The following is a 101096-nucleotide window of genomic DNA, read 5'->3' on the forward strand; positions in this document are numbered from 1 at the left end:
GATAGACTGCCGTGTAGGATGGTCATCGACACCGGAGCCTACGTGAGCATCGTCTGGACAGAAAACGACGATCAAGAAGCAGACGATCCAGGCTCCGACTTCCAATGAGGACGAGGCGAAGAAGGAGGAAGTCACGAATTAGTCTTTAATTAAATAACGGTGACAACTGTTCCTTGTAGGCGAAGGTCGCGAGGCAGCTTCCTTGAAATCATGCCGGATGAGCAGCTGGACTTTCGAGGGCTGGGCGACGGCTGGCCAGGTGTCAGGCAGTTGAATGCATTCTGTGTGTTGTCCACTTAGTATACAGTCGCTTTCGTGGCCCGGGGTATTTGGGGGAGGACACACACTCATACTTCCGGCACAACTCAATCTGTAGTAAATTGCCTATGGTGATAGACCGGAGTTGTGCTTGGTTTGAATGAATGAATGCCGCACCTTTCGCACTTGTCCAAGTCCGGCCCTGGATCTGAAAAAATAAGTTTGGTTTTGAGATAACCGGAGAATACGGATAAATATGGTCACGATTCATTTTCACATGCGCCAGGTCGAGTCTGACTAATTATGGTCACGATATTAATCCAGGCCATTGATCCAGTTCAAGTTGTGTTTATTCGAAGGCGGTCCACGTTTTTTTGAATGCCGGTAGTTCACCAAAATTTATTATCATCTTGAAAACAATCTTTTTATCATTAGAAACGTGCCGAAGCGAATTTGCAACCACGTGTTTCATCCACAATTAAAGGTGATGCTATTTTTCTCTTCTCTCCAAATATTTACTAAAAATGTTGCGGTGTGGGGGGTGCTGTCAAGTCATCGAAATTATAGAGTAGTTTGTGTTAAATTTTGATGCTACCTTTCGAGGATTCATTCAATGTTCAAAATGGCCAAAGCCATGCTGTTTGTTCGTGTGTTGATGAGTAGTGCCTGAAGTTATATAACAAATGGTGAAATTTGATACATTTGTTTCAAATTGCTTCATGATTACGTAGAAAAGCGATCCTCCGTGAAAGACAATATTATATGTCCCAATCGTGTTGGTGATTTCTCCTCACAAGGGGACGCTAATAATATTGAGTAATCTAGGGTGGGATCAACCAATTTTTAAAAAAATTATTATTGTGTAAATTTATCAAGAGGTCATAATAGAAGGGGGCAGCTTGAAAAAACTCTTGCCTAGGAGCCCCGTTCAAGTAAGGACTCCTCTAATACAAGGATCTCTAACCTTTCTGGAATCGCGAGCACTGCCTATGCTTATCATTGAATGAAGAGCACTCTTACGGCAACGTCGACTGAACAGCTTCGGTATAGGGGACACGCCAAGTTGGCGACTTTTTTTCCGGTGATAAGTTGCCATCGTTGGTGCACTCTGGTTTGTTGTTGTTCTGCTGGGTTGTCGTTGTTCCAGAATATTCGAATAATTCTGCGAGGCAGCGACGCTGGTGGTGGTTTTTCAGTGTTCCTAGCGTCCTAGCGCGTCTTGATCAAGTGTTCATGAGCACGAAATCAGACATGAGCAATCTTGGTGATTCAGGGAAAGCACAATGGTGCTCGCGAGCAACAGGTTTAAGATGACTGCTGTGATGGCCTTGGGTACGTCTTGGTCTTGTCTGTTATCTTAAATGTTTCAAAGTTCAGAAATAGGCCTAATAATAATATGTACTCACTTTAGTAACTAGAAATGGCTGAACTCTTCGTAACGTGACTAATCGGTAACTGAATGAACGGCAGAACTTTTCCACTGGACTTATCCCGTTGCTGAGATCTCTTCCAGGTCAGTTTTGTGGCAGAGTCCGGAACACTTTATTTTGAGTCAAAAAACAAACAATTCTTATTTTTGATAAGAATTATTCCATGGTAATTTATATAAAAGTACTCCTTCCAAAGAATATTCGTAAGGATATTATATATAACTATATAATAAATAACAGGAGAATATTCTTATCGAGAATAATAAGAAAATTCTCAAGTTATTTATAATAGTAGCCCTTCCAGAGGGTAGAGAATATTCTCTTCGATGAGAATATTCTCCAAAAGATTATTCTCGAATTTTACATCTCTAGGTTTTAGGTGACATCATACGGAATCAGAGGAAATGACCTCTGGCGCTGAAACAGAAAAGGCCAGGGCTATCAGGACCAATTCATGACGCCACATAAGAACAGTAGTGACCCTCGAAGTTGAAACTTGCACAGTCATGGTTATTAGCATCACTTATTATTAGCTGCATTAATATCATACTCAGTTAGCTGAAAACAGGAATCAAAAACCCTTCAAAATTGTGGGTGACACCCACACGTTATTTTGCAAATACATTAAGGTAGTATATTTGCTTACACTGCTCTAACACATAAATGGTCAACCAGTGGTCCGCAGGTCCTCTGAATCATCTGATGAGGCCGGTAAACTCAAACCTTATTTTGTAAAAATGTATTAATTGGCACATTAAACTAGACCCGCGTACTGCAGTTCCACATAACTTGACATAAGTGGTCCATGGAACATTCCCAGATCACTTCAGTAACCTGCAGCACATTTACAGATAACTCATTTCCTTTGTGATATGTTGGCTGTTTTTTCTTCAGTGAGAAAAAATGTCTCGTAGCACGACGTGAAGTTGCCAAGAGTGAAACAGAGTCATGGTTTGGACGTTTTTCTTGCCGAATGGGAAAAAACTCCAACACATCGGTAAAAAATGAAAAAGGATAATACTATGGCTTTGAAAATGGTAAAAAAATGAAATAAAAACCAAATGTTTTTACACTAAATAGGGTGCCGAGATTAAAAATAAAACATTCTTAGACCAGATAAAGAATTGAAAATAATTAAAACCCGGAATCTCCTTTAAATAATACTATGGTCAGAGAAAAAGAAAAAACTCTCTGGGTTCAATAGAAACACGATTGCAGGATCAATATTATATCAAAATACAGTTGGACCCACATATAACGAAGTCGAAAAAATAGCAAAACTATTAGTTATACGCGAACATCCTTATATCCTTACCTTTTTTAAAAATGCCTTCAAGTGAAATGAAGCATAATTTTTATACACAATAAGCATTTTTCACTATTCTGAGCATTCTTAAAATAAAAATTAATATTTTTTAGACAAAAATAGATTAAAATTCAATTCAAATCTTACGTAATTCAAAAAAAATATTTGTCAATTGCTTTTTCGTTTTTTTTTCTAATTGATATGATTGCGTAAGGTAAATATTGTGCACTAAAATTTTTTTGCCTAATAATCATGTCAAATTTAATGCCTTTTCTTTTAGCAAGGGCCAGATCATTATTACATATTTCCCCGTCTTTTTTTGCGAGCCATTAAAAAAGAGTCATTGAAGAGTGCAGGACTGGCATTGAACAGTAAAATGTGAACAAAACAGAAAAATTTAAAAAATGATGAGCAGCGCAGTAAAACTATCTGGTTCACCTTGCCTTATATAAGTCGGATCTTGTAATTTACACATTTTTTACATTGTGCTGTCAAAAGTGGTCTCGAAGGTGCATCATTCTTAAAAAATGTATATGTCTTCAAAATTAGCTGTGCCATGTCGAAGAGAGTTGACAAGCTCGTCACTTTGGAAGACTCCAAAAAAGAATGTAATGTATATGTTTGGCCAAAAATTGGTTTTGTAACCGTCATTTGTCATTTTGTTTTGGCTTGACTGAAATAGTGCTAGGGAAAAAAAAGTTAATTCGAAATTTAAAATTTTTTTAGTGATTTTTTTCCATTACTGTATGATTATGTTGTCTAAGGGGGTTACCCTCCCCCATCCTACTTTTTAGTCCTGCGTTTTCCTACTTTTTCTCATTTTTTGAGTGGTAGCCCTGAAAGTGCTTCCACATCAATATGAGCTCTTTTTCTGAATCTCTTCTCGAACCATCCAAGAACATTCTCATCAATTCTTCTTTGTTCCATATCATTGATAACGAACTATGTTGAATCTCGAATTTTTTTCCCATATATCGCTTTTCTTTTTAATTTTTTGTTATCAACCAGCTGTATAACTTTGATTTCTGAAGCAATAGTGGTTAGTGTTTTGCCCTTGGACATTCACAAAATTTATTCGATACACGAGATAACTCCACCACAACCTGCGTTTGGATCTAGCCAAAGATGTCAAATGTGCGTAAAAGATGTTTTGAAGCTTGGATTCTTGGGAACAAATAGCCCTAATCTTTTCTACCTATAGTTTTTCTGCAAGCATAATAGGATTTAACTTTAAAGGAGGTATAGGCTCTATGCCCCCCCCCCCCCCAAGGATTTAACAGAAAAAGGTAAAAAAAAGTGAAGCAAATAGGATTTTACAGTCTTTACAATACTCAAAAACACTGAAATAGATTTTCTTCCAAGGAAAAAGGCTCATTGTGAAAGTTGAATTTACAGATAGGATAACAAAGAAATTTGTATTTCAAAACCATCTGAAATTTTGTTATAAGTGTATAAGTGTACTTTGCTGAAATCTGTGTTTGTTATAAGCAATCAAAATAACATAGCTATGCGATACAAAATATTGTTATTACTTTTGCGAAGAATGGAACAGACCAATATCATAACATGGGAGAAAATTGTTTATAGCAGGGGTGCAAGAGCTGCGCCAAACTGCGCCGAAACGGTTCTCTTGCTACATTGTGCGCCAAGGCGTTGAATCCTTGCGCATTTGCGGCAATTCTTGTTTGTGGTTCGCGGAGGTACCGCTAATGCACTGTAGTACGTCAAATACCCTTAATTTAGGAAGAAGGCGCATGAAATTGTTATTCATGGGACGCGTTCTTTCCGAGACACGGAAAAAGGTACGGGGGTGGGGGGGGGATGAGAAACTTCAATTTTTTTTTCACTTCCCACCATCTACCACAATCGAGTTATCTCGTGACCTTGGAAAGTAGTTATACTACCTTGAAGTATAAAGTCCTGTACTGTTATTGGTATAACCAGCGTTCTATCAAAGTCCCTGAATAAATATGCCAAATTTTCCGATTTCGGAGACCGTTTTTTCTCCTGCTGGTTATAGGTTATATGCTGAAAATAATGGTAATTTCGTGGCTGCCAACCTGCGTTCAAAGACGGCATACATCGAAAAGGTGATTGGTTTACTCGTTTAAATTACCGAAATTTTTCGGAGATCATTGGGAAAAAATAGAATCTGTAAAAACTCCAGCAAAAATATTCAGTTTTGTCATCTAGCCACTATGCGGGCATGTGGTTATCGTCGGCGGTTGCCGATTGTAACAATTTCACATCGCGAAAATCAGGATTTGGCGAACGAGGCCGGCTCGAGGGAAAAAAATCTCTACCCATGCAGAACCTTTTTTTGGCGCTACTGACCACATGTTTTTGGTCGACAAACCTTTTTTCACCCTTTCAACTCCATTTGGCACCCCTCCTTGAGCGGCGCCCAATATGGCCGCATGGTCCGCCACTGCATTGGTGGGGGAGGAGTTTGTACTAGGAGCTTGCTCATTTTACATAACTTCTGTGAGATACCTAATATATATTAATGTCCTACCTTTCCAAAACACGTTGTTGGAGAGAATGAAATATTTGCACCCTTTCTTGTTTTTCATACTCCATCTCGTGCATTGCTGGGATGGGAGATTACTCCCTCACGTATTGCTGAGAGGTTGTTTAACATTGTATCACCAACAGAACTATTGATTATGTGTGATGAATGGGTTGCACTACAATCCAAACAATTACAAGAAGTGAAATCAGTTCAGAGAATAGATAGATAGATATTGGGCAGACATATTCAAACTTTGTAACTTTGAAAGCTGCCCGAAGTTCAAAATTTTGCCAGTTTTGGTGAAGACTTTTTTATCTTCAGCATATGGTAACACAGATAGTGAAAAAGAGTTCATTGTTAAAAAATAAATAAAAGTCTGTTCAAACATTGAAAAATCTGTCCATGCAATGCTTTAATGTTTAATGGAATAAGACATACAAAATCTTATGTTCAAGGGCATAAAAAATTGGAAAAAAATAGTCATTGAGATGCTGTACTTCTGAAAGCGAATCGTGATTCGTAATCTATTAACATGCTATTAGGTTGAGAAATTCTTTAAGTAAATAAGGTATTTATATTTTTCTCGTTTTTTGTATTTTGCTTTTAAATTTAATAATTCCTTTAAATTCTGTGAGAAGCCAATTTTTTTTTTTTTTCACGGAAACTTTTATTATATTCTGCACTCACTTTTTTTGCTATATCAGGAGGAATAAGATTTTGTTGTTCAAGCAGCAGAAATTCTTGCTGCCTAGGTTTTCAGTATGCATGTTGCTTAATTTGAAAAGAGTAATAATTTTTATTCGTCATTTGTCGTTTTATTAATGACAGAAAAGATAATTCAGAAAAAATTTAAATGGATTTTAATTTGTGAAGGAAATTTATTTAGAATTATTTGTTCCAAGAATTTTTGGCAAAAATTTTGGCATTTCACAGAAAAATTACTCCTTATATTGCAGATATAGTTCGTGTTTAGTTCTGCTCCATTTTCAAAATTTCTGCTCCAAAAATGAAATTTGCTGCTCCGAAATGGATGAGGGGCACTTGCACCCCTGTTATAGTTATCTGGATTTCTCAGATATAATGTTATTTGTCCCCGTCAACGTTTTCTGTGCAATTTGAAGCTGAAGCAAACTTGTTTTGTTTTTCTCCTGTAAGTTATTTAGCAAGCTGCATGAATATGTAGGAGGCTTTTTTTAAAGTTTTAATTTTGTCTTTTCAAGATTTTTTTTTATTGAGACCATGCTATTGCTTATTGTTTTTTTTCCCGATTTGAATAAATAGGGCGATCACATGATGAATAAAGCCAGTAAAGGTGCTCATGCAAAACGAAAAGCCACCAGTAACAAAGCACAGGTCGCCAACGGATTGAAGAAGCAAAAAAGTAGGTACAGTAGACAGTGCATATTAGAATCATGGTTAATGTTATCAGTTCAATATTATCACTTTTGCAAAGTATAGAACAGTTCAAACTGTCATTCTGTACTTTGAAAGCCGCCTTTAAGGTATTCTTCCATAATAACCATATCACCTTGGCGCCTTTTTTGTCTTTGTGAATTTTCCCTTAGTCATGCATTGCCATTTTGAATTTTTTACCTCCTGTTTAGTGTATTTTCTTTTGTAATGTAATGAGCCAAAGAAAAAACAAGACAAAAAGTGCCAATTTGGTGTTAAAAATGTGGTATGTTTATAAGTAGGGCTAGGATTTTTATGACTTAAAAATACAACGTTGTTATGGATTGGTTGAAAAACCTGCATTTCTCAGGTTTTTCAACCGATCTGTAATGTTGCATTTTTAGGTTGTAAAAATCCTAGTCCCCCTAGTTATAATAGAAGAGTACTGAATTTCTCAGTTCATGTTATTATTTTTGTCTACGTTTATTTTCGTGCATTCTGAAGCTGAAGTTGAACCGGACATGCTCCCTTCCTGTAAGTTGACAATATCAATGCAGAAGGTCAGAATGTGTAGTCTTCCTTTGTAGACAATCACATTCCTGTCCTCGGTTCACAATAGTGTTATTTTGTATGTATGGGGCACATCCTGGGAAAGAGGCCTCAAGAGAATAAGATGTCATAGAATAAGATGTGTTTATAATTTTCAAGAGTAAGTATGTAAACTGGTAGGCAGGTATTTCTAGACTGGTAAGGGGCCTCAGAAAAATTACTTCACCCGGGGGCCTGTGATGCTTTTAAGATGGCCCTGGTTCACAATGTCCCAATCATGTACAACCCATGTACGTGTGGAGATGCTTTTGTAATGAACTTCCTACACTGTAGGCAAATGAATGTGAGTTTAAAAAAACCTTCAGTTCTTGGTCAGTTTCTTTCAGATTCATAGTTTTCGCCTGAAGACTAAGTAATTTATGGAACATACCATACATTTAAAAAAGCATGGTGGTACATTTTGGTGGTTACATTCTAATACCTCACAATGGCATAACTGCAGAGTCTTCCGGAGTTTCTGGAAGGTTCCAGAATTTCTATTGCATTTTCTGGACTACTGAAAAATTCCTATATCTCTTGAAGTTTAATTGTGATTGTAAAAAACCCAATTTTTGTGGGTAATTATTCCCGAAGAATTTACTTGAAAAAAAGACAGCTGTATTTATCACCGAAATGAAGTCACCTGCATAAAGTAAATTGTTGCCATTGCTTCAAACCTCAAAAAATATTTCATTTTTGGGGTGGGGGACAAAAACGAAATTTACCAAACAGCCAGCATTGACTCTGCCTTTCGACATCTGAAATTGATAAGATGATTTGTGTCTGCTTTGACTGTCTCATTGAGTTGTCATCCTGTTTCAGGCTCACAATGAAATGAAGATTTTTTTGTTAGCGAGATTTGATTTGGGAGGTAGTAACAACACATAATTTAACATACTAGTTGGCAATGATGGGTGACTTGGCACTAATTGGTGATAGCTTACATGATGTCACGTTTTTGCAAAGGGGGAAAATTCCTAGAACACCAGTTTGTTTTTCATGGAAAATCCCTATATTGTTTTTAAAAATTATTTTTATATAGGAAATTAGGATCCATGCGAAAACCTCCCTAAGTCTTATTCCCTAAAGTTGGCATCCATGCAAAGCCTGAATGAAAAAAAAAAAAATTGAAGATTTTAGTTTGAAGGGGGGAAAACCTTGTTTTATAACAATATTAAAAAACTACATGATTATGTTTGTGAAGATTTTGCAACCAGTTAAGTGGAGAAGAAAAAGAGCTGGCCCACTTTCCTATGTCCTGTTTGACCAAACGGGACTTCAAACAGGACATATGTTCATTAAATTGCCTTCTGGCCCAGAATGCTGTAGTTGGGAGACATCAGCTTTTTTAATGTTGGAGTGCTGTCCATTCCTGGCATTTACGTGGCAGAAAAAGCTGAGGTCAATAAGGATCACATTCAGATAGAAGGCTGATATATCAATCTAAATTAAGTACTGAATAAATATGCTAATTGGAATAAAATAACGGTTTTCACTGTAGCAAACATTTTTTGTCCAGGAATTTGATAACAACAATGAAAGTAAAGCATTTGCTTATGTTCAAAGATTGGAGAAATATGCTGTGTACATTGGGGAAATATGCTTTGTATTACAACCAGGGTTGTTTGGTTTAAAAAATCAAATAAAGTTTTCAAAAAAATCAAATAAAAGTTGCCTAAATATCATTTTTTTCCTTGAAAAATATCATATTGGTTCATTATTAGCCAAAATGTTTCATTTTTACCACATTTTATATCCTTGGGGTACATTCTGATGGTATATCTTTAAATGACATAAGATTTTATAAGTGGTTTTTTTCAAAAAGTCTCATAAAAGTGGCCAGAATATATATATATATATATATTTTTTTTTTTTTTCATATGAAGTATCTTAGTTATTTAAAGTTATATATAAAAGCCAAAATTTCTCATTCTTACAACATTTTCTAACCTTTGGCTACATTCTGATGCTCTATATATCTTTAGCAAATTCATGAATGACGATTGCATCACACATCTAAATGTAGTGGTGTATTATCTCACAGGGTTTCTTTTTCCCTTCACAAAGAAGCAGCTACAGTAGTGACCATCATGCTAGGGGCAGGTGGTCCTATAATCCAATAAAGACACCAGCTGTCCTTAAAGGACAAAGACTAGTGGTTACATTACCTCACATACATTTTCATTTTCTTTCCCATAAGAAGTAGCACATCTCCTACTGTATATCTCCCAGTCTTAATATTCAATAGTTGTTTTTTTATACTTTCACACACACACTGTTAAGCCCAGTTAATCAAGGTTCTACTGTATAGTAGTAACAGATTTATGAAAAATAATCAGCTATATACGGGGTGATTATAATTTAAGATTTGATTCCAAAACTATACAATAAGTACTGATCAGAATGACTTGAAAATTTGCATGGATACTCCTGAATCAATGGAAGTTTCTTTCGCAAAAGAAAAAAGTGCAAAATGTGCAAGTAGATGATGCTGTACTTGGCCAGCAGTATAAATCTATTTTGTGCAACCACATAATTTCGGCACTTCCACAGCATCAGTGTGTGGATAGAACTTCTATCAAGATGCACATTGCAATACCAGCAAAGCAGCTGCTGAAGACCCATTTTGACAGGATGCACCTTAACCCTTGCAACTTCTGGCTGTGGGGGTACCTCAAAATGTTATAAACAGTGGTCAGATTGCAAACTTTGGTGAATTGCAATCTCCAGCACATTCCCTATATGTTAGAAGTTCCTTAGGAATATTAATGGGGGGGGGGGGGGGTGTGTGTTTGGTTTAATAAAGCTGAATTGCAAGCACATCCACATTATGACCATGGCATACTCCGATTCTGTTGTCGAACAAGAATTTTTGTGCTTTCAACTTCATAGCCAGAATACGCGGTGGACAACATATTTAACATTTCTTAAATAAAGTTATTTGTTCAATCACTTCATTTTTTGTGATGTTTCCATGAATTATGAAATCGTGAAATGCTATAATTAAAGTATCATTCTGCCACGACCGGCTATCGTTTCCATTCTGCGAGCAAATTTCCCACATGTTGGATGATGTGTCATTAATTTTACATTTTTAAGTATTTTTTCCCCTTTATCAAATAAAATTGAATTTTTTCAGGAATATTCATGTCAATTTTCAAGTCATTCTGACAATTGTTCTTTTTTTACAGTGTTTTGAAATCAGAACCTTAGTTATAATCACCCCATATATCGTAAATCATTGCTAATTAATCTGCATTATTTATGCTTCATTAAATACATTATATTCACCTAATTTTTATTACTTTTTGCAAAATAGCTTCCTAATTAAGTATACTAAAAGTAACTGGAGAAAAACCTTTATATATCATATGATTAATAATAACATTAAAAGAATTTTCAAACACACAGTAATCCATTGAGTTAAGCAAAAAATAATTAAATTTGAAAAGGTGGTTTTTGTTAAAATGTAATAAATATTTATTGATTAATTAGCATGGGAATAGTGTTAATTACATTAATAAACATTTTATTTTAGTTAATTATTGGAAGTTTGAATGATTTTTTAGAAATTTCATTGTTTTTAATGTTAATACCAATTAAAACAAAAAACCGGTTTAAACCAAAAAAACCTGGTTTAAACAAAAAAACCCAGTTTTTTTACCAACCTGGATTTACAACATCAAGCTTTGCAGTGGAAATCATTTTTTGCTCTGCTTATTCAGATCTTAAATACATGATCAGATAATACCAAAATGCAGTTGATCCTCCTTATAGTGCCCCCCATAGCCCCACAAATTTTCAGTGAACAAATCTTCCATATAGGTATTGTAATGTAAAAACCTGTTTTAGCACCAACTCGTTATAACACCAACTGTTGTTTGAATGTATACAAAGTTAGTGTGCCATTTCCCAAGAATTTCCACAACATTTCTTCTCCCATCATTTTTTTCCCTTTCTGAAAGGAGTTGATTTACCCTTTTCATTCCATGGTTATCTTTGGTCAGCATAACGATAGATTAGAGGAAAATAACTAAAAGAATGGTGTGGTCGGGGGTCTTAGTGCATTGAATATATACCTGAACATGTATGTATAGGGACCAAAACAACCGATGTATTTAATGAAACAGTTCTATTGATAAGGGAAAGTGTACAATGAGCATACTGCACCTGTGATAACCCACATAAAATTATCTCTGTAAGGCCAGAAACTGTCTGGGGCAAGCTATTGATTTACTAATAAACTTAAGAAATTTTTTTTTTTTAAGATTGTTGAGATTTTCTCGGTTGTGCTTCAGAACAAAAAGGAAAAGTAAAGAGACTTACATTTTTCTCCAGCTGAAGTTGTTTCTCTGTTGAGTAAAGGATTCATCAAGAGAACTCGTATTTCTTTAAAATGTCTTGTTTAATATGCTTTGACGCTAAATAAAACATACGCTCACAAAAATATAAAGCATCTTTGCTGCTTTTCAAAACAGTTGCAGCAACAAAAACAAGGGTGATTGCTTCGCTTGCGTCCCCAAGCAACAACCAAAAAACAACAGGGTTTAAAACCAAAACTAATCACACCAATTCCAGACCCGTAGACCCTAGGGGGTGTGGTGCCATCCAGGAGGAGAAGGAAATGCTTAGAAATACAACAGCACCAGTTTGTTCAAGGTTGCTAAGAAAAGTTTTCAACAATGCATGCTTTTACTTGCTGGTCATTACATTTTGAGAGCTATCATGTATCTCCCTCGATTTGCTTTATTCAGTCATGTTGAAAGAAGTGGCTCTCAAATCTGAAAAACTGGAAATTTGTGATAAATGTGGACCGGAAGCAATGCCGCCATTATTTTTCTTTATTCATTTATAAAATGCATTGTGTTAAACTCATGCAGTATTAAAATAAGTGTATCAAAGTAAGTGTATGATTTTCTGTTGAGTTTATCATTAATAGATTGAGTTGATCACTTATAGGACATTGAGATACAGCCGCAAAGCAGAATATAATGGAAACTGCAACACATATCGCAGACAATCAGTGCTGCAGAACAATCTCAGGAAGAATTTTAAGAAAATCATCTGCATAGAAAACACTAAAGGAATTTTGTATCGCAGAACATTTTTAGTCATTGAGAGGTCGTTGCAGAACAATGCAAAACTTCTGCTTTAGGGAGATATAGTTATTCATACTATATATAATCATGTGAATTTATGTAATGATGCTTCTCTGAAATGCTATTCTGACCATGATTCGATATAATGCCGAACTCGTTACAGAACCAAAATTCTTTGGGACAGCTGGTGGTGTTATAATGGGGTTGGACTGTTATTTAGTAGTCAATTAATTATTCCATTTAGGAGTCTTAATACTAAATGTTTTGTTTTTTAAAATATAGTTGTCGCAGAATGCAATTTGGTGGTGTTCGGTACCAATGATGTTGGTCAACTTGGTCTGAATGAGGATATTCAAGAACAAGAAACTCCTGTCCAGCACAAAGGATTGACTCAGTATGCCCAAGTTGCAGCCGGGGGTTTGCATACAGTGTGTCTCACAAAAGAAGGCAGAGTATGTTTACAGATTTATTTATTTTGCTTATGTATAACGACAGGTGAGTTCTGTGAATGTTATAACATTGACCATATTCATGTATAATTCAACTAATGCTCCGAAGGGGAGAAAAATTCAAACATGAAAATGACTTCATCTAGGATTTATTGACTTACAAGTTGAAATCACATGTTGTAAACTTGTATTCTGTGTTTCAGGGTTAGCAAGTTTTTGCCACAATGGAAAAAAACATGGTAAAAACTGCCCTATCAAGAATAGTTTTAGCCACATTTTTGCCACTGGCAAAAATTTGTAGAATTTAACAATAGGATTTATCACAGCCGCTGTGCAGTCGTGTGGGCATTATCCTGAGGATCCAGGTTCGAACCCCGTTGACAACACAGTGGTTTTTGCAGCTTCTGAGCAAGAATGTGAGTCGGTCTATGATTTAAAAAAAGTCTCTCCACAGAGAGCAAGTAGTCCTACATCACGAAACTGACATAACATGAAAGAATTCAAGCATTTCCATCTTTACTTCAGAAAATGAAAGACAAATGGCAGCATAAACATGAAACAAGTGCAACTCTACAACATAGATATGTTAGAGCTGCACATTCACTCAGAACACGCATTCCGGCATGTGCCAATTCGTTAGAAATTCCGAAGAGGAATGTGTGCGAGGTGCACGTACAGTTAAGTAGTAGTAGTGAGAATGAGCTCATCAAAATGCAAATCCAAAAGTTAGTAACATAATCGACTGAACATCGTCTGCATTTTTTTTTTTCTCTGAAGGGAATATTTTACCTCTGGTTTTTGAGAAGAGATTTCTTTGCTCGCTACCCTAGACACTAAAGGTTGACCACTCCTACTGTGTACAAATTATTCTTGTATGTTCATGAACGTATTGGAATTCTTATTACTTGATTTATTTTTTGTCATGAAGTTATGTTTTTCTCTCCACATTTTTTGCTAGCTCAAGTTCTGTTATGATTAACTGTTGGTTGTTATCTATTGAATTATTAGGTAGTGACATTCGGCTGCAATGATGAAGGAGCATTGGGACGAGAGACCCAAGGTGTAGACGGAGCTGAATTCTCACCAGAAATTGTCAATTTACCCGAAGAGGCAAAAGTGGTGAAGGTGACTGCTGGTGATTCCCACAGCAGTGCCCTGACTGAGGATGGTGAAGTTTACATATGGGGAAATTTTCGTGTACGTTATTTTTCTTATTTTATTATATCAATATACATAGCCAATCCAGAATAATTAAGCCACCTACCTAAACCCTGAATTGAACAGGGTACAGCAAACTGTGTCTGAGCACATTGTCCAAATCATTCTCACTGAATTGTTGTGCGTGATATCTCACAGTATTCCTACCAAATCTGGACAAGACGAGAAGGCTTGCAATGACCTCCAACATGAAATTAGGTGTGGCTATCTCAATCTTTGATGAATATGTAATAACCATATCATTTAAACTGTGCCTTATTTTGTGACTCTGTAATGTTTACTTCTGGATTAATACAATTGTCTAGAGCAGCAGTTCTTAACTTTGTTTGACTTACGAAGCCTTTTTAGTATACACAATCCTGCCAACTCTCCGGATTTAGGCGGGAGACTCCGGATTTTTCATCCTTCCTCCCGCTCTCCGAATTTGTTGAAATTTCTCCGGATTTTGGCACAAAATTAGATTTTATGCGAGCTTTCACTTTGTCATGACATTAATGACTGCCGTCATCATTAGGGAAAACACCCATAGAGGACAGCCGTAAAAAAGTCTCGGTGACCGCATTTAAGCAACTGGCAAAGACGTGACTTTATTTACGTAGCGTTTATCGGCAATCACATTTATCAGAGGCATGACCTTGGTTGCCGAAATTCCTGTATAATTGTTATTGTATTCCATTAACAGCTGTGCTGTAAATACAAGTTTATACAAGTTTTTCGTCAGCAGCTTTGTATTTTGAAGTTTTTTAAATTGTTTCCTCTGATTAAACATGTAATCAGAAAGAAAATATAAAGCTTTAAGCTATATAAAGCTTCTAAGAGTTCATATACCCAAGATTATCAATCACTGATAGCATCCACGCAAGGAAACACATACTTTATGAACAATATGTAGATGTAATTTCTCTATTCTGCATGGAAAGACTGACATGGAATTATATTCTGCTCAGGGGCAATGCAGAACCTGCCTTGGGGGGGGGGGGAATAATGGGACTTTGTTTTAATTGATTTAAAAAAAAATTGTTTCAAAAAAAAGTTCTTTGTGAATTTTTTTCTTGATCGAGTCTATGAGTGCAGGGGGGAGAAGGGAGTACCCCCTCGGGAGAATCTCCAGATTTCTGGATTCCAAAAGTTGGCACGTCTGTATACATAATTTCTGTATGCCGATGCCCCATGGGCCTCTTTTTTAAATTGATCAAATTTACTGATTTATTTTACTTTTCTTGAACTGGTGCTCTACAGACCACTGGATGAGAATGGCTGATCTAGAGCATAGGTGTCCAGCTGACCCTGTGAAATTTCGGACTTCCACTGTATCAAAAGCTGCAAAATTTTTTATTACAACACATATATACAGGCAAGTTTTAGCACAGCCTTTATCTCATCAGCCGTTTGTCAAAGAGGTATCATTTCAATTGAAAAAAATGCTTAAAAATTACCCTGTATCAGTTTTGAGATTGAAAATACAGTGTGTGACAAAATTATAAATCTAAATTTTTATATGGTTCCCCTGTGTTCTAATTTCCAGTTAGAAAGTTGTTGCCCGGTCTCTTGATGCCAAAAAAAAAAAAAAAAATTCAAGTTTCAAAGTGCAATATTCACAGATGTATTCTAGTTTGAAAAACTGAGGAAATGTGGGAAAGAACAGCACTAAATGCGAGTAAAACGGTTTTTCCATATTTAATGCTGTTTTTTCCCAAATTTTTTTTTTAATATTTTTTTTTTATTTCACAAATACAAACATGTAATACACAAATTCAGACGTGTTACACAAATACAAACATGTATTACATGAATACAAGTATGTAGTACACAAATCTAGAAATGTATTTCACAAATCTAGAAATGTATTTCACAAATCTAGAAATGTGTTACATAAATACAAATATATAATACACGCACACAAAAAAAAAAAAAAAATGGATGCACACATATTACAAACAAACACTTTGTAGCCTCAAGGGACTGAAAAGTCCTTCCAGCAGGCCTAAAGGAATAAGCTGTAGAATATTTTTTCTTTCTCTTGCAACAGCATTATTATATCTATTAGATATGTGTTCACAAATGTATTTTCGCTTATCTATTATATCTGAATAATGTTCACAATTAAGTTGTTTTTCGTGAAGCTCAATATTATACAACCATCGTACACCACTTCTCTTATTTATTATTATACTCTTTTGCTCTTTCAATACTTTCATCTAAATGGTTTCGTAATCTATGTGTCTGACGAAGTCAAAAATCTCATGATTTATGTTTTTATTATTATTAAATTGATTTTCAGTGTGAAAAATGTTTAATATCTTAGGGGCAATGAAGGAAAAGCTCTTTTTATATAATGTTTTATTTGGTTTTGGTACTTGATGAACTCGATTTTATCTATTTGTAGTTCTATTTTGATTTTTCGTTAAGTAATTTTCATTTAACTTCCTCTTTCTTTTCGAATTTGAATATCTCTGTGAATATTACACTTAGAAATATCAAATTTTTTTGTTGGCATCAGGAGAGAAAGGGCAAAAACTTTCTGATTGGAAGTTAGATCACAGGAGAGACATCTGTTGAGCATTTTTTAAATTGAAATCATACCTCTACAACGGACAGTTGATGAGATAAGGCTGTGCTAGTGCTTACAGGACACCTTGTATATTGGAGGGCTACTAATGCCTGTTATCATTCCATGGGAACTGCTGTGTAACCGCAGAGGGTCCCATTTGCACGTTAGAAACCTCTTGTTGTTTATCCAGAGGTTTTGTCTGGAACCGTGGCAAATATTATTGTGCGATGATACACGAGTGTCTGGTCATGTTCTATCCTCTAGGAATCAACCACAAAAAAAAATTACAGTGTGATGAGGGTTACATCTGCATGTTTTATGTATTCTTTTTTTTGCGTTGATCTATTTTAAGATGTGAAGATGAAGATAAATCGTGTGAATAAATATGTATTTTATTTAATCTTAATGCTTTTTTTCCAGGGCCAAAACGGAGCTTTAGGGCTTGTTGAAGCAGGAAAGAAATGTTTCCAACCCATGAAAATACCATTAGACACGAATGTGGTGGACGTTCAATCTGGGTTTGATCACATAGTATTGCTAACGAGTAAAGGCATTGCCTATTCAATGGGATGTGGAGACGTCGGCCAACTTGGTAGAATCGCTAAAAGATCTGTGGATGGAGGAAGATTTGGTCTAAGTAATGATTCATTTATCTAACATGAAATTTTTGTTATTACTGGGAAATGTTTTAAACCCCTCTTACATAAAGTATATACAGTAGACTCTCGGTAACTCAACACCCCAAAAGTATCGACAAACATGTTGACTTAAGCGGATGTCGAGTTAGTGGGATTTCACTCTAAATTTTTGTCCGATCGTTTTTGTGTATGTAATTATATACATTCTAACAATTGTATTAAATGAAATGTTAATTCTCATTAATTTTAATTCAGGGTTGTTTCAAAATAGAATCAAAACGTATAAAAAAAATTACCTCATGAAAAATAATCGAGTACATTTGCTTGTTTTTCTTTCCAAAGAGAAAACAAAAATGTTTCTACGCTATTCAGTTTATACCACGATTGTTCTGCTTTTTCCTGACTGTAGGAAGTGATGTGTCACATCTAGAGCTTTTAGTTCATCATGGAGAGATGGTGCCGATACTTCTTCATCTGTGATTGATTCTGGAATATTGCCGTCTGCTAAAAGTCCAAAAGTTACAAGATCAGAGTCAATATTCACAAATTCATTGTCGATACAATCACCCATAGTGCTATTTATGCTTTCTTCGCACTTAATCTGGGAGGGATTTTCAGGGGAAATAATCTTTTTATTTTAATTAATTTTCTTTGGAGAAATAATCGTTCTCCAAAGACTCAGAACAAAAACCAACATGACGGAAGCAGTTCCAAATCGTGGCACTCATGCCTGAGTTCTATGCGGAATCAATCATTTCAACTGCATCTGAAACAAATTTTTGCGTCCATTCCTAACATCCACAAATTCACAAATTTTTTGTCTGTAATTTTCTGTAAAACGTTTTCATACTTAGGATAATTCCTAATTTCCTTTATTGAGATTTGTTATGAAATCTTTTGCTTTCTCTTGAATTATTGGTCCTGATAATGGGATTGAGTGAGACTGAGGGATTTGAACCACAAAAGAGTTGCTTCCTTTACATCACTGAATTCTGATTTCTTGTGTGCTTTCTGCTTGGTTTATAAGAATATTCAAATCCTGAAAAAAAAATTTCCCTCATTTTTAACAAATGTTGAAATGGTTCTGTGCAACTCCATATTCTTCAGTGAGCTCATTCTTGAGTTTTTCCTAATTCTAGTTTTTTGAAAATTTCAACTTTTGATTTTAAAGTTAAAGTATTAAGTTCGCATGGAGCCATTGCATCCACGGCCGTCGATACTCGCAATGATAACCAAATGACATATTCAGCATCTAACCAAGCTTTAGCTGTTTTTCTTCTACTCCTTTTCCAAGAAATCGTAAAACTGAGTTCTGCCAAAAGCATTCTCTGCAACAGACAATATCAAAACTTACGATAGATAAGGTTTTTATCCCTATTGGATGTTGAAATTGCCAACATCCAGTAGGGATCACACCACACTTTAGGGATCATCCAAATTTTTGACCATGAAAAGAATGAAAGACCTGTCCTGAAAACGGCACTAAAATGATAGGCCAACCAAGAGGCTTCAAACATTCATTCTTCACATGCACGTCCCCCCCCACCCATAGCGCAAAAAAGGGACCCATCATATAGAACAAAGATACAAAGGATTATCTAAGTACCCACGGACAACGTCAAAAATTATTAAAATGGTAAAACACGGGCAATTGTAAAAACCAGTCGTCGTAAAGGGACAAAAGTTGTAGTCGACTTAAGCGGAGTTAAGCCAAACATGTGTTGAGTTGGAGAGTTTCCCCTTCATTGAAATTAGTATTGGGCCAACCAAGGGAATAATAGATGTTGAGTTATCTGGATATTCGAGTTATCCACGTGTCTAGTTACAGAGTCTACTGTATATTATATAAGTTAATATAGATTATATACATAGTTTTGCTTTTTGGAATTGCTGACCATTGTTATTTTTCTATCATTAAGATACTTTTCTCCCTCCCTTCCTAATCATTGCCGTCTTTCTGATTACAGATCTCCTGTTGAAACCATATCCAGTTACCTTAACAGGGAAGAAAAAAGTGCGGAAAATCTATTGTGGTGCCTATGCAACTTTCTTAGAGACACTGGCAGGACAGATATTTGCATGTGGCCTCAACAACTATAATCAATTGGGTTTGTGTTTTTATTTTAAATGTGTATCGATTCACCACAGCAACTGAAATCAATTTTTTTCACGTTTTTGAGCTACTTTGGTTAGTGCATGAAATAGCTACAATCATAATCTTGAAGTAATTTTATTTCCATTTTTTTCTGTTGTAGGAATCCCAGGAGACAGAACAGATATTTTCTCTCCGGCTAAAGTGGAAGGACTGCATCCTGATAGGCAGTGGAGTGAAATTTGCTGCGGACAGCATCACACATTAGCCTTGGACAAAGATGGTAAATAACTTCATCAATTACCTTGTATTACAAACCTGGATTCATATAGTTCGTTTTTAGCTTTAACAGGCATGTAATTCACTATAAAGCAACATTTTTTGATCTTCTGCCTCTGTGTGCTGACAAAAGTTTTAGGAACCAGATGGTAGTAGAGGTAGAACAAACATCATATGAAACAGACAAAAAACACCAAGGATACTCTAGAGAAGCGGCAGCACATTTTGCCGGGGCCAAATGGGAGTTGCAGAAACATTCTGTACAAATCAGTATTTCAATGGCAGCTGGCACATGGTTGTGTTTTGTGGTATTGAAATCCCACACAGAGATGGGTTAGGAGACTGTATATTCTACAGTGCCCATTCTTGATGAACATAAGTGGTGCGTGTATAACTACTGCAAATAACATACTATACGTAGCAACAGAAAATCCTCATTTCATTGAATACCTCAGATATGAAGCTGCTAAGACAGTTATTACATTTGCACAAAAATATTACGATAGATGCAACCCCAATTTCGGCGACTAAGCATAAAGTGACACTAGTAATGAGGTTTAGCATAAAAAGAAGATTATAGTGTTAACTGAGCATGGGCCTTTTTTGTAATATCTCTTCAGATTTCATGAATCTAACAATGATCGGTTCCACTGTGGAGCTAAAAGATCACTTTTCCATTATGCAGCAGAGTGTTTGAGAACACAACTTGTAGATTTTGGCCCAGAGAGACTTCCAGAGCATTCTTATTGAAAAAATCTTTGTTAAGAAAAGAAAAATCTCATCAGATTTTATTTTTCTGGTTTTTCAGTACTTTAGTATTGCTGCTGTGCAGTTGTGTGGGTATCGTGCTGGACTCTCATCTTGAGGATCCAGGTTCGAACCCCATTGATATGCACCAGTGGTTAGCTGAAGTTTGCTTTCTGCTGTCTTCCAATTTCAAGGCATGAATGCGAGCTGATCTTTCGTTTAGAAAAGTGTCTCTGCAAAGATGAAAAGTGTTGCCAAAGGCTGCGTTGGCAACGCCGCCTTTATTTACAAACACCTACGTTTGAGAGCTCTCTATTTTTTGTGAATATTAGACGAATTTTATTACATGATAGGGATTATATTCTGAAAAATGTAAGTACCAAGTACACTAAAAATATAAAATTCACGTAAATTTATCAAAATATATAATGTAAACATAAAAAGCACATGTAACAAATTGACAACAAAACAACAATCGTAGTGACATCTGTGAGTCAAAAAGTGAAACATAAGCAAAAAAAAAAAAAAAAATCGGGAAGTATGGAATGTGAGAACTGCAAAGGTGCCATTGTGGACAAGGCTGAAGTATTTCAATGTAAAAAATGTGCTCTGATGCTACACCCGGTTTGTGTAGGAACAAGCGAGAGTGCTTTTAGAAGAATGGCTAAAATAAAAAAAGATGCTTATTTATGCCCCAAGTGTGAAAGTGTTAATGCGGAGGGAATCGAAAAAATCAAAGCTGTCTTTGACGACAAACTTGACAAACTGGAAAAAAATCATTGAGAAACTTCGACAGGAGATGAAAAATGATTTTACTGCTGCAATCGGAAAACTGGCAACAAGACAAGAGGAGCTGAACAAAGAAACAGTTGATATAACAAGGGCAATAACTTTTAATTCACAGTGTGTTGAGGATCTCGGAAAAAAGATATGTGAAATTATACATTGAATGTATTGATAAGGAAAATAAAGAAATTAAATCAGAAAATCGAAACCTAAAAAAAGAAGTGAAGGAGCTCAAAATCAGAATAAATGACATAGAAAACAAGAGTAAAAAAAACAGCATTGAAATAAATGGAGTTCCAGAGATGCCTTCAGAAAATATTGTAGAAATTGTGAATGCAATAAAGCAAGAAATAGGGATACAGGAAAACACAGACATAGAGAACCTGCATAGAGTACTCACAAGAAATGAAAATAAAAGCAAACCTATAATAATAAGATTTACAAGTGAACACTCAAAAAAATTATGGATACAAAAGGCAAAGTCTCAAGAATTGACAGCTGATACAGTAAACCACAACTTTGCATCCAACAGAATATATATAAATGAGCATTTTTCACAGGAGAGCAAACGTTTGTTTTTCCTGACCAGAGAGTTTAAAAAGAGCAGCGACTTCAAGTATGCTTGGGCAAAAGATGGAAAAATTTTCCTCCGGAGACTTGATGACTCTAGAATCATAAGAATAAGGGATGAGGAAGACCTCAAAAAGTTGAGTGCTGATGAACAATGAAAATGATATAATAGACTCGTACCAACAACAACCTACTCTGGAGGAAATATGTGAAGTAAATAATTTTTTTAATTATCGAAAATGCTAAAAATAATTTCATTCTATCACATTGAAGTATTAAAACATCTAATTGACTTGTCAATCAAAGAAAGTTACTTCTATGACGAAATGAAATATTCCCTTGTTTACCCAATTTACAAAAAAGGAGATCCTAATAATATGAATAATTACAGACCAATTTCAGTTCTCCCGATTTTTTCTAAAGTAATAGGGAAACATATGAACAAACAAGTTGTAAATTTCCTAAATCATAATATTTTTTTTGCACCAAATCAGTATGGATTCCAACAGAAGAAAAATACAGAAATGGCAATAATCAAACTTTGTCAATACATGAATACAGGATACAATAATAATAAATATTCTATGATAATCTACCTGGATTTAAAACAAGTGTTTAATAATGTTGATCTAAATATATTAACACAAAAGTTGCATAAAGCTGGTGTTTGAGGAAGTATTCTGGAATGGTTCAAAATTTATTATTCTAGAAGGCAACAGGCAGTCGTCATCAATAAGCAAATAAACGAATACCTACAGGTTCAAAGGGGTGTCCCTCAGGGATCAGTTTTGGGCCCTACATTATTTTTGATTTATATTAATGACTTCTGTTTGCTGAATCTAAATGGAAAACTTGTATCATTCGCTGATGATACAGCTCTTTACGTGGAAGATGACAACTTTGAGAACCTTATAGAAAAAACAGAAAGAGACCTCAGATATATTAATCAATGGATGACCGAAAACAAACTCGAATTAAACGTACACAAAACCCAGTATCAATGCATTAAAACAAGAAACATAAACTCCAATTTTGAGATCGCCATTAAAATTCACACTTGCCAACAACAAACACAATAGAACTGCAATTGTCATGAAATAGAAAGAGTGCACCAATATGAATACCTAGGAGTTATTATACAGGACGATTTAAAATGGAACTTGCAATGGGCTTTAAATTAACTAATAAAATCCGATTTTATATAGTTTTACTTTATAAATTAAAATATTTAATAGATGGAGATTTTTTAAAGGACATTTTTTATGCATGGATTTATTCAATTATAACCTATGGATTATGTGCCTGGGGTGGGGCTTACCTAACCAATATTACGACATTAAATAACTCTTACAACAAAGCAAGAACACTAATAATACAAACATGTAACACGTACGATAACAATATCAATTGCCATACATTGGACATTAGACAGGTATATATTTACAGACTTATAAATTTTGTGTTCAAAAACAATAACTGGTTAAAGAAGAAAACAAACAGAACTTCGGCAAGAATCAAACATGAATTTGAAGTCCCAAAAACAAACACCTTTTTCAAAAATGTTTCTTGTTTACTGCTCCAAAAATAATGAATTCATTTCAGTCGACAGCTCATAATTGTAACAATAAATATGATGCTTTCATGTACGTAAAAAGTGTACAAAATTACGAAAATATATTTTAAGATTGTTTTCATAAAATACAATATAAATAGTGACATCAATGGGAAATATTGGAATAATTTAATCATAGCTGAAATCAACAAACATTTATTATGATGTCATGATACAAAAATAAAATAAAATAAATAATAAGAAAATAAAAATAAATAAAAAGGATATGTGTGTGCATGTATATGTGTATCTCTATGAGCATGTACGTAGTCATGTGAGTATGTATGTGTATATATGAAGGTTTTGTGAAACGAAAAGGAAAATTCATTTCATAGACTAATTATTTATACAAGAAATATCGTGATTCAACAATTTCAGATCTCACAATTCAAATTTTTAGTGTGCATAAATTTTTGAAATATTCATATACTATTACATAACATTTATTAACATAACGTACGGTACTTAGAAAAAAAAATGGCGGCAAAATATAATAATTTAATCCATAGGGCTGCCTGGAAGGACGTTATGTCCCTTGGGGTCCAATATGACTATTTATTGTGTTCATGTGTTGTTCTTTTTATGTGCTTTTGTTCTGTCTTTTATATGTATTTTGTGTTTGTTTTTGCAAAAAAAAAAAAAAAAAAAAAAAAAAAAAGAAGAGGAAGAAAGAGAGAGAGCAGTTAGACCTACAACACAATACTGGCATAACATGAAAATTTGAGCATTTACCATTTTTACTTCAAAATATGATAGGCAAAAGGCAGCACCATCAAGAACATGAAACATGCACATTCTGACAGCATAAATGCATTAGAGCCACACATACACTCAAGACATACATTCTGTCATGTACCGATTTGTTAGAAATTTTACAGAGGAATATATGCATCGCGAAGTGTATTGTACCATTAAGTAGTGCATTGTACCATTATTAGTGTTTTAATATTTTAATGCAGTTTTAGTTCACCATCAGAAATTTGGCTTATTATTCCACTTGAGCATTACCATATTAGTTAAGCATCACCACATAGTTAAAAGAAAAATTTGTACAATTTTACTTTCTTTCATGAAATCCCTACCTTGTCTTTAAAAATCTTTTACATTTGTGTCCGCAAGGTTTTGATTGTTGTATCCTTATGAAAATCTCTCCAATTTCCATTCTCTAGGTTTGGCAGCTGCACTATTATGTATATATTTTCAATGTTTATTTTCCTCTAGTGTAATAAGTTGCAACGTTTGCCTTGCATTTTCCGGTTCTTTAACATTTTTTCCCCCAGTAACCATTGAATGGATGACAACAATGAAAGAGACAAGATTTTGATTAAACTATAAACATTTATGCAATTATATATTAGCTATTAATGTAACGTTTTATAAACAATTATCACAGTTAGGCTTTTCTCTCAATATTACAACGAAACAATAAAAGGGATCAATCTCACCGCCATGTCCAGGTTTTCACGTGTTAGTTCACATCCTCCGATAGACACTCCCAGGTGTCTACCTCACAGTCAAGGACTCCCAGCACCAGCTTCAGACGGGTTTGGTGTCTTCGAACACACGTTGAGATCACAGGTCAGCCGCTGCGCATGGAACTGGAGGCGAAAGTCCACGGGTAACCGGTCTGGCCATTAACCAATCCACAGGATCACGACGACGTTGGGTTTTCACATGAAGTCAAGCAATGAGACGGGCAAGGTGCCCAAGGCACACTTCTATAATTTTAACTCATTGTATTTGAGAGACGATCTAGCTCACACCTCAACAGGGCATGACGCCTTACTGATTAAGACAAGTCGTTAGTCGGAAGTAGTAGAATCGTTCGTGGTGGAGCACATCTCTATCTGGTTTTTATATGGGAGCTTTCCCCAAAATGCCTCACGAAAGAGCCAATCACAAGGTCGAAGGTCCGCTGTTAGCTTGTATCTAATTTACATAATTTCATGAGAGAAAAGGAAATATTGTAAAAATTATAATATTGAATCTGGCAACCAAACATAACAAATTGGACATCTGGCCAGGATCCACAACTTTTAGGCCTATTGCACATTGTATAAACTCATGACATTATAGACTGTGAGATGGTCCTAGGAACCACCGACGGCGTGGAGGTAAAATATATTGCACATTTATATAACACTTTGCTGAACATTTATATTATATTGCACTAATATATTGCACAATTAAAATAGAGTTTGACGACGACAACTCGACGCAGTTCCCACCGACGAGCCACGGGAACCCCCCAGAGGGAAAGACAAGGTAACTAGACGAGGTATTGGGTTCTCTGACATCGATGTAAAGCAGAATTTATATGGGACGTTGGCAGCCTAACCTCTGGCCCCGTTCTCGCCCGACGGCTAGGAGACCCCCCCCCCCCCCCCCCGACCGCCAGACTAAGCGAACTTACTGACCCGAACCGGATTGTTAGCGGAAGCCTCAGGTGGTTTCTGGTAGCCAACGAACCCTGGGGCCTAAACAAGATTAAAATGAACAAAAGGATTGTAAGAGATCCCAGGTCGTCATGTTACGAATACAAATACAACGCCACAACAGGTAAAATGCCCAACGAGGTGGCTGATAAAAAGATGCCCATAAAAATATGGATGTCATATATTTCAAACATATATGTCATATTATGGATGTCACACAACATACGTTTACATAAGTTTTTCTTAATTGCAAGAGTTTTTTTTTTCTGTTATGTATATGCAAATCATGAATTTTAGAAAATCTCTCAAAATTCTTCACTATAAATAGTTTTTTGTTTTTTCAGGGAATGTATTCACTATGGGTAATAAATTATATGGGAGGCTTGGCATCGGCCCAATTCCAGATGACGAAACAGCGCAAATTCCAGTGTCATCTCCAACGCAGATTACCAGCCTGAAAACAATAAAAAGTATATCCGCAGGCAACACAAGCTCATTTGCGATAAACAATGAAGGTAATGTTCAAAACAAGCTGGCAATGCTATTAATTGAAAATAACCACAGAATTTTATTCATGAATTTTGTTTTTAGTAATTCGCTCTGAAAGTTATTATGTATACATATTTTAAATGCAATAATGTTTGTTTTGTAGGTTCTATATTTTCCTGGGGTATGGGTGTAGGATACCTACTCGGGCACGGGAGCGAAGATGATGAACACTCCCCGAAGAAGATCCTTCCTTTATCAGAAAATTACACAGTCATTGCTGTTGCAGGGGGAAGTCAACATACCATACTTATAGCGCAAAAGAAAATATGACAATATGTAAAGAGGAATAATCTGTTCATGATGTGTGAAATAACTGTTTCGTCATCATATTTTTTCATCACATTTGTGAACCAAAATTTTGTTCATGTAAAATATCTGGCGATAAAATGATAGTTTTATGAAATTTTATTTCTTTTGAATGTCATTATTCAAAATTATCGTATGATGTTGATTCTATCAGAGATAAAGAAGTACATTAAAACCCCTTTTGATGGTCACCTCTCTTTTATGGCCAAATAATAATTTCCCTTGTATGATAAATATATGCATTTCATATCACTGATTAACAACCCCTCCTCGTCTATGGGTGAATTTTTTTGTCCCCTGTCAGTGTCAAGTAAAGATGGTTTTACTGTATTTAGTTCTGTTTTTATGCCACCACATGATACACACAGGAATTGTATTTTTCAAGCTATGAGCTTGTTCTATATGATTCAGATGAAAATTAATTGGGGGGGGGGGGGCTTGTCAACAAAAAATTTACCAGCAACTCTGCATTACTAGGTGTATTCTTGAATGAATGACATGATTCAAGAACACACCAGGTGATGAACTTTATACTCGAGTGGTGTGGTTGATGAGATAAAGGCAGCACTTACAGGACACCCTGTATATAGGCAAGCAAAAATACCCGGCGTTTCCCGGGTTTTCTCCAATTACTGGGAGGATTATAAAAGTGACAAATCATTATAAAGTAATAAACTGTTATAATGGCAGCATTAAAGATGTGACAAACCATTGTAAAGGCAGCATTAAAGATGTGACAAACCATTGTAAAGGCATATACACCGTCTGAAACGCATTGTTGGGAACCATGGTAACCAAAGTAAACGTTCCGAAAGTGATTGTTGAGGCACCAAAATCATTGTTGCCCAAAAGGTTTTCATCCATTTCGGGCATTTGCCCAGCTCTGACAAACTTTTAAAGCAGTCTAAAGGCGCGTATACACTAGCGCGGCGATCGCACGACCCCTTGCAGCGGTTCTAATCCGCTCGTAGGTACACAAACCTCCTTTGTGTTCATTTAAAAAACCGATTCCAGGTGGGCCCAGTGAAAACAGCTCAAGAATCGTTCACAACGTACAAATTACTGAACAACCTATTGCGAATGCTTTCATTGCATGATCCGTGCGCTAGTGTATACGTGCCTTAAGGTTCAATCTTGGCCCTGTTTGGTATATATGTAAAATCTGGCGACGATCGGCTTAAAACTGTAGATTTTTTATAAAGAACATACAGACATACATACCTTCACATTTATATATAAGACCTGGGTTTCTTTCAATGAGGCTTTTTAGATCACGTGATATCTCCCTTTTTCTTTCAGGGACATACAAACCGTGCCCACGTTAACCAATATATGGCGACTTCCTGAGCTACTCATGAAAGAAACAAATCTAGATTTAAAGGACGTAGAAATTAAAATTTTTTTTTTTCCTTTTTCAAGAGGCGCTAAGTATTTTGATTCCCCTCCCCCTTGAACATCGATATATCCATCTGCCTATTTCAGCTTACAAAAATGCTTAATTAAAGCTGTGGAATTTCTTCGATGTACTTTATAGGCCCATCATTAATTTTAAAACAACCTAAACTACATGAATTTATGCGTTGAATATTAAAAGACAATACAGACACATTTTCAAGCTTGAGAAGATGTAAATAAATGGTTGAAATCAATGTTATTGCATGGATATCCAACTCAAAAGTAGGGGTCCGGCTAATTACTTCAGATTTAAAATCTCCTGGGCTTCGTATCTCTATTGAGCGAACTCAGTATTTCAAAAATCGAGAATTCTATACAATTTTTAAAATTATTGATGTTGCAGGAAACCCCCACTAAATTTCAGCATTTCTACAGTAAAATCGGCAATTTTGACACTGATTTCTATGGAGGGATCATCCTTTGCTTGTCCCTCAAAGTGATGCTGATGATGATTTTGACGTCTATTCAAAAACTCATTACTGGGAGGATTGAAAAAGTGGCAAACCATTATAAAGGCTTAAACTATTATACATACACACTGGCAGCGTTAAAGAAGTGACAAACCACTGTAAAGGCATATACACATCTGAAACGCATTGCTAGGGAACCACGGTAACCAAAGTAAACGTTCGGGAAGTTATTGTTGAGGCCCAAAAACCATTGTTGCCCGACAGTTTTTTTGCCCATTTGGGGCATTTGCCCTGCTCTGGTGGAATTTTAAAGTAGCCTATCGTTTAAGTCGGGTCTCATTTGGTATATATGCAAAATTTGGCGACGATCGATCTAAAATTGTAGATTTGTATACAGAACATACACGCACAGACAGAAAATCAATTTTATATAGATTACTTGTAAAAAACATCATCGAACTGGAACCATGCCAGAACTTTGTCACTGGACTTATCCTGTTGCCGGATCTCTTGCAGCCCAGCTTTGTGGCAGAGCCCGGAACACTTCATTTTGAGTCAAAAAGAAAAAAAAAAAATGAACGAACATACAAAATGTTTACAATATATTTTTCCCCGAAGAGATTTTGTGGTGATAACAGACGAGATGGGGTTGGGAGTGGGAGAAAAAGTTCGGGATTTTTCGTTCAGAAGAATGAATGTACATTAGTGAAGGTGTATTTTTATATATAGAAGCAATTGGAGGGGGAGGGGAGAGAGACATGCAATCTCGTCTGTTATCTTACCTTATCACATTATATACAAGGATACAACAAACAAACAAAACGAAAATTTTAATGTATAATATAAAGTATCTATCAGAACGAGTCATCTCACTTAACACCTTGCTAATGATAGCAAATGGACTTGATTGGCTAGAAATACAACTTTTGTGAGATTCTTCGATTGAATGCATTGCATAGAAAAAGTTAATATTGTATGGTATTGATAAATATTATTTGAGCAATAATATATTTGTTGAATTTTCAAGTTTGCTCGAAAAATTTAACAGTTCTTCTTTGTGAGCGGTGAATGAACATGTTCCAAAATGTATCAATTCGTTTGAAGTTCCGCAGAGGAATGTGGACGAAGTGCATATGTGGTTCAGTAGTAGCGTTTGTTCGCCAATACGTATCTTTGATGTGTGATTCATGCATCAAAAAATTCAATTTTACTCCTCCAAATTTTTTAGAGAATTAAAAATGCTCCTTCAAATTTTTGGTAATTTCTTTTAATAAAATTATATTTCTTTGTTTTTAAGAAATGAAACTCCATCTTTTCATAAAATTATTCCTGAAAATTTTGGAGAGGAGTGAAATTACTCTGAAATTATGTTTTCTGACAACATTGTTTCTTAGTCATTCTCAAATCTATAACTTTTTATAACGTCGATATTTTGTAATTTTATTCCTATGAGAAATGGTGTCTTTCTTAGTCACTCACGCCCATAACCAACGAAAAGGTAAAATAAAAATTTTATCAGCCAAAACATGCCTTCGAGAAAATAACTACACGGTGCAGTATGTATTATATTGACAAAGTTTGTATATTTTGTATTGGCAAACATCATCAAAATAGAACCCCTTCTGCCACCTATCAAATAAAAATCACAACTGCTATGGTTACTGACTTTCGATTAATGCGCACATGAAAAAAGTAAGTGTAATATGATATTAACAAATATTTTATAAGCAATAATAATTAAAATATTGAATTTGAGGTGAAATATTAACAGTTGATTTTTGTGCTTGGTAAAATGACGTTAGTAAAACTTGAAAGCATGACCCGTGTTGGCTTCTTGTGACTGTAATCGAAAAAACATATAAGCCATAATCAAATATTTCTAATTTACATAGTTTTCGATTACAATCATGAGAAGCCAAAGCTAGATACATTTCCGTATTTTACTAACGTTGTTTTACTATACGCAGATACAGGGTGATCAGCGAATACGCCCTTATTTCAAAATTAAATATCTCTACAACAAAGATCAATAGAATTATGTGGTAAACGGTACGTTTATTAGCAAAACTGTAAGAATGTTGTAAAGAAATTTCCAAAATTTAGTTACAAAAACTGTTAACAGATGGCGCTCTGCGCTGAAAACTCTTTCTCTGAAAGGAGTCTAAAACAAAAAAAATAATAAAGTCAAGCAGTCTTTGCAATCAGAACACAATTTTTTCAAAATGTTTACCGTTCGTAACAATGAGGTGGCGTAAACGAACAATGAAATTTGACATCACGTCTTGCAATGTCTCAATCACATGCAACACCAATCAACGATTCAAGCTCATCCAGAAGCGGGATTGTTTCGCGATAGACAGTGTCTTTCAATGTGCCCCACAGAAAGAAGTCACAAGGAGTCAGATCGGGAGAATATGGAGGCCAATCTATTCCTGTGTCAGTAAATTTCGGATAATCTAACGCAATTACTCTATTCCCAAAGTATTCATGAAGAAAGCGAAAAACTTTATCTGTTCGATGTGGTCGAGCCCCATCTTGCATGACCCAGTCGATCCTCCAACGCTAGATGTGTGCTGACAAATTGTTCCGAAATTGTAACGTAACGTTCAGTAGTAATCGGTTCTCGCACGAAGAAGGGGCCGATAATGCCTCTGGCGCATACCGCAGCCCATGCAGTAACTTTAGGCGAATGCAGTGGTTTCTCTTCACATAAATGAGGATTTTCGGAACCCCAAAATCTCCAGTTTTGTTTATTTACGAATCCATTCAAGTGAAAATGTGCTTCATCTGTGAACCAGATGCAGCCCACATCAAATCCTTCGTTGTCGATCATTGTGAAAATCTGATTCGCAAAGTCAACCCTTTGTCGAACAGCTTTCATGGGTATGGCCTGATGACTTTGGATTTTGTATGGAAACATCCGTAGGCTATTTCTCAATATTTTTTGCGTGCTCGTGTACTTCAAACCAGTCTCTGATGCAATTCTTCGGATGCTTTTCCTAGGATTTTGCTGAACAATTCCAGAAACTTTGGCTGCATTTTCAGTAGTGACTACAGTTTGCCTAGGCCCAACATTTCCCTTTCGATCATCATCCACGCTGCCAGTCCGTTCGAATTTGGCGAAGAGCATGCGAATGGTTTTCGCATCGGGTCCAACTGGAACATTGAATCGGTTTTGAAAACTGCGCCTTGTTGCCGTAGGACTGTGTTCTAATCTGTGATATTCCAGTACCAAAAAAACACGTTGTTCAATGGAATACATTATTTCAATTTCTACACGCTAGCCCCTTTTCACTATCCAACAGTCGTACTGATCGCTTTAGACTTCGAAGCACGTTTTAAAGGCTATTTATAGGTATCATTCCGATTACAGCGCCATCTGTTAACAGTTGTTGTAACTAATTTTTCGAAATTTCTGTACAAAATTCTTACAGTTTTGCTAATAAACGTACCGTTTACCGCATAATTCTATTGATCTTTCTTGTAGAGATATTTATTAGCAACCTCCAGGAGCTGATGGAAGAAGTGGAATACTGGAATTTAGTAAATAGGGCCAAATTAAATGTTTCAAAGTGTGTTTTTATGTGGCTGACAAACAAAGAGATTCCACAAAATTCTTACTTGTTTATTGAACATCAAGCGATTGACCCAAGCATAGTGACTAAGTACTTAGGAGTATACATAGACACTCGCCTAAATTTCAAATATCATGTCGAGCAAATGATAAAAAAATCCCAAATTGCAATGGAAAGTCTCCTCCGTTTTTGCTACCCAAAGTCACATGTATCACTAAAGAACAAGAAAATTATGTATGAACAAATTATCAGACCTGTTCTTACATATGGTGCACCGGCTTGGGCTTTCGCTCAGAAGAGCAATATTTACAACCTCCAGAAACATCAAAATTATATTCTCAGGAGATTCACAGGTGCTCCAAAATACTTCAGACTAACCGACCCGCACGCTGATCTTCAAATTCCATCCATCTACAAATATATAAAGAAACTGGCCAAAAAGTACTTTGAGAAGCAAGAGGCTTCAGAAGTCGATATTATCAGCTCAGCATCCAACTACCCAGCTGAACAGAAATTATCACAGCTAAGACCAAAGAATATCTTGGTTACAAATTTTAGAAAGGAATTTTAATTGTCGTAGAACAAGCAATAATGGTTAATCATACTGAAGTAATGATTAAAAAGACCTTGTATTTTTATTAATAATGTACCACAGCATACTATAGATAAATATTACAATAAATAAATTTCATCAAATTTTTGTGAAATGTTGGAAATGATGGAAATGTTAATCACTACCGGTCAATTCCATTTTTAACATTGGTGTAGTGAGATTAGTTCATGTAAATACAGTCATGTAATATATCAGTTCATGTAAACGAAATTAAATTTTAATTGAAAGGTATATGATATGAACGTTATGTGAATTATATAACCATTTGTTATGTGACCTAATCAGCATAGATTTTTTTAATCTAATATAATTGTCAAATGTTCAAGAGTTACATAATATGATTCTGAGGAGTGTATTGAGGTTCTGTAAATTCTAACGACCATTTGTAACCTTATACTCTATTTTTCTATTTTATAATTATATATTTTTTAAATATATTTGTCAAATGTTTAGAAATCATATTGAATGGTTTTGGTGACATTGTTGGAGTTTTTCATGTATATACACATATCATTTTTTGTCTAAATGGAAATATATTGCAAAATATGCTGTAAACTTATGTTGTGTTAATCACTTTGTGAAACTGATTTGTTTAATATTGTAGATATTGAGAATATTTGCAATCGACGAGATTTATTTTTGAAAGTAAGTGTAATCTGATGGGGTAGAAGATGTTTTAACCCCTGAAAACTGTTAACAGTATATTGATATTGTTTTGCATTAGGGAGAATATTTTATATATAAAGGGTTATATATAATTAAAAAAAAAAAAATGTACTGGTGGTTGTTTTTAAGCAACGATTTTGCCATTGACTGATCAATATCTCTACCTAAGTAGAGAAACCAAGACGAAGAAGACGAGAGCTTAGTGCTCGGTACTTCGCATCAACTAGCAACGGCAACGGCATGTTATTGATATTTAATAATATCATTCTGTATTGATTTTTTCATTCAGCACATTAATCGAAAACTGTTATCAATTTGAACCATAACAGAGTTCGATTTTTATTTGATAGACGGCAGAAGGGGTTCTAGTTTGATGACCAGACCAGAATTAAACTTTGTAGCCGATTTCTAGCCCATGGGCCAACTGCCGGCATAAAAACTGGCCAAGAAGGCCTATGAAGAGTAAAATGTGGTAGTAAAATGTTTGTAGATAGATAGGTGCGGCATGTAAGTGTAGTGAATGTTAAAAGAACTGGTCAAAATAGCCATGATCGAACGAAGCAGGCAAAAGCCACCACAACCACAGAAGCAGGTCACACGTCTTCAGTCAGCAACATCTGTTCAAAGTGGAAAAGGGGGAAAAAACATCACATGGGGATCGTGACGCAAAAAACCCCCAGCAAGAGCATCAAAAAGCAATGGTAAAAAAGTTCTGTTTCTACTCAGTGCATCAGAGTTAAATGGGGGAAAATTAGAAATATTTATGTGAACACAATTTCAGATCACAAGAAACTTTTCTTTTTTAATCATATACATTTTATGCAGTTCAAGTCCAATATCTTGTGTGGGAAAATATATGGGGGTAGAAGTCAAATGATGCAGATCAATTGGATACAATTAATGCTGAATAGATGCGAGTAATGTTGGATAGATACAAATAATATCGATTAGGTGCGAATATGTCGAATAAATGAAAAATCGTCAAAAGTACAAGGTGCAAATATAGAGTCGGGAATGTGCACTTCAAAAATATTTACAAGTGAGAAAATACCTTTACAAATTTTCCCATGTAAGGTGCCCAATTTGCTTGGGTCTCCAATTTGCTTGGGTCTTTGCTTGACTCACTCATCAGTGAGTCCTATCTCAGTGAGTCAGTGTCATAATCAACAATCTCCCTCAGATGTTCAAATTGGGAGTTAAGCATACGCGCGCGCGATCGAATTGTTCATTGTTTAGTTTCTTAATGTATGTGAAGATATGCGGTATGCCCAAGTCTTGTCTTATGTTTATTCCACGAACGAACCAAGGGGCTCCTACAAATCTCCTAAGAATTTTATTCTGTATGGTCTGGAGTTTTTGATATTCGTTTTGCAAGCATGCGCCCAAGCGGGCAAAGCATAGAGTAGAGTAGGTCTTATGGATTTGAAAAGGATGATTTTGTTATTTAAAGAAAGTTTTGCCTGTGGAAAGGTAATGCGGTTGAGCATACCCAAGATTCCATTGGATTTGTTTATTACATGATCTATGTGTGAAGAGAAGGAAAGATTTTTGTTAAGAATACAGCCCAAATATTTTATTTGCCTGGCAGGGCTTAATGCTTGTATACCAATCTCAGGCGCCTACTTGGCAGTATGCGACGCCTGGTAAACCATAAGAATTTGCATTTATCGCTGTTCAGTCGAATGGCAGATTGCTCGCACCAGCACTCTATCTCATCCATTGTTTCCTGTAAGTTGTCAAAGGCCTGATTTGCGTCCCTACTGCTGCACAAGACTGCACAGTCATCTGCAAATAGGGAAATTATTCCATTTTGCGGGCTAGGTATATCATTGATATATAAAAGGAATAATTGAGGCCCCAACACACTGCCCTGAGGCACAGAGGCATGAATGGATTTTGTCGAAGAAAGTGTATTTTGTATTTTGACTTGAAAAGTTCGGCCCAAAAGATAGTGATAGAAAAATGTTATCATATGCGAAGGCATATTTAAGTCAATGAGTTTGGAAAGCAATGTAGCGTAGTCACAGCGATCAAACGCTTTTGCTATATCTAAGAATGATGCGGCCACAAAATCGTAGTTGTTAAAAGCTTCATTTATGAACTGTGAGACTAACCAGCTGTGTTACACAGGAGTGCTCAGGTCGAAACCCATGTTGTTCGGGTCTGATCAATTCGTTTTCATAAATGAATTGGTTAAATCTGTTTGCAACAATTTTCTCAAAGATTTTGCTCCAGTTGCTCAGTAAGCTGATTGGACTGAAGTTATGTGCTAAAAGTGGGTCAGTTCCAGTTTTGTGAATTGTTTTTATGACTGAATGCTTCCAAGGTTTTGGAAAATAATTTAATGATAAGGCACCTTTAAAAATATCTGTAATGTGTGAGATAATATTTCCAGGCAGATGTTTTAAGGCCTTATAGCTTATTTCATCAGCACCTGATGCTATTTTGGTATCCAGGCAGCTAATGATAGAACTAATTTCTTCATTGGTTGTTAGGTCCATGTGACTGGTTGAATTATTTGCTTGATAGTGAATGAATTGTGCAAGTTTTCTACGAAGCCGTAGTGTTGTATTAATTGGCTGGTTCCTATTTGGTGTAAATTGACTTTCATAAGTTGTTGCGAATGCTTCGGCAATTTCTTGACCTGTGTAAACAATTGTGATGTCTGGCTTTTTAATTTTGTTAATTCGTGCGGTTTTGGGCTTACAAATTCGCCACGCTTTCCATAAATTGCCATTTTCTGCAGTAGCATTTCCTACAAAGTCAGAAAAACGGTCGTTAATATGTGTTGCAACTTCTTTTTTAATCTCATTTTGTAGTCTATTTAGTATGATTCTGTCTAAGGCACCTCTGTACCTCTGCCACTTTTTCCTGACCCTATTCTTATACCTAATTTTATCTAAAATTTCTTTAGGCAAGCCAAATTGATTTTCAGATTTAATTTTTTGGGTTGAAGATGCTTTAATTGTGTCTCTAATGAGATGTGTCAATTTGTTAACCGCTTGATCTATGGCGTCACTGTTTGGGTCGTCAACAGTGTCTAACGTTGTTGAAGAGAGCCTGTCATTGAAAGCGTTCCAGTCAATGTGGTTCACCAGAAGTCTTTTTCTAGGAATTAGAAAGTCAATATTGAAAAATATGGGATTGTGTGGAGAATATAACAATGCCTTAGTAAACATCTGTATGTCATACAGAAAGTTTTTTGCCAGTCCAAAATCGATAACATCAGGTGAACCTCTGTTTTGGGCTGGGAAATGTGTTGGCTGTGGGGAAGAGATCACTTAAAGAAAATTGTCAATACAAAATTTCCTTAAAATCCTACCATTTCTATTCGTTGACTTGGAAAAAAAACAAGGAGGACTTGCAGTTCTAGTAAGTAAATGTTTGGAGCCTCTAAGACTATTAGCATTCCAGTCCATCACGATGAGTGGCCTGGGAGGACCATCAATTGTTTGAGCCATTGTTGGGCGCTATTAAAATAGTAATCAGAGCTGAAAGTATTTGTTGAATTTTGTTATTTTCAATGTTGGCCTCTTCCATAAATAATCCAAATTGATTAATTAAATTTTCAGTGACCGTACAATTTTTTGCTGTGATGTTAGCGTTGGGGTAATCACATTGTGCTTTTTTTGTCAAGGAGAGAGCATTTTGATCAAAAAAGTCCATATCATCATTTGAGGTAATATAGCTATCTTCATGTGTCAATATCACTCATATCCATTTCTTCTGTGTGGATAATGAGTTGGTTCATCACACTTTTAAAAAACTTCTGGTGCAATTCACGATACAAGTCGTCAATTGATTTACACATCTTTCCCCGACCAAGAGGATGCAGCCCTTTCCTGACTGTATTGTGCAAGAATTCTTGTTTTTCTCTCAACTCTAAAATTTCGGATTCATTGTTCCTGTAATCTTGTTCTGAGTTTTGTCAGTGTTCAGTGTGATGTTTGAGTCGTTAGTAGATCTAATGAATAGAGAGCTATGGCCTATATTGAAGTTTTCCTCATCTTGACTAGGAAGAGTTGGAAAATCTTCCATCAAGGGGCCCCTAAGCGATACAGGCAGTTTGGGTTCAAAAATTCTGCCTTTTTTTCCTGATAAATCAGGTATCGCAGAACATCCAGAATATGTGGCCGTATGAGGGCCTCCACACAAAAAACACTTCAGCTTCGACTTGTCACCTTTATGAATACAATTTCTGGTCTCATGGGAACCTGCACAAAATGCACACGCAGGGAGGTCCCTGAAAAAATAGCTACTGTGTCCGTACATTTGATAGTTCCTGCATTGCAGGGGAGACTGTATCCCTCTGTACCTTTCAATGCTAATGCTTATGCCACCTATGCATGTTAGGTTAGCAAAGTGCTTATGTTCAATCAAGACCTCAACCAAAAATAGCGGATAAAGTCTCCCATTTGAATAATTTCTCATGTTACACACCTTAACCACTGGGATACCTTGTTTCTCAATGTCTGATTTAATGTCGAGAGGGTTGACATTAGCTGGCAACCCTATAATGACAAACTTCAAGGGTCTGGTACTATTTGATTGATAAGTATAGTACCTAAATTTTTTATCATCAAAAATTTTTGTCACCTTCCTATGATCAAGTTCAGAAAAAACTTGGACGGTTATTTTGTTGTCAGTTGGTTTTTGTTGGGGGGGGGGGGGGAAAACTCACAAACCGCCTTGATTTCACTGAAATCTGCAATCCAGTTGTTTCCCCATGACGTCAAAATAATCTGCGGAATGTTTGTTCTTTTCTTTTTCCTATTAACAACAGTAAAGCCGTTATCGTTATTTGACAAACTTGTCAAATTATTGTCAACACTATTAGAAACTTGCGGATTTACTGAATGTTCCTGATCCGAACTATTTCCGAGTTGATGAGTCTCATTACTGTGCAGGGATTCATCTTCTTCAGCTGAAGAAGAATTTGATGATGTTTGTGATGAAAAAATGTCACAATCTGAGGATGTGCCAGTTGTGGAATTATCCTCAGAGTCACTCTTACTACTGTTATTGTCTGATTTCCCAACGGGAGGGGGGGGGGTGGTAGAATCTATTTCGTTGGGTACAAGATGGAAACTATATCCGCGCCCAATTGTTTACCCTCTGCTGGTCCACTGCTGTCACACTCTTCTAGATGTTTACTAAGAACTTTATGTTTTTTAGCCTTTTTTGAAACCTTTTTACGTGGTGTTTCGGCTATATCTAGTTCACTCTTAACTTGTTTAACACCCTTAGGGGGGGGGGGGTGATATCCAATACTGAAGCAGAACTGCTGACACTTGAATCAAGCACTTGATTCTTTTTTTTCTTTTTTTAAAAATTTCTTAACCCTGCTGTTTTGGGAGTGATCAGGTGAAGGGCCTGAAGAGGGGGTATCATTCTGTTTTTTGTCACTTCTGAATTTAAGATTCAAGCTGTGTCTAAAAGAAGAAGTATTAAGACCATCAAAAAGTGTTTGAGCTGTAGACAACAGAAGGTCTTGAACCGAATTTACCTCACTTTTGTCCGATTCCAAAAACATAACATACACTAAAAAAAGTTCAACAAAATCGTCAGCAATATCACAATCATCATCCCTAAAGATGTCATTACCTTCTCTGTATTTTTTCCAGATCCAATTTAACACATCTTTATCAAAATTTTCCTTGCTGTCGCCTGAGTAAACATAATCTGCTGCCAGCGCACTCAGCCGCTTGACTACGGCGATATCATCAATATTTGAAAAGGGACAAATTTTCCCCATAGCACTGAGTAACTATGAAACAGAACTTACCTTAAGCTGGTATTCCAAAAGATTCCTAAAAAAAAAAAAAATAAATAATAATAATAATAATAAAACGGGACAAACATGGACCAGACGTAGCACTGGGAGGGGGGGGGGGAAACACAATTAGCACTTATTGAGAGCGAAGACAAGATGATAGCCGAAGAGCCGTTATTCTGCATTGCAGATGCTCCAGTAACCAATCATCAACCTTCGTTGAAGACAGGCCGCACCCAACACCGTAGAAGACCTGAACTCCGTAGCGTTATGCAACTAACGCTATTCTGGAACAACAATTCAGCTCAGCGACGAAGAAAAACACGACCGAACACCCCGAAAGCCACCACCAAGCGCAATCCAGCCCCAACGGAACCTCTGTCCAAGCCATAACTTCAAGTTTAATGACGTTTGTCAATATAATGCATAATACACCAATACCTTCTAGAGCAGAGATACCTTCTGCTCTAGAAGGTATTGACGGATCGCCGAACAGCGGTGTAAATAAGGTAGATAATATTTCCACCGATGTTCCGCGAAACATTTCAAAATTGTGCAACCGCGCTATTTTCAATGCAATGTAAACGATTTTATTTTTTAAACCAACACTGAGAGCACAAACTGAAATATTGAAACACCTAAATGCGGATCACGAAAATCTTCGCAAATTTTAGTAAAATACATATATACGTTAATAGTCGTAAACAGGTATAAAATATTTAAAAATCGGAACTTCGGAAGAGAAAAGATGTTAAGGTAACTACATTTTTTAGAACATTACTGGTCTTAATCTTTCTACATGCTTTTGTTATAATATATATTTAATTGATTTATTATATACTTGTATTTTAAGAGTCGACAAAATATATTGTAAAATGTATTGCATCAGCGTAGAAAATTAAAAGGTTTGAATAATTTTCGGGCGAGGAGTAAAAAAAAAATTTGTAATTTCCACGAGCTGGATTAGAACTTTGGTTTTCAGATACACAGGCTGAAGTGCGACCTTCACCAATTCAGTTGACAGAAAAGGTCTTAAAACTGTTTAGTATATACCAAAAGCATACTTTTAGGCAAAAAAAATTTCGCCTTTTTTGGAAATGTATTACCACCATCACTCGCTATCAAATTAACCACGGAATTTTAATTTTTCCCTTAGCGAATTGAAATAAACAATGTTTGTTTGGCGTACAGCGTATGTTAATCTGTCAGAATACATTCCAGTAATTACATAACGGCGCCATCTTGTGACCGAAAGCACACCCGATCGTACGATATTACGGTAGTGGGAATTATCGTACACAAAGAAGAGACGTGATTGACTGAAATCGTGTAATCGCGGAGAGCGGTGCATTTGCGAAATTAGCTGCCCGTTATGCAAGAGGTCCTCGGTTCGATTCCAGTGGAGAGAAAATGACACTTTTTTCCTGTTCATCTCGGCATAATATCAAGAAAGCCTATTGATTTCAATAATCCCGTCATCTCAGCAAAAATTCCGTGATTGTGCTTGAATTTCAGAAACGCGGCATTTTCTCAGAAAATCGCGTAACACCGAAATTACGCAGCTCGGGGTAGCGTAAGTCGGGTATCACTATAAATGCAGTGGATCACGCTTATAACGTTTTAGGAAAAACCGTAATTAAAAGTGTTGTAAGCGGGAAGACGATTTAAACGAGAAATTTAAATGAGCATTAATAAGAGCTGCAACCACGAAAACAAATCGTACTAAGCAAGGAAGCGTTCTAAGTAGAAACGTTTTAAGTGGGATCCAATGTATACTGGGCAAACGATTCACGTTCATCTTTGGTTTAATTTCTGACATTTTGAAGTCAGAAGGGGGAAAAATCAAAGGTAATGCATGTAATGACGGTAATGGAACCTCAAAATGATGGAGACATTATAGTAGAAAAACAACATCGACCTATTGTTTTATTGTTTGACGTGGTTTTTTAGAAGCGCATACGAGGAAACGTGTGTGTCATTGGAATAGCTCATGAATCTCGATGGCCATTACAAAGACAATGAACACACTGCATGGGCCGGTGAGCGTTTCCGGAAAAGAAAAGCAAAAATTTATGGCGAAAGCAAAAAAATTTAAATGGAAAAATGGCGTTTTAAAATGATGCGGACGCATCATTATCAGAGGCGGATTTATGGCTTTGCTGCCTGTGGGCAACACAAATATTGCCACCCTTCGCCTGCCCTAGTCTGATTTTCTTGACCCACTCATTTCTCATATTTACCGCCCTAGGCTCAGCGTAAATACCCCTCTCTGTAAAAGACGTATTTATTCATCGAGAAAAGCAGAATTGTAAAGAAATATGAGAAAACGAACTGTTATCGAATAAAATGTTATGCATGAAGATAATACGGAACATTATCAAAGCATTATGCAAATGTTTCGTTGTTCTTCTGGAATAGACAAGAACTTAAAGAGTAGGCCATCTGTAGAATAATCCTTATTGGGTGTAATTCAATATGCAGACAAGTCTACACGTAAAGATTTATAAATTCATGATTATTAGCCAGTACAACTCTAACAAGCAACGATTTTCGAAGAAAAAGAAAATCTCATCGAGTAAAGATTTTCCTGAAGCCATGACATCAGGATTAATCTCTGAAAACAGCAGGGAATTCTATTATGACTCGTAAACTCGGAGGTAACATTGACTAGGCAGAGGTCTCTTTTCTAACCAAAGTTCAGTTCTAACCAAATCAAATACACAAACATTTTTTTTTTATGAATTTAGATATATTTATACATTCTTTTCCTTTCATTTTATTGAAAAAAATGACATTTTTTTTTTCCTTGTCCAACACGAATATTTCATGGTTTCACGATTCCCTTGCTTCATCTTTTGTTTCTTTTTCACGACCACGTGTTGTTGCCGGTATAAGATCCAACAGGAATTGGGGTTGGAGAAAGCATTAGAGCGCAAAAGGGAAAGTCGGAAACAGGTCCAAAGACATTGGGAAGGAAGAAAGACACCATAGCCATTGTGGTACGCCTCGAGCAACGGCCGTATCTTAAAAGATTTGTGTCCCCGCAGTCATCGAGAATTAGTGTATTGCAGAGAAAAAAACAATGTAGGTAGAACTTTCAGCTTTTATATTCGTTGTAAATAGACAGGTTGATGTATCAAATGTGAATCGCATTAATTCAAAATGATTTAAACTAAGGGAAATTATGCTTTTATTTTACAAATTTTAAATTGAATACCGAATTATATATATGTAGGCGAGCTCGAATAGGGTGGACAGATGTTTCAAGGTTGGGTCAAGTTTATCAAAAACTAACGTTCCCCGTGCAATTACGAGAAATTTACTCAAGGGAACTTCATCCCTCAGCGTACTCCCATCATTCAGGATGATTACAATTTTTTCTTGTTACGGTGAATGTGATAAATGCGGTTATTATGCATACTTATCAAGCATTTTGGTAGGTTTGATAAATTTCCCTAAATTAATCACTTTTACTGGCGATTATGCATAGTACCCAAGCGTCGTTGGTAAATTTAAAAAGTATTAAAAAATTATCACTTTTATCGGTGATTATGCATAATAGCGCGTCGTTGGTAATCATGATAAATTGTACTATATGATATACTATACATAATAATTCATACATATCATTACATCTGGGTGCGATCGTAAAATTTGTTATCATTACAACGGGAGATCTGACTATATTCATCACACATACTAGACTCATTTGGAAGTTTTTTCATATTTATCAAATTCACCAATTACATTAGGGTATTATGCATAATAACAGATAAAGGCAATAAATTTCTAGTATTCATCAAATTTACCACTTGGTTATTATGCATAATAGCCGGTAAAAGTGATAAATTTATAGAAGTTACGAAGACGAATGGTAAGAATCCATAATAACCGATTCATCACATTTACCGTAACTCATATACATTTATATTCTAGTTTTTTTATAATTATTTCTCTATTTTCTGACAGGTTTGCTTGCACGGTGTTGGACGGGTGTACATTCTTGAGTAGTGGTAGAATGCTTGCTTACCCCAATCACTATTTTGCCGGTGAATGTGGGTTCGAATCCAGATTCTCTGTTTGAACTATATCTATTTCCCCGATTATATTCAATTTATAAATTTAAGTTTGATTGCCATCTATCTTTCACAAAAGTCAACTGAAAAAAAAGGGATTGTTTTTTTATTACTCAGTCGCACTGAGAGCAGCTTTTTCCCGGCTATTTCCGCAGCCTATGGGATAAACTACTGTATATGGTAGAGGTATTCAACATTTTTCTAGTCGCGAGCACTGCCTGTACCCATCATTAAAAGAAGAGCACCTTCACGGCAAGTTTGACATACCAATGCAGGAAATCAAGATGATTTCAATCCTTCAATGCAATTTGCACAACGTGTTTACGTGGGATGTTGATTAAATGCTCGCGAGCACGAAATCGGACACGAGCATCGAGCAGTCTGGGTAGTTCAGAGAGCACCGTGGTGCTCACGAGCAAAGGGTTGAAGATGCGTGGTATAGAGGCGCATCTAGTGAAGTTATGTTAGCGGAATATCTTTAACCCTTTAAGCGGTGCAGCAGAAATCACTTAACCCCTTTCAAAATGTCATGTGTTAAATGAGGTATGTGTTGCTTTTTTTTCGATTTTCAGCAGAAACTAAAGGGTATAAGGAAGAGTGTTTCATGGAGAAATAAACTTTACAAAATATTTCGACTTATTAATGCTAAAATAAGAGGCTTTTGAAGAGACGAGATATCTCGTCAATATGCTGCACAACCCTTTCGCTTACAAGCGACTAGCAGCAAATTCGGGTGATCTCTTCTTGGCGAATCGGTGATAAATATGGTAACCTTGTCCTAACCACAGGTTAGAAAAGCGAAAAGTAGGAGAAGGAAAAAAAAGGTAGAAAAGGGAAAAGGAAGAAAAAAAAAAAAACCAACAAGAAGGAGTGAAACAGTATAATAGATAAGTAGATAAGAAAGTAGGTGCGAAGTAAATTTCTCTTTTCATCCTCAACCACCTGTTCCCTTTCACTCTTATATGTATATAGTAGAAAGATACATCATTCGTAGAGAAAAAAATCACTATATATCAGGGTATAGAAAAAAACGAAGAGGAAAAAGAAAATCATAGGGTTATAACAAAGCTTCGCGATAACGAGGAGAAAGGAAAGAAAATAGAGAGAACTTGCTTGAATTTATTCCATTGGTGTTTGGACGCAATATTACGTCCTTGATCGTAAAGTGGTTAACCCTTCGACCGTTACGCATATTCAAAGAAAATCTTCTGAATCGGGCACACGATTTTACCAAAATCCTTTGAAAAACGGCAGGGCCTCTTGAGGTAAGACGATGCTTTCCCCCAGTTGTCAACAGTAGGGTGCCGGATTTTCACTGATAGGATTCCTCCCACCGCAACAATAAGGCCAGAGGTATGAATAGGTCTTTTGTAAGTTGACGATAATAGCCTTACTGAGTGTAAAAAGTCCATGAAATTGAGGGAATAAGTTTTTCGTCAGTGAAAATTCTTCTTTCCATCTGTTTCTTTGACTTCACACAAAATGATTCCCATTTATAGTGATTATAAAAATTACAGCAATATCAAAATCTGCTATACTTTGATATTCACATACATTCGATTAAAAATAATTAAATGACGTATCACTATGGATACATCTGATACGAATTCGTATACAAAAATGTATAAAGAATAGCTATAATTTTCCGTAATAGAGAGGTGTCACATTTAAATTTTACAGTCAATTTTTAGCTCCAATCAGCGGCCAATTCTAGGTCTCACGGCCTATTTGACAATTTTTTTAAGTATTATAGCTTCGATGATTCTAATGAACTTTTATGAAAATTTTTACACCCCAGAATATGGATTAGTGTCCAACCTTGGGGTCCCTTATGATTCTCACCATTTTTTTCCATGCCATAAATTCACTTTGAAAGGGGCCCGAGCGCAGGGCATGCTGTCTTAAACCACGAGCCCAACCAGTCACGGCCCAGAGGCCTGGAGTGCAGACGGGAGGGGGGCAAAAACAAAATCAGGTTAAAGTTTTCGAAAGTAAACACGTAGAGGGCCCACGATGCCCTTAAGGCGATCGTGCCTAGGGCCCTGCTTCAGGAGGGGGGGGGGGAATGCATTAAGAAGTTAAGTTGATTCTTCATAATTGAGTATTATTCAATTTTTCTATCTCAGTAGGCTGATACGAAGCTTTTGTGTGTCGGTTGCGGTGTTTATACGAAAACTTTTTTTTCTTTCTGGTCATCTTTCTAGAGAATTGAATATTTACAAGAAATTACAATACATTTTACTGAAGTTTAAATCAAGATTATAATATGTAGTAAATGATTCTTTTTTCCCATTCAAATCATTATTTTCGATAATGAAATGAAACATATATATATTTTTCATTTGTATGCAAAAATTCAAATCCATAAACAGAAACAAAAAAATCAATATTATATATGATATGCAAAGGCCTTTGTGGCAGTCCTCCTCAAAGTGTGCGTCGCGACAAGATGGAAGTATCGATAAATATCACCCTATTAATGCTTCGAAGTGATTCTGTTATGAATGCACATTACCTACTAAAATATCCCGGGGAGCCACCGATGAACCATGAGTGGGGCAAGGGAATTGCGAGTGACAAAAAAAATGTCCATCACTAATTTAGTTGATACAGTACTTTGATATTTGAAGAACCACCTCAAAGTGCGTAAATAAGCACACAAATCAATATCTTGAGCTCGCCACTATGCCGCTGTGAGTCGCGATGAACCTTCGGAGAATGCTATATGAGTACGCATCCATTGTTTGTGTGTGTGGGATTGGGGGCGGGGGAGGTCGTGCCCACGAGAGGTAGTCATGTCGCTTATCTGCCCTGACAACGAATTGTTCGTCCAGGCATACATTCGTTAGCCATCGAAAAAAAATTGTGACTCGGTGAAAACGTTCTAGAAGAAAGACACACAAAACACATCTTGATGTATGGGAGCCAACTGAATTAATATTCAATTAATAGAAAGGATTTGGTGGAAAATGAATCAATGAAACGAATCTGATGCTTCCATGCATATTACCGAAATTAACAAAGAAAACCAATATACGTTTCCAATATACCTGTGGAGCAAAATATCTTTAGTACAGAACAATGCTGGGATTACCATTTACCCATTTTTGGTACAAAGTTTAGATACGTGAAGAATTCACGCTAAAAGGCGTGTATCGATCGTCTTGAAAAAAAAAACAGTGTCGGATTATCTTTGCCATTGTCAAAAGTTACCTGTTATCAGGACTCAAGAATCAAGAGCTCATTCAACACTCCCAAAGAGGAGGGTGGGTTGGTTATTTTGGGAGTGTTGGTTCAATACGGATGAAAGTATTTAGGGGAAGGGGGGACGCGAGCATAGAAACGAGTACGTATTGGTGAATAGTTTGAAAAAAAAGAGGGGGAAGATATTTCTTTTCTTATCAAAAGTACGTTCGTAAATGAGGACAATACATGTCTATTAGTGAGAATATACAAATACAACACCACAACAGGCAAAACGCCCAGCGAGGTGGCTGAGAAAAATATGCCCATAACAAATATGGATGTCATATATTTCAAAAATAAAGCAACCCAATTAAAAATGTATCGTCTCGTTTTTCTCAGTTCGATTTTATACTGTGTTTGCTAAAAGGAAACAAAAATGGGAGATATAATATGTGGCCCGACCAAAAATGAATAAGAAAATAATTTTTCGGACGAACAAAAATTAAATGAAAGAAATAATTTGCAGTTCTGTTGACGGGTAAAATAGGAATAAAAAACAATATAGGGGCAGTAGTATACTCTGTACTGTATTTAAAATTAAATTGAAAATCAAATCGAAAATTACGTATCGACTATATGAATTGGGCAAAATGTTCCATGGATGTTCAAGATCAATTGTGAATATCGATCTCAACGATTTCCTGTTCCTGACATCAGCACATCAAGCATTGGCCAGGGGTTTCCAGCCACTTTGCGAAATAGCCGGTCTAAGCCCGAATCATTTCTGAAATTCAGACGGATTTTGGCCAAAACTCTTGGCCCATTCGCGAAGTGGCCGGCCCCGTCTCAAATCGGTCGCGATTCGGGATTTGGCAGTAACATGTATATAGGTGTACTGCTTATAGATTCTTTTTCTAAAAATCAACTGCATATATTCAAACTTTCAATTTTTTTCTCCATCTCTCGGTCATTTCACATGTATACATTATTTTATATGGTAATTTTTTTTAAATACCAAAGAAAGTTATTTTTTACTCTCTCTCTCTCTAAGGGGCCGTTCAAGTATTACGTAATTAAATTTTTAGCCATTTTTGACCCCCTACTCCCCTTGTCAGCAAAAGTAAGCAAAACGCTGACCCCCCCCCCCCCCTGTCAGCAAAATTTTGTCATCAGCTCTGTCCCTCTGAATCCCAACGCATATTTCTGGGATCAGAGACGTACACGAGGGGGGGGGGGCGTAGGGGGTTTCTCTCGTGCCCCTTTTCCACGATCAAAAATTTATTTTTTTAATGCAAACAAAATTTTTTTTTTTAATTAAAATTTCGGAAGAAAATACCTTTATATGTTATTATAATCAATTTCTGTTAATTTCAATGTTATTTGAAGGCTATGAACTAAAAATTTATCATTAATAAATTCATCGCGACCCACCCTCTAAGTCATATAATGATAAATCACATAAAGTTCCTTGGCCGGCGGACCAAATATAACCCTGGGGGTTACTTGATGTGGCCTGCCCTCTTCAAACCTAATTTTGTAAAAATGAACTAAACGGCACATTTACAGATCGCTTTAGTGTTCCGTGGTACAATTTTCAGAACATTTAAGCAGCCCGTGGCATATTTTCAGAACACTTAAGCGATCCGTGACACATTTAGAGATCCCTTGAGTGACATGTGACGTAGTTTTAGAGCATTTAAGTGGCTTCCAGTGCGGTTCTACATCACTCAAATTACCCGCGGCACATTCTCAGATTATTTAAGTGATGCGTGGCACAGTTCCAGAGCACTTAAGCGGCTCGAACACATTTCCAGAGCACTTAAGCGGCCCGGACACATTTCCAGATCACTTGGATCCGCGAAACATTTAGAGATCACTAAAGTGGCTCTGTAGGGCACTTATCAATAGGAGGGATGTTACTTCAATTGCCCACAAACTATCGAAAGGTTTTTCTCGATTTTGGGCACCGAGTAAGATGCCATTAAAAATATTTCATATTTTCATAAAAGGTGGTTGATGACGTAAGCATTATCCAAACCTCCCCCCCCTTGTCATCAAAAGTCAGCAAATCGGAAACCCCCCCCCCCCCCCATCGATGATGACGTAATACTTGAACGGCCCCTAATGTACAGTGTTGAAATATTTGATGTACGTCAAATATTGCAACTTGTTTCGACACCTCTTATTATTTGGTGCCCTGTGCCATTGCACAGGTCACACTGCCCTAAGACCCGCCATTGGCCTTATACTGTTCTGGCGGCCTCTGTATATCATTCACGGTATTGCATCGTCACCTTTACTTTATTGGCACAAAGGATCCGTGAAGCACAAAATATTTAGAATCCTGCTTATTTTATTTGTTTTAATTATATAACATTTTATAGCACATTAAAATATATTGTAAAATGCGTCTATAATAATAATGAAAGAATGTTTTTACTCTTCGCTGCTGACAACAAACACACAGCTCTCATACCAGCTGATAAGAAAATTCCATTTACTTTTCAATACATGTTGTATAGACACTTATGGATAAGTCAATGAATAGAAGAATTCAGTATGTACTTGTGGGGGGTGTTATTTACAAAGGTTTTTGTGAAAGAGTTTATCTACTACAGAGGTACACACCTATCTGACATTTTCTTTTTCTTTCTCTCTCAATACACGGCTAGTCACATACAAATACGGATGTAAAAAACCTTATCCAATTTAAAAAGAATTCCAATTATCCTATTATTCTTGGAATCCGAAATTTTCTTTCAGCACTGTACATGAAACGTCGTTTTATATACAGTGTTGTGTAATATTAATTAATTGCATCTCAATATTCCTCATTCTCATATTATTTTGCTAAAATTAATGTTACTGTAAATAGAAAAGGTAAATTTTTGTATCAATTTTTACTTCATAAGGCAAATTTTCGGTCTTTCGGGGCATAGTCATTTTTTATAGAGCATTTTTTATCAGTTTTCATGTCCTGAAAATCCTAGCCCTAATTATAAGCATACTTGCCAACTACTATGGAATTTACGTAGTTTCTACGGATTTCCACCACAAAATATGAAACTACTGTGGAAATCGTGAAAAAATATATATGGTTGTTTTAGAAACTTCTTTTAATCAAGGATTTCCTTTAACTCCATTATCCTATCGTGTATAAAATGACGTTACACAAAGACTGCACTTCCAAAGAATAAATATCAAATTAATAACAAATCAAAAAGGTGCGGTTTACACTAAGATAACTTATCGTGCAGGCGGGTAACAAGGCTGGGGCGACCGGGGCCCTCTTTGAACTTCCTCCTTGAGAGAGAACACACATTACTATTATTAAATTTTTTATAACAAGCTGCAACATTGCCCTCCGTTATATTTATTACCTCATCATAATATTATAAATTATAATGCAATTGTAAATCCTATAATTATTTTGATACAGTAATACCCCAACTTACGCTACCACGAGTTGCGTGATCTTCTATGAAAAGTTGCATGTTCTGATATACTCAAACTTAATCACGGTATTAATGCTGAGATAGTAGAATATGTTAAATAAAAATCGAGAAAGAGTTGTTTTATTCGATCAGAACACCATATGTAATGAAACTACATCGATTTCTGGGAGGCTACAGTATATAAAGATGAAAAATTTGCAGTGATTTAGAAATTAAATCTCAAGGGTTTTATGATACCAGCCATTTTTCTGTTAAAAAGTCATAATATTCAACACACCCGGTAAAACGGGCGGGGGGGGGGGGGTTGAAAAGGGAGACTATTTTTAAGGTTAAAAAATGAAAAAGAAAATATATTTTTTCTCACAACGTAAATGCAAAAAAACATTTTGTTTGCTAATTGATCATCATAGTGCACCTCCCGGAAAGAAATGCTAATTACGGACCTGGGGGAAGATGAAACAAGTAAGGTGTGACGGACCAGAGGTGTGCCAAAATGGATGTTGTCGGGCTTGCCGAATTTATGGCTGCAGCCCTGACTGAATTAACCTACTTATTCAATTCTTGAATGATTCTCGAACTCTCAAGAATCATTTAAGAAATATTATCAAAGAAGTATTACAAAAAATATTATTACAATTATTCAAGAAATGATAATTTTTAAAGAAAGAAATCTTGTAATTTCTAAAGAAAGTTAATTTTAAAAGTTTAAAATTTTGAACTTGACAGAACTATTGCTGTATTTAACAAGTGCAATCAATTATATTACTATGTTTCCGAAGTTCTTTGGGAATATTAAGAAAAAGTGCTCTTCACACAAGAAAAAAAAACGAGTTTTCTTAAACTCACAGTTATAACCACACACACCCGCACAGAGATTTCGCTATTCAAGTTCTTATGTGTGTTCTCTATTATACTACATAATAGAGAACACAGTCTCCTTTATTCATGTCTGCTTGCTGTATTATGTGTCAGTGAAGAGCATCCTACAATGAGATCAGCATTACTGAATGCAGAGGGAGGAGCTCGTCAAACAGCATGGGTGACAAGTCTCAGACAAAGCAACTAGGGGAAAGCACTGGCCTGACCAGGACGCGTTGACGCGTCCTCGCCCGTTTTCGAGAGAATTTTTTGGTCGCGTCAACACGTCCTTGCCCGTTTTCGAAGGAATTTTCATGACGCGTCAACACGTCTTCGACGATTGAAGGGTTAAAGGGTTACATGCTGATCCTAGGCATCGTTCAAACACGTTCATGACCTCGATTTCTCAGGTTTGAACAAATTGAAACCTTCTAACAGGTTTTCCGAGAAAATTTACAAACAATTTTTTGTATAAATTCCATTCATTTAAAATTTATTTTCTTTTATCCAACATGACCATAAGCAGTCTGGAAATATAAAAAAAAAATGTGTATATATGTATTTTTAGGATCCCTGGCAGAAATGAGAGATCTTAACGGACACTGATATAGCCAGAAATACTCTACAAACCCGGGGTGGATATCCACGCTCAGTTAAAGGATCGATTGGTAGTGGTTTTTATTGTGACACTAATTCGGCGTCTTCGAATTATCGAAATTGTCAACCTTGAACGCAAATATCCGCGAAGAAGATAAAGGAAAAAGTCATGTCGTCGTTTTATGAATTACTTTTATCCTTTTGGACGACAGGCGTCATTGATGTCGTGACTACTGTTGACCAAAGTCAACGGAGGCGGCAGCAACATTGTCTCAACAAGATGAACGCTCTCCCGTCATCCACTCAACATTCATCTGAGTTCGGCGACATACTCTTCTGCGTATTGGCCGTCTTGTTCGTCTTTGGTTACTTCGACCTCATCGGTAAAATGTTCAAACCCAAGGATGACTCCAAAGAGCCATTCATCGAATTCAAAGATATTCGTAAGTTATTAGCTGGCATGTAAATTATTTTTCCTTCGCTAAATTATTGTTCATGTTCGATAATATTGCTCTTTCACATTTTCATCATATTCAAATCTATCCACCATGGTTTGGATATCACAACTGTTGAGGAAAATAAGGTAAATACGGATAACAAATTACTCATTTCATTTTTTTATGATTACCAATTCTTCTCATTTGAATAATTTCCTGTTCTTAAGAGATATGATTAACACCATATTTGCATTTTGCCTAAAACTTGACAACTTCTCTTCCTAACGGTTGATGGCTGATGGCAGCGGCAGCACCACACATAACAAGAAAATTACACAAAAACAAACTTCAGATTAGGTTCACAACACGTACGCGCACATTCCGGCAAGTACCAATTCGTTAGAAATTCCGTAGAGGAAAGTATACGAGGTGCATGTACGGTCAAGTAGTAGTAATAGTGGCTGCAAGGTGGGAGATTGGAAAATGCCCCATTGAGAAATCAAATTTCCAAAATATCTATAACGGTCGGTCGTTGTCGGCTTTCAAGGAGGCGAGATATCTCGTCGATATCAGTGAAAATGTTAACTATCCTACTCAATCCATTAATTTTTTTATTGTTTTTTGTTCTGGATAAAGAAATAACAGTTACGATCCCAGTGGGAATCAAAGAACTTCTTTTTGATCAAATCACGTTCGTTTCATGCAGTAAAGGAATTTAATATTTCATCCTTTTTATATTTATCCTATGAACTTCGGAAGTTCATCGGATTTATTTTTGAATTCAAGCCTAAGGCCGGTTGTAAACTGGAATCTACTAGGAGCGAAAACAAGTCGCGGTGACGAACAACGCTTCTTTCCCTGATTTATGCTGTTCTTTCCCAACTTTTCTCCAAGATTTTTGAATTAAAATATCTCAGCGAATATTGCACTTGGAAACGTGGAACTATTTTTTTTTGTTGACTTCAGAAGAGACAGAATAACAACTTCCTAACTGGTCTTTGGAGGACGGGGTGGCCGTATAAAAAGCTATTATTTTTTTAATTTAATAACTATACAACCCCTGGCAACATGAATGGCGTATCTGAGTTCTACACGTCATTTGGATACATTTTCTAATTGGACGTATACCTCTAGGATCCACGGTTCACCAGTAAAATGCTGGTAAATTAAGTAATTACCCTGTGTATGAAAGTAAGAAGACAGTGAGACATCTAAGCATATAAAACGTAGTTTCCCAAACTTTTTGTTCCATCGCTCCTTCTTCAGAAATTTTTTCTCTCGTCGCTCCCTCAAACGCAAGCTGATCCATAGGATCCTATGTTATACCCGTAGCTTCTATCACCTTCCCCCACCCACAGAGTTAGAAATATTATTCTAACTCTGTGGGTGGGGGAAGGTGATATCTTTAATAATAATAATCTTTAGTCTATCTCCCCCCCCCCCCATTTCATCGCCCACACCAGGGGCGATATTTTCCTTTGGGAAACACTGATCTAAAAGTATGTTTTCAAAAACAAAAGCTCAAGTGCCTTTATTCCTACTGGAATTAAAATATTCATTTTGAGTATTTTCACGGAACCCTTAAACGTAATCAAGACTTATGTTAATCGTGCGAAATTTCAGAGAAATCTGAATAATCTATACAGCTGCTGTGTAGGTGAGAGTATATAGTAGGTGTATCCAAGAGAGAGAAAACGTGAAAATTTTTACTTTATTTTTCATTTTTTTGCTTGGATTCATATCTCACTTAAATTAATAACTTCTTCACCTCACGCGGTAGAAATGATGCTACTACAGACTAGACTCGTCTCACGCATCTAAATGAGAATGTGTTTTGCCATTTTCAAGGTTAAAGAAAGAGAGATTTATAGATAAAAGATAAGCTTGTGACGCTTGACATATCAAACGAAATCGTATGCAAAGACTTGGCTTGAAACTGAAAATATGTGAAATAATTGTCTTTTCTGCATAAATTGTTCCACGTCTTATTCTAATAAAATGATTCTCCTTGAATTCTGGAAATCATAAAAAATGGCTCGAAATTGCTGAAAAATCATGGAAAAAATGCTTTGAAATTGCTAAAAAACCATGAAAAAAATGCTTTGAAATTGCTAAAAAAAATCATGAAGAAATGCCTTAAAATGACTGAAAATCATGGTAAAATGCTTTATTGCGCAAAAATAGCGAAATATGAAAAATCAAAAAAATATGCAGAGACATAGAAATCCGAGCCTTAGTTGATACCGTCAAACCGAAAGATACCCAGGCCACATCGCCATATGGCAATATCGGCTCATTGTCCACACGGACTGGATACCTCTGGCAATTTATTCATAAAAAAGCATACATTACAAAATATACATTACAATCATAACAACTATAAAATCATAATCTAAGTGTAAAATCATAATCTAAGTGTAAAATCATAATCTAAGTGTAAAATCATAATCTAAGTGTAAAATCATAATCTAAGTGTAAAATCAATTGCGAGATCACAAATCTACGTATACAATCGGAAATCAAGCATATAATCCTATATATTCCATATTAAATCTTAATTCGAGTATAAAGTCCTAAATCACATATTGAAATCAATAATAAATCAGATAAAATTCATAATCGATTTCATCTTCAATTTCGATTATGATACCAAGGCTCGGATGTTGTTGCTAAAAATATTTGGAAAAATGACTTAAAACTTGAAAAATGCCCTAAAAATTGGAAAAAAATCCCATGTACGGATTATGTTCGAAAGTCGGAAGAAAAAGTTTTGACAATATATCAAAATCATATGTAAATTGTTTTCCTCACATTTAGATTTCATCAGAAATTACAATTTTTCTCACGAATGAGTTACATTTCATGAATTAGTATGTTGTATTCGGTTCGGAAAACTTTCGTTATGCCCCTGCCCCACCAGGGTGGGGCTATCAGGGCTCCGGTCCGGGGACCTGAGACGATTCTTATCAACTTTTGTTTTTTCCACAAGAAATTTACTATTGAGGGAACACCTGAAGAATCTGACCGGGAGGGGGGGGGGGCTGTTACTAGATTTGGGAGCCATGACGTCGCACTGGGAGTGGGGAGGGTACGTTTTTTTGTATAGTAAGAAACGAAAACTGAAACCCCCCGAGAAAATCATGTGCCTGTGGATAGAGAAAAGCCAAAAACATTTTATTTTTTTATTTTCCAAGAAGTTCAAGCGTATTTTTTCCACTACTCAATGGAATCAGCATATTCACATAATTTTTTCAATTCTTTCCATAGTGAAAAAATGAAAAAAGTGAAAAAATATTCTGAAAATGCCAAAAGAAGAAAAAAAAACAAAAAAACTAACAGTGGAAAAAGCCGAAAAATTCAAAAGATAGAAAAAAAGGCGAATGTCAGCAACATCAGGATCCTGGTTATTACATTTATAGACAAAATGATACGAATTTCATTATTGTGCGCCATCATGATTACTCCGAATGTATCATTTATGATGAAATTTCGATTTAATAATTTCCCTCTTCCGATCACTGAAAATTCAGTTTTGGAAACTGATTTCGTAAAGTATTTGAGGGTCAGTTCTCAACCGCTGGAGTTTGAGGTCAGTTGCCCTTGGTCAAAGGATTTAAAATACAGAGTTCAGGACCGCAGCCAGAACAGATTATATTTCTTTCAGACGGTATTTCGGTGGCGGGGAGGGGGGGGGGGGGTCATGATGAAAAAAGACGCTTGACCATAAATTATATGTCAAAGCTACTATTAACATTTTGGGGAGTGCGGGCCGATCATTGGTTTGCAAACGTGTTGCTGTTCGCTTAAGTGATCTAGAAATGTGCCGCGGGCTGCTTAAGTTATCTTCAAATGGGTCGCAGGTTATTTAAATGGTCTGGAAATGTGCCGCGGGTCACTTATGTGATCTTGGAGCCACTTTAGCAGCGTTCCAGGTAACTTGAGTTGTAGGCGAATGTGCCGCCGGTCATTTAGGTGATCTGGGAGTGTCTTCTTGTCCGCTGGTGGTCTTTCGGTGATTAAATGCCAACACCTTCTATAGCAGAAAGCCTCCGCGCGAAGCTTTGACGTCACTGAAGTCGTCCATTTCACCTGTAGTTATTGGATATACTAGCAGTCCGACGTATTCGAAATCTTTACGTTTTTTTGCAGTTTATTCAATGATTATAAGACGCCTTCATATCATGTATTAAGGAGTTCTAGGTGAATTGTACGACTTCAGTGACGTCACGATCTTCGCGCGGAGGTTTTCTGTTATAGAAGGTGTTAGTGTTCCTCGGGCGTCGCATCACTCTTCCACCATTGGTAAAACTAGCCGGCTAGACATTCAATTGTTTAGTGGGCTATGGCCAAACCCTCTGGGTGACCAGCTTATTACACCTATGATGACAGAGCGGGGGGTCATGGTCAGTTTTAGGCACTTGCTGTCGAGTCCAACACTATGACCACTCGACCATCACAGCGGCAAAATAAAAAGCATTCCGCTTATACTGACCACGAAATAAAAAGATCTTTTTATATCTCATTTTCTATGTTTATTGACTTACATTGATTGGCTTCTGCCCCTCCATATAAATTCTCACATTTCGGGCGGGCCTCTCGCTACTGCCCTGACGAATCTATAATAAAAGTTCCCCTGTTATGCGCTGTCTATAGAGCAGTGTTTCTTAAACCTTTCCACACCCATGACTTTGCCATAGTTTATCCGCGGCTCCCCACGATAGCTTAGAAAAGAATCTTTTCAAAGCATTGAATGGGCTGCATCAATGTATCATTTCTCCGAGACTCACCTGACAGAGGTTGACGGACCCCCTAGGAGCAACAATACACACTTTGAAAATCACTGTAAAATAAGACATGGCCCAGGCTCTGGGTTGTGTTTTAAGAGTATGTTTTACTATTTTATCATTTTGGGACGAGGAGAGACCCAAGGACTAAACTAGCCCGTGTTTACGGTGCCTTAAAATAAGTCTCAATACTGAAATTCGCAGATTTTGTCCATTTCTATAACTTTTAACATCATCCCAGCGCAGTGGTTCTCAAACTTTTCTCACCCGTGGCTTTCTTGCCCAATTCATGATCAATTCACGGCTTTCCAGAATAGTTTGGGGGATACTTCCCATATAACAGAACTTCGAAGCATAAATAGGCACACAAATCAATATCTTCGGCTAGCCGCGGCGCCCTGTAGAAAGATTGGTGACGCACACTTTGAGAAACACTGCCCCAGCGGATTTATTCGCGAATTATCCATTAATAGTAGAATAAGAGTTTTCCAGAATTCTCATAAAATATTTCGAGAAGTGTCGTGTTATTTGACGATGCGTTTGGCCATCTTGACGAGGAAACTCATTGAAGGTCAGTGCGAACAATGCTATTATGTAGTGTTATTCATGTTTGAGCATTTCGTATACAGTTGTAGGCAAGAGGGAGATATGCTGCAATTAATATGTCGCGTGCTCGTCTTGGCTCAAGTTCACAAATGGCAGCAGAGATTTTTGCATTTTATTTTTTCGAGAGGAACACGCGAATGTCCACTAAGTAATTCACTGATTGAGGATGATAACAGGCAGAGCTACAAACAACGTCTTCCTCGTTAAGCAATTTTTCCTCCAAGTCGAAAAAAACCACAACAAAGGAATATACCTTCAAATATATTGCGCGAGGCAATTTTCATTGTCTTTTTCTTGCGCGAGTATGGGCGGGAATTTTTATTTTCTTGTTTGACCTTGTTTGACATTGTCCATTCCCTGTATTGCGCTTTGAACGCCGCGAAATTAGTAGAAAATCTTGGCAAAATGAAAAAAAAGTTAATTTCTCAAATTTTCATGAATTTTGTGAGAATTAATTTCTGATTTACTAATGACCTATCATAAAGATCATAAATATTGGGAAGGCTTAACCTTTAGGAGAGGGCGGGCCACTTCATTGGTTAGAACACGTGTCGCGAGCCGCCTTATTGATCTGAAAGAGCATCGCAGGTCACCAACGTGATCTGTAAATGTGCCGTGGACCGCTTTAGTGATCTGGAGCAGTGCCGCGGGTAACAAAAGTGGTGTGAAACTGCACCGAGGGTCGCTTAAGTGCTCTGAAACTGAGTCGCAGGTCATAAAGTGAACGGGGAGAGTTAGGAAAAAACCGTTTTACACGAAGTTAATGCTGATTTTCACCTGGGGGCTGTGCATTGAAAACCCGTGCTCTAGTGCAGTGGTTCCGAAGCTTGCGGCCCTGTTGATTTTTTTGTTTGTGTGATTGGAAGGCCCGGTCATACACACGACTAATAGGAAATAAATGGGTAAAAATGAAGCGGCGAACAACTCACTTCCCGGTTTGACTGATGTCAGGGCCCAGTATCGGGCCGCGGCCCGGCGGTTGAGAAACACTGCTCTAGAATATGGTTTAATAAACTTTTTGTTCCATATCGCTTTTTTCTCCTCACCCGTCGTGGGCGATATTGTCCACTTTGGGAAACATTGCTCTAGTATGTTAGAACTGCTTATTTTCTTCTCAAGTTTCACAGCTTTCTGATGTTAGTTACAGCTGTAGATAGCTCAGAAAAGGGGAACATACACCCTATATTTGCACAAATGAAAATGTTTCATATTAAGTCAGTCCCTTGAAGAGCATTTTTATTACAGATTTTCACTTCTTGAAAATTTATGATCAAGCGAGCCAATCCAACAAGTTAGTGAGCAATGTTTCAGACAATGATATTAATCGATACTTTTGCACATCACTCAATCCGATAACGCAAAGTCAACAGAGTAACCTGTAGGAAAAAAATACATGAAAAAAAAAATAGTTGAGAGAATTCACGTGGTTTTATAAAAGTAAGACAAATTGTTCATAATTGCATTGAAATTACTTTGGATATATTACGTAATATGAAGAATGCAAACACAATTTTCTTTATATCATATCCTGACTGCATTCAATAATAATAAGCAATGTACATCGTTTATGTGTACGTGTTTCAATGTGGCAATCTACACATTGGTGAAATGTTTTACTTTCTGAAAAATGGAAAAATTATCAATGAAATTGCCCAATGTTCACAAAAAAAATTTGACGTTTAAAAAACTAACCAAGTTCTTTCACGGCTTTTCCCAAACACGAATGTTCGCATCAAAACCTGCGGAAACTCGGAGCAATGAGTCATAAGTGTCCACAAGTTTACTGGAGGAAGAAAAAAAAGCAAAATCCATCGTTTGCAAAGAGTGCATACTAATGAATGCACTTGAATGGCACATACGTGACCATAAAAAAACTTAGAAGAGATTCTCTCACTTTTTTCCTATTTCAAAGTGATTATGATTTGTATGTTGACACCAGGAAATCTCTAGATTTTCATCATTGATAATCTTTTTGACGCATGATTCCTGTTTATAAACAATAGAATTTCACGATCCTGTCAATATAATTTTTACTCGTAATTTTGGATGCCTTCCTTATAAACTTCAAGTTGAGGGTTCAGCTTCCAATGACACTTCATTAGAGAAAATACATTTTTATCAACTTTTATTTCTTACATTTTAAGACACATATTAAAGGCGATGCACTATATATAGCCATAAGTCATGGGATACTTTGAAGAGTTTAGAAATTTTTCAAATTTCTAGAAAATTACTCGATGAAATTTTAGTTATGCAAACTCTGTGCTTGTATTTACAATTTGCAGTGAAAATTTAGTCACGAGTGCATTTAGGGTACCAACAAGAAATTGAATAAGAAAAAATGTTTTTGATCAACCCTGTATCAGAAACATCTGCAAATAGGTTGAAACTCTCCATATTTTACCTGATAATTTCAATGCTTATAAGTATTTTCGTAAAAATTGCGTGCATTTTCATAAACGTATGAATCTTTCTTATAAACATTCTAATTTTCAGCGTTTTTTGCTTATAAAAAATGGAGTTTGCGAACAAATTTTACGAAACTTATAGAGAATTTCTCAATGTAAAATTTATATAATATACTGAAATTTAAAATAGAAGTATCTGATGTTCCTTGAGATAATGAGTATTTAAAGAAAATAATTTTTAAGTACGCATGCGCGAAAGATATCGTTTGCATTTTTTTATAATTTGATTGTCAACTAACTATAGAAAGCAACCTTTGCGGAAATCACAGGTGAAAAATTATCATGGAAAAAATAAAGACGTACGCGATAGATTGCGCTGTATTCAAGTTACTTATTTAAAATAGCTGGGTGATGAGCGATTTTTCGCAAATCCGTATTTCCATTATTTTCTGTCATCATCATGCACGCGTGTTATGCTCAAGAACGTCTCTTATATAGCATCAGACACGCGTCTTCGCTATAATGCTGCGGGCTTATTTTCGAATTAACCATATTACAGAAAATAATTGACGTATCAATTTGTGGAAAATCCTTGATCATCGAGCTGCTCTCAGCAAGTAACTTGAATACAGCTCACTGTATCACCTATATATTTCTGTTTTTTCGTGATATTCAACTGAATGAATGAACGCCAGAACTTTGCTACTGGACTTATCCCGTTGCCGAGATCTCTTCCAGCCCAGCTTCGTGGCAGAGTCTGGAACATTTTATTTAGTGTCAAAAAAAAACGTACAAACTTTTTTACAACATATTTTCCCCGGACAATCGGGTACTGTCGCGATTAACAAATTTTGTGGTGATTACAGACGAGATGAGATTAGGAGTTGGAGAAGTTTCGGGGTTTATTTAAGATGAATGTACACATATTAGGATGGAGGTATGTTTTAAAAGCAATTGAGCCCCCCCCAGCCATCTCATCTGTTATCTTACACTTGCCATATTATATACACAGGATACAAAAAGAAAAAGAAATGAGAATCTTATTGTGAAATAATATATATATATATATATATATATCCATTGGAGCGAGTCATCTCGCTTAACACCTTATTGGTGAGCAAATGGGTTTGATAACTTGCGACGACTAGGAGCCAGCATCAGTTTTATTGGGTTGAGTTCACTCGCTCCGGCGGATTTAATGAAAATATACAAAATAGAAGTATTGTGTGGGGGAATATATACAATTGGGGAGCACCCGTGGCATCTCGCTTAGCACCTTATTCGGTGAGCAACATGAATACGACAATATGAGTACGCACGTGTGTTGTGGACATGAAATGCATGGACAACTTGAATAGAAGAAAGCGTGATATTCAACTGTAATTCTCAAAAAAAAAAAATATGCTCTACATATTCAGCAACCGAATTACTGTATATTATTTTTCTACGCAGAAAATTACTTTAGCTGCCATTTTGAGCTTTGAAAGCGTGTTTATTTTTACTGTATAGATCTTTTCATGCTTCTCTGCGTAAGACAATCGAAAAGAAAAGATATTCAAGGATGAAAAAAAAAAACCAGATATTTCCGCAAGTGTTCATTTAGGGAAGATTTTTTATTTGTTCGAAAAGATGAGTTGCAGCAGGAAAATTTCAACCCGAAGTCAATGATATATGACAGAGAGTAGGCCTATAATATATTATTGCTATTTTTTCTAAGAACACGCACTTGTATGTGTAGTATTTAGTAATCTAATGAAAGAATCGAGTGCGTTTGTATAATAAATGAGAAACGAGACGCAAGAGAGCAAACGTGCTTACTCAGAAAAACACTTTTAACCCATTCAAGTTGTTTGCGAACAGCCCGCAGTCACATAAAAATAAATTAAGACCGAATTTCCAAATCGTGACTGAAGTCACTATGTGCACGCGTTTCATTTTGCAAGTTTATAAGAAAACGGTTATAACACGAATAGGGTTGCCGTCTTTTTTTAGTTCAAATTTTTTAGCGTACAGAAAAGTTTTTTGGAACGTTATTCCTTTGTCCCGTATTGCGTATTGGGATTTCAAGAGAAAGAATCAATGGCTAGACATTGTACATAATTGAAAAGAGATTAGATGTTTGAAGCCTATCATTTACCATAAGTCTATGAACTATTTATGAGAAAACAAAAATAATAGTTGTGAAGCATAGGAGAACAACTGGGATTATGTAATATGATGGCACAGACGTTTAAAGAAAAAAAAAAAATTATCACAAAAAAATTTTTTTGTATAAAAAAAAAAAAATTCATTTATAATAGGGTTCACTAGGGTATTTTCTACTACTATCAAAAGTTGTAAGCATGATACGGGGAGGTTCTGTAAATTTATCAGAAGAAATTTATTTTCCATTGAAAAGCTCTTTTTTTTTAAAATTTGAATAATTTATCATTGTTCAAAGAAAAAAACTAGGAGATTTCTCTCTTGTACAAACAATCGTATTTCGAAAGTGTATGGAGGGTTCAATGATTGCAGTGATATGATCTGTTGCAGACAAAATGAAGTTCAAGTCTAACCACAGAGAGCAACTGGCCTACAACGGTACAAATATTCAATCATTACACGTCACTCACAATTTCAGATATAGATGGCAGCACTGAAAAATCAGGCACAACACTAGATTTTCACTCAGACTGTAAGGTACACACACTCACATTTCGGGCACAAATCACTCGGTTGTAAATTTCCCGAGGCGATAGGACCAGAGTTGTGCCAACTGTGCTCGGTTTAAGAGAAAGAAAGACAAAATCCTGCACTTTCCAGAAATGTCCTGAATCATTCATTAAAATGTCCTTTTAATGAACGCTATGTTCTGTGTTTCAAGTTTTCAGTTCAACAGTGCAATATGTTTCAAGATTAAGAACTCCCTAAGAAAAACCTGCCCTATATTTTAATTGAAATCTTGCAGCCCTACACACGAGAAATGCTAAGAAAAATTGAAAAATCCATTCTATTATTTAAATCTATTTTATCATTTCGTATTGTTCAACCCGTTGATGTCAAATATTAAATTTATTAAAAGATTTTTTTGCAATAAATCCAAGAATTTATTGCAAAAATCCGAAACAGTTTTCTTACTCAGTTTCTTACTGGGCCCGACCTGTCGGTGAGTACTTCTTTCTTTCTTTTAAACAGAACACAACTCAGGTCTATCGCCATGGGCATAGTGAGTTGTGCCGGAAGTGTAAGTAAGTATACCTAACAGTCTGAGTGCGTGTCTGATTATTCAGTGCTGCCAGAAGTGTCTATATTTCAAAAGTGAAGTGCAATGAAGGAATATTTATACCGTTTGCAGGCCTGTTGCTCTCTGTGGCAAGACTTTTTAACGGGGAGATCGGCTCACTTTCGTGCCTTGAAGTTGGGAACCACAGAAAACTTCAGAACTAACACAGAAAACACCAACTTCACCCGACCACTGTCGATGAGTAGGCCTACTGGAATGTAAAAGAACTGTATTTGGGGTTTGGTCGGAAAAGATAAAAGAAAAATGAAATAAATTTTATTAATTGAAGCTGCAATACCCGGCGCTGCCCGGGTTTTCCCCATATACTGGCATCATTAAAGAAATAAAAAACTATTGCAATTTTCAAGTCTAAAACGCATTGTTAGGGAACCACGGTAACCAAAGTAAACATTCTAAAATTCATTGTTGTTGAGGCCAAGAAACCATTGTTGTTAGACAGGTTTTTTTTTTTGCCCATTTCGGGCATTTGCCCAGCTCGCTCTGAAGAACTTTTGAAGTAGCCTCTAATTCAATTTGGGCCCTGTTTCGTACATATATGCAAAATTTGGCGACAATCGGTCTAAAATTGTAGATTTGTACAGAGAACACACAAACACACCGAAAATAAATTATATATACAGATAAACAGAGCAATAAACGAATCAATTTTATATGTTTAAGTATTTTGATGGAAAATGTTGCATCAGATTCGGTGGAAAAGCCAAGGTAAATATAAAATTGGGTCTTTTTTCGATGATGGGTCGCGATATGCTATCCAAGTTATAGGTAGGGAATCATTGCTCCCATAACTTAGTATTAAATCTCGAGCTAATTGACTCGAACATCTTTTTTTTTTCTTTCAAGCCGAGCACAACTCAGGTCTATCACCATTTATGGGGGATTTACTACCTAGTGAGTTGTGCCGGAAGTGTAACTGTGTGTGTACCTAACAGTCTGAGTGCATATGTAGTTTGGGGTTGATTTTTCAGTGCTGCCATCTATATTTCAGAAGGGAAGTGAGTGATGTTATGATTGAATTACATTTGTACTGTTTGTAGGCTGTTGCTCTGTAGCGAGACATTTTTAAAGGGGAGATCGGCTCGCATTCGCGCCTTGAAGTTGGGAACCACAGAAAACCAACTTCAGCCGACTTACCACCACTGTGGCAACGGTGGGGTTTGAACTGGGGACCCCTGGTCCCATGACCACTCGAGCACCATAGCGCCGACCAGAACTCGAACATTAAAAATTCGAACTTCCTAAAGGATGTTTTGGTCCTTATAAAAGACGGACAATGAATACGGAAAGGAAATGGCAGATATTTTTATGGCTCCGAGAATGACGCAAAAATGCAACCAAAATTGGATATCTCACATAAGATTACCAAACAGAAAAGGCTATAAAAAGACGATAAAGAAATGACCTTGGATATTTTTAAATTACTGATTGCGATGAATCGGTGAATAAATTAGGTTACTAAGTTTAACATTTGCCTACTCGCATGAACAGCTACTAAAACGAGGAAAATATTTGCTGAACTCTATTTAAAAATCAAGGTTTTTACCCACACACTTCCAACTCTAAAGCTCTTCCTTGAAGAAAGGATACAAAACGAAAAAGTATGACGCTTTTCGCTTAAAAAATGTCTTAGTCACCATCAGCATCACTTTGAGGGACAGGTACAGGATGATTCCCCCATAGAAATCAATGTTAAAATTACTGATTTTACTGGAGGAATACGGAAATTTAGAGGGTTTTCTGCAACATGAATAATTTTAAAAATTCAATTGAACATTTTCTTTTAGAAATATTCAGTTTGCTTAGAGATACAAAGCTCACAGAAAAATAAACTCTGCAGGGGGTTTGAGCTCATAATCTTATGAAGTATCAGATATACAGTCGAATCCCGTTATAACGAAAAACTCCAAGAGACAGGAGAAATCACTTCGTTACAACGAAAAAATTTCGTTATAAAGGAATTCCAGGTTTTTGCATTGGTCCTATGTAAACTTTTTTTTTTTTTAAAATGATAACGTGATCCTCACGTATTCCCAAGGGATCAGCATGATCCGTCCAGGGAATTTGTTAGTGTTAGTAAGCATCCATGCCCTCTAACCGGGATTCGAACCCAGATCTGCACAGTGAGAAGCTAGTTCCCTAACCACTCGACTGCCAGGTGGTAAATCTTATCCGAGGGATTAAAAAAAAAGGGTTTGTTAAAACGAGATTTTCGCTATAACGGTATTCGTTAAAACGACATTCGACTGTATATATAGTTTCATAAATTCGTGTAATTTCTACGTTAACAAATTTTCCTTAAGTTTTGTAAAATTTGGTTGATAACTCTACTTGTTATAAGGAAAAAAAAGTGCAATGAAAATTAGAAGAAACATACATATCTTAGTGTAAATGAGCGAAAATTTTACAAATATGCATACAAACATTGGAAATAGCAAGTAAAATATTTTGAACAGTTACACAAATCATTTGCAGCTTTTTCTGATACAGGGTTGATCAAAAATATTTTTTTCTTATTTAATTTTTTTGTCAGTTTCCTAAATGTACTCGTGACTGAATTTTCACTGGAAATTTACCAATATAAGGTATACCTATATGTATATGACCGAAATTTCTGAACGATTCGTACAGAATTTTAAAGAAGTTCGAGAAAATGTCTAAAGTACAAAGTGAATACAGACTCATTGGGCTATAAAGATGTATTTCTTCGATGCTATTGAGAAGTTTAATATGGGCTAGTGGTTGGAATGCGCGAAAAAATATCTTTTGCGTAGATAAAGATAAATCATATAGAAACGTCCTCTCCACTTGTCAATACAAGATTCATCGAAAGACTGATTATTTGTGGAGATGAAGATTACAAAGAAGAAAATTCATCACTGCCCCCACGGGGACTCGAACCCCGGTCTCTCGCTTGCCGGACGAGTGCTCTACCTTGTAATCTTCATCTCCACAAATAACCAGTCTTTCGATGAATCTTGTATTGACAAGTGGAGAGGACGTTTCTGTATGCATATGGCCATCTGGTTGGCCTTTGTCATTCACGAGCTATTAGTTGATTGCTGACGCCGTCCATGTACGGTGCTTTTCAACATATATATATACGCTCCAAGGTTGAAATGTTCTATCTGCTTCCATAGCTTAGATGGTAGAGCACTCGTCCGGCAAGCGAGAGACCGGGGTTCGTGTCCCCGTGGGGGCAGTGATGAATTTTCATCCTTGTAATCTTCATCTCCACAAATAACCAGTCTTTCGATGAATCTTGTAAAGATAAATCATGAGATCATTTTTTATCAATACCGAAATTTGTAGACGTAAATATTGCGCTAGTCATTTACATAATCACGTTTCCCCCCTTCCCCAATGATTAATATTCGAATTTTTTATTGGAGCTGATTAAATGGTAAAAAAATTCGAGGAGCACTTAACTGTATTATAATTTTTTTTCATAATCAAGAGCATACGATGATTTCACTCTCTGAGAGATGATTCTGAATCAAGTCTCATCGAAATCTATTTTTAATTATTCCTGAGGTCGTGTCGTAATATATAAGTGGAGAATTTTTTTTTTCAATGCGTCTCATAAATTCGTGAATAATTTCAAAATGCATGAAAATATTGAAGGAATGGGCGTATTTGAATTCTCAACAATTGTTATTCCCACAAGGGGGAGGGGATTTTTTTTGCGACAAATAGAATTAAATTTAAATTTTCGACCATAGAGGGTGCTGCACGAAAGTAAATCACTGGAAATATGCAAATCAGAGTGCTGTAAAATTAGGCTGACCATATTTCTTCGAGAAAAATACGGGACATTGAGATTCCAAATACGAGACATCGCCAACTGGTGAAGGTGAAATTGTTTTACCTCAGCCACGAATCGACGGCTGAAGCTTTAAGAACACTTCGGACACCATAGAGATTGAAGAAAGGTTCACAGGTCCAATCAATCTTGTCGGAAAATCACTCCTGCAGCGCTCACTCCTCTATCGACAAAAATAATCGAACTGATTTTTGTATCCAATTCGTTTCACGTATTAAAAATGCACCGAGTGGTAAGATGCTTGTCTTCCACCATGAAGGTTACCGTGAACGTCCATGGGTTCGTATCCGGCAGAAAAACATTGAAAAACTTCCTTACCTACCGATGCTGGGCAACCACCGATAGATGGCACCTTCATATATCACACAACTCTACTGGTTAGAAATTGCGGTATGGCGATATGACCGTGCGTACAGGGTGATATAAAGTGTTGTACAGGGTGATTATAATTAAAGTTCCAGTATGAGACTAACTTCTCCTCGGTTATTTTGTACTTCTATATGAATGATATTTTATTTTCTTGTAATTATTAAAAAAAAAATATCATTTATTATAAAAAATAAAAGTTAGATAAAAAATAAATTTATTAACTGTGCATATATAGTTTTTCTCATAACCTGCTTATCCGAGTACAGCGAAATTTTTAGGCTATCTTAATAAGACCATGGGAGCGAGATTTATGAAATAAGAAAAAAGTTAAATTTTCGACCACCAGGTGAAAAAGTGGCACTTTTTTGAATTTTCCTATGGACCATATAGCGTTTATACCAAGTTCAATAGAAATACGTCTACCAGAACGGACGCTACATAGGTCTGAGTAGTTTTAGTATCAATCATATATATTGCTGTCCCGCCCCTAGAGGCATACAGCGGGTTCTGAAGTTCAATATTTCAATCAATTCCTCTCAGCACAAAGAGTCCAATTTTCTCAGAGATGTCGAAAAATATACACATATATATATATATATATATATATATACACACACACACATGAGTAGTTTTAGTATACTGACTCTGCTCAGACCAATGAAGCACCCGTTCTGGAGGACGTATTCCATTGAAACTTGGTATATAAGCTATATGGTCCATGGAGGAAAAAAGAAAATTCAAGAAGAAAGTGCCACTTTTTCACCTGGGGGTTGAAAATTGAACTATTTTTTTCATAAATCTCTTTTCCACGGTCTCATTAAGATATTCGGAAAATTTGGTTGTATTCGGATAAGCAGTTTTTGAGGAAAAGTACTCAGACTACACAGGAAATTTAATTACAATCACCCTGTCAAATGAGTACACTTGTACTCATTTTTAATATATCTACAGGGTTTTTAATGATTCTTTTTTCAAGTTGAGACCTGAGGTACACAAATCTATCAAAAAAATTTTTTTATTAGTCAGTTTTTGCTCAGGTGTGAAGAGGCAGGCTATGCTCTAACAAAAAAATCCGCCTTTGTGAGAATAACTTTTTCGCAAACAGCATTGAAATATACCAATTCTTTCAACTTTTACGAATTTTTAAACTGTTTATGAATTTATGGGACACCCTGTACAAAAAGCGCTTTAGATTTTTGATTTTGGTTCTTCGATTCTCATTTATAACTCACGTGAATTTCATCAATCAGATAGGAAAAAAAAGCGTGTAAAGTTGTTTTTTTCACACAGTTGTAGCGAAGGTATTGAAATGTGTGTGAGCTTCATTCCATGTAAATGAATTGCAAAGTTATAAACAGCGTTGGCAACGGGCTTTGTTTATTATTTGTATCAATAGGGAAGTAGGAAAGTTCGGATCCGGAAACTCAGCTGCTATTCCGCGACTGACACCATAGTTTTCAAATTTCCACTAGCCAGAAGCGACATATTTCAAGTAAAATTTAAAAATAAGTGATCATCTTTTTAGTCCATTTCGAAATTTAAAAAAATTTCATCTGCGAAGACCATTGGATTTTCTCATGTTTATATCTGAAATGGACATCATTCGTTGCACTTTGATCGACAGCATCTGGATGATGACGATTTTAACCGTCGCTGCGGCAAGTTTCGATGGCATCGTAGAATTATTTGCCCGATTTTTGACGCCCGAAGAAGATCCTTCGGAATTTCAGTGAGTTTTAAATTGCTGCAGTTTTATTCGTTTGCTTCACTTATTCGATAGTAACTAACTTCCCTAGTGATTAGCAGGTCGTATCAATTTAGGTTAAAGCAGGGTTGCGACCCAAACTTTAGTCACAGGGGCTCCTGAAATTCGTCGTATAAATCTTGGATTGGCACATGTCCAGTTATGAATATATTTGTTGCGTCACTGGTTTTAACGATTTTGGCGGCTAGGGCTGTTACCCGGACATTTTGTGGCCTTTTTAAGAAACATGATTTTATGTACAATACTTTTTGTTAGAAGTTTGCACCCAAAAAAAGTGTACATTATTATAGAAAATAGTGTTGAAAAATTTCTAATTTTGTTCTTATGTTTGGACAATGAGAATTTAGCATTGACGAGAATTGGCTTCTTACACATGAAAACGTAAATGCGCAAAATTCAGTTATAAATAATCGAAGACGTGTTCGCATGCACACGTCATCGATCTGATTCTCTATGCCAGTGGTTCTCAACTGATGCTCCGCGGAGCCCTTGGGGCTCCTTGTGCACTGTCCAGGGGCTCCAGGAAAAAAAAAAAAAAAAAACAGTAAAATTGAAAAAAAATATAATATTTTCAAATAGTAAAAATAAATCTTTGATGAATAATTAAATTGGCCTCCGCCATAGAATTTTTTTACTTAAAAGGGCTCCGCGAGTCAAAAAAGGTTGAGAACCGCTGCTCTAGGCGAGCCCTTTTAACACCGATTTTGTATTAAATTTTTTCTTGTACTTGAAATTAAATTTTTAGGTTGAACCCAAGGCTAGAGACCCTTCTGCTTCTGCCACCCCTCTTTGTTAAGGGCCTGTTCCCACTTTGCTCATTTTTAACCATTCTTCCAATTTATGTGACTAAATTATATAATTTTTATATATAACTAGTTTCTTTACTAACATATTTGTGCAGTAAAAAAAAAATTGGACATTGTTTTTCATTTTAATTGATACAAATTTACAATTAACATGAAATAAGTTATTTTTAACAAAATGTTATGATTTTTAAAAAGCCCTTGTACCCCCATGTAACAAAAAAATTTTAAGGAAAATTTATTTTTGTTTTTAAAATTTACGTTCCTGATCATCGAAAAGAAAAATCTTGGACCAAAAATTAGGATAAATTTCTGAAAATCAAATTTCTTTACAAATTTTAAAAAATACTATGGCACTCAGACCTAATTTATTTCCAAAAATGTTTGTTTAAATTTATTCAATTAATTTCATAAAAATTCTTTATATGAAACAAAGCGTTGCGCAAATGCAACGTCAGTGGGTGAATATAAAATTTTTTTAATTTTGTCGAGGATTTGTTAAAACTCTAGCTTCAACAACCGTTGTTTTAAGAGGGTTGGTGAACGCAAATTTTCCAAAAAACACATTTTCCAATTTTTCAATACTATGAAATTTTCTGCGTCTGTGTTACAATTTTTGTTCTACCTGTAATAAAAATATTTTTAAAGTATTTTTACATTAACTGCTGGAAGGCATTACACATGCTAATGTTTTTCACTAAAATGCGTTTTTCTCAAAACTATGTTTATTATCAGATAAGGAACATTTTTTCAAACACCGCTCATTCAAATGCCATGAAACTTTGTGTGTCTCAACACTGTAGTGTTACACACTTTAACACGAGGATTTTTCATTAAAATTATTTAAAAAATTTTTATGGCACAAAATATGGACAAATTTTGATTTTTGAAAAAGTTGCATGTTGTTGGAGTTAAATTTCGATAAAAAAACAACAATTAAAATCCTAAAAGCTCGTGTTAAAGTATGTAACACTATAGTGTTGAGAGGCACACAAAGTTTCATGACATTTGAATGAGCGATGTTCGAAAAAAATGTTCCTTATCTAACAATAAACATAGTTTTGAGAAAAACTCATTTTAATGAAAAACATTAGCATGTGTAATGCCTGCCAGCAGTTAATGTAAAAATACTTTAAAAATATTTTTATTACAGGTAAAACAAAAACTTAATCAGTTAGACGCAGAAAATTTCATAGTATTTAAAAATTGGAAACTGTTTTTTGGAAAATTTGCGTGCACCAACCCCCTTAAACTAAAGGCAAACAGGAACCACCTTAGAGATGAATATTGTTTTTTCCCTCAAACTTGTTTTTTTTCTGGCCTTGCTTCCTGATTTTGCTGAGCACGATTCCTTTGTTTGACTATTAATTCACAAGGTAACGGCAATTCTCCAATATTCTATGTGTCGATTTTTTTTTTTTTGACCCTTATATTATAGGAATTTCGATCTCGCAAGGGAACTGTGGATGGTAAATCGGTTCAATAACAGAAGTGCCAATATTATAGGTGAGACTTTCAGATAATTTTTATTCTGTCAATGAAGTGATCGATTTTTTTTTTTTATAAAATTCCTAATGAAATTTAGAAATGATACCTTGATCTCAGTAGCACATTTCATTCCGAAAACGCCACTTTTAATTCTAGAGGATGTTTGGTCAAGTTTTTAGGAAAGAGGACTTTAAATTTAGTATTAGACCTAGCTTTACTGTGCGTATAGTGCGTCAACGCTGTGTGTCGCGGCTGAATCGATGTTTTATAAAGGAGGAATGGTGTAATATAAACTTATTACCCATATTTTATGATAAGGTGAGGATTAGAGGTGCAATATTGTAACATCAAACCACTGCTTTTACTTGTTCAGTAGTAGTCACATTGTGCCACACATACACCTCGTCCATATTCTGCGGAACTTCTAACTTATTGTTACTTGTTGGAAATGTGTGGCGAGTGCACAATGTGACTATAAAACTTAGATTTTAGACTGAGAAATTGAATTTTCTGGATGTTAATGCTGAAACTGATATTTGGAAAGAAAAGTGATTTGCCTCATCCGGGAATCGACCCGGGTCCCCTTGCATACCGGGCAAGAGTGCGCTAACCAATACACTAGACACACTTTTCAATTCCTTTTAACACGCATAAGTAGCGTGAAGCGCTGAGTGGAGTCATGGCAGCCTCCCTTGACTACAGCAATTTTCGCCCCCAGTTGGCGTTTTTGTATGAAGAGATGGTATTTTTTCGGCCTGAAATATACTGAGAAATTTAATTTTCTGGATGTTAATGCTGAAACTGATATTTGGAAAGAAAAGTGATTTGCCTCCTCCGGGAATCGAACCCGATTTTAAAGTAAGTTAATTATAAAATACCTAAAGATTTTGAAATGCGTATACTAAAATATAGTGATACCAGATACATGCTCAAAATTAATTTTTTTTGTATAGAAAATATATCAGTACTCCTCCCAGTGACATATATTTACGGGGGGGGGGTGCGCTTATAAGCCCGGGGTGGAAAATTAAGAGGGGCGGCAAATTTGACGAATGAGTGGTTTAGAAAATAAATAGGACGGGAGAGCGAGGGACTAGGTCAGTGAGTTAGGTAGCGGGTGATCTAAAGAGTTTGGAAGCATGTGAGTGACCCCGAGTTTGTGCAAGCATGTGAATGACCGAAAGAGTGAAATGGAGGACAAGGGACACAAGTCAGTGAGCGACCAAAAGTGGCCTACAGTGTGTGCAAGTAATTGTCCATGGGTCCCCACATCCTGGAGAAGTGCCCTAAGGCAGGGATCTTTAGCGGGTCTCCAAGCCAGACTTTCCACGGGCTCTTCTATAGTGAATTTATTGCATGAAAAAAAATTTATGATAGTAAAAAAAAAATTGCCCTGCAGCCCCACTTCTGTGGAGGCCATATGAGAGCCCAAAATAGTAATGCATGGCCCTCACACACGGGACAATTGCCATAATTTTTTTCCATGCTACAAATTTACTATAGAAGGGTTTGTGGGAAGTCTGGCTTGAGGGGGGGAGGGTGACTCTCCTAAAATCCCAACCTAGGGGCCCTGCTCCAGGATGTGGTGGTCATGTGAGTGATTAAAAGTGTGGCCAAGAGGTACAGGCGTAGTAACAATGGTGGGGGGCCAAGCGGGTTTTTGCACAGGGAGGCGAACTCGAGTAATGAGTGGTCAAGAAAATCTAACTGGAATGAGAGACGGGCAAAATTCGTGTAGCCCACAGACGGAAAAAACTATAAATGCGCACCTGGCTCCTCCCACCACCCCAGGGGAAATGATAATATACACTGCTGGCCACCGTAAATGCAACACCCTGAAGGAAGCATGCAAATAATATGAAATTTACAACATGCATTAGCGGAGGTGAGATATACAAATGATTAGAATTTCAGCGCAGACGTACATCACGCGCGCCTGTGGCGCCACTTCAAAGCGCTATTTAAGGCTTGGAGATTTCGACGATTTGAAGTACGGCAATTGTGTTTTTTCCAAAAAACGATCAATTATGCCTCGTAGAAAACAGCGATCATCTTTTGATCAAGTATCCGAGTTCGACAGAGGAAGGATAGTGGCCTACCGAGATTGTGGATTATCTTTCAGGGAAATCGGTAGTCGTGTTGGACGAAACCAAACAACTGTAATGCGGATATGTGATCGTTGGATGCAGGAGGGTACGACGGACCGACGTGTTCGATCGCATCCACCTCAGTGCACCACTTCACGTGATGACAGGCGTATTGTGCGTATGGCAGTGACGGATCGCTCAGCCACATCACGAACCATAGCACAGCACATTCAGTCTGTACCGCATCATCCAGTGTCTGCGCGTACCATTCGACGCCGTTTACAGCAGAGTGGTCTGTCCGCAAGACGTCCATTGCTTCGTCTACCCTTGACGCAGAACCACAGACGTCTCCGCCGCCAATGGTGCGATGAAAGAAGGATGTGGACGGCACAATGGAATGGAATTGTCTTTACTGACGAGTCACGCTTCTGTCTGCAACACCACGATGGTCGGATTCGAGTCTGGAGACACCGTGGAGAGAGAGGATGCTGAACAGCTGCGTTATGCACCGCCACACTGGTCCTGCACCGGGTATTATGGTATGGGGCGGTATTGGATATCACTCTCGCACTCCTTTAGTACGCATTGCCGGTACTTTAAAAAGCCAGCGCTACATCTCCGAGGTGTTGGAGCCAGTTGTTCTTCCTTACCTTCAGGGCTTGCCCACAGCCATATTTCAACAGGATAACGCGCGACCACACGTGGCACGCATTGTCCAAAGGTTCTTCGTCAATCGCCAGATTGAATTGCTTCCCTGGCCAGCTCGCTCTCCGGATCTTTCGCCGATAGAAAACTTGTGGTCCATGGTTGCTCAACGATTGACCCAGATTAACTTTGGCAACGCGTGGAAGCTGCTTGGTCTGCTGTACCCCAAGAACACATCCAAAGTCTCTTTGAATCAATGCCGAGGTGTGTGGCAGCGGTGATCTCCAACAATGGCGGCTACTCTGGCTACTGATTTTGGCAGGAACCACACTTCACAGAAGTCTATAAATTTAATCATTTGATGCTTGGTCAACATGTTATCTACAAAATAAATATTGTTGCGATTTCTCTTGTCTTTCTTGGTGTTGCAATTTGGGTGGCCAGCAGTGTATTTTTCAAAGACCATTTTCAGTGATAGGATGAAATTCTCCACTTGTCTAAGATCAGCAGGAACGAAGTGTGAATAGGTAGATTCTAGTCGCGAGCACTGCCTGTACCCATCAAAAGATCACCCTTATGGCAAGTTTGACATATCGATGCATGAAATGAGAATTACATTGAAAGATTAAAATAATTTGCACACAAGGTGTTTACTTTGGACGTTAATCATGTGCTCGCGAGCACGAAATCGGACACAAGCAATTGAGCACTCTAGGTGCCTTCAGGGAGCACCGTTGTGCTCGCGAGTAACGGGTTGAAGATTTCTGAGGTAGATGGTAAGTCATGAAACGATTCATGAATGTAAACTCAGGGCCGTCCTAACCAGACGGGGGAAAAAAGGTGCGTCCCAAAAATTTCGGAGCACCAAAAATGCTTAATGACCCCCCCCCCCCCCGCAAGCACGCGGTCTCGATTTTGCATATTTTATGGGGGAGAATCGGCATCCAATATATTCCAGCACACAAGAATGCTGAGAAATATCCATACAAAAAAAAAAAATTAACAAAACATAAATTAAGATTAACACAAAGAATTCAGCGCTGAAGGTAATTTTAAACTGAGGAAAACGCAATTCCCGAAAGTATAAATTGCAAAAATCCAAAACCAATGAAATAAATTCCAGAATTGATTTGAAAATTCAGAATTGATTGAAAATTCAGAATTGATGCAAGAAATTTTTACTAAATTAGTGAAAGCCTCCAATAATTTTATCGTGAGTGCGGTCCCTCACAAAGCGCGGGGAACGGTGCGACCGCACCTGTCGAAAACCCCTCAGGGCGGCTATGTTTACTGCAACGCCAATATCACAATCGTATAATCCAAAGAGTATTAATAATACGCTTTGGTATACGCTTTTTCTGTAAACGGATTGTTGACAATCGGATGGTTTGACAATCCCCCAGCCAGCTGTTTCCTCTGCGGCAGCGCTTCTGGTACCACGCCCGTGTCCAGAAATTTTCTCATCTTGAGCTGGTAAAACAAATAGATATTTCTGCATATTTGTTCTTATCCAACTCAATTCAAAAAAAGTAATTCGTTTCTTTGGAAAGAAGAGTAACTTTTATTTTACTGTTGAAAATTGTAAGAACAAATTTGGTTTCACGAATTTGAGACGGCTCAACAGCTTTAAGGGCGGTATTTACCGACAGGGTGTAAAGTACAGTCATAATTTTTGGATAGGAGATCGTTACACTGATTAGTCAAATTCAGGTTTTCAGCCAGTGTCTATCTCCTATTCAAAAACTGTCTGCAGTTTTAAACCCCACGTTGAATACTGCCCTAAGAAAGCCATCTAAACAGCCCCATAGGTTCCCGGAAAACGCCCATTCTGGGATCCTTACTTGCTAGAAGTGTCAATTAAAATACTTTTTAAAAACCATGGCGCCAGATCTCGTCACGATGTCCTCAGCGGATTTGATGGGTGGGGGGGGGGGACTCAGGACTTTAAATGGCTTTGTTTCAGATAGAAATGAGCGGGGCCCATGTTTGGTTTTTTTTGGAAATTGATTCAAATTTTGGTTGAAGGGATTTTTCTTTTAGTATTAGTTTTTTTGGTACTATTAGAAATTCACGGTGGACGAGAAGTCCTAGATACGTTTTAAAAATTTAACGATAAATCAACCAAATTGACAAACTGGTTTGCACTAAAATACGTAGCGTGGCTTTGAGTTTGTTTATCGATAAATTTAAGCCAAATTTCATTCACAGGTGGCGCTGTGAAACAACATACAAATGAAAATGCAACTCAAAAAGTGTATGATTAATGTTTGATAACTTGCGTTGTATAAAACTCTCATTTCAATATGAGCGTTTTTTTCTAGCTCTGACTACATATAAACTGGTGGAAGGGTGCTCATGTTGGTAGTTTTATGGAACGCAAATTGTCGTAAAAGTAATGCTTTGCTCGTGTTGCATTTCATGTTATGTTGAGTTTTGTTTTATAGCGCCACCTGTGAATGAAATTTTTGACTTTATTTCTAATTTAAAAATCGAAAACTCTAGGCCAGTGGTCCCCAACCTTTTTCAGTCTGCGTACCCCCAACCCTGAATTCCTCGGACCCCCCCACTACTCCAATCTGTTTGACCCATTACAATTTTCGAGAAAAACTTTAAAAAAACGTACTTGTTGAATTGAATTAAATGGTCTATTTTTTTTTCATTTTTCAAGTAAGCAATCAAATTAACACAAAGATTGGGAAAGAAATTAATGTGATGTTTGGGACTGTATTGAATTACAAAGTTTTGAAAAATTAAGCTCAAAAGCGGATAAATACAAACTCAAATCCGGAGATGCGTTCAATTTGCTTCTACTATATATCTATTTTTTTATGTAAATATACGAAGAAAACGCCCGTTCAACAAGCTCCGTGCTAACAAAGGGCAACAAAAACATTATGGCTTTTCTAGAAAGTTCAACGTATTCATCACCGCCGCAAGCGCAAAAACTGACTAGTTTCACCATTCCGTCATTCAAGAGGATGTTCAGAGGGGTATCTGAGGAGAGCTCTAGCAATTTCCCCTTTTTGGAATCGCCAATAAAGCCGGTTCAAAATACTTTGAAAGGATTACATATCCACCGATCACGCCCATTTCCGGCTCTGAAAAATATTTTTCAAACGAGGATTTTAATCCTTCCAAGTGGCCGAGTGTTAAATTTAGCTCAGCTTGTGACAAGAAATCGTGAAGTGTTTCAAACACTTCCTAAAAAAAAAAGCCACCTCTTGCCAAAGTTCAAGCAGCCACGGACGCAATCCCTCTTTCATAGATTTTATTGATAGGGAAGTCAATATATTACAACTGGCAATATTAGTAAAAATCTCTACCTACTTTTGAAATTTTTTTTTAATGTTTTTTAATCATTTTGCTCTGTTTTTAGATGAATGGCCGCCATTACCATTTTCTTTTCGCGTACTCCCTAACGGCCTCTCGCGTACCCCGGTTGGGAACCACTGCTCTAGGCCATAAGTATTTTAGTGCAAACCGCATCTTTTTGTGTCAATTGGTTGATTTGTTAATTTTTAATTAGTTGCTCTGTACAGGCTCGGGCCTCTAGACGACAAACATTGAAATTTGACTGTTTCATGTATTATTTAACTTTGGAAACAAATAAAATAAATAAAAAAAAAAATAAAATAATGTGCCCAGGACTTGCCACCCTGTGTATTGAAGAGTCTCGAATATGGACCGACATTTTTATTCATTAAATGGAAGAAAATCGTTATGTCGGAGTTTGAGATAATACAAATATACGTTCTGGGACTTAACAAAATCCTCTATTTAACGATTTTTTTAAATCTGAGTTCTTTTATATCGGGTGTCTACGATTGAATATTCATAGTTGCTCTATTCAAAGATCCAAGAGATTTTAGTCCACAGCTCATGTCGTTTATAAAAGCGAGTCATAAGCTCATTAAAAAAAGGTAGGAGGAAACTATTAACAACCCACTCAAGTGATTTGACAGGGTTTAACTCCATCACGTACAGGCTTTTGGCAACAAATTCATTTGATCTGTATTTGGAGTATCGGCGATAAATACACGTAAAAAAAACTGGTTTTCTTGTTCATGTTACAAATGGGGGGGGGGGGTGGCGGTGGCAGTAGATTTCTTTCGAGATCAACCACGTCCTTCACGCTCCCCATGTGTTCTTTCTCCGTCCTACGCAGACTGCCCAAAATTGTTTGCACGGCAGATCTCTCTAGAACCATTGACTTTAGAAACAAAGTTTTCAAATGACGTGCTGTTACTCAAAAATCTCACTTTGTTTGAGAGGTGACTAATTGGAAGTTTTAGCAAAAACGGTGCTGATAAAAAGATAATTACATTTTTTCCCTTGTGTATAGGACTTCTAAGGAAAATTTAAAACATTTTTTGAGTAACCGCATGTGATTTGGAAACTTCTTGTGATTGAAAATGTTTCTGAAGTCAACGGTTGCAGAAAAGATATCCACCGTGCAAATAGTTTACGACAGCCTTGTATACAGGGTGTCCTGAAAGTGTTAATTTGGCCTTTTTCTCATCAATTGTTCGTCGTATAGGCTAGAAGCATGGTTCTAAATCTATTCAAGAATTGTTCTGTACCAGCTTCGAGAGTTAAAATACAGTGTGTCGCAAAATCAAAGATCCAAATTTTTATGTGGATCCTCTAACTTTCGATTAGAAAATTGTTGTCTTGTCTTTCCTGAGGACAACAAAAAAATTCCTCGTACTTAAGTGTGATATTCGCTGAGATATTTGAATTCAGAAAAAATGTGGAAAACAAAGAGGGAAGAGAAACCATTGTTCGTTAGGTTATACTGTTCTTCCTAAGTTTTCTCCGATTTTTGAATTCAAATATCTCGGCGAACTCATTTAAAAACGGAACTTTCGTTCGCCTCGAGAGAGACAACGCAGCACTTTTCTAATTTGTAGTCAGGCTGCGGGGGGGGGGGGGGGGACCGTATAGAAATTTTAATTTTTTATTTTACCATTTTTACTCTCAAAACTGGTACAGGCAGATTTCTGAACAGATTTTGAACGTTTGAAGCTTTTTCACTTAAATTGAAACCGTACTTCGACGACCGACGGTTGATGAGATAATGGTCGCATTATAGTATTTAACAGGACAACTTGCATTAATGGAAAGATACGTTATCTGTGTGGAAAGGGGCGTATAGAAATAACGGGAGGGGTAAAACTCCCGTTCAATGAAGCTTCCCGATGTGAGAAAAGAGGCAAAGAAAACAAACTTCAAGTGTTTTTCATTTGTGTTGGGCTTACGAAAAAACGTGGACTTTTTTTGAAAATAAAATTTTATTTTCAAATTTATTCGTTAAATGCTGTTTAAACAAGTACACCTCCATTTAAACACTTTCATCATTTAAATACAGCTATTCCTGACAGGGCCGTCTTAAGAGCATCATGGGCTCCCGGGCCAATGATTTTTGAGGCCCTACCAGGCAAATTTTCGAAAATATAAACCAGATCCCCTTTTCGCTTGAGGCCCCCGGGCCCATGTCTTAAGACGGTGCTGATTCCTGATGGTATGGGGTCGTTCAAGTAACGTAAGCAAATTTTTAGCCATTTTTGACCCCCTCCTCCCCCTTGTCAGCAAAATTTCGTCAGCACTGCCCCTTACCTCCTAACGCATACTGGTGGGATCAGAAACGTACGGGGGAGGGTGCATAGGGGGCTCGTGCGCTTCTCCCATAGACGAAAAAAAACATAAAAAAAATTTAAATTTTTCGAAAGAAAATACGTTATTAATAATTGTAAATTTGTTATTATAATCAATTTCTGTTAATTTCAATGCTATTTGAAGGGTAAGAACTCTAAATTTCTCTAAGAAATGCATTGCGACACACCCTTTAAGCCATGTATGGTAAACCCTTGACCCGCGGACCAAATGTGGCCCTGAAGGTCATCTGATGTGGCTTGCCCCCAAACCCAATTTTGTAAAAATTAACTGAGCGGCACATTTTTACAGATCGTTTAAATGACCCGTGGCACAATTCCAGAGCATTCAAGTGGCCCGTGGCACATTCAAAGATCATTTAAGTAACCCGCGACACAGTTCCAGAACGCTTAAATGATCCGTGGCACATTAAGAAATCCCTTGAGTGACATGTGGCACAGTTCCAGAGCACTTAAGCGGCCCTGACTCATTTCCTAAGCACTTGAAGGACCCGTGAAACATTTAGAGATCGCTGAATTGGCTCTGTAAGGGATTTATTATTAGGGAGAATGTTAGTTCAGGTGCCCACAAACTAGCGAAGAATTTTTCTCGTTTTTGGCGCATCGAATAAGATGCCATTAAGAATATTTCACATTTTCATAAAGGGTGGTTGATGACGTAAGCAACCTTCAAACCCCCCTCCCCCATCGATGCTGACGTAATACTTGAATGACCACTATGCAACGAATTCTGATGTTAATCAGCGAGATGTAAAATGAGCATCCGTGAACCGATTAAATGTTCTGGAATCTGTTTTTTTCCCTGCAATGCTTCATAGTTTATTTCCTAAGATAATCGGTGGAAGCAATTTCTTGGAGCCTAACACTTCGAATAAACACGCAAATTATTTTTTATTACGAGTTTTTGTGCAATCCTCATTTCCCATCATTACATTGTCTAAAATTTTACGCCATTTTGAAATGTGATTATTAAATTGTTATGAAAACTTAGCTGAAATTATTTTAATTTTACGATATCTAAATTTAGTTTCTCACTTCAATTTTCTTTTCCTCTTTTAAGGTAAACGAAGACGAGCGTGAAGGTGATAATTTTTACATTACGACTGCAAATTTCATGGTGAGTATTAACTTTATCTACCGCATTATAAAAAGTAGGGTAAAAAGAAAACGATAACGAATGAAAATAAAATGTAAATATCAGGGCCGTCATTTCAACTTTTTCCGGGGGGGGGGGGGGCAAAGCACATGTACTCTGTGTGTGTGTATACACACTATATACACACACACACCATTTTTAGTGTTTTCAAAAGCCGGGTGGGGGGTGATGGCCCCATAAATGACGGGTCGGATAAATATGATAATTATGTAAATTATCAAGCCATTTTAGTTTTAAAGACAAATATTCCTGAAACCATTAGTTAGTACATAAAAAAAAATTATCTAATCTGGTGTTTATAAGGTACAGTCTGTAGGTGAAGGGCTAACATTCGTGATCTCAATATTTACGATGTCTCGTACTTTGTTTTCTACAGAAAATGAATTTGAATTGCAAAAATGTAGCATATATACAGGATGTCCTGTAAGCCTTAATTTGGCCTTCATCTCATCAACCGTTCGTCGTATAGTTCTAATTCAAAAATTGCTCAAAATATGTTCAAAAATCACTCAGCTAGTTGTGAGAGTGAAAATGGTGTTCTAAAATAAAAACTAAATTTTTATATGGTCGCCACGTGTTCTCTTCCAATTAGGAAACTGTTGCTCTCTTTCGACCCAAAAAAAAAAACTTAGTGTAATATTCATGGAGGCATTTTGAATTCAAAATCAGAAAAGTTGAGAAAATAGCCGGACAACGCTTCTTTTGCGAGATTCATTATGAGGTTCTTTCCCAACTTATCTCAGATTGTTTTATTTCAAATATCTCGGCGAATATTGCACTAATATTGCACATGAAATTTTTTTTTTGGCTTCAGGAGAGACGGGAAACAACTTTCTAATTGGAAGTTGGTGGAAGGGGGGGGGGGGCGTATATAAATATTTAGATTTTTTTGTTTGTGATACATTGTATTTTTACTCTCAAAATATCGGTAAATCACGAAGCTATCCATACTTAGAATAAGACAACCATAAGTATTCTTTATGGGCATTGTATAATATTTTGTGTGCGTGTGTGTTTGCTTGCTTGCTTTTTTAATTGGGTTGCTGTATTTTTGAAATGACACCCATATTTGTTATGAGCATCTTTTTATCAGTCACCTCGTTGGGCATTTTGCCTGTTGTGGCGTTTTTTTTATTTGTAGAACTTGGTAGTGTTTCCTGCACACATTTTGAGCATTTTTTTAAATTGCATCCATACCTCTACGACGTACAATTGATGATAGGGAGGCCAAATTAGGACTTGCTGGACACCCTTTATACAGGCCCATCATTTGGGGGTGTGGGGTGCTTGTCCCCGGCTTTGAAAAATACACTAGAAATGGTGTGTATGTATATATAGTGTCCTCTCACTAAAGACTTGGAAATGTTTTTTTTCAAAACTCTTTGTTGCCGAGATATGTTCACAAAATATCCACCGGAGGCATTTTTAGGACTTTAATCTTGTTGCACATGGTTAATTTAGTATACCTGGACCCTTCCGAAATTTTACGTTTATCCGTTCACAAGACATGAGAAGTTTAACATTTTTTTACATTGTGGTACATATGCGCGCAGTCTCTTACAATCATTTCCAACTTCTACGAATCGTTTCGGGATGCCCGAGAACAAAAAAAAAAGATAAATATTTTAGAGAAATATAGAACGTGCGAAAATTCATAAACACTCGAATAACTCTTGAAATATAGCATTGTCAAGAAATTAAAATTGTGATGTAAAATTATGAGTACGTGCAACACATGAGACTCGTTGATACGCCACCTGGCGACAAATTTTGGAACTTTTCAAAAATATATTGAAATTTTTAGCACAATTGAAATTAAATATTCACCACACCACAGAGGGGTGACCCGATCAAAGGTTCCTGTTGAAACTGTAAAATACGGTATTAAAAATAACTCAGAATTTTGTTCATTTGCAAACAAAGAACAATGTATGATGCGTTTAAAGTCATGTAAGTACATTATTGTAAAGATACAAAAAATTTATAGAAATGAAATATATTGTAATTCCAGTACGTACATCTTTTGCAAACGCTGATCAATCGATGTTTATTGGATTTTTGAGTTTCCCAACTTAAATTATAAACTTACATTGGCCAGCTGTTGGCAACCCTTGGTATATATCATTAGCTGAATATCCCTCGGTATTTTGGCAATCTTTTACTCCATTCTTTGCAGAATTCGTCATCAACGTGAGCAGAATCGGTGCACAATTTTTTAAATAAAATTTCGCGGTGCACACGAAAAAGATTCGACCAACCATTTGAAGCTTTTATGTGAATGAGTCCGAATTCTCTGCAGCTTCTCGAGCTTTTTCTTGTAGAATCGAATCGGAAACATAAGTTCTTGGTTCTTTGCTGAATCAAACAACTCGTACACAACTGCATCTACGGCAAGTCTTTCTGCCTTCGGAAATTTATTTTTCCTAGCTTGATTTCCGTTTTTCAGTCATTCTTCTTGCCTATGTTTGTTTTTCCTTCGAAATGGAGCATATCCATGTCTTCCCGACATTGAATTAATTCGCAAGAGCACGAACTCCTATTTTGTTTTTCAAATGTATACGATGACATCAATTTTTTTTTTTTTTTTTTTTTCTCTTCAGAACTTCTTAGTGATAGTGTGACGATCACTAGAGCTGGCCATATTAACCACTTTACGATATACCTACATTCTTATCTATTCTGTTTTACAGTCAATTTTTTTTTCTTCCTTTCCTTTTTTTCTTTTCCGTTTTCTAACGTGCAGTTAAGACAAGGCTACCATGTTTATCACCGATTCGTCAAATATAGATCATCCGAATTTCTTGCCAATCACTTGATTTCGCACTGTTTAACCCCTTCGCTTACATGTAAAAAATACGAGCACAACTAGCAAACTGACATAAGTTGCCAAATGCTAAACTTCAAGCCAAAAGCCTTTCATTGAAAAGCGGGTGATGGTAGAGATTTTGATCTGGTGAGGACGACATCCTTTATATGCAATTCTGGTGTTTTACACACACATTAATAAAGTAAATTGCCAGAGTCAAGGAAAAAAATGAGGGCGGTAACACTTCACTACATTTAGGGCCGTATTTACCGACGTGGTTTAAACCTATAGTTACAATTTTTGGTATAAGAGATCAACATAGATTGGTTAAAACCTTGAATTTAACCAATCCGTGTCGATCTCTTATCAAAAAATTGTGACTATGGCTTAGGGCCGTATTCACCGACATGGTTTAAGTCTAATGTTGAAGCATTTGTTTTGATCGATGGAACTAATATAATCGGAACTATAAGCAATTATAATAATCAATTCCAGAGAAATAGTCCGAAAAACGCTATGTGGAACTTGCTGCATGGCAAGTCCTTGGATTGAGTTTCCTTAAGTTTTAGGATTGTCTTAGAGCTATCAGTGATCATCTATTTCAATAGGCTGAAGGCTGACTTACGATCTTTCAACGCGAATGCCAGCCTAATTAGCTTATAATTTTGTAGTTTTGTACAAAACTTCCCTGAATTCATCCCCATTAGAATATTTTTATTCTTGAGTTCTCATCCCAAGGCGGTTCCGTTGATTCCAGAGGCATACTTAGAAAAAGTATCCAAATAACGTGTGAAACTCGGATACGTCACTCATGTTTCAAATAGGGGTTGTATAGTTATTGAAAGACGTACAAAAATTAACTACTTTTTTTGGCAACCGTTGATCTCAAACCTAACATTGTATTCCTTTTGAGCTAGGTAAATGAAGTTTTTACATGACTCTAAACCGAATAAAATATTAATAACATTGCGTTTGCTGTTTACTACACTGAAATCTATTTTTGTGGACGGGCAATGCCGATTTTATATAAATACAAATGTCTGATGTATGAAATTTTATGAAACTTCGCTATCTACGATGTTGTGCGGGGCCAAGAAAAATATTGTATTGGGATTATCGTTATATCAAGAGGCATAATTGTCATCACGTGCTACTCAATTAATGCTGTTTGCATCTTTTTTAAATCTGCGTTGTTAGTGCCATCCGAAAACGCGCTTTAAATTATTTATTCGCAGCGAAAAATGATTAATAAAAGTCATTCAGATGCGTTGTCCGTGTAAAGAACTTTAGCGTATTGCACTTTTGTGCCTTACCAACAGCTTAATCACTTTCACTGTATTGCCAACACATTTTCGGTGATCATGTGGTGCAAATCATCGATGTTATCAGACGCTCCTAGAAGAATGAAAACAAGTGAAGTTAAAATTCTAGACTATTTTGAGCGAAATATAAAAAGTTATGGTAGCAGTTTCAAAAATCTCTAAAAAAATATATCGTTATAAAGAGGGATTTGTTGTCCTGAAGGATATCGGTGTGTAGAAAGGTGTTTAACATTAGTTGATAATCAAAACAAGATTGGGAAAAAAAATATCGTTGCAAAGGGATTTATCATTGAGTATTGTACTAGCCAGATTTCACTGTTCGTAATTGTAGTCAGTCAAACATATTTTCACCATAATTATTATTCAAGTTTCTTCATATATAACTAATTTTGTGCATTATTTCAGGTAAATCATTCCTTCACAAGAATAGTCTCTACAGAGACGAAAATTCATGCTTCAAGAAAGGACATGTTTTCACGTGCTGTGTTTTTATATCCATGCATCTCGTTTTCATGTGATTTTTTTTTACTACATGCACAAATTTAGAGTAATTTTTAATTTGTATTTGTGATTTACGTATGTCTTCTTTGTACTGTCACTATATATATTGAGCAATAAATGTGTATTTAATAAACTTTAATGATTTTGTCGATAATGTGTATTTTAAATTTTTGTATAACGTATTTATCGGTTCTGATTATTCTCTATTGTTTACGGAAAATTCGTAGACAAAACTCCTCATTAACTTACTGGTTCGACACGAGCTAGTAAGTTAGTGAGGAGTGATAGTGTTAAGAGTGGGAGAGCGTCGTATATAGTGAGTAACACTGGTAAACTGACAAGGAAAGGGTCCAAATTTTTAGTTTCGAAAAAATTACCACTAATTCTGCCAATTTAAATATATATAAAAATATCCGATGGAATTATCATGGGTCACTCAAAAAAAAAAAAAAAAATATTTTCGAATGCCAATAGAGGCCAAGTATGGAAGTAAAAATCCGGCAACCCTATATAATTTAAGGCCGAAACACTACACTGACGTGATAATCGCGTCACGTCAAAGACGTTGTGAATTCCGATTCGTGGAAATTTTGTGACGTTGAAATTATGAAATTCCCACGAATCTGAATGTCTTAAATGACGTGAAATCACGCCAGTGTAGCGTGTTTTAGCCAGTTTAGAACTGCGTCATTCAAACAACAAAAGATTAGATCGGGGCCTTCGTGCTGTTCGTTTTTCCCTCTTAGGCTATGAACATAATGCAAGCTGGTTTCCGATTCTGCGAGTCAGTGTCGTTAAGGATTGGTTAACCCATTTTCGAACACAAGTTCATGACCAAATTGCATAATTTTTTATATTGTATGGGCAAAAAATCCGTAGAAACCGGAAAAATAACGATTCGCAGGGTTAGCATTGCTAGATCACGGGAAGACTGAAAAAACTAAAAAAAAAACAGCCGATAGGTGGTGCTGACATACAAATACATTGTATTTGTATTTTCTGTATTTGTTTCTTTGACTTACACAAGTCAAAGAAAAGGTACTCAAATAACGAACAGAATGCCTCCAAATCGTTTATTACAGCAGTTTGTGGTCCACATTACCACCATCCCGGGATTGTCAGTGCACGCGAGTGCCAAATCTAGCAGCAACAGGGTCGCACACCGTTTACAACGGTGAACTGATTGTGGATTAGAGGCGCAAGTTCTTATAACCGTCTCATTTGCATATTTCCACCGAAGTCGCTCGTATCAGCGCCACCTATCGGCTGTTTTTTTATTTTCCCCCGTCTTAAAAAAAAAACACCGCTACCTAACGATGCTAACCCTGCAAACCGTTTTTTATTTCGGCTATTTTTCCGGTTTTTATTAATTTTTAGTTTCTACGGACTTTTTGCCCATCCTGTATATGATAACTGATTACTTAAATAACATGTATTTGAGAAGTTTCAAAGAATCTCTGAAACCAGCGTCAATGTTCGTACCCTTACGGTAAGGAGGAAAAATCACGAAGGCCCCGATTAGATGCAGCACAGAGAAAAAAAATGTTTCTAGGAGGGAAAAAGAGCTGGAGAAAACATTTTTGTAGATAATCACCAAGAGAAGCGCTAGAGATGATGAGTAGCCATGCTTAATGTTGGTTACAGAAACACGCAACTGAAAAATTATCTAAAATGGTCCCGTTCTTTGGACCTGTCATTGATTTTATTATGGGAAGGGGCTGTATTTACTGAGGTACGGGATTTAATCTTTTCTCCGTCCCCTAACATTCAATTAGAAAGTTTTCTTGTCTGTCTGAGACCAAAAAAGTCACTAAATGCAATGTTAGCCTGAACATCTGAATTTAGACCCCGCTGAGAAAATGGGGGAAAGAACATCTATTTAGAGGCAAACTTAAAACACTTTCGCAAAAATCTGAAATATCTTTAAAGTTGCAGTTTTTTTAGACTTTACTAAAGTTCACATTGATTTGTACGACGCAACATTTCAATTTTGTCTGACTAACTGGTGTGCGTTGAGCCATGTAAATCAACGTAAACAACAATGACTTGGCTTGTCGTGTCTTACCAGTTTGCGCCTAGCCTTATTTATGCCTGTCGTCAGGGACGGCTTAAGCGAGGGCGCAAGAGTTGTGGTGCACCCGGGCGGCAAGTGACAAGGGGCGACATCTTTGCTTTTGTTAGACACCGGATTTAAAAAAAAAAATTCACAAGTAAAATTTACATGACATCGCGCGTTTGAGCCGTAGCTTAGCGGCGAAGTTGTTAAGGAAGCGGACAGGGCCTGGGATCCCAGGTCTGCTATTACTAATAGCAGAAATAAGAACATAGTACGTCCCGAGAGGCAAGTGTGCGCATTCTAATGCTCCCACCCTGTAACTTTTCTGGAACGATTGAATATAAGAAAAGGAGAAAAAAATTCGACTTCTCACTTGTCCGGTCTCTGGAGCACCAGAATTGCCTTTGAAATAAGTTTGTTAGAATAACGAGATGACATATTCTTTTTTTAATACTTTCTCTTTTCCCTTCACAGGATAAGTGTAAGTAATGATGGATCATCAATGAGAGCTGTAATGTGAATCAAGTTCCTGGCATAATTAAGAATGGTAAAAAATAATCCTGGATCAAAAAGCTGGTCGTATGGTCACGCGTATTTTGCTCTGTACACACTGGTGTGCGGCTTTATATTAAAAAAAAAATCGGGTTTATCCCAGGGTACCCAAGTGTAAAACCCTGTCATCCTCCTGCAAAGATCGTCTTTAGGGGCGGCACATGAAGCTTTGTACCCGGGTGGCATGTAAGTTCGAGCCGTCCCTGCCTGTCGTAATGTGGCCGAATGATATTCGAGCTGAGAATATTTTATCTATGGTGGGGCACATTTGTGCAATTTTTTCCTGAAGTTTGTTAGTGAATTGGAATACACAATTAAAATTAGTAGCGTCGGAGCTACGGCAGTGCCGTCTTTACGCATGGGCCCACAAAAATGAGATCTGTTTAGGATTTTTTGAGAATTTAAAACGGCAGAAAAATCATTTTTCCTGGGAGGGGGGGGGGGCGTGATACTCTTAAGACGGCTTTTGCTGTGGGTGCTCAGTATTTTGTAACATGTGTCAGAGTGCCCCAGAGTAAACCTAGAAATCAAAGTTTAAGAGACAAAACTCGAATTAAGTACCCAAAGATCCACTTCCGACGCCCCTGATTTTATCCTTTAAAGGGCCATTTTTTTAGTAATGGTATATTAAAATATTTTTATAGTATTGAGATTGATATAAGAAAGGAAATTCATTTAGGTTATTAGATAAAATTAATTTTTTCAGATTATTTAAATAAATTAATTTTCTTTTTGTTTCTGACGTTACTAATAAATAAATGATAGCTCTAATGAGAGGTGGTGGTGAAATAGCTTAACATGGACATTTAAAAAAAATTGATGAATTTGGTGGAAAGTATAGTTCCCATTGCCTTAGAAAGCGTTAAATCTATTTTTAGAGAGATGCTGGACTCTTAGGGCACCTGAACTTGTTAACTGAAGACGGTGCTTTAACTGATACCTTTCAGAGAATCATTACATACTGCATTTTACTGCGTTTAATCCGTAGATAAAAATTTCATTCATTTAGGAAAACAAATTCTATCGTTTAAATATCGAATCGTATCATTGGCGTATAATCCACATATGCAAATTTCATTCACTAGTTAGTAAAAGTATAAAAAATCGAAGGTGGGTGTTTGTCATATTTTTGTACAAAATCTTAATTTCTCTCTCTTCTACTTGTATTTATACGCCATCTATGAATTTTAATCGTATAATCTAAGTACTATCACGCTGGAAAATACGGTATATATCTGTCGCGGTAAATGCGATAAATCCCATGATTATGCAGTTACCGACAATTTTGGTAAGTTTGATAAATTTTAGTCACACACATTGCATATTTTTCACATTTTGCTAGACGGAAGTCTATGCAAAAGCTTCAGTCTAGGAGGATCATGAATTGGATCGGTGGTGGTGGTTTTGTTTCTAACATGAATGATGATACGCGTGAGGAAAATAATCTCCATGCTTTCATAATTTTCATTTAATTCAATTTTTGTGGCAGAATATGTGCAGTGTTCACGAACCACGTATGGAAGTGTGTACCGTATACGTCATCAGAACAAGATACAATTTTTAAAAAAATTTCAAGGTCATTAAATTTCAGTGACATTAAAATTTAAAAATATGACCATATAATTTTCACACTATTTCATCGCTTCTTTTTCAGTTACTGCTGCTTTTCTTATTAAGTTAAAGAATTAACGAAAAATTCAACAATTCACACCTTTTTACTTGAAATTCTTTCAACAAAATTTGAATGAAAACAATAACTGTTCTTCAGTACGTTCTAGAACCGTACTGAATCTTGCAAGATGCAGTTTGAATGTTTAGAATTGTGAGCGAAACAGGGCTGTACAAATCTGTTGTCCGACATGTCCGAAGCATGTAAAAATTTCAACTGGGCATATATTTTTTCGACCACATGCCTTCAACGTGGCCGTATATAATTAAAAAGAATATTGGACCCTTTCATTTTTAAATTTTTTCATCAATGATGATGCATGTGTTCATACAAACGTACATGAAATTCCACAGAAATGCTTTCTTTGGCAGTCATGATGAAAATGTGTGTAGTTAACGTATTTTGATCTATTTTTGCGGTTCTAATGTTTAGTGGCCCAGTGTGGTCATGGGCCATCAGAAACTATAGTTAGGCTCATAGGCGGGAATCTCAGGTGATTCCTCAGGCCGAGGTTTTACGGACTTCTGTCTAAAATTTCTCGATTAATTTCAACTCTTTTGTAGATAGATAGAACCGCTCACAACCCCGGACTGATGCAAAGCAACTTACTTCCGCTACAACTCTTTAGTAAATTTAACTGTTCCGGGGGGTAAAAATAATGGGATTCGTCTTAGGTTGGGGCGGTCTGACGTCCCGGTTTTTGACCAATAAATGCAACAGCTGTTTGTCTGGTTCTTTCTCCACTAATTGAAGGTTCGGGGAAGGGAGGGTGCGAAAGCTTTCCCGCGCCGATAATTTTCTTATGGAAAAAAAAAGCAATATTTATATGCGCATCTTCGCATAAATATTACTTGAACGCGAGGAATTTCTGTTGCCATGTATTAGATAAAAGCAAAACTATTTATCGTAGTTCTTTGAATGGAATTATTTTGGATTTTAAACCAATGTGCGCAGGATTAAAATGAACTGTATGTGGGAAGAGACTAAAAATTTCTCATTTATATGCTGCATTTTATGCAACAAAACATGGGTTATTATTTATGTTTTCTGCAAGAATTAATCTCGTAGGAAACTTAAATATATAGTAACCGATGGTGCATAGTGGCTACCATCGGTGCTAAAATATTCATCCGAAAGTTCTGGGAAAAAATTCCTTAATTTTTTTGCTTTGAAGACAACTTCAGGTAACGCTAAAATTACAGAAAGGGACAAAGGGTGGCAACGACCAAACTTAAAGGAGTAGCAGTTTTATAGATTAAAAAAATTGAAAAAATGACTAATTTCAAAACATAATGCAAAAAACATTGTTATAGAGCTTTGAGGTTTTTTAGTAACGGGAAGCGGAGGAAAAACCAAGTCTGCCTCACATCTGGCAAAAATCCCCGTGTTTAGGCAGGATGAAAATGAATGAGAACATTACGAGTAGAAGAGTTGATCCACTTTGCGCAAGAATATTGAGAAGACACCAACGAATAAGGCAAATACACGAAAATAAGAAGTCCTAATGCATTTCAACACCAATGGGTGCCGTCTTCAGAGGAAAAATCTCGCTGACAGTTTCCCCACTTGGGTTGAATACCAAATCTTCACGCTCGGTTGCTCAGCGGAAGAAGTACGTCTGTTCACTTCAAACGTCGAGACTAGTGGTTGGATTTTCCTCTGAAGACGGCACCCATTGGTGTTGAAATGCATTAGGACTTTTATTATTTTTTGTGTATTTGCCTTATTCGTTGGTGTCTTCTCAAAACATTACGAGTGTCCGAATGAAAAATGCTTGATGTGTGTGAGATTCAGTCCCCCCCACCAAAAAAAATCGGTATCTCTGAAGAAAATTCCTACAGATGAAAAAATTTCAGCCATAAATGACCGAACAACGATTTATTGCTTGAAAATGCCCAAAATATTACCGATAGCTCAAAAATGCTTAAAATATGACTAATGGCTCGAAATAAATGCCCAAAATATAACTTGTCATAAAACTTATGCGTCCTGAAAATCCGAGCAGTAGTAATGGCAGTTCCGTTTTGACTAGAAAGCTATGAGGCCAGGATTCTCGAACATTTTCCACCCGTGTGGTGCCCCTATTACTAATCAATGTTTATCCGCGGCTCCCCAGAGCAGTTTAACAAAGAATCTCTCCGAAAAACCTTTGTAAGGGCAGCCACTCCACGGCGTCCCTGATAAAGGTTGGCAGCGCACAGTTTGACAATTCCTGCTATAAGGGTGTTTCTAAGTACAGTGGCGTCATCTGTGTGAAAGAGGTAAATGAGTTCTAAGACACCACAAGCGTCCTCCTTTATAGTTTAAAAATTTGGCAACATTAGACATGTACCGATTCGTTAGAAATTTCGCAGTGGAATGTGTACGAAGTGCATGTACGGTGAAGTGGTAGTGGTGGATACCAGGTCCATATGAAAGTGCTCAACTGATTAAATGAAGAAAAGAAAGGGAATGAACTCTTTTTCATATTCATCAAACTTCTCAACATCATTTGGGAATAATCGAGCCCAGAGCGGAATTGAACGTTTCCGTCACCGCCTAGCCTTTGCAGGCTGTCTGGCGACTTACAGATCACCAGGGGTGGTGTGTGAAGGAAAAAGAAAAAGGCAGGTTTGTGCATGTGTGTAAGTATGTGTAGAGAATGCAAGAGCCAGCAGAAATGAGCGCTCATCGAGATAAAACACAACACAGTCGAAGAAGAAAGGGGTAATGTCATAAGGGAAGTAGCTGATGATATGCTACCCAAAAACGCCAAACATTATAAAATTTTACATAATCGAGAGACACCAATCAGAGATGTTTAAATCAATAAAAGATTAGTTCATGCCAAAATTTTTGTGTAAACAACTTCACTCGGCAGTACAAATACTGTAGAACCAACATCAGTCATATAACCATAATCAAGAACGTCAAAGAAAAAGTTATAATGAAGACATGACACACATCATCCCTGTATTGTAATCACATCAATTGCAATATCACATGAATTTTATGCATTATTTGTTCATCCAAAAAAAAAAAATAATAACAATAATAACCAAGAGTATGGAAAATAACCATGTTACTGACATTGCAAAAATAAGGAGAAAATGCAACTGCAAGAGTGTCTGGAAAATTCATGGACCAACAATTCACAGCTAGGAAAATTCACCGACAACAGTTCGATGCTAGTCAGTTAGCTAGGGAGTGAGCGATCGAGTTACTGAGTCAGTGAGAGATGGAGTGACTGAGTTACTGAGGTCCATCAGCGATTAAGTCAGTCCATAAGCGAGTGACCTAGTGAGTATGTGAATGAATGAGTGGCCCAGTGAGTAACCTAGTGAGTGACCCAGTGAATGAGCTAGTGAGTGAGTGACCCATTCAGTAAGTGATTGAGGGAGTGAGTAAGTGAGTGAGTGAATTGGTTAGTTAGTTTTTAACCCAGTAGTGTCACAAATGATTAAAAAATCCGATTGTTCTATATTATATTGTCTATATTACAATATTGATCTACTATAATATTTATAGCTTCAGCTGTTTCGGCTCGGCGTGATTTAAACGTATGACCCCCTCCCTTATTGAACCCCCTTAGGGGTTGAATATGGGAAGAACCCCTTTCTTAGTGAGTCTTTACGTCGTGAAACAAAACTATTCACGGAATTTGATATTTATACCTTCAGTGGTTTTGGCTCGGCGATGATGAATCAGTCAGGGGACATGTTATTTTATATATAGTACATAGATGGAGATATATACGCACTAAGAGGGGATTTCTGAAATTTCACCACCCATATATATATAGGGGGATCATGAAGTGTTCAAGTGGTATGGGGGGAATCATCGCTAAGTAAATTTGAGATTGCAGAATCCACACCAGTGAAGTCGCGGGTAACAGATTTTTTTCTGATGCATCAGAAAAAAATCAATTGGTTACTGATGATCAACAATGTTTTTTATAAGATCAAAGTGATAACAGAAGATGATTTTAAGCATTTTAGTGGGTTAATTTATCCGTATCCACTAACTTTATTATTTTTTTACTTCTGTTATTATTCCTTTTAACGTTTCATTAGAAGTTCTGGAGTAAAACAGAGTTAATGAAATTATTGAATATACTTTCTTGTACTGTGCAACATCAATTTGTAATTTCTCCCGTATCATCGAGATTGCTTTTAATCAAGTCATTATTAAAACTTTCCGCCATATCTTTAGGATCACTCACTAGATCACTCATCCGCTCAGTAGCTCATTCACTCACTCACGGATTCAGTAGCTCACTCACTCACTCATGGACTCAGTAGATCGCTCGCTCAGTTAATCACTCGCTCATGGACTCAGTAGATCGCTCGCTCAGTTAATCACTCGCTCATGGACTCAGTAGATCGCTCACTCTCTTAATCACTCACTCAGTAACTCAATCGTTCACTCCCTCGCTAACTGACTCTCATCGAACTGTTGTCGGTGAATTTTCCGTAAACCACTGCAATCTATGCGCAAATAAGACAATGCAAGAGCAAATCATGTATAAATGAGATAACTGCGATTAATTGCGAAAAAAACAACAAACCAACAGATATGAATGCTTCTGAATTGCGATCACAGCATCTGCAATATCAAATGAAACTTGTAACGAATCTATTTTCCCAGTATGGATATTTTTACTAACTCTCTGTGGCCTTACAGCACCTAATGCGTTTTGTTTGTTTATACGTTGTTAAAAGAAGTTGAGAAGAGAAAATCTATCTTCCAAGAGAAGAGAACGTGAGTTGGAATGTGGCTTCCGTCCTGGAAGGTTGTCTGTTTTGAGTGTGCTTCGAAATAAAGTCTTCTTCGTTAAGCTCCGTAGTTTCGTGTACCAATTGGACATCCCTCCTATATCAAGTGATTGGGGATATTCCGCCACCTCACGGAAAAGAGACGCACCTCCGACTCGACGTCCCCTTATAAACTGATATTAAATTGATGCATTGTTTGATGATAAAAATAATCATGAAAATGTTCTGAAAATTACATTAATTCGTCACCCAATCCACACTTGATACGTCCGTTAGCCTAGAGTGTACTGTGGGGATTCTAGGGTCATAATAGACAATTTCTCTAAGATTCGGGGTGTTCAGAAGACCGTAGCCTGCCAAAATGAGCATTTGCAAGCTCCTTGATATAGTCCGAGATTAGTGGTAAGTCAAGATCTTTACGGATGTTTTTCTTCTCACATACCAGGGGGTTCTGGTAAACTGATGAAGAATGATGTTCTGCTGTGCTTGTAAACGTTTCATGTTTGTAAGACTGGCGTGAGCCGAACACTGGGGCAGCATATGTCAGAATAGGACGAATAATAGTTTTAAAAAGAATTACTTTATTCCTCAACGTTAGCCGGGCCTGTGATTATGGATAACATCCCAACTGTTTGTGAGGCCTTATTTCTTACGTACGTCACCTGAGGAGAAAATGGGAACGACTTATCTAGTATACATCCTAGATATTTGACTTGGAAGTTTTCTTGTTAACACCATGTGTTGCCGATGTATACGGGAGTTCTTGGAAACTTGTACCGTCTAGTGAAGAGAATATATTGACATTTTTGATGATTTAATTTGATATCGTTGTCTTGACACCAGTCTTCAGCTGATTCTTGTAAATTTTCAATAATTTTTTTTACTTTTTTGTGATTGTTCAATAGGATGGCATCGCCAAGCATTCCGCGCTGAGGAGCTGGAAACTCATTGATGTATATTGCAAATGCAGCAGTCCCACACAAGAACCCTGCGGGACAGAGGCTCTAACAGTTGAGAGACAGTTGCCATTTTTGACTTGAAATCTTCGATTGGAAAGGTTTAACTGCTTAAAAAGATGATGAAATAGTCAGGCAATTTTGGATAGTAAGGTCGTATGACTGAGAAATTGTGTATTTAACTATTAACAATAATTAAATGATTCGCAAAATGGCCGATACTTATCAATTTCACCGTAACATATCCATGTTACATTGCAATAAAATTAGGGTTGTCAGTTTCGAAAACTCGGAAAGGGGAACGCCTGCGCGCTCACCCAATTCATGCCACTTTTCCCAATTTTCACAAGAGATGGCGCTACTATTCTGAAATATAAAATCAGCCACAACAATATTTTTTGACTAAAACAGAACCGTAGAAGAAATTCTGGGAATTTCGACAGCAATTGGTGAATTAAAAAAAACCACAAAACACTCATGTTACTGAAGCTGTATGTTTTAAACTGGAAAAAAAATTCCAGAAACCTGAAAAAGAGGACAAAAGGGCAAATATTTCGAAACGTAGGAAGACGGTTCAAATGACATCAAAAAGGGGAGCATATCCTTCTCAAGGAGGACGTCGGGTAACCCTATAAATAAAACTCTTTTTACATTCTAAAAAAATTGATAAAATCATGGCGCCATCTGTCGTCTATAATCTAACTCACGGTCCTCTAACGACAAATTAAAAGAAGTAAGCTCTGCGTTTGGCAGAATCTGTGAATGGGGAAGAACATGGCCCCCACATCCTGAAGCAGGGCCCCTAGGCTGGGATCTTTTACGGGCCCCCGGACTAGACTTTCATGAGGCCCCCTTTAAGATGAATTTATAGCGTGAAAAAACAAAAAAATGATTAAAATCCTCCCGGGCCCCAGGGCTGGAGCCTTGTCAGCCCACCCCTTGTGGGGGCCATGGGGAAGAAACGTTTATTATTAAAAAAGAAAAGTCACTCAGTGAAGAGAGACATTTTAAATGCATTGCAAAACATATCAGATGAACGGAACGAAAATACAAAACCGTGGTGAGACCGGGGAAAGGGGGGGGGGGGTTGGTCCCTCCGAAATGTAAGAAAATGACTGATTTTCATAAAATAACATGATAAAATCTTTGTTCTATCACTTTGGTCCCCCCCCCCCGAAATAAATTTCTGGCTACGACCCTGCGCAGGGCCGTCGTAACAGCGCAGTGGGCCCCTGGGTCAAGTGATTGTTCTGAAGCCCTCTCTACCAGACAAATTTACATGCATACTCCTCGAAAATTTCACGCATATCTCACTTTTGTGAGGCCCCTCTTCCCTTGAGGCATCCATAGCCCGGGTTGCCCATATGTTAAGACGGCACTGGCCCTGCGAAAATACAACGCTTGATTTTTTTATAATTGCAGACGATAGGTAGTTGATGCATGCATGCCGGACTATCTCAAGATCAAAGCTGCAACTAGGTATTTTGCCGCCCCATCACTTTAAAATTCTATAATTTCATAAAGGTGTTATTTTTCCCCACGTAAAACTGCCGCCCAGGACGGTGCCCCCCTCTACTTGTAGTTTTGGCCCTGCACAAGAGCATAATGGACTACCGGGCCGAGAAATGCACTGGGCTTCCCACGCTTTCCGACAGTTGTAACGCCAGTGCTGTCTTAATGCCACCATCCGTGACCCTCAAGAGAAGAGGGGAGCCTAACACGCAAAAATGAGATCTGTTTGAAATTTTTTAGAATTTACCAGGTAGGTCCTCAGAAAAAACCACTCTGCCCGGATGCCCACGATGCTATTAGAACGGCCCTGTCTGAAGTAAAAATTGCTGATTAATAGAAATACTGGTTGATTGTAGATGTTAGTTTGGCAATGTTTTCTGCTGTTGATGAACAATGTAAATTACGCTGTTTCCTTTTGTTTATATCAGTTTTTAAATTTTTGAGAACAGTGTACACGTGATTCATAGATTACGCACTTGTAAAATCCAATACACACATACAAATGATGTGGTGAACAATTTTTTTATCTCAATTATGCTAAAACTTTCAAGACAGGTTTGAAAAGTTCCAAAATTTGCCGTGAGGTGGCGTTTCAACAAGTCTCTATGTGTTACACGTACTCATAATTACAATAGCACAATTTTAATTTCGTAACAATGCATGCTGTATTTCAAGAGTTATTCGAGTTTTTATGAATTTCCGCACGTTCTATATTTCTCTAAAATATTTATTTCTAGTTGTTCTCGCGCATCCCGAAACGATTCGTAAAAGTTGGAAATGATTGTAAGAGGCTGCGCGCGCATATACCACAATGTAAGAAATGTTAAACTTCTCATGTCTTCTGAACGGATGAAGGTAAAATTTTGGAAGAAGGGTCCAGGTATACTAAATTAACCATGAGCAACAAGATTGGAGCCCTAGAAATGCCCCCGGTGTATATTTTGTGAAGTTTTTCTTTTTTGCATATCTCGACACCAGGAAGAGTTTTGAAACAGCAAAACAAACAAACAAAAAAAACTAACAAAGTGTTCGAGTCATACAGCGAGAGGATACGATATATACATGTTACGGTAAATGTGATAAATCTGGTTATTATACATAACTACCGGTTATTAAGCATAATCGCCGAGCATTTTGATAAGTTTGATGAATTTCCCTAAATTAATCACTTACCGGTGACTATGCATAGTACCCAAGTGTCGTTGGTAAATTTAATAAGTCGCACCGTGCGTAAACATGGTAAATCGTACTACGCACATGATACCATACATGGAATCTCATACATGTACTGTATCATTATACCGGAGTCCGACTATATTCATCAATCATCACGCATACTAGACTCATTTGGAATTTTTTTCATGTTTCTCACATTCACCAATTAACCAGGGTATTATGTATAATTACAGATAAAGGAGATAAATTTCTAGTATCCAATTTACCAACGACACTTGGCTATTATTCATAATCGCCGGTACAAAAGTGATAGTGTTCTCAGTATTTATCAACTTTATTAAAGACGCTTGGATGTTATGGATATTGGCGGGAAACGTGATAAATTTGTCAAACTCACCAATACGATTGGTAAGTATGTATAATATAGATTTATGAAATTTACCGTATCATATATATAGAAAATTTATTCGGGGTAATGTATAATAGCAGAAAAAAAAATTCAAATTTTCTGCAGTTTAAAAAGCTTCTCTTAACAGAGAGAAGGCAGATCCGCGTTCACAGAAATTATTACAGTAGCAATACTTTATATACGTGCCACTTTCAACTCCGATTCGGAAGATGAATTGCAGCACGTTGCGAATGCGAGCCGACCACAACGTCGAAAAGTCTCGCCACAGAGAGCAACAGGCCTACACACAACGGTACAATTAGTGAATCATTACACTTCACTCATAGTTAGAAAAATCGATGGTAGACGGCAGCGCTACACATAACAAGCACGATATGGAAACAAACTTCACGTTAGGTCCTCAACACATACACGCACACTCCGGCATGTACCAATTCTGCTGAGAAATGAGAAATTCTGCAGAGGAATGTGTACGAGGTGCATGTACCGTTTGAGCGTGTCCGGAAAATTCACCGCCAGCAATTCACCGACAACAATTCACCGACCAACAATTCACCGCTAGGAAAATTCACCGACCAACAATTCACCGCCATGCAATTCACCGCTAGGAAAATTCACCGACCGACAATTCACCGCCATGCAATTCACCGCTAGGAAAATTCACCGCTAGGAAAATTCACCGCTAGGAAAATTCACCGCTAGGAAAATTCACCGACTAGCAATTCACCGACAACAGTTCAATGCGAGGGAGTGAGCGATTGAGTTACTGAGTGAGTGAGTGACTGAGTGACCGAGTGAGTCAGTGATTGAGTGACCGAGTGAGTGACCCAGTGAGTGATTGAGTGACCGAGTGAGTGATTGAGTGACCGAGTGAGTGAGTGGCCGAGTGAGTGAGTGACCCATGAGTGACTGAGTGAGTAAGTGATTGAGCGAGTGAGTGAGTGACCCAGTAGTGACTGAGTGACCGAGTGAGTGACCCAGTGAGTGACTGAGTGACCGAGTAAGTAAGTGATTGAGTGACCAGTTTTCCATGGGGCCCCGACCTGAAGGCTTGTCGGACATACCCCCTGTGAGTGGCCACGAAAATTTTTAACTTTTATCAATTTTAAAACGAATAAAATCCAAGGCCCACATCCAGTAACGGGGACCCAATACGCAGATATTTAGTGGGGCACCCAGACACTGGATTTATCTCGGGCTTCCGCTGTTAAAAATTCTACAATGTTAAACGACAGAAAAGAATGAGATTCATCCAGTGCCCCCAAAATGAAACGAGACCCCTGACTCGGAAGCCAATCGGGCATCCCCCTGTGAGGGCTACTGCAAATATTCATTTTACCAACGAATAAAATCTACCCCCCCCCCCTCACGCAATTACCCTTGACCGAATTCGCAAATTTTTATGGGGTTCCAGACTGGATATACTTTGGGCTTCCACTATCGCAAGGACCCCTGGAAATGAAACCTTTTAACTTCCCCATGAAGGTATATGTGCAATCCCCCGGGTACCCCGACCCTGTATGTTGGGAGCACTGGTGACATATGTATATTTTACGTATACATACCTCTCGGCAGGGCTGACAGGGGCCGGGACGTTTCTTATCGCTTTTTGATATTTTCACACTATAAATTAAGCACAGAGGGGCCCGTGAAAAAGCTGGTTTGGGACCCACCATCTATTTCAGCTTAGGGGACCTGCTGTAGGATGTGGGAAACTCTGGGTACATGCACGTTACTTGGTCCCGATGTGTCAAATGGGTCCCGATATATGCAAGAGTTAAATGAAAACTTGACCCCAAAATCGTAACCGACTTCCGTAACACAAAAACGTAACAGATTTCCATCACTCAAAAAACGTCACCGACTCCCGTAATAAAAAAATCGTCACTAATTTCCGTTGCATAGGAAGTATATATATAGAGTATATATAGTAAATATAGAGTACATATACTAGATACGCACTAAGGCGGGATTCCTGAAAGTTCATCACGTGAAATCGCGGGTAACAGCTAGTTCAGCATAAAAAAAATCCATTGGTTACTGATGATCAGCGATGTTTTTTATAACATCAAAGTGATAACAGGAGATGATTTTAAGCATTTTTAGGGGGTTGATTTATCGCGTATCCACTTACTTTATTATCTTTTAATTCTGTTATTATCCCTTTTAACATTTCATTAGAAGTTTCTGAGTAAAACAGAGTTAATGGAATTTTGTTGAATATACTATCTTGTATTGGGCAACAGCAATTTGTAATTTATACAAATACAAGGCCACAACAGGCAAAATGCCCAGCGAGGTGGCTGAGAAAAAGATATGGATGTCCCACAATAAATATGGATGTCATATATTTAAAAAATACAGCAACCCGAATCCGTATCATCTGAATTTCTTCTCATAAAGTCATTATTTAAACTTTCCGCCATATCTTTAGGACATGGCACTTACTCACTCAATAGATCACTCACTCACTAGATCGCTCACTCACTCACGGACTGACTTACTCGCTCATTGAATCAGTAACCCACTCGCTCACTGAATCACTTACTCACTCGGTCACTCAGTCACTCACTGGGTCA

General features: G+C 36.8%; 1 protein-coding gene and 1 long non-coding RNA gene across 3 annotated transcripts; both read left to right on the forward strand.

The window, feature by feature from the left end:
- Positions 1 to 584: 584 nt before the first annotated feature.
- On the forward strand, positions 585 to 26919 carry Rcc1 (Regulator of chromosome condensation 1). Its single transcript, XM_089252703.1, has 9 exons — positions 585 to 742; positions 6788 to 6887; positions 12868 to 13037; positions 14043 to 14231; positions 17224 to 17440; positions 19409 to 19549; positions 19697 to 19816; positions 26307 to 26477; positions 26615 to 26919. Exons 2-9 carry the CDS (start codon positions 6797 to 6799, stop codon positions 26779 to 26781), a joined length of 1266 nt encoding a protein of 421 aa, XP_089108829.1. The 5' UTR covers positions 585 to 742; positions 6788 to 6796; the 3' UTR covers positions 26782 to 26919.
- A 15348-nt stretch (positions 26920 to 42267) lies between these two features.
- LOC149067447 (uncharacterized) lies at positions 42268 to 85581 on the forward strand. 2 transcript variants are annotated; one of them, XR_016195346.1, is made up of 4 exons: positions 42268 to 42393; positions 51453 to 51924; positions 80709 to 80765; positions 85338 to 85581. It is a non-coding gene; the product is annotated as an uncharacterized LOC149067447 (long non-coding RNA). The 2 variants fall into 2 exon arrangements; XR_016195347.1 differs by lacking the exons at positions 42268 to 42393; positions 51453 to 51924 and adding exons at positions 68562 to 68917; positions 71195 to 71262.
- Positions 85582 to 101096: the final 15515 nt, after the last annotated feature.

This window comes from Pholcus phalangioides, unplaced genomic scaffold (assembly GCF_987345545.1).
Source record: "Pholcus phalangioides strain wild (caught in Gottingen) unplaced genomic scaffold, Ppha-v1.0 ptg000030l_1, whole genome shotgun sequence".
NCBI lineage: Eukaryota > Metazoa > Arthropoda > Arachnida > Araneae > Pholcidae > Pholcus > Pholcus phalangioides.

Excerpts from the sequence above, each read along its gene's own strand:
- Rcc1 (XM_089252703.1), top strand. The coding sequence starts at position 6,797 with ATGATGAATAAAGCCAGTAAAGGTGCTCATGCAAAACGAAAAGCCACC. Across the intron at positions 13,038-14,042 it reads GTCTCACAAAAGAAGGCAGA|GTAGTGACATTCGGCTGCAA; the intron begins GTATGTTTACAG and ends TTGAATTATTAG. Across the intron at positions 17,441-19,408 it reads TGGAGGAAGATTTGGTCTAA|ATCTCCTGTTGAAACCATAT; the intron begins GTAATGATTCAT and ends TTCTGATTACAG.